This window comes from Populus nigra, chromosome 16, assembly GCF_951802175.1.
Source record: "Populus nigra chromosome 16, ddPopNigr1.1, whole genome shotgun sequence".
Taxonomy (NCBI): Eukaryota; Viridiplantae; Streptophyta; class Magnoliopsida; order Malpighiales; family Salicaceae; genus Populus; species Populus nigra.
The window spans coordinates 8882926-9026541 of record NC_084867.1 but is presented as its reverse complement, the minus strand read 5'-3'; the positions used below and the strand labels follow the sequence as shown (position 1 = coordinate 9026541).

The following is a 143616-nucleotide window of genomic DNA, read 5'->3' as shown; positions in this document are numbered from 1 at the left end:
TTGAAATTTTATGTTCAGTTGAATTTATATGATAGAAACTCAAGAAAATAAAGATAGTTTCAGAAATTTTTTAAAGAGATATTTAGTATTTAGTATTTTATTTTTTATTTGTTGAAACGTCAATACATGGGCGCCTATTTATAGCTTAACAAGAGTTCTAATTACTTGAAAATAACTTATAAAGATCATCCTAATCCAATCTAAGACAGTTGAGACCAATCAGAACTTAGAACAGGTCAGAAACCAAGTTATGCCTAGTTTGAGTCACTGTCTTCAAGGTAGTTTGGAAAGCCTGTCGTCTTTATTTAGATATCATCCTTGAAAGATCATATAAATGTCAGGATGATATTTTACTTACATGCATATTCTTGATTTTTTTTTAATAACTAAGTCAATTCGCAAACAATTTTAAAAGTGCACCCCTTTAGATCGACATGATGTATTTAAAAAATCTTAATAAATTGTTAACCTTAAAATCTAAGCGTATATCGGTGCAAAATAATTCTTTTTAATAAATAAAAATTATATTAAAATAATATTTATTTGATTTTTACAATTGCGAATAATTTTAAACTCCATTTAAAAATTAATTTAAATTTAATATAAAACTTGAGCTTGACAAAGAAAAACCTAGTATTCAATGAACCAATGAATAACATCAATCATAATACTCAACAGGAATTCATACTTATTAAATATAACTTGAGAGTTGATTAATTACAAGATTTAGATTAGATTATGAGTTGAGTGAGTTAATAATTTTTTTAAAATAATTAAAACCATATTATTTTCATTGAGTTTGCAAATTGATTCACGGGGTTATTCAAGTCAATTTCAGATTAATTTTTTTTCAAACAGGAAGGGTTTAATAACTGTGCCGGACTCAGCGAGGCCGCAGCCAGCTGCATTTGACCTCCACGATGATAACAATTAAGAACAAGTGTGTATTTCTCCATTTTTTTTCACACGACACTTTCCTTTTAAAGCCCCGAATCACACCGAGTTCTTATCAAAATTATTGGGCCCATATATCCATAAACCAACCTTAAATTCAAGCCACAATCAGGGTGGGACCCGAGCCCATGCCGAATTGCCAACCATGAACCACCACCACCACCTATAAGGGCCCCTTCTTCTTCGTCTGATTGATGTGTTGCTTTGGAAGATTCTCTTGCTTGGTGGGATTGCAAAAGTTGGGAAAAAGAAAGTGACTGGATGGCCCTTCAAGGCATCAACTTGCCTCTAGCATTTACAGTACAGGAAACTATTGGCAAAAAGTTTTCCAGGTGCCTTTCTCCTATTGTTTTCATGCTCTTCCATCTGAGCTCTGGAGCTTCTTTTTTTCTTTTTTGCTTATCATCATGGAAACATTCGTACTAGTGAAATTTTTGTACTAGTACTTTCTATGATATTGGGATCATGAACAATCTCTATTCAAAACAACAATGACAATAAAGAACTGGGATCCTGATACATGTAACTCGCATTATTTCAACAACTAATTTAACCTAATCATTTGGGAAAATGTATACTGCGCAAAGAATTGTTTTACACATAGGTGTATATCGGGAAAGGTAAAACTTATGTATATTTCTCTATTTTACGATCCCTTTTGTTGAAGCCATATATCACTTGAATTATATTTTTCTTTATGTGACTGATATTAGTGAGTTGTTTGTGGTTGTAGGCATGAACCTAGCCATAGCCATAACCTGTGGTTTAGCTATTGACATGTTATTGATGTATCTGTAGACATAGCTGCTGGTATAGCCACTACTGCATTGAGGTTTCGTTAGTCATGAAAAGAATTTTTGAGAAACAGGAATGAATTGGCTTTTTATTCATTTCCTGCCGTTAATGATGAGGCTAGAAAAATCACCCGGAGAAAGATTGGAAGCTCTTTCCATGAGCTGATAAAATTGGATTTGGAGGACTTGGTGGGTTCAGCAACACCCACAAGAAATGCACTTTGAAGCTTAAGTCAGTATAGTATTTATACATGTGATGAGAAAAATAAATATTTTCTTAGCTTAAATATTACTTAAGTGTTATTTAAGTCTTGTATTAAATTTGTATTGTATTAAACTTGAAGTCTAGAGAAATGAGCATTAGAGAGATAAGCTTTAGCTCTTTTGATCTTGACCAACTTTAAATCTAGAAAGATGAAGCTCTGTTTATATAGAATTTCTTAAGATAAATATCTTAAGAAATATCTAGGATATTTATAAAAATATTTAAGGAGATGTATGTATTATATAAAACATTTGTGTACATTGTATAAAATATCATGTAGATCCAATTAGACTCGGTCTAAAAATTAATATTATTGTGTAGTTTTTTTATATATCGTGAATTACCACATTTTATTTAATCATTCATCTTGTTCTATCTAGTTGCTTATGTGAAGGTTGGTGTTGGAATGCCAATGGACGGTATTAAACAAAACCCAGTTGTTTCTGACCTCATGTCTAAAATGGCATTTCATCAGAACAAAGTTGATGTCAAGGTAATGTCAAGCTTTCCCCCCGTTTCCCACCATTTTATATTTGTACATTTATGTCTCTGGCTTGCAATATAAAAAAAGTCTGAATGTGAGATACCTAAAGAACTTTCTCGAAATAGTGTTTGCTAAACTGATTCTTTAAGCTATGAACACTGTCATCCTTGCTTTTCCTGTCAAGTTTGGTGACTGGTTTCTATGTTGTCCAGATGCATCACTAAGCACTATACTAAATTATTATTGTGTCAAATACTGGTCTTTTGATGGTTCCTCTTGTCTTATTGGAATTGAATTAGATCACCTCCGATGTGTCATTGTACAATCGCCTCTCTAAATGCTCCATAAAATTGTTTTAGATTTCAAAATCCCACTGAAAGCTTTGTTACTGGTTTTTAAATGTCAAGTTTATCAGGGAACTGAAGACTTCTTTCTGAAATTAAGATGTTCTCCCTCCTTTTTCTTTCCAGAAGTGTGGGCATATGGGACAATAAATAAGAATGGATTAGATGGCCACTATGCATTTCAAATTCAAAACACACAGTTTGGAAAATGGCCACAGTTTCCAGTTCAAGGCCTGGAGAAACGAATGGATAATAAAGCTTCTAAACAACTGGCAGAAAGTCGGAAGATAATCCCAGTGGAAAGCAACGGAAATGCACTGAACATATCCCGGTGGCTCTATTACAAATACCTTGGCAATCTGAATGAGCTGCCATTGGTCCATAGGACAATGTTACCAAATGAATGAAGTTTTTGCATCAAACTCATACCGGTGCGCCATCTTGTCTTCTTAACTTTCAGAAGAGTATACAGTGCTAGTTAGGTATATTAATGATGGATGATCAAAGTCCAAGTAAATGGAGCTTTTAAGTATAGGGCGGTGGATAAGTGGGAGAGCTTTTAGAGGAGAGAGTTTGGGTGTTTAGCTAGAGAGCAAAAGAGATGGAAATAGTCCCACAATTAGTGAGAGGTTGGCATCTATAGTGAAATGAGGATGATTATCGATCGCTGTGATCGAGCTATGTCACCCAAGTTTGGATGAGCTAAACGAAAGAAAATGGGTTCATTTAGTCTAACATGTTTCAATTTGCTAGTGAATGCTAAGAGTAGTGATTATATTTTACTGTTGAATTTAAATATTTTGGTAATTCTGTATGTAAAAATAACATAATATATCATTATACTTCTTAGTTTTTTTATTTTTTTTATTATAATTCTTTCAATATATACCGATAAAATATTTTCATCAGTGTTTATCAATACATATTATGACATATTTAGTCTGAAAAATTCACCACAACCTATAGACAAAAATATTTTTTCTGTGTATCCATTTATATTTGTTAATTTTCTGATAATAATTTCTTACACAAGCATCTTAATCGATAAGGATATTCATGCAATCATATTTAGTGAGAGATAAAGAAAATATATTTAGAAAAAATAACATGGTATAAACGACTTGAAAATAGATAAATTCAAGTTTACTAGCCTCATTCAACCCATAATCTAACTTGATGGTGAACACTCGTGTAACAATTGATAATTTATTGTCATTTGTGTACCCATCCTATAATAGTTCGTTGGAGTCTTTTAAAAGATAAAAAAAACTTGATTGCGTTTGCATTAAGTTCTTTATCTACTATTGGACATTGACCGACATAACTTTCATTCATTTTCTTCACATCAATAACTATTTTCTTATAAAGATTACTATTTTCATCTACAACTTCATGCATGTTGCTAGAACTAGAAGTTGATCCAATCATCCTTTCTATCATAGTCTCGTATGGAATATATGGTTCTCCTTGTACAAATCAACACATCTATCTCTTTATAAACCTTTTTTTTTTGTAGAAGATGCATCATTACAAAATCTGGATAAATTTATTTTTTTTATTTTTACACATTTTACATGGACATCTAATACCGCATTCACTAATATTTTTTGGATTAGATAGTGTATACTTAATAGAACCATGAACCCCGTTACAAAAATTCATTCTACGCAACCTTTAGGGTGAATCTCAATATATTCATGAATGATTATCCATTACTTGTGTCAAACCTATATAGAATATTGATGATAACATATATTAATTAATTACATAAACTAAATAAATAATAGAACATTGATTTTATTCAAACTTATTTAAATTATTTTAATAGTACAACTAAGTCATTATCAGTTATCTACATAAATTCAAATTTCTATATATTTATCAAAAATTTCAACTCAACAATATAATTGATAAAATATAAAACATGCCCGGTAAATAAGCTATTATTTATTTCATCCCAAAACACCTAATTCACAATTTCAGATTTAACCCTATCATGTACAGATCATATATTTATACAACAAATTTCTATAGAAAAAAAAATATAAAACAAGTAAACACCCAAATAAAATACATATACTACAAAAATATACAATAAAAATTAACATTTTAAAATTAAGTTCAAATAAATAAATAGGTAGTTTTACTTACTTGAAGTGAGGAATCCTCAATAAAATTTAAATCAGAATAGAAATGCTGACAAACTATATGTTAGGGTGACCGAATTTATAGTGAGAGGTTGATTTGTGATAAAATTGAGGGAGTGTTGTTTGTTACAGAGAAAAATAAATGAAGAAAAGGAAATGAGAGAGAGAAGGAGAGGAGGGTCGCTCGTCATGTCATAAATTTAATATTATAGATGAAATTGCCGATGAATTTAAATATGTTAGTAATTTTGTTTGTAAAAATGACATGCCATCATACTTTTTGATTTTTTTTTTTGTTTTTTTTCACTATAATTCCCTGGGTATATACCGATGAAATATTTTCATCAGTGTTTATCGATGGATACTGCGAGGACATATTTAGTCGGAAAAATTCACTATAACCTACCGAAAAAAATATTTTATTTGTGTATCCATTTGTATTTACTAATTTTCTGATAGTGATCTCTAACACAAGCATCTTAATCGATAAGGGTATTTATGCAATATGTTTAGGGAGAGATAAAGAAAATATATTGAGAAAAAAATGACCTAGTAGAAGCAACTTGAAAATAGATAAATTTGAGTTTACCTTGCACATCATTAATGGGATGATATTGCCATATACATAAATTGGCTTATAGTAGACTTGATGTGATTCCTTCTTCGCATGATGAACGTGTAGTGGAGAGTACAATCAAATCACCATAAGCCTCTCCAAAGCATACAAAACATGTAGGCTTTCAAGCATCCATATCAAACGAGGACATCAAATGTAAGCTTTCAAATAAAATTTGGCACGTGTAAGTGCCCCCTTTTCTAGCATTAATGGGGACCCCCATATATTCCCCTCTGGATGCTTGCACGTTTTGCAAGTATATTGCCTTACTTTAAAACGGGTAGACCTAGCCAAGGCCCGATCAAGAGAGTACATCTAAGCTGATTATAATTTTTGTTTAAAAATTAAAAAAAAAAAAGAAGATCAATGGTAAAGAACCCAAGTTTTGATGGGATGATAGATTAATTTAAAATTTTAATTGAGTCAATATTTTTTCTATTTTTTTTAGCCCGTACCTCTTCACAAGCCTAAATATCTAAGTTTTATAACTAGGCATGATATGCCTATCACTTCTTGTGCGCACCACACTTGGTGCGCATCATTGCTAGTGTCTGCACCACTGCTGACTGTCCAAAATTTTTGCTAAGCATATATGGGAGCTTGCTAAGCAAGAAGGTAACCCCCGGGTAAGAATGTGCATTTATAGGGAATTCAAGCTTGGCAATAGAGATGATCTCATCATCTAGGATATATTCTCAAGATTAAAGCTTATGAAGGTCAGTCTCCAAGCTACTACAGTCTTGGTTGTACATCCATTTTCACATGAACAAATCAATTTGGAGCATTACCAGAAAATTAATAAATATAAATGAAAATACTAACGAAATATTTTCATCGGTAAATTACAATGAATTTTACCAACGAAAATATTCTCTCAATATATATCAAGAGAATTATAGTAGGAATAAAAGAAATTAAAACAAAATTAAAAAGTAAGATGACGTGTCATATATACTAATAGAATTATCGACGGAATTACATCTGTCGGTAACATCCATTGGTAAAATCGTTAGTAAATTGTTCACATCTCATTTCACAACAGACAAGCCTCTTTTTCTTCTTCTTCCCGTTATGTAAAAAATATCAACATCCCTTTCTCTTCTCTTCTCTCCTCAACTCCATCTCTTTTTCTTCATACTCAGGTATGTCTTCTTTTCTTTTCTTCTTCTTTTTTTTCTTGGTTTTTTTTAATTAATATACTTTATGAATTTTTTTTCTCTTCCCAGCTTTACTCACAACTACATTAAGGTAAGATTTTTTTCTTTTTTTTTTCTGTTTTTTTTTTATTTTTATGTTCTTAATAATTGTATTAATGTTGTTGTAGGAGTTTTTTTTCATGTGAGATCAATTTTTAGTTGATTTATTTATAGGAATTTTAAATAGATTTTAATTATTTAATTATTTTTCTAAGTTTTTTTAAATAGATTTAAAAATATATATATTTTTAAATAATCACCGATGGAATTCCATACGGTATTTTTGTCGGTTATATGACAAGCTTCCCGAGGGAAATACCAACAGAGTAAAGCGGGTAAAATTTTTTTGGCGCACTTTTGCCATCAGTAAATCCGTCGGTAATAATATTTTTTTATTGCCGATACACAAAACATTACTGATAAAAGATTCATTTATGGAGCATTTATGTATGTGATCCCATTAATAAATTAATTATCAATGAAATGATAGTACAAATACCACCAAAAAATATCGTAGATAAATATAAGAATTCTGGTAGTTGGACTTGGTGTTGCTATTATAAAAAACAACTTTGAAAAGTTCATATGCTAGCCAGCCAGCACGCAGCTAGGGCTGATGGATATGATATATATTGCTATATATAAAAAAATAACAATTGATCATGAGAAGCTCAAGTCTTTACCAACACACAGCTTGGCCAGATGGACATGAAGTCGCCATTAATTGTAAAGAACAGCTTGGTCAATGTGCAGCTTGACCAGATCGCATATGGCATCGCCTTTGGAAAGACGTAGTAAGCACGAGAAGACCACGATTTGGCCGGCATGCAACCTGTCCTGATTATTCTATAAATATTTTAATCTAAAAGTTTAAATAGATAAGTTTTTAAAATATAATTTATAATATTTTTTAATATAATTTTTTAAATAAAAATTTTTTAAGTTTCAAACTTGGACAGGTATATACCATCTTATATTTAAATTTTTTTATTAAATAAATAATAATAATAAGATTCAAATTATAATAATAATAAGATTTAAATTCATAATTACTTGATTATTAAAATTTTAATATCATATTAAAAAATTATTTTAATTTAAAATTTTAAACTATTGAATAAGATTCTCATAATATAATTTATATTATTTTATAAAAAAGGCATCTTCATGAACAAATAAGCATGGAAAGCTCACAGCTTGGCCAACAGGTAGTTTAGCCATTTGGACATGCTGTTGTAATAAGAAATAACAACTTAGCATGGAAATTAAGCTCACCGTTTGGCCAGCGCGTAGCTTGGACAGATGGATATGGTGTTTCCCTAAATTAAAAAAAAAAAAAAATTGATCATGAGAAGATCATGGCCTAGCCAGTGCAAAGCTTGGCTTGATGGACATGGCATTGCCAATGTAAAAGACTTCTAAACATGAAAAACTCACAGCTTCGCCACACCACATAGCTTGGCTCGATGGCCATCATATTAACATTTAGAAAAAAACAATTGAGTGAGTGCGTGGAAATCTAGTTGTACTCGTGTTTTTTTTAAAAAAAATTTATTTTATTAAAATTTAATATTTTTTTATATGTGTTGGATTATGAGCTGATTTCAAAAATAATTTTTAAAAAATAAAAAAAATATTATTTTGATACATTTTAACATAAAATACATTTTAAAAAGCAAAAGCAACGATACTTCTACACTGACCTTTAGTAGTGGCGGAGTCACGTAGGATAATGAGGGGGCAATTGCCCCCTTAATCTTTTTTTGTTCTTTAATTCCTTTTATATTAATATTAATAATAGCTAGCAGGTTTAATTTTTTTTTTGTTGGTTATCAATTAATCCAAATTAGCTATTGTTAATTTTAGGATTGAGAAAAAAACTGAAAAATTGATTAAATTGAGAAAATAAAAAACTAATCGAAAAAACCAAACTGTGAAAAAACAAATTAACCAAAGTTAGTTTTTTCATTTTAAAAATATTCTTACATTAATTTTATTTGATATAACTTAGTACATATATTTCAAATTAAATTCTCTATATAATGCATATCTACAAAATACATAATATATAATATCAAGTATTTATTAATAATTTATCCTTTCATTTAAAAAATCTTAACTTCGCCGTTGACTTTAGGGTGAGAAGCTCACCACCTTGTCAGCATGCGCTTGATTCAATGGACATGGTATCACCAATTAAAAAAAAACATCTAATTATAAAAAGATGACAACCTAGTGAGATGGACTTGGCATCACCATCAGAAAAATAAAAATAAAAAAATGGCATCCTTATTAAAACAACAACTAAGCATGAAAAGCTGACGGCTTGGCCAGTGTGTATCTTGGAAAATAGACATCACATCTCCATTACAAAGAAAAATCAAGTATGAGAAAAGCTCACAGCTGGTGTTCAGTTCGCACATCTCTCCATATAAAGTGGACGTCTATGGATTTTTAGATTTATCAAAAAAAAATTGTCGATATTAATATTCTCAATTTATCAACATGAATTTTATCAATAAACTCGCAAATACTTGTTAGAAAAATTCTCATCGATGATTTATGGTTTGTCGGTAATAATTTTACCGATAAATTTACTGATAATAAAGACATACAAAAAAAATTTATCTACTCCATTTCATCGGTATTTTTATCAGTGAATATAACATATCACTGATAGAAAATCTATATGTAAATCCATTAGTGACTTTTTTTTGTCAGTTAGTATTTTCCTCAGCGAATTTGACATTTAACTGACAAATAAACCGTTTGTAATTCTGTTAGTGATTAAACAATGGCAGTAATATTTGTGGTAATTCTTTTCCAACCCTAAAGTGTTGAGCTAGACTATTCACGAGTTACTACACTTCTTTTTAGCAATCATCACTCCACATATATATTTTTACAAAAAGTTTCATCAAATTTGGCTTGTGTCCAAAAACCGTATCCCGCAAGAGAAATTGTTATTAGTTAAATATATGTATAAAGAACAATAAAGAAAAAAAATTAAATTAAATGATGTCATTCCGGATTTTAAAAAAATAGATTTAGGTTAACCTAATGACCCATTGGTTAACCCCCTAATTTAGAGACCCAGACTATTTTCCAGGTCTAACAACTATAGTTTAGAGTCTAATGAGTCCTCATAAAACTACAGGGAGCTAATCGGTCTCTAGCTGCCTTGATAAAAAGGGTGGGAAATAACCATACATTTATGGGGGTGAGGAACAATCCTTACTAGCCCATGGATCATCATGGGATGTAGATGATCGGGAATGAGCTCGTGACCATATATGCATGAGAAACTGGATACCTTTGACATTTTACAATGTGCACTCTTTTAAAGTTTTAGACTTCATACCGAAGGCAAATTGCTGTGATTCAAACTACATTAAAGGATTTACATGTGTTAAATGTGCTTATTCTAAGGTCAAGAGTTAAGAAGATTAAAGAGATATTCAATGAATTAATTCAAGATATTTAGACATTATTTCCTATAAAACTAGTAAATTCAACTTATTTTTCGACTTACATATGAATTGGGTTTATTTTTTATACATAATTTTACGCTAATAAGCATAATTTTCAATCCAATAGTTGGATCGAGCTAAAATTTGACCAAACATTTCTAGAGATCTTGTTTATATTAGGTTAAAATACTAGGTTAGTTGAACATCGATAAGGCTTGCAATAAGATTCATAAGCTATTGTGGAGGAATTGTATTAATTTTCTAATTGATCTATGATTATTTTTTTTCTAGCATTATTTAAGAAGTTTTTACATATTATAAACAAAATTATTTAGCTTGTATTTAGGTTTTTTTTAAAAAAAGAGATGGATTGATCATAAATAAAACTTGCATGAGAGAGTTTTCTCTTACTCATGATTCCTTATAGAACTACTCTAACATATCTAAGAATTAACCAAGTTTCGTAACATCTTCTATACTTCTCATTTGAATCTTTATTATAGGTGTTGGGTCAGAGTTTGGTTTTTATAGTTTTGGTCTCTCGATACAAGTTATCATTATGTTAATCTTAATTTCAAATGTAGTCCTAACTTTTTTGGGAAGAATTAATTTGACAATAGGTTTCTAGATATTTATAACCATAAGATTTACATCACATTCTTTGGTTAAAATAACTTGTGTTAGATTGTTTATTCATAACTTGAACCGGAAATCACATATATGCGGTTCAAATAGAAATATGTATTTGTAATTTTATTCAATTGAACCAACATTTACTGAAAATGTTTTTTATCTGTCATTCCAACTTTCAACAAAAACTAGCAAGAGTTTTTTTTTTTTTTCAGATCTAGCATGGTATGGAAAAACATTCTCAAACTAGCACATGTTAAAAAATAATGCCCAAACTAACATGGCATACTCACCTACGAGGTCACACATGCGCAACCTCCCATTAATATTTTTTTGTATGCATGCTCTAGAAGCAACAAAAAAAAAAAACATTGACATGTTAGCTTGTGGATTAAATGACTATTTGTTTACGCGGCCGTGGTTGCTTTTAAACCAAACCGTAGCCTGTAAATATTTGGTAACAAAGAACCACAATTTATTTTTGGTGGGGTCCAGTGCAATTCACGTTTATAATGCAGGTTTTGCCGAAGTAGCTCTTGGCTGCTTTTCTCCTTCACTGTTTACTTTTTTAAGTGAACAGTGCGAGTGAATTTTAATTCACTCGCACTGTTCATTCAATAGTTTTTTTATATAAAAAAAACCATGCAGTGAATTATAAATTTACTCGCATTGTTTAAATTTACTCGCACTGTAATCTCAATTTTATTCATGATAATATTTTATCTAATTTTATTGCATGCTCAAAAAATCATGGAAACTATAGTTCTTGTCGGATGAATTTTATACGTAATAGAATTGTAGATGATTTAATGGAATAATAAAAAATATTTTATATAAAGTATTATTTATTTCACGATGTAATAGTAATAATTAAATCTACAATATTTAAATTTAAAACCATTAATATTAATATTAATATATATTTTTTTATATTTTTTAATTGTGTTTATCCGAAAAATTAAAAGGAGATCGTTTGATGACATAACATTTGTAAAATTTGATTGTAATCTCAATTTTGTTCTTGATAATATTTTTACCTGATATTGTTGCGCGCTTAAGAAATTATGGAAAATATAGTCCTTGTTGGATAGATTTCGTACGTGATGAAATTGCACATAGTTTAATGGAATAATAAAAAAATATTTGATATCAATATTATTTATTTCATGATGTAATAACAGTAGTTAAATCTATAATATTTAAATTAAAAACCATCAATATATATATATATATATATATATATTAATTATTTTATAATCTCAATTTAAAAAGCATTCTTTTAACCAAATACATTAAATTATTTTTTGTTCAACCTAAATTTCAATTATAGTTTTAACTAAACATATATTTTTCTAAATCAACCTCAACTAAAAATATTTTTTATAAAATATTTTTTTTGAAACTACAATCACAACAGCTATATACTAGCAAACACATAAGCAGTATGGGAGCATTTAGTTACCTTTAGCGGCATGTGTACTTCTTAAAAGCTCCACAGCTGACTTTCTTTTGTATTTATGGCTTCATTATGATTTTCTGGTAGTACTATATGTGTTTTTATTAGAGCTATGTTGTGTTCTTGACATCTCTTTTTTTATTTTCGTTTTACTTTTTTATTTTCTCTCTCCTGCTTTAATTATTATATCATCCTATTCTTTTTCTTCTTTTTTTTCTCGTGTGGTCCCTTAAGTTTTATATTTAGTTAATTTTATTTTCATTATTTTTATTTAAGTTGAGCAAAAAATAATTATCTTTTTGGGCAAAAATTAACTACGTTTTTAGCATTCTCATTTAAAATAAATATTAGCTTTAGTTATTAAAAAAAACATTTGTGCAAAAACAACATATGAAATGATTATAATAATAAAACTAAAATTAACTATATAGAAAAATTAAGGGACTAAATGAAGAAATCAGCTATCTCTGCCCAACTAGTTAAATTGTGTTTGTTTGGGAATTATTCCTTCAGTTGTTCTAGTTTGAAAAATATTTTCATTTACTGTATTAGTTTGGAAAAAAAAAAAAAAAAGCCCACAAATTTGGCTGCCGCTGTGGCTTCAGCTTGTGCAGCTGCTAAAGCTGCCTATTTAGATAAAAAGAGAAAAAGTTTGGAACTTATTGGCTTTTGTGCTTCTCATTTCATTAATAGTCAATGAATTTTTGCATAAAATCCTAAAAGAAAATCGTTATATAATACATATTGTGCGTTTTTTTTAAGAATTTTAACATGAAGGAACTTTCCATAATAGTTTTAATTATTATTTTAAAAATGTACTTTTAATTAAACAACTTCAATTTTTTTCAGTTTTCTTAAAAGCTTCACCACTCATAGATTTTAGACCCAGCCCGATCGAAGGCCCGGGTTTTGATTGGATTACCGGGTTCTGACCGGGTCACCGGATCGCCCAGGTTAATTTTTTTTTAAAATCAAAACGACGTCGTTTTAGTAAAAGAAAAAACAAAAGTCAACGGGTTGCAACTGAGTTTTTGACCGGATCTTGCCAGTCACCGGATCAACCCGTCAAGTCAGCCGGGTCACACAGGGTTTTTTCTTTTTCTATTTTTTCTTTAACCCGATTTGATTCCAGTCCCGGATCAATCAGATCCCGGACTGACCCACTAAACCAGATTTGAAAACCATGTCACCACTTCAAAAAAGCAAATACCATCACCTTTACCACCTGTGCAAAATCATTTTTTAAAAAGAAAGCACGGACCAAGGCGACATCGTTAGTCTTTAGAAAAAGAAAAGAAAAGGAAAAAAGAGCGGTTGACTTTCCTCATGGAGCGGGCGAATAACGGCACCTTTGGGAGAATGCATTCTCTCTTTCCTTGGGCACTAAGAAAACAAGGCACCAATTGCTTAAAAAATAAACTACATGCGAATATTCATGTTGGCAATACTTTACAAAGTGTAGAGGAGTCACCGTGCAAATTGTTTTGTCTATTCACGGATTTTTTTTTTATCTCAATTCTTTCTTTCTGTTTTTTTACTCTTTTTCAGACTAAATTTTGTAATAGACACGTTAATATTTGATCTGACTTTAATAGACATGCTGATATTTTTTTGCGTTTATTATTATATATAATTCTCGATTTATTTAATTAAATATACATTTAGACTTATGATATTTTATTTGTCAAAAAACACGTTAGAAAACATACATATTTATTTTAAAAAAATATCCAGCTTGCAGCAAATCACGAGTCAAAAAGCTATTACATATACTATTTGTTATCTTTTAATATTTTAAATATATGTTTTTTATTTTATGATAAAAAACATTTTAAAATTAATTTATACATTTTTATATATATAATTTTAACAAGGCATGTACAGGAAAGAATTATATTGGGTAGGTGCGCGCGCTCCATTTGAGGTGTAAAGGGTATGGACAATCCATACGCGTATGGATAGGCCGCGTAGCATCCAGGAGCCAACGCATGGTGTTTGGTTACTTAAGAAGATCCTTCTTAGAGTCCCAGATATTCATGGTCAAAAATCGCCAAGTTTCTCGATGCTTCCAGAAGCACAAGCTCGTTTCTGCATTTACTCCACTGCCCCTGAATTCTCTACATGGTTATTATTAGTATAAACTTTAATCGGGAGCAAATGAAAGGGTAGTTTCGTCCAAAAAAAAAATTGCCACCGCAAACGTATGAAAATTTAAAAGACTGGTGCCAATTCCAATCCCCACGCTACCATGTTGGACCGCGTCAGGAATAGTATATATATAATAAGCAGCAGCACACCAGGCCATAAACAAGAAACCTGCTACTCCCTCCTTTCTGATTAGCCTTCCTTTGACAGATTCCAGTAATATTACTTTGACGAGTCTCTTTCTCTTCCATCTCTTCTCATTCTTTGTTGGAAAGAAATCAAGATCATGTCTGGAAATAGTTCTCATGAGACTTCATGGGCTGATCAATGGGACTACAACCCAGATCCTGCCGTGTATGATCATAGCAAGGACAGCAGCAGCGATTCGACAGCCAAATACAAGCAGAAGGTTGGAGAAGGACTTGGAAAGACGAAACAGGTTGCTTCAACTGGGATCAAGAAGGTGAAGGAAGGAACCTCTGTTGGCTTCAATTGGATTAAAGACAAGTATCAGAAGACTACCCAGAAACGCTAGTGATCCTCTGATCACATGCATGCACCTCTTATTTCTTACATAGGCTCTCTGTGCTCTGTACTGTCTGTTGTTTTGACTGCTACTGAGTACTGCTTTGTTTTCATTAATCATGCTTCTTCTTTTCCTTTTTTCCCTGCTCTTTCCATTCTTTTGTTCATATATATAAAACACCACAGGCATCCATCCATATTTTTTTATGTGAAATATCATGTTTTATACATATTATTTTCTTCTTTTTTTATTGATTCTTGAATCAGATTTATTTTCATGCGGTAATATTTGGATGGTAGATTTTTCTTTCCTTTTTTTATTAGTTTTTAGTATCTCTTCTTCTCTTTATCGTTCCAATGAGGGATTGATGATATGGATTATCACGGGATTTAGGTTGATCATAATTAAAATTCACGATTTATTACCCCCTTTAAAGAGTTCATTAATAAAAACCATTGACTCCCAAAAGCATGGTGGAAACTTCAGGGCTGGCCATGTTGCGATGCCTGGTTTCTTAGGTGAACGTGATCGCAGGCTCAATCAATATTCTTCTTTAGGTGGATTTTATTTTTTAAAAAAAAAAGAAATTGTTGAAGGGAATTAACTTGCTGTACAAATTAAGAATCGGATAGCATCACGAGATTGATCCGCAAGTTGGATATCTCGCCGAACCAAAATTGTATTCCTTTTTTTATTACCATCAATTCTTTTACTTTGGACCTACATATATAATATTATATTATTTTTAATTACATCCTATTCTTTTAATTTTAAACAATTTAGGGCAAATTCTAAGGTGTTGGTATGTTTAAGAAGGTTTACTCCTTTTTTGAGTTTAAATTTTGAAAAATTAATAATTTTTCTACATGTTGTTTTTTTAACCAATTCTAACTCTAATGTAATTGAATTCAGTGTTCAATTTGAATTCAATTGATAAATTAATTAAACTTGTTTTGAGGACATAAAATTCAATTTATTTTGTTTTTTATATTACATTCATCACCTTCATCTTATATGAATATTTTAGAAAAGCTAATTTTAATATTAATTTATCATTTTTAATGTAGTAAATTAGAGTGGTTGGCCTCTATTTATTTTTGTACCATTTTTAAAGATTAAGTTCCATTTACAATTTAATTCTTGACATTCAAAATAGTTTTAAATATGAGATTTTATTAAAACCTTTGAATTAAAATAATTCAAAGAGTTCCAAATATATTTTAAATATATCAGGTTAATGTGAAGGGTGTATTTTTAAGAACGAACGTGAAAGCTAGTTTGAAATAATATTCTTTTTATCGAACCAAAAAAAAATAAAACATTGAGAGCAATATTAACTCCTAATAATAACATACATTTTATGTACATAAAAAGATTTAGTAATAATTTTTAGATGAGTGTACAACAAAAAATTATGAAATACTAATAACAACAATAATGAAATAAATTGTCCATAACACCATACTTATTTCTGTTGAGAAGTCTATGAAATGTTATTCTAAACTAGAAATCACAATTGTTTAATTTATTCAGCCAAGTTAATCTTATAATAGAGATCAAAATAGAATTTTAACATGCATTCATATATAGAAATATGTAATAGAAATCAAAATATAAATCGCATATTAATTATATGAAACCATTATTAAACTTGAAATGAAGTTCATAAGTAAAGTAAAACACTTAAAATTAGATTCAAATGAAAATTGTTGTCATAAAAGATAAATTATTTACCCTTTAAATTTTATTGCTTGTTTTTCGGTGCAACTTTAATAACATTATTTATAAGCATTTTAAAACTCCAAAAAAATTACCATGATTAGTTGCACTATTTGTCAAGGTACACAAACCAAAGAAAAAAAACTCACAATCTCTTTATAAAGGACTAGAATGAATTCCCATCATTTTGCTTTTATTACTAGCCATGAAAAAGAAAAAAATTATGATAATTTCTTACCTTAAAAACCAGATTTTTTTCCCTTTGAAAATAAATTTTTCAAAAGTATGAAGACTATTCAAACTCTTTATCCATGGCTAGATATATAAATAGGTAAGCAAAAAATAATTCCTTATAGGTCAAAGAATTAATTTATAATAAACTCAAATCCAAGTCTAAAATATGTTAACAAAAAACAAACTCAAATTCAAGCGACCCATGCTTGGCCTAAGCTGAGTACACACAAATAGGTTAGATCTATATTATGTTGTTTAAACTTATTTATAATCCTTCAACTTTCTACTATACAAATCATAAGACAATCTTAATTTTTTTTATACGAAGTATGGAGGGTTTTGGATTTCATAAAAATATGTCAATCAATAATTTTTTAAAATTAATTTCTCTTTCACTAACAATTTATTTTAATATGTTAATGTTCCATGTCAATGAATTTTTATTGGATCATGACCTGTGTAGATGAACTTTTATTCCAACAAAGTTTTAATCTTAAAAGTAAATGGAACTCACTTTAAATTTGGCTTCAAATACAGTCACTCACTAGCCTTGTTTTTAAAACAGATTTCCTACCATAAAATTCAAAGATGGAGCTAAACTATCATCAATTATTTATAGAAATTAAAAAAAAAACATAAAACTAAAAGTTAATGGAAACCAAATAAAATAACAGAAAAAATTCACAAATTATCGTAGTGCCATAATTTGAAAGTAGCAAAACCACATAAATTTAATTTTAAAACTTTTCAAAATTTAAAATGGAAACTAGTTAGGCTATTTCAAAGAGAAATCACAAGATCAACTCCTTAGGACTTGCCCTCAATTATAACTTGGTTCTTTCATTAATTTCATATATTTTTTTCTAATTTATTTTATTTTTTATTTGTTCAAGAAATATTTAAAAGATACAAGAGTGAAAAATTTTAAGGAGGAACAAGATATGTTTTTTTTTTTGGAATAAAATGCTACTACATTAAGGATGGTCAGTGTTGATTAAAAGCCTTGATGACTATGTTTTGTCGGGGGGTTGAATTATTTTTTTATATAAAAAATAAAATTTATTTATTGAAATAAGATAAAAAAAAAAGACATAAAAATGTTCATAATAAACTTATAACCATGCTAATTAGAGTTGAGTCAACATGAGATATCCTACCAAACTCGCAGCCTAGGTAATATGATTGGAATAACTGAATAAAAAACTAAAGAGATAAAGCCCTATTTTTTATATAAAAAAACAATGTGAACTTTTCAAACTCATGACCCGAGTCACTAGACCCGAAGCATCCAATCTGAAAAACCCATGAAGTCCGATTCTCAATTAATTATATATTGGAAGATGAAATTGAAAAGAAATTTCAATTATTAAAAAGGATTTTTAAAAAATATAAATTAAAAAATAAGGATCAAAATTGAAATACAAAATAAATTTTATATTTATTTGAAAGGTGAAATTGAAAAAAAATCTATAAAGTAAAAGGATAAAAAAAATAAAAAGAATAATGATCAAAATTGACATAAGAAATAAAAACAATGTTGTAATTAAAGGATGAAATTGAAAAGAATAATAACTTTTATAAAAGGCCAAGAAAAAATTAGAAATCAAAACATTGAGGACCAAATTAAAAACCACAATAGCATCAATGTAAATTGAATGATTAAATTAAAAACCACTAAAACTTTTACAAAAGATTCTAGGAAAAAAATGAAATTAAAAGAATGAGGACCACATTAGAGAATATAATATTTGGTAAATTACGATTAAATGATAAGATTAAAAACAAATAAAACTTCTACAAATAAGCCAAGATTAAAAATTAAAAAAAAAAGACTAAAGTTGAAATATTAACAATCAAGAGAGCCCATCTGTAATTTTTGGGAGAGGAGAGAGAAAAGGAGGGGGGAAAAGGGCCTACCAGCGCTAAACCGGACCACCACTAATGACACACGCCGCACTAACAAAAAGAGGACATAACAACACTTCTAATAATACAATGAAAATGTATTTTTTATGCTAGAAGGTGTCTCCTAAAGAGAGAAGACACCTCTCATTTTCCCGCATATGCGCCACATGTGTGCCCATCTTTTTGGTTTTTTCTTTATTTAGTCAAATATAAAATTGCCCCTAAGCTGAATTTATAATTACAAAAAAACTATTGTGAAAAAATAAAAATGCCCCCTAACCCCAAGCTTAATATTTTTTACTTTAAAGGTAGTGTCGTCATTATAATGTGCAATTTAATTATTTATTTTTTATTTGAGAAAATACCAAGTTGTCCCTCAGTTTAAATTATAATAACCAAAAAACCATTATGAAAATACAAAAATATTCATTGGCATCAAGTTGAACTTTTTAACGTTTAAAGGTATTCTAGTTGTTTCACTATACAATCAAGATGGAAAAATACTTATTTTTCTCTGTTCTATTTAAAAATGATAAATGAGCCATGTGAAAAGATTTTAATGCCTTTAAAAGTCAACGTTAAGTTTTTTGGGTAAAGTGACAAAAAAGTTATTACATTGTTCTAGTTTTTTAGTGTTCATGTACAATGATTTTCTAAGGTATTTTAAGTTCTTTTAATTATAATTATACATTATATTAGAATTAAAAGTTACAATTATATTATAAGATAAATTGAAATAAACCTTGTTTTACTGATTATTTCATTATGGCATCAAACTTAGAGTTATTCTAGATATGACCAGTGCTCCTCTTCCTTTTTTTTATTCATCCTTGCAAATTTTACTTAGTATTTTCCTTATTTTTTTTAAAATTTTGTCATCTTACTTTATATTTGCAAGATTTTAACACAATTATTTTTCTCAATCCACGTGCAATATTGTGTTCACGATGTAAAAAATACAACAATATTGGATTTCTCTTCAATTTTACAACATAGGATTTGATTTATCAATTTTAGAAATTGAAACAACAATGATCAACATTGACACATCCGAACAAATGCAACTTTTTTTCACTTTGGTATAGAAAATTACAATTTGGTCTCTATAGTTTAACGTTTTTCCTTTTTGGTCCCTCTTTTTTTTAGGTTTCATGGTTTAGTATTAAACTTTATTTGTTTTACATTTCATTCTATAAACTTTGAGAGGAGAGAGAGCGATAACCAAAAATAAAAAGGAAAGAAAAAGTTGTTAGTCAGTCACATATCAAACACTAAAAAAGTTGATCTTGTTGTCATTTACTTCCTCTTAATGAGAGAAAATTTCATTAAAGAATTTTTTAAACTCCATCTCATTGGAAAACACATATTAAAGTTAGGAAATAATTTATTTTTTCAATTTGATTTGTGTTGTTTTGATCAATTTTAAGGGTTTTTTAGGATTATAAATTGGTTTATTATGATTTTTAGGGTTTTGTTAGGTTTTTTAGGTAAAAGTATATTGAAAATAAGTTTTTAGATAAATAAAAAAAAACCTTGCATTGACTTTTCAGCCACCTCTTTGGCGATCGAAAATGTGGATGATGTGTCCTCCTCCCTTAAACATTTAAAAAAATAAAAAAGGTTGCTATCCTTTTTCTATGTTTTTTTTTTCAAATTTCATTAATATTTTTTTATTGATATGCACTACAAATAAAATACTTAGCATGATATTTAAATTATTGTTCAAATTTGGCATAATTCTTATAAAAAGTTAAAAGTTTTGATGATAATGTTAACAATTTATTATTATTATTATTATTATTACACACCTAATATGAAGTAAAATTAAAAGTTTATTCTTGAATATTCAATGAAAATGAATTTTCTATTTATGTTATTTTTCAATATATTTTTTACATTATTTTTTCAAATTAATTAAGTTCCTTTTCCTTCAATTACATACAAAATATTAAAAGAAATTATTAAAACTTGTTTTTGAAATCATGATAGTTTTTTTTAATCTAAAAAACAATGTTTCCGATTAAAAAACATGTTTTCATCAAAACAATAAAGAAATGTACTAATAAGGTAATGTAACCTAAATTAAAGAGGTATGTTTTCGTATTTGAAATGATTAAAAAATTTAACAAACTTTTATTTTAATTGTTTCTGCCTTTTATTAAAAAAAAACATTTTACTAATATGAATTCATGTAGTTGTTTTTAAGAAGATTAGGGCTTTTTGTGATGATATCATAGATTATTTTATGCAAAATTATATGTTAGCATGATATGTAGAATTCTTAAAATAAATTGTTGCTTAACATTGAATGACAATAAAATACCTATTTTTTAGTTTTTTATTCTAAATATTTCTCAAATTTGTTGTTCAACCATTTTGTTTTCCATGGAAGTGCATAAAAATGATCAATTTTTAATTTTTAACTTTTCATGATCGTAATAAGTTTTTGATTAAAACACAATGTTCTCATAAGAATAAAAAGAAATATGTGAATGGAAAAATTAGGTTTTTGATTAGAAATACCTTTTTTTCTTTTTAGTTCAAATCGTTATAGTTTTACCAAACTTTTTTTCATATAGTTGTTCCTTTTCATTCAATGAACTATATTGTCAAATAAATAAATAAAACCTTTTTGTTATAAAAAAATATCATTTTAATGAAAAACATATTTTTCCTCTATAATATTATTTGTTTCCTCACATGCAAATACATATTTTTACTATTGTATAAGTAAATAAAAATAGTTTCCAAAAAGACAAAGTTATTAAGTCTGGTCATGTCCATGACCTCGATCACTAATTGGATAGGTTAATATGAGTTGACAGGTTCAATTTAAAATGTTTCTATTTTAATTTTTTTATAAAAAATATTAGATCAATGTCATTTTTGAATTTTTTGTTAAAAAAATCAAATTAGGTTTCGACTAGTTCATCAAGTTGTTAATGCACCTACCAAATCAATTAGGTCATATCGAATTAACCTTAACCTGCTTTAATTTGAAACTTAGCCCAAGTCAAATACTGGGTTCGCTAGCCACCATGTTAACCCATTGGATTGAGATGAATTCAATAATATTGTCAAAAAGTTACTTGTGGCATCATTTGGGGCAACTAAATATATGATAATTTTTTTTATACAAGAAAATGAAAAAGTATGTAGGTTATCTCACATTTTTTGACATAGAAATTACGTATACATTTATATTTCTAAATAAGCATTTCTTGACTAACAAAATCTTCATTTTTTTTCTTTTTGGGTTTATAATTATCATTTTCATATTCCCTTAGGCTATAAAACTATTAGATTTTATTATTATTAATCACATTGCTAAAGTTTATTTAGAAATTATTTAATTCAACCATATGTATTGTTAGGGTTTACAGCTACTCCCTTACCTAACCTAAAGTTTAAGATGTGTATTTTCAAAAAGTGATACATGACAATATAAAGGAAAAAAAAACATAACAAATAAAATAGCAATTGAAAAACAATTAACAAAGCTTAATGTTAAAAAGTTCTCTAGTGAAGTCGTCATTATATCGCTACCCGACATCACAACAACTATATTAAAAAAAGAAAAAAATAAATACTTGACATCATGTTCTTCAAAGGAAAAAAGTCTTGTTTAAAGAGTAGTTACCATAAATTGTAGTATATGGAGGAGACTCTTTTTCGGCCTGGAGTGCACATAAGAGTGGATCGTATAGTTCTCTCCTACCTTCTTACATCAAGATTAGTTGTGGCCTACCATGCTTTTTTAAGTGATAGACTCAAGTGCCCAAAAATACATTCTTTCTTATATTCTCTCATGGTCTCTCAATTGATATTTTTGTTGTTGTTGTCATCGCTATTATTGTTGATGAGGATGGTCAAAAGTGTGGGTTTTTTGAGAAAAATAGTGACCAATGTTAACTAGTGATGTAAAGGGCAAGGATGTCTCAGTCGTTGGAGAATAATGGATGGGAGGAGGTTGTTTCATAAAAAGGGAGAGACCGATTATCGATGGTTTGTTTGTTAGAGGAAGGGTCAGTGGTGGTCATCAGTCTAGTGGCTGGAGAAATGTTGAATCAATAACGAGTATGTTAGGATGATAAAAAAAAATCAACGTGGGAGGAACAACCAGTTGCAGGAGGCTGATTGTCATAGGCAATGTGACAAGGTTGGTACTCATTTATGGTGTTACTGAGAGAGACATAATGGGTGATACAAATGGACAACCACTAGGGAGGAAACCGATAAGTCACTAGAAAGATGAAAGGTCACTAGTGGGAGCTGAGAAGTCGGGTGGTTAAGATAAAAAATGAATCATTTTCTGCTTTTTGGTTTTTGAATATTAAAGATGAAGGGTTGGTCTTCTTTTTTGTTTTTTTAGTATGCCTTTTAAGTGTTTGTATGCTTAGTGTTAGAGAGAAAGATGAGGGCTATGTTTTATTTTTAGTGTGTATTTTTAGAAGGATGTAATAAGATAGAGGCTATAATGTTATTTTCCCCTTAAAATGATGGACTCTCTTTTCTCTTACAAGATTCCTTTAGTATTTACTAGATTGATGGACTGTTCTTTACTTGGGTTGAGCTAATTTCTTTACAGCGGGAAAAAAAAATGATGCTAAAGCGCTATCATTGTATTTTTAAAGAGCAAAAAAAAAAATCAATGACTTGACATAATAGAAAGAGAAATAAAAAAATGATTGTCAAACTCCAAGAATCAAACTGTAAAATAATTAAATCGGGAAAAAAATCAATGAAAACAAATATTAAAAAACAAAGCATCAGTAAAACCAAATGAGATAGTCAAAACCCGCAAGTAGTATCATGTCAAACTTTAAATATAAAAAAATATTGAATTGAAGGGAAAAATCAAATTCACAAAAGAATCCAAAACATAAAAAAACAAAGAAAAACAATTTTTAACGAATTCAATGATGTTGGAAGAAATTTTTTTTAAAAAATAAAAATGATTTAATTGAACTTTGTTCAACCTTCAAAATTTATAACACAGATCATGAGACTGAATCACAACGTAAAAGACAAACCCAAAAAAATAACAATGTAAAATTCTATACCAATCAAAATAATTAGGGATAAACTTGAAAAAACAAATTAAAAAGGTGATTTAAAAATGTAGATTTGAAAAGAAAGAGAATCAAATTTGACAAAAAAAAACCAAATCATAAGAGATGAAATTGAAAAACAATTTCAATTAAGAACGAGTACCAAATCTAATATAAAAACAAAGTATAAGAAGATGTAATTGAAAAAACAATTAACTTAATAAATGATCCAAGACCAAATACATTGCAATTAAAAAAATGAAAACCAAACCTAAAATGACCTTGCATCCATAATAAAAAGAGTTTATTTTTTAGGGACATTTAAGTACAATACATGCACAAAAAATAAAAAAAACCTGAAAAGCTCATGAACGAAAATGAGTTTTTTTTTAAGGATTATTTGGTAATTATACTGTAGAAAAAACATGAAATTACTAATTAATACCCTTCTTTAACATAATTATCAATAAGCCCCGTGAAAAAAACTCTTATACTCCTAAAACCAAGTTTCTTACCAAGAAAAAAATTAAGATTGTGGATTCATATAGTGAAAGCTTGACCTCTTTTAGTTTATAGTTAATGAGACCAATATTTTTATCTTTTTTCTTTAATTGCTTATTCTCCAAGCAACTTGATTTCACTTTGATATTTTATATTTTTTCTTTGTGCTTTTGGTGTTTTTATCCATTTTACTTTAATATTTTATTTTTTTGTATTTTGATTTTTTTTTAACAAAATATCAACATCAATTGTATGAGAAAAATAATTGAAGATCTTGGAATGAACATCTCGAAAATGACATGAATATATAAAAAAAGTATATTTTTTAGATTTTTGAAAAAATATTTCAAAACAAAATTAAAATTAAATTATGATAATTTTTATAAACAATGAAGGTGGTGGAGAATGAACACTCTTAAGAGTACCGTAGGTACTGTCTTAAAAAAAAAGAAGGAAGAAAGAAGAAGGCACGTGGGTGAGATTGGAAAAGATCATTATCTTTGTTTTCTGGTAAACAGAAAGAATAAAAGAATGGATATTGGTGTCAGGTAAGGTGATCATCCATGTGGAAATTATATGTTCCCAAGACAAAAAAAAGATAATGTGCGTGCGTGGCTGGGTGCTTGACTGCTGCTGCTGCCCTGCTGCTGCTGCTGCTGCTGCTGCTGCGAGACTAGGGTTCAGCCACTTGAGGAGGAGGAGGAGGAGGAGGAGGAGGAGGAAAAATTCTTATTTGAACTTTTCTATTTCGATTATAAATGAATTTACGATATGATTGGAAATTGAAATGCTGGGAAAGACGAACAAGTTATATGTTTTTTATTAAAAAGAAAAGAAAAGAGAAACTAGTGGAGTGGAGGAACAACAAATTAATTTCTACTTTGAGCACATTTATATTTGTGTTTTAAAAAAATTAATTTTATTTTTATTTTTAAAATTAATATTTTTAAATCATTTTAATACCCTAATATTAAAAATAATATTATTTCAATATATCCATAATTAAAAAAAAAAACAATTTAAAAGCAACCCCAACAGCTCTGTCAGGTATCGCACAGTGAATCTGTAATTTAAATAGTGAGCATCGAGTCCAAGATTTTGGATAAAAAGAACTAATCAACTGTAAAGCTCTCAACTCACTAATCAAGTCAAAATGGCGATCCATCTACCAATTCGACAGCTATTCATCGACGGAGAGTGGAGAGAACCCATTCTCAAAAAACGCATCCCCGTTATCAACCCTGCAACGGAACAGATCGTCGGTCAGTTCACTCACTATATCTCTGCATGTGTGGGTGTTTTGCTGGGTTAAATCGTTAATTCCTGTCCCTAATGAATGTTTTTCTTGCATAAAACTTGTGGGATCTTGTTATTTTCCTTGTTAAATGATTTTCATTCTCTTAAAAGACTTGCAACCCCAAAAAAGGTTTACATCCTTATAGTTTTGTGGAACATGGTACTCGTTCAGGTGATATACCTGCAGCTACTGCAGAAGATGTGGAGATTGCAGTGGAAGCAGCTAGGAAAGCATTTTCTAGGAACAAAGGCCAAGACTGGTCCTCCACTTCTGGTGCTTATCGTGCCAAGTATTTGCGTGCTATTGCTGCTAAGGTACAATTTAATTTGCTGTTTTGCTGACATGTTTTGTCACTGGCGACTCGCAAGCTTGCTAATCTTGGAATCTTTTTATATCTTGCAGTTTGCTTAGATTCTTTAGTTTATTTTGCAGTTTCTTATCTGTTTGCGTCCAATTATGTAGTGGATTGAATTGCTTAATTTTCTCGGTGGTGGTGTCCACTCATTGTTATGAATTGCTTTCCTCTGTTGTAGTAAGCTTTACTTTTGATCACTATATATGTTTTATAAGAATGTTTTTGTATCATTTATGCTGTTATTGTTGTGAGGAATTACAAAGGTTATTTTCAGTCATTTAGTATTGTTTGGAGTCAAAATCAGAGAGGGATAGTTTCTTTGATTACTAAATAACAAGCTCACATTTTTTATATTCAAAATGTTCATGAAAATCTACGGGTGTCAAATATGGAACCCATTTTCTTTTTAATGAAGGAGTATGAGATAAATTATTTGTTATTGATGTTTTTTTTTGTGCAAATCTATCAATAATTTTCTTAATGTTGGCCATTGAACTTCCCCTCTGATCTTGGGTTTCGATGCTGTTGTATCTTTGTTTGTGTGCAGATAACAGAGAAGAAATCTGAACTAGGAAAACTTGAAGTAATTGATTGTGGAAAACCTCTCGATGAAGCACTGTGGGACATGGTATGCTTGTGGTACTGTCAAGATATTGAATTGAATATCATGTACATTGTCTTATGTGGGAATTCTTGTTGTCCAGGATGATGTTGCAGGATGTTTTGAGTACTATGCGGACCTTGCTGAAGGCTTAGATGCAAAGCAGAAAGCTCCTGTTTCTCTTCCTATGGAAACATTTAAGAGCTATGTTCTTAAAGAACCACTTGGGGTTGTTGCACTGATCACTCCATGGTATTTGCTGCTTCACTATGTGATAAGTTTATGCCCTTTCTACTCTTTATTATTTAATGTTTATCTTTTTGTAATTAAATTTTCTGGCTTGGGCATGCCAGCTGTTTTTGAAATTGATCATCACCAATAAGCTACCCCTTCTCAGCTACACTAATGTCAATAACAATGAGCAATAGTGGAATTGTGAAAAAAACACATTGTGGTTTCCATATGATAGGATCTAAGGAAGCTGGAAGAATGAATTGTGTGGAACCGAGAAGCTCCATTCATTACTTGGAAAAAAGATATATACTGAATGTGACTTATTAATTTCTTAGCAATTTGTGAAGTTCGAGAGCCTGGAGCTTCTAACTTTTCCTTAATTTTTATCATGTTAACAAAATGCCTCTATGAGCTAAAACCCCTGGTGCTGTCAATTTTTAGGTGTTGGTTTGATAGTAATAAATCTCCAAAAATTCTCAAGTTGAAATCTATGCAAGAGAGTGTTTCTTTAATTGTGCAGAACAAAACTTGAAGTGTCTGCTTTGCATTATTAGATTTCAGTGAATTATTTTTAACCAAGTCTTATAGCAGCCTTTTGTGGTTCTCCATCAGATTTGTTCGTGCAATCTTACTCTGTACTTCTCCTGAGATATAATGTGTTATTTCACTGATGCTGGCTGTTTGTAGTCTGCACTTGAATTTCTACTTCTTTGCGATCTGGAATCTTGTAGTCTGGGTTATAACTCGTATAACTTTATATTAGTTGCCTAGACGTCTACTTGCAAAATTCACATTGCATGCAACCATGGTTTTAGTTGCTCTCTGAATAATAAACCAGATGTTATAGAAACTAACTATTCTTGTCTCTTATATTTTGAAGGAATTACCCGCTATTGATGGGTGCATGGAAAGTGGCTCCAGCCCTAGCTGCTGGGTGCACTGCAATACTGAAGCCATCTGAACTGGCATCCGTGTATGTCTGGCCCTTACGTTATTGGACCTTGCATAAATTATGGTGGTGGTTGGCTGCACTTTATGCTAATTATAATTTTTTTAATTATTATTTCAGGACGTGTTTGGAGCTGGCTGAAGTGTGTAGAGAGGTTGGTCTTCCTCCTGGTGTCCTCAATATTTTAACTGGGTTGGGCACTGAAGCAGGTGCTCCTTTGGCATCCCATCCTCATGTCGACAAGGTGTGGTATTTTGTCATCATTTGCTTCTTTGGACACCTTTTCAAGTCAGATCTTCATAAATACTATTTTTGGGTTTCATATCTACCTTGCTTTAATTGCTAATAAGTTGTTGACAGGTTGCGTTTACTGGTAGCTCTGCTACAGGGAGCAAGATAATGGCATCTGCAGCTCAAATGGTCAAGGTATGTCTTCTGCTAAACAATTTTTGCCAGCTTATTTTGTGCTCTTTGTTGATTTGTGCCTAATCACTGCATGTAATATTTTGTCAGCCTGTTTCAATGGAGTTAGGTGGGAAAAGCCCAATCATTGTTTTTGAGGATGTTGATCTTGATAAGGGTAGGAGGATCCCTCGTGGTCTTTTTTTTTTTTTTTTTAACTTTGTAGATTTATTTTTTTGTTTTTTTTTTATCAACAACAATATGTTATAGGATTTTTGCTTCCAAGGTTTATCACATAGGGGAAGCAAGTATATGATTATGCAGGTGTTGCTCTTAATAGTAGTTTACTGTTTTACTTGCTATCTTCCAGCGGTTGAGTGGACCCTCTTTGGTTGCTTTTGGACAAATGGCCAGATTTGCAGTGCAACATCTCGTCTTTTAGTGCATGTAAGTGTGATACCTTCTGTGCTTAATACATACCATTGACCTCTCAACCCGTAGTTTATAGTTCCTGCTTTGGGTTGAATTTTCATGCCTTGAAAAACAAATTGAACTAATATTCCTGTTAGCTACAGCCAGAACTACTGAGATCCCTAAAAAATGAATTTAGCTTCCTGATAAAGAGAAGCAGCACCAACCATGCTCCAAACTCCAGGCCAACAGCCTCAAAAGAATTTTATAAATCATCCCAAGGAGCTCAGAAAATTGCATAAAAACAAATCCCGGAAAGAATAACCAGATTTTGGAGTATGTGACCAAGTCAAAGCATGAAAAGAAACCCTCCATTGCTACAATCCAAACAACAAAACATCGTGGTCAGATACTAAAAAGGCAAGTGATCACAGCTTCAAAAATTCTCTCCACGCTGGAGAACACTGGTGTCTGAACTCACTATAAAATATTAACAGCTTGTGGCTAATCTTCTTCATCTTCTAAGATAAATTGAAAACTCGATGTTTCTTCAAGAAAATGACTTTCCCTAAGGACAATAATTACAACTTTCTAATCTTTTCACTGTAAATGAGGAACTTGCCTGTATCAGCAGAGTTAAAATCTAAGATTTACTATGAGTGAAAGAAAATGGGATAAGAAATGTTTGGCAATCTTCATCCTTGAGTGTATAGTTTATCAAATGATATATTTTTGTTAAAATTTGTTAGCCTTCTAAAAGTTTAGATTTTATTCACTTTAATGTTTCAGGAAAGCATTGCATCAGAATTTTTGGACAGGCTTGTCAAATGGACCAAAAAAATTAAAATTTCCGATCCTTTCGAAGAAGGTTGTAGGCTTGGCCCGGTTGTTAGTGGAGGGCAGGCAAGTATTTGTTAAATTTCTGCGTTTTGATTTCTCTTTGTTGGTTCAGGTGAGGGTATATTTTGTTATGCCCTACTATATTTTGTTAGTGGAGGGCTGGCAATTTTTTGTTAAAACTATCATTGTTTCAACCAATTTCTAATTTTCTGTTCAACTTGTGATTTCACCTAGTCACATTGTGTATCTTATGCACTTCTCTGAACTTTTAATATTTCTTGGCGAACTAAACTTGCGAAATTAATTATTTACTTCGTTGCTGCAGTATGAGAAAGTATTAGAATTCATTGCAACAGCTAGGAGTGAAGGTGCAACCATTTTGAGTGGTGGCGATCGTCCCAAGGTATTTATAATTCCTGCATTTAGTGGGAATTGCTCTTTCTCTCTATGTTCCAGGGTATTTGAGTGATTTTAAAAATGCTTTGGCAGCATTTTACCAAGGGATTCTTTGTTGAACCAACCATCATTACTGATGTAACGACCTCCATGCAAATCTGGAGAGAAGAAGTTTTTGGGCCTGTTCTGTGTGTTAAAACATTTAGTACTGAAGATGAAGCCATCGAATTGGCAAATGACACCCAGTAAGTTGATTCTTGTATCGAAATGACACCCAATAAAGACAATGAATGTATCGAAATACTTGGATTGGATTTATCTCCATCATCTTTTTTAGTGGCTTCTTTTCTTTCTTATTTCCCCCCCTCAATCTGCCCTGTTCTTGGAGATTTTATTCTGACTTTCTATGGATGTCTCACAGTTATGGCTTAGGAGCTGCTGTTATATCAAATGATCTAGAAAGGTGTGATCGTGTAACCAAGGTGAGACATGAATTAACATCCAATCTTGTGCAAATTACACACCAAAATCTGTTGATAGGGATTGTTTACCTTTTGAGACAATATTTCTCCTTTGCCCCCATTTTACAGGCTTTCCGGGCAGGTATTGTATGGATCAATTGCTCACAGCCATGCTTCTGTCAGGCTCCATGGGGAGGCATTAAGCGCAGTGGTTTTGGGCGTGAATTAGGAGAATGGTATGACCCTAATTACACTTGCCAGATATGCAAGATACTATTTTTTTGAGAAAATTGTTTGGTTATCATGCAAACTTAGGCAATGCCCAACTGTGCAGCTTTGTTTTTCCTTACATTGTTGAAATTATTCTAGATAGCTGATGCTGACAACTTTCGCTATCCTATTTTTTTCTCAGGGGACTTGAAAATTACTTGAGTGTGAAGCAGGTAACGCAATATATCTCTGATGAACCATGGGGTTGGTACCAATCTCCCGCCAAGCTATAAGAGCAAGTTTTCTGGGGAAAAAAAATGCAGAATTGCAATCGTAGCATAATGATGGAAATGAATACCATGTAATGAACTCCATGTTCGTGTACTGAATGGAACTTTGGGCGGAATAAGGAATTTCTCCCCAAACTAGATTGTCGTCTGGTATGGTTTAATAACCCGCACATAGTGTCTTTGCTGGCCCTTGCCGTGTACTCCTGTTGACCCTGTTAAAAATCTGGAGCATAAAGCTGCCGTATGCTGGTTTTATTCGGCATTACTATTGAGTCATTTACATCTAATCCAACCGTGATTTGCTTGTTTTAGTTTAAAAATGGTTGGAGGCCAACCAAAGTTGAAGCTGGGTGCGGCAACTGGTTCTTAAATTGATACCAAACTTGGCAACTCGGCTTTCCTGATCACCGGTAAGAAAACCACCGGTAAGAAAACCAAGAGCCCAACTGCTATGGTCAGTTTTCTAGCCCATTCAAAATTGTGCGGTGAACAGGCTGCCATACCCATACCCACCTTCTCACCTTGTTTCTGCCACTCGTTTCCCAGTGGCTGATCCTATTCTTAATTTCTCAGTTCCTCACCGCTCGAGGGTTCTAGTTTTCTAGCGCTATACACATGCTATCTGACTTTAACCGTCATTACTCTGTCAATCCTATTTTTTACCATTCCCTGCAAATGGAAGATATTTCAAAATCTAATATAATGAAGGAATGAAGGTTTTTTTTTTTTTTTGAAGTGTTTGGATAAAAGGTGATTACATGTTTACATTAATTTTTTTTTTTCAGATAGAAAACTTGACAACTGAAAAACAATTTTATTTACAATATTAATGTTAATGAAAATATGATAAATTTTTAGGAGATTTTTATACATTTAAGTATGGATATAGAAATATAATTATTCTTGATTTTTAATATTTTATGTTAAAAATTATAAGAATAAACAAACAAATAATCATGACTCAACATGGAGCCTAAAAAGATTATTAACTTCATATGTATTTGGATATAAAATGATTCAGAACTTTAGGGTGATAAGTCTGACAACTTGTTAAACTTATAAGTACTTGAACTCAATGTATAACTGAATTAAAAAATATTGAGTTTGTTATCTCTCCAAACCCACATGTACTTGAGGTCAACTCATAATTGAACTTACCTAAGGGTATTAGATCTTGCATCTTGCCAGATTCACATGTATTTGGGTTCAACACGTAGCTGAACTCAAAAGTATTCAGTTTGATATCTAGTTAGATTCATATTGGGTATTGGATCTGATATCTTGTCAAATCTTAACTGAATCTAAAAATGTTAGGTTTATAAACAAGCTCGATTCATATCATTCAAGTTTGACATTCTGCCAAACCTAGACATGTTGATTTATTATCATATTTTTAGCTCTTTTAATTATAAGCTTTTAACCAAACATATGTATATATAAAATATGTTGATTCATCGAGAAAACTCGTGGGTTAAAAAAAAATGGATCGGAGAGAGTGTAGGGTCCAAGAGATACAACATTACACGGTTCGTCACGCCTTATCAAGACACAAAATAGAAGGCAAACATTCATTCTTCAGCCATCGAGCGTAATGGTGTATTTGTCCTTCACATATATCCATGAAAAATACAAATTATTAACAAAAGTTAATTAGGAATGGAAAAACAGGATAGACATAGATCCATTTGTGTAATGCTGTGTTTGTCCTTCACGTATAAAAAATATTGAATTGGCTATTAGTTAAGGTCTTTTTACCATGGGCATTGATTATTACTAACTTGATCAATGACAAATAAGTTTTTTCATCGAAATGCTAAAATTTTAAAACTGCCTTTAGGGGTTTTTTTATATATTTTTTTATAATATTTTTTTTTATTATTAGATCAGCTAAGATGAAATTTAATATTTGACTAAATATAAAAAAATATATAGTTAAATGATCTAATTAGCCATAAAACAAAAAAAAATTAAACTATCTTCACTTTTTTAATTGCAGTTTTTTTTGTTTGAATCCTTTTGTATAATTAAAATTATTTTTTCAATTTTAATATTTAATTAATTAAGAATTAGGTTTCATGATTTTTCTCGATAAGGAGCTTCGAGTTTAATGACTTGAGTCATGAGTTTAAAAAGTTAATACGGGTTGACTTTTTTTTTAGTGAGCTTTGTGATTTTCTTTATTTTTTTTTCTCTTAAGTTATCTTGATCTTATGGCTTGGGTCATAAGGAGCTTCGAGTTTAATGACTTGAGTCATGAGTTTAAAAAGTTAATACGGGTTGATTTTTTTTTTTAGTGAGCTTTGTGATTTTCTTTATTTTTTTTTCTCTTAAGTTATCTTGATCTTATGGCTTGGGTCATAAGTTTAATAGGATAACCCAAATTAGCTCGACCTTAATTACCAAGGTAGGTTTATCATGCTAACTCAAGTTGACCTTGTTGTTGTTGTTGCCTTTTTTATCATCTAATTTAAATAAACTAATTTATTTGACTTAGTCAGGTCTATGCTTCAAGTCACATAATTCTTTTTCTTTTTTAAAATGGGTTTACAATACTTGAATATTTTTTTTATTCAAAAAGTAGCAAGAGTCCAAACCTAGTAAACACACTAAATAACAATTTATAAATACATTAAATAATGAAATATTTATAATAAAGCTTTTTCTTGAAAAATAAAAGAAAACTTAGTTATCCCTTTACCCAAAAAAGAAAATTATTTTCCAAAAATAAGGAGTTATAACTAAATTTTATATGTATATTTTTTATTAAGGGATAACTAAATTTTATTTTCTTTTATGCATTTTTATTTTTATTTTTTAGGAGGAAGTTCTAACTAAATTATTTTACCTCTTTTCATCTAAAACTTAAAATTACATTTCCTTAACGTGACTGATTGTTATTAGCCTTGGATTGGAAGGAATGCCACTTGATTGGGAAATAAAAGGATTAATAGAGTTTTTAATTGAAAACCATGGCTGATTGAGAAAGGCCGGATTTCTTGCAAGCATGCATGCATTTTTAGAGAACTCTTTGCATTTCTCTTGTGTGTTTTTGTTTGCACATCAATTGGCCCAAGAACCATAATTCATTTTAATTGCTACCTCATCAGCCAGCATGAATCAAAGACATTCTTGCCTCCCCCCTTCATTTTTACTACCCGTTCTCCTCTGCAACCTGTGATTATTAGGATCCATTGAGTGTGTGTGTATTGGCTGTGTTTTTGCCACTTTTTCTAGTTTTGTTAAGGCTGCATGTTTGGCATGCTTTCATCCCTATAATGGAAGAATAATATTTTTGCCACTGTTCCTGTTTTTAGCCTTTCTATGCCGGTCTGCTACAAGAATAATATTTTGTTTTCCTATTCTTTCTTGTGTTTTCCAACTTCTGTAATGGATTGGCAGCATTGCATGCTGCCTTGGTATGCTTTACATTTTGCCTTTAATTTTCCCAGAAAAATATTGTAGCCTTTCTTCTACGTAATGCTTCTTTCTTGCATTCACCAAAAACTCTTTCATTGTTGCTTTACTGCAGGGTTGCTAGCTATAGATCTTTAAGTGTATTTATTGGAAAACTGGACGGCACCATGGAAAGTAGATATGGCTGAGCTTAGCTTGGCATTGCTGGTGTGCATCAAATGGCATAGTTGCACTGCTTAAAAAAAAGGCTATTAGCAACATCCTAGTAAATCTATTGCTAATAAATATCATCAACGAAATGAGCAACCAACAACAATAGATATTAATTTTTCAATAACGGATTATCTATTGCTGATTTTTTAGCAACGAATTATATGTTATTGAAATTTCATTGCTAATTGGACAAATCAGAAATAAATATTTCGTTGTTGATCAGTAATTGAAATTTCATTGTTAATCTATTTCTGATCACAAATGGAAAATTCGTTGTTGATTTGTCCAATAAATATTTTTTTTTAACGTGAATGTTTTAAATTATTTTCTCATTTATTGAACTTCTTTTATAATTATTTGTGGATATTTCAAAAATAATAGAACAATATATAAAGAGCATAAATTAATACTAGAAATTGTTTTATCAACAATAACAAGTCAAATAAAAATAAATTTCATGATAAATTTCAAAATCCTATTAAATTTACATCAATATAAATAAGTCATAATTTAATAAATATGTTCTAATCATGGAGGTGGTGGTGGAAATAAACCAAGATAATGTTGACCATCATAAGATAGACCGATATATGATGGTTGAGTCCTAGATCGATATACTAGAATAGACATAAGATACATAGGTGTCGTTATCTATGAAACCACATATGACAACATTAATGAAGTCATAGGTGCCAACATGTGTTAGTCCATATTTGATATCCTAGCTTAAATTGCTTAATATCCTATGTTACCAAGAAAGTCTTTGGCAGAAATAGTCATCTCCTGTTGTAATGGTAAAATATGACCTTCTCTTTCCTTTATTTTTTTTTCTTTCAACACCTATATTAATGAACTAAAAGGTGTTGACTCGATCTAGGATTGTGACGAAGCACTTGTACTAACCATGGACTTCAGCATACTAGGTGCACTTGTACTTTGAAATTAATTGGATCAGTACATTCTGAAGGCATGATACACAATACAAATATCAATTCAGATTTTAGACAAAACAATATAAAAAAACATGTACAACCATAATCTAATGAAGAATTTTTACTACTTGGTTATTAATCTTATGATAACCAATTACCTTTTGTTTATACAAGAATCATTGAGCTTGGCAACAGGTTCATACTACATAATGTTCAGCAACCTAATAAAATCTTATAATACTAGTTGATTTCACCAATATATAATTATGTCTAAAATAAAAATACAAATGCATAATTGCATACCTTAAACTCTTTACAGAGTTCATTCCTATAAGTTGAATCAACTATTTCCTAATTAGGCCACGCTTCTTTAAAATTTGACCTCAAAATAAGTCCAATCTCACACCCACACGATGAGTTATTGAAGTTTAAAAAATAAGATGACAAATATTCATTAAAATAATAAAGCTTAAGAAATAATAATAAAACACAATAACCTTATAAATCTCAACTTACTCTGTTGTTTCATATAAACAAAGCTTTGATTTCTTGTAATTGGATCTTTGGGTGTGTTAAAACCCTTTTTTTTAACCCTTTACTCATGATGCAATGAAGAAGATGTTGAACCATGGATTGGTGGGATATCATCTCGATCCTTCGAATCTGTAACTTTACAATCATCTCCCTCATCACCTAAACCTCTTGCATTAACATCATCTCTCTTATCTTCATTATTATCACTTTCTACTCTCTCATGAGCAATAAAAATAAAGAATGGAAGTAAATATAAGAAAAAAGAAAGATGAGCAAAAGTAGCAGTTTTATTATTTGAGGGAGCCGCCACCTAGTATCATAGTCATTAGAAAATCTATTGGTCAGCAAAATTATGGGTAAGGGGACTAATTGTGCAAGAGAAAGATGCATCACTCTCAATGTACCCTACCTAAGGTATGTTATATTGTTGATTAATTGTTAATCTAAGTCATATTTCTATTTGTTGATCTCCTTTAAGGTTCAAGACAAATATCTTTTTTTAAGAAAGTCTCTTCCTTATTAGGTTTAATCCTAGTCGTTTTAAGGTTCTAATTTTAGTATCACATTTATTTTCTATTTTGTATCTTTAATATCTAAAGGTAACTTTTACAGTGTAATTTTATACTCCCAAATATTAAAGTCTACATCTAAATCTTAAAACTCTGAATATTAATTAAACAACTTAATTGTCATGAGATTTTTGTATTTTGGCTAAATCCTAATAGATAATCATAAAGTGATTAAGATATCCATTTTGTATTTAAAAACATGATAAAATGCGATTTTGTTTTTTTTAGAAATTATGCATGAAAAACCTTTTGAAATTGGTCAAATGTATGAAAACAAAACACAATTTTTGTGTTTTTTTAGATGAAAAAATGTTTTGAAATGTTTTGGATTTTTTCAAAAATTTTAAGCCCAATATTAAATGAAATTATTGAATAAAAAATATATTTTTGTATTTTCTAAAAAAAATCTTTTTTTTTGCTTGAAAAATCGAAGAAAAATCAGGTATTTTTAATATTAGATCTGTATCTTACAGTGTAAATCTATAATCCAATATTTGGCAAAAATATTGAGAAAACATGCGAGGGACCCAAAAATAATTTTAAAATGGTCCTTCAAAATTTTCAGATTTTTTTGGATCTTTTAAGGCTTTTTTATTGAAAATGAATCTTAATGATTTATTGGATAGGAAGGCGAAACTAACCAAGAGACAATCCATTTATTCTAAGAGGTCATGGGTTAACGCTACAAATGAAGTAAATATTGAAAGAGTAAATATTCGCCTGAGAAGATTTTTATTTTATATTATTTGATTTCTAAATTTTAAGCGATCTGATCTAATAATCATAATAAATACAGACTTGTTATAAGAGTAAAAGAACATTATCTAAAAATAGACTAAAACTAAAAATAGAAATAATTATCTATAAATTTAGAATTCTCTATGAATTTCTATATACTATATAGAAATAGAATACATAATTATCTATATAAGATAGATAAATAATAAGAAAGACAAATAAAAAATATACAAATTTCTAATCTAATAAATAGATTAAGTGAAATATCAATATCTATGTATATTTTCTTTTTAATCATAATCATTTCATTCATGAGGAGCTGGATGAGAAGAAACTCTCATGTCCGGTTCTGTAGTAGAGATGAAATTGTGAAACAACCATTAACTAGAACCCCAAAAGAACCAGATTCTGTAAACAACATAGAGGAAGAATGAAAGGAATTTGTTTGGCTAAGTATTAAAATAAAAACAAACTAAAACCAAGGGAAAGTCACTAGGGTGTGTTTGGAAAACACACCATTAGCCTAAAGGTTGGCTGGTTAGGCCCAACCTGCTACTGTCAAGGGAAGCTAAGAGACATTGGTGGTGGTGTGGAGGTAACTATGGTTGGATGTTGTCATTGCTGCTACAGGAGGCTGGTGGCTTGTTGGAGGTTTACAGTGTTGCTGAAAGGAGCTACTATAGTGGGTTTGACAATGGTTGGTGATGCTTCCAGCTAGGAAAAGGAGATGTTGAAAACATAGGGGCAATGTTATGTGTTTTTAGGACTATGAAGAAGAAAGAAATGGGTTTGTGGGGATATATCGATGGAGGAGTGGCTGGAAGTTGCTGTCGTCTGTAATGAATAAGGAGAAATGGCGCAACTGCTTTTACTGTTTTGGGAGAGAGAGATAAGGCTAGTGCAGGTCTGGTGTGGAGGTTAAAAGAGTAGTTGGTGTTGGTTTAAAAGTTGTTGTGGGAGGAGGGGCTATTATTTGTGGTGTTTTTGGTTAAGAGCTTAGCTTTTGGTCAGGAGGAGAGGAAGTGCTATTTTTGAGAAAAAGCTGGTGCAAGTCCGATGTGGAGGTTGAAGGAGTAGCTGGCGTTGGTTGAAAAGTTGTCATGGAAGAGGGGCTACTATTTTTTTTTTTACGTTAAAAGCTAAACACGTTGAAAAAATAATGCAAATATATCAATAAAATATTTTTTATTTTTTTGTATTTAGAAAATATTTAGAAAAAAACAAGGGGTTAAAAATTAGGTTATGATAAAAAAGATTCTCCTTTGAGCTCTATTAACTCTGCCATCTCAAACTGTATAGATATAGCGGGCATATATGATGCCCTATCTCCTAGAGGATACCTTTCATAATCATCACTCCATTCTATAATCAAATCATCTCTCCTAACTAGAATTAGATTAATCCTGGCTCCTTGTCGGATACAAACTATCCTAAAACAAATCATCAATCATCAGTTCAAATCTACATATTGGATCAATAACCATAGTCTAATATATGCAAATTTGTAACATCCTCCATTATAAATATATGTGTGTGCCTATTTATTGTTTTAGATAAATAAATAAACGTGTATGCCTAATATTCTTATGTTTGAGAAAGAAAAGAGAAACTTGTGAAAAAACCACGAAACAGAGAGAAATGTGCTAGGTCGATAGATAATTTTTTTTGTCAAGGTATTATATGATGAGTTTGGTCATTATAAACCTCATATCTGGCGACCAAAATTAAAATAGACCATATAGGTGACGATAATGAAATTAATTGTTTGTTTATTTTGTGCTAAAGGATCTGGTGATGGGTGTTTGGCAACAAAATATTTAGTATTCGTTTGTAATCAATGCTTTCATAAGAAGAATAAAGTATAAATTACAATTACAAAACATATTAAAACATCTAGTTTTTTTATTGTAGCAATCCATAATATCCATGTTTTTTTTTCTCAAAGTGTTTTTTTCAATTGTAGCACTTGCAACCAATTTAATGACTAATTTCTTATAATTTGTTGGATAAAAACAAAATTCAACAAAAAAGATCAAAGTATAAAACAATGAAAAATCACATAGCTAATCTCAAATTCACTTGAAAAGGTTCTTTTTAGTCCATTTTCTTTTCTTCTTCCTCTACAATCCCTTAAGTTTTTGAAATTTTTTCTTTGATCTATATGTTTATTTTGTTTATTTTCCAGTCTCTAAATTTGAGAAAATAGAGAGAAAACTTGTTGAAAAATAGCAAAGAAAAGTGAAATTCATCGATTTGCAACAATTTCAAGATAAAAAAAAATTGATCTTACAGTTAATAAATTTTATTTGGGGACAAGAATTCTATTGAGTTGTTGTAGACCTTTATATAGCCTAAAAACGTAGGTTGAAGCTTAGAGATTTTCTTAAATTAGGGTTAATTGTTTTGTGTTTTTAATCGAATTTGTTAATTTTAGACCATATGGTCACTAGGATGTTCTTAGGTGTTTTTAAATAAAAACAAATAATGAAAAATGATTTTTTTGTCTAGAAAAAAATCTCAACTTATTAGCAATTAAGGTGGTTGGAGATGAATCAAAGACAACGAGTTGTTAGCTTTTTTTTTTTTCAAAATAAAAAAGACAAGCAACATGTTTTCCTTCCTTTATTTATATAAAAAAGCTAGTCATATGGGCTTGGTTTTGTAGACCCATATACATTTAGGTCTTTGTATATTAGTCCAGCATTAGGTCTTGGACTCATTGTATTTTTTTTTTTAGAGTTACATTTTCACTCATTAATTTTTTCATTGTTCTCAAATTTATGGGAATGTTAACATTTGTTTTCAATTATTATGTATCTAATATAAACAAAACACATGAATATTCAATAAAAACAAATTATGTTTTTTATATAATTTTATCATATTTATCATTTTTTTCATTTTCAATCATATATTTAAAATACTACGGCTTGATTTTAATTTCGCTTTTAAAACTATGATAGATTTTTGTTTAGAAAAAAGTGCTTGCAATTTTAAAACATGTTTTTGTTAAAATTTCAAGAGATGCATTAATTAAAAAAAATTGTAGTTTGGATTAGAATTTTTTTTCCTTCACATTTCAAATTAAGTAGAGTATAAATTATTATTTTGGTTAAAAAAATTAAAATCTAATTAAACAGGAAAAATTAAACATTTCCACGCAATAAAATTTCAGATATATTGATCTGCATATAGTTATTAATTTATTTTATAAACAAATATTTTTAAAAAATCATAGATTCACTTTTTTTTATAACCCGGGGTATCCGGACCAGTTTATATGCATCACAACTAATCTCCAGATCCACTGAATACCCTGTAAGCTAAATAAACAGGTAAGACACACGAGAATAACAGGCGTGTATGCTGAGGCTCGAACTCAAAAGATGAAAACAAAAAAACATTGCCAAGACAGCCGAGCCAGAAGCCTCGGTACATCATAGATTCACTTTTTTTTTATTATTATCGTAGGTGTCCGGGCCAGCTTGCACGCACCACAACTATTCCCCACGGCCCACTGAGCATCCTGCAAGCCCAGTGAGCAGATAAGACACCGCGGGGGTAACAGGCGTGCATATAGAGGATCGAACTCGGAACAGAGATGGAACAAGTCACACGGTTGACTACTGAGCTAGACCCTCAAGTGCATAGATTCACTTTTGATCAGACTCATGGTGGTGAAGACGCAAATAAAATGACTAATCAATGCTTATACATTAAAAGAAAAGAATAAATGAAATGAGATCCACGTGAAGATAACTGGCTCTATCAATTATTGTCATCATTTTCTAATGTGAAGCCAATCAAAGATATATTTGAATAGCAATTCAGGTCGTGGCTAGCGGTCGTGATAAGGATTTTTTTTTAATTTGAGTGTGATTTTTTTTTAATTTGAGTGTGATTTTTTTTTATATCTGTTATGATATCTTATCTATTTATTAAATTTATAAAATATTTAATAAATTTAAAAATTAATCACAATGCACATGCATGGACGTACACTAACTCGAACACTTTAAATTATATATATATATATATATATATATATATATATATATATATATAAATAAATAAAAGGGTATTTGAATAGTGTCTACTACTCTACCCATATATTCTTGATGAAACTAGATGTACCCTCTTAGGAATCAAGAATATTCTTGAATAAAAATAAAAAAATAAAAAGAAAGAGGAAGAGGAAGGCTCCTGATCTAGCTGTCAAGTTGTGATAGTTTAGACGAGTGGACCAGAATGAATTTGTCCTCACTCCCAAGGCTCCATCTTTCACCAAAAAGCGGAGATACATTTACTTCCGATACAACAAAAAACACGGAGCACTACTACTAGTCGGAGCACTAGTTGTCCAGCTCCACGAAACTTCCGTTACTCCTTTCCTCTCCCTTGACAACTCTCTAAGACTAAAGAGCAGCTGCGTACTTGCCGGTAGCTAGTGAGTGGTCTTTGCTTTGCCCTCTCTTTTTAACTCTTTTCACTCGTACGTCACTGCACTGGATCTTAAAAATTCATTGCATACTTGTTGCCAAAAAAAAAAAGTAGCAACATATTTTTGGTCTATTTATTGTTACTGTGTTGGATTCAATGGTCACATGCTTTTAATGTTGTTGTTTTTGTCGTCGCACAATTGAGTATAGCCTGTATACACATACATAAATGAATAAATAGGCAGGATTTATTGAAGAATTTGTGAGATCTGGGATTGTTGTTTTGATTGAAGAAGATATGGGTAGCTCAGAGGAGAGAGTTGTTGCTGTTATCATGGTTGGCGGACCTACTAAAGGTATCATCTCTTCTTCTTTTGTATTCAATTGCTCTATCACAGTTTGATTTCTATCTGGGAATTCTCAATTTTGATTGTTTGATTGCATGCAATGCAACTGAATGTTCATTTTATAATTAATTGACCGGACCCTTTTGCAGGATTCTTTTGATTTTTTTTTTATTTCTGTTGAAATTTTGAATCTTTTGGTGCAAATAATGAAACCCAGTTCTTAGTTTGTTTGATTTTTCTTCATTCAATTGAGCTGAGTTGGAATATGAAATGTTGCAGGTACTAGATTCAGGCCATTGTCATTGAATATTCCAAAGCCTCTTTTTCCTTTAGCTGGACAGCCAATGGTTCACCATCCAATCTCTGCTTGTAAAAAGGTATTTATTTTATTCTTAAAGCAATGATTGAATTTTATTAGTTTGATTTTGAGTTCGTTTGTTTCTTTGTTAGCATAGAAGATTGTTGAGTCATTCAGATTGCATCTCTGTTTCAGATTCCAAACTTGGCACAGATCTATCTTGTTGGTTTCTACGAGGAACGAGAGTTTGCTTTGTATGTTTCCTCAATCTCCAATGAGCTGAAAGTTCCTGTTAGGTAAAGTGACTTGATGGTCTTTCTTGGTTTTTTGCTTTTGATTCTGTAGTTGTGGTTTTCTGTTTTTAATGATCAAATCTGTGCTTGTAGATATTTGCGGGAAGACAAGCCACATGGTTCTGCCGGTGGGCTTTATAACTTCAGAGACCTAATCATGGAAGATAGCCCAGTTAACATCTCAGCCTAAACTTTTCTATCGGCATGCACATCTGTCTCCTATTTTCCATATTTTCTTTGCATGCTCTTATGTGAACATGTATAGGTGCTATCATTTTCTGGAGATATAGATGGATGTCTTGTACTCCAAAATTTAGTACTGATGTTTGGTTATCATTTCGCAGTCCCATATCTTTCTATTGAATTGTGATGTTTGCTGCAGTTTTCCACTCCCAGAAATGCTTGGTAATCCACTTATCCAAATTGGATTCTTCTTAACTCCTTGAATTTGTATGAACTCATTAATAAATTCTTCTTCAGAATATCATGTAAATCCTCATGGAGCATGGGAAAATTATTTTTATGTTGCAAGTATATTATTTTTTAACCAGGGGCAGTTCTTATTTTATATTTTATGTAGCAGAAGCACTAATTACCTTATATCACCTACAATGTTTGCAGAGGCCCACAGAACACATGGTGGGATGGGAACTATCCTAGTAATCAAGGTTGGTTGAATGCAAAAGATGATAGCCAAGGAAAATTTTTCAGAGTTTGATATTCCAGCAGTAGGATTGTCCTCTGTTTGTCTACAAGATTTTTGTGCTCCATTATTGTTTTCTACATGCAGGTCTCTGCTGAGTCAGCCAGCCAGTTTGGCGAATTGGTAGCTGATCCTGACACCAATGAGTTGTTGCATTACACAGAGAAGCCTGAAACTTTTGTAAGTACAAGTTCAGATATACTCTTAATATTTAGGGAATTTCAGTGCTTCCACTATTTCTTGAATGATTGATTAAAGATGGATCTGGTTCAACCTTTTTAGCTTTTGCTTTTCATGCGACTTATCTTTTCTGGTTTTCTTTTTTTTTTTTACTGTAAAGTAAAATCAATACGTTTTCGGAATACCATATTGCTAGTACATAACCAAACATCAACTTTTTCTTTTCTTTTCTTTTCTTTTATTGAAGTACGAAAGGCTTAAAATTTCATTGAATTGAATGGTGATGTCTGTTACTATCTACTACCCATTCACTTTCATTGGGTTTTTCTTTTTTTTTTGTTTGATGTTATGTTTTGATGCAGGTAAGTGACCGAATAAATTGCGGTGTTTATGTGTTTACACCAGAAATATTCACAGCCATCCAGGATGTTTCTTCTCAACGGAAAGACAGAGGTATGCAATATGGTGTTTGGCCTGTAGGGTGCTGGTGTGTGATTAATTTAGAAATTCCAGAATTCTGTGGTTCTTTTGTTAAAACAACTTGAATATATTAGTGTAGCCTGTTTCAGCAATAACCAAGGGTTTCACAATTCATCATGAAAACCTGCATCAACTAAAAATCTTTTGACCCTAAAGCTTGCCATATCCTGGCATGTTTTTTTAGAATATGATAGCATTCTATGTAACTATGGATAGTCTTGATTATCGCTTGTGAAAAATTTGAACTCTGTTTTACCATTTGCAGCTAATCTGAGACGTATTTCCAGCTTCGAAGCCCTCCAATCAGCTACAAGGTTTGTCCTTACTCATGGTTTGGACTTTCCCTACTTTTTCATCCTTTTATCTTGGAATTACTGACTCTAGGTTGAGCATTGCTAGTATAATAATTTCACTTTAAACTATTATGATAAATTTATTGAAATGAAGTTCAACAAATGTTTTGTCTTTTGTTTTTATTCTAACATACAGCATTATTTTACTTGTTAAAGTTGGTAATTTGATTTCAAAATATAATTGAACTGTTGTTGACTATGTCAATCTGGTTACATGTAAAGAAGCTATCAACTGGGATGTTCCAAACAATCCATAAGATGCATATACCTGTGCTGTAACTCACTGGTTTGAAAACCATCAATTACAATGCTTGTGTAATGGACTAAGAGTGGATCTATTTTCTTTCTTTCTTTCTTGGGCCTCTTTAGTTGTTGAATTGACTAAAATTTAGACTGGTGCATGACAATAATCATATATTTGTTTATGTATCTATGTAGATGAGTGATTTGGAGAGTGACTGTTCCAGCATGTTCTTTTGTCATGATTGATTATTTATTGCCATGGGATTTGCAACTGCATCTTGATCTTGTTTGAAGAGTCAAGTAGTCAACAGGTCTTCAGTATAACAAGAAAATTCAATTTGTACAAGTCAATTGGAATACAGATTCACTGCGGTAATATGAACTTCATTGTTTAAGTTGCAATAAACATCCTCTAATATCCGTACTAATATTTTGGGAGAGTCATCCTTGGTAGTTTTAACAAAAATTTGTCTTAGCCTTTTCTTTTCCTTTCTCGACTTGCTAGAATATTGTTGTTATTGCTTAATCATGGATTTGATAGAACCCAATATTTACCACCACTTCCTGCCCTTATGCAAGTTCCCTTAACAGGAGTCTTCCAACCGATTTTGTAAGATTGGATCAGGATATCCTGTCACCCCTTGCAGGAAAAAAGCAGCTATATACATATGAAACCATGGACTTCTGGGAACAAATCAAAACTCCTGGGTAAGACAATGCTTACACAATATGTTAGTATCTTCTTTTCCATCTTTAACCATTCACCCTATGTGATTTTTACCAAATCTGCACTGCAGAATGTCTCTAAAGTGCTCTGGTTTATATCTTGCCCAATTCCGATTCACCTCACCCCATCTTTTGGCTGGTGGTGATGGCTCAAAGACTGCTGCCATTGTTGATGATGTTTATATTCATCCATCAGCAAAAGTACATCCAACTGCTAAGGCAAGTTTTCCATCTTGTTTATGATACAGAACTATGGGTACACTATTACTGTTGGCCGATGCAATCCTTTTAGAATAATCCTTTTTGTTCCTTTCTGTTTATAAGTTAGTAATTACTTTTTTTTATCCATGGAATGCATATTAGTACTCTGTTTGTCCCTTTATGGTTTGATTAGGTGATGAGAACTAGGTGTGCATGCCTCTAGATCACCTTAAAAAACCTAGTTTCTTTATTCATCTATTATGATGCAAAATGATTGTTGCCGGCATACTCTTTTCCTGTTGGAGTAGAAAATGATTTACAAACAAACAAATCATACTGAAACTCCATACAAGTTGATGTGTGAAATAATAAGCGGTAAAACTGTGGGTCTTGCAAATAAGAAATGATTGGTCAAACATGAAAAAATTGTAACTGCTACATTAGTTTTTATGATATGTTTGTTTCTATAGCCTTACTCCTTCCTGTTGTATTTACCTTTTCTTTCTCCTTCATCTAATTCATATATGATACTGACCTTTCGTGGAATGTGATGAAACAGATTGGTCCCAATGTCTCTATATCCGCTAATGCTCGTATAGGACCAGGTGCAAGACTCATCTGTTGTATCATCCTAGATGATGTTGAAGTCATGGTAGGAAACTGAAATAAGGGATTTACTGGATTAGATTGCTATTTTATACAAAAAAAATTAGGGTGAGGTTGTGGAGGGGCCACTTAACATATCTCAAATTTGATGGTATGCTTGTTTCATTTATCAGGAAAATGCAGTTGTCATTCATTCAATTGTCGGGTGGAAGTCTTCCATTGGGAGATGGTCCCGTGTCCAGGCAAGTTTCCTGTTATATTTTAGTTGCATGATACATCTGTTATTTGCTACTTTCCCAATGTTCTTTTCTTCAATCAGTATCCCGACAATGTAACAAAGGCAGGCATCATATTCGTATGGTGGTGTTTTTCTCAATATCTGTAATACCATTATAATATCAGTGTCTTGTTTGATGTTGTGCTAGTACCTTTTTTCCCCCTCTTACAAACATTTTCTGAAATCTTCTCTCTATCTTGTCCAAATTTGTGTGATATGATACATCTAATGGTTCTTATTACTACCACTAGGGTCTGTTCCTTAATCAGCTTGCTTTCGCTTTAATCCATGGTAAGATTTATTATGTTTAATGAACTGATTACACAGGCTGAAGGGGACTACAACGCCAAGCTTGGGGTTACAATTCTTGGTACTTTCTTTATGCATAAACCCTGTTTTCCCTTACCAGTCCATTTCCATTTTTTAGGGACATTGTTTCTCTGCACAATCTCAATTTTCTTTTCCTTGATCCAGGCGAAGCTGTTACTGTTGAAGATGAAGTGGTGGTGGTTAACAGCATTGTCCTCCCGAACAAGACACTCAATGTTAGTGTTCAGGAGGAAATTATTTTGTAGTAGACCTGGATGGCTCCGATGTCCATTTCTGCCTCCTCTCTTTCACCGGGAATCCAATATTTTTAAACAGTTTATTATCAAGGTTGTAAATTGAAATTTGCGAATTACAATAATAAGAAATTTATTAAAAAAATAAAGAACAAGAACATGCATATTCAGAATAAATTCATATCTTTTCTTATATATATTTTTTCAATCCTTAAAATACAAAACAAGTAATTTATTTATAGAAGAAGAAATAAGAAGATTAAGGACACTAAGAAATTCAAGTGTCAAGAAAAAATAAAAAGACTAAATTTAAGAGTCATGAATTCTAAGAGATTTTAATGAATATTTAATATATATAATTATAGATTTTTTTAACACTTTTCTTTGAATGATCTTGTACTAAAATTTAGTCAGGAAAGCAAAGGAAAAAGAGTGCAATATTTTTGTGTGGTTTTTTAATACTTTAGAATTCAATAAAAGAATTAATGTAGATATTTTAATATCTATATTTGAATATTTTATAATTTTTAAAAATATCAAATTATCTCATTAAAACCTTATAAAGTAAAATTTAATGGGAAAATCTAAGCAAAGAAAAAAAGTATAATTTATATTAGTTTCACCTTAAAAATACATGTCTTATGATAAATATTTAAGATAACACATTCCAATATTATGATAAAAATTTTGTAAATAAGTTTATTAAATTATCACTTGATCTAATTTGCTTGATATTAATTTCTCTTCTGTTAAAGCTTATGAGTATAAAAGAACTTTAATAATATATGATTTGTTTTGTCTCTTTTAATATAATCTCCTCTAAGTTTAGTGATGCAGGCAGCATTATCTTCAAATAATATTGCGGGATTATCTTTAATGGTTGACAATCCACATTTTTTTCTTTATATGCTAGATAATTAACTTTAGCCATATACATTTTTTACTTGGTTCATGGATTACAATAATTTCTGAATGATTTGACGAAGTAGCTATTTTTGTTTGTTTGACAAATCTTCAAGAAATTACAGTACCTCCATAGGTAAATAAATAACATGTTTATGATCTTTCTTTATAGGGATCAAAGAGATAACCTGCATTTGCATATCCAATCAATTGTGAATTTGATCCATTATAAAATAACCTCATTTTAGTTGTTCCACGGAGATAGTGAAGTATATCTTTGATCTCATTCCAATGTCTTTTTGTGAGAGTGAAACTGTATCTTGCCAATAAATTGAGTGTAAAAACTATATTTAGTCTTGTACAATTTGCAAGATACGTGAGTGCTTCAATAGCACTAAGACATAGTACTTCTGGACTAAGAATTTCTTCATCTTCTTCTAATAGTCAAAAAAGGTATTTCTTCACATCAAGTGATCCAACAACCATAGATTACTCAAAGAATGAGCATTGTCCATGTAAAAGTGCTTCAAAACCTTTTCTATATGTCGATTAATGAACAAATATTCTATTTGAAAAATGTTCAATCTATAAATCAACACAAAATTTTATCTTTTTGAGATCTTTCATCTCAAATTCATCTTTCAAATAGGTTGCAGTTTTTATTAGCTCTTTAGGAGTACCAACAAGATTTAAACCATCAACATATACTGCAACAATAGCAAATCTGGATGTTGTTTTCTTTATAAAAATGCATGGGCAAATCTTATTATTCTCAAACCCTTTTTCTATGAGGTATTCATTAAGATGATTATACCACATTCAACTAGATTGCTTCAACCCATATAAATATTTTTGTAGTTTAATAGAATAACACTTTTGGGTTTATCATAAAAGGCTTCAGGCATTTTGAATCATTCAGGGATTTTCATGTGGATATATTTATCTAATGATCCATATAAATATGTTGTAACTATATCCATTATATATATATATATATATATATATATATATATATATATAGAGAGAGAGAGAGAGATAGAGAGTTTATGAGACTACTAAACCAATCAAAAATCTGAAAGTAATTGCATTCACAACTAGAGCATAAGTTTTGTCGCATGTATGCGGCGTCACGGCGAAAACATCTACCCTCAAAATCTTATCTTATGTGGCAAATGTGGGGAGTAAGGAATTCTTGTCTTTTATTAGTGGAAAAATGGAATGAGAGTCGCCACCTAGTATTTTGGTCACTAGGAACCCTAACTGGTCTCAGAGATTGGGTACGAGGACTGGTTGCGTAATGGGAAGGTATTAGCACCCCAAATGCGTCCTACCTAAGGTAAGCTGCATTGTTTTATTGTCTGATAAAATTTAAAGTTTTATTGTGTTTTCTAGTTGTTGGTTCGTCTATGGTTTAAGAAAAAGTTCTCTTAGGTAAAGAAATCTTTATCTTATTGGGTAAAACCTAATCGTTCTAATGTCAACAAATAATTTAATATCCGGAATACGTCTTACATATAAGGTCGTAATCTTAGATATTAAAAAAAAACAAAATAATTTTTTTTAGAATTTTTGAAATAATAGCCAGTTCTCGTGACTTTAATAAACTTGGTTATTAAATCCAAAATGCATGCTAAAACGTTTTTTTTTTATAAAGATATAATATGATTTTTTTTATTATATAACTTTTAAGAGAGACTTGGCTATATGCATGAAAACAAAACATTTTATTTTATTTTTTTGATGAAAACCAGGTATTTAATACCGGATTTGTATCTTTACAGTATAAAAATACAAACCAATATTGATCAAAATGCAGTAAAATATTTGCGGAAAATCACAGATTTTTGAAAAGAATTTTTTTTATTTTTCAGGCTGGGCCCAACCCGGCCCATGTGGCTGGGCTGGGCCTAACCAGCCCCTTTCTGCCCATGCACGCGTAATATTTTACGCGTGCATGAACAGTGCGAAGGTAATTAAATTACCTTCACACTGTTCATCACCTTCCTTGCAGTGCGAGAATGAAACAAAAGAAAAACAAAGTGTTGCAACTAGTGATTTCATGTATTGGCTCCCTCACGTTTTCTTTTTGTTTTTCTTACATGCTAACACATATCATTTCTGTTGCAGGGAATGAGAAGGGAAATGCACATACCTGGTTATGGAGAGGTGAAGACGGCAGTGGTGTTGTGTCCTATGCTTCGCAGTGCAGACTCTCCTTCTCTCTTCCTTTTGCTCTTCTTTTTTTTTAGTTTCTTATGCTCGTCCTCCCTCTGTTTTCTCTTCCTTATGCTCCCCTCTCCCTCTGCTTCTGTTCTCTCTTTTTTCTTTCTTCTGTCGTTCTCGCCTCTCTCCTCTCCCTTCTGTCCGTCTCTCCTCTGGCTTTATAGCCAGAGGATGCATGCTTTACGGTAACGGTCGGCATGCATCACGGCAGCGAGGAACACCAGCCGCGAGACGTGCCTCCCCTTGACTGCAGCTCTGCTGTCTCTACCGCTAACGCTTCCCTTGTTTTTATTGCCAGCTGTTTTATTTGAAGAAGATAATGAATAGCTTTGAGTGAAACGGCACCGTTTTTTCTATTTTAACTGATATTTCCGATTTGGTCCTTGGATGTTTTATGCAATTTTGTAATCAAGCCCCCCAGAAAAATCATAATTAGATCCCTTGATTTTAGCATCTTTTCCGGTTTGGTCCTTCGTTTTGCACTGTTTCAATTAAGTCCCTACTTGGCCATTAAACTTCAATAATTATGCAATTAAGCCCCTGCTTTGACCAAATCAACTCTTCAAAATTATAATTGGACCCCAGAACTTTAATTTCTTCTAATAAAAACCTAAATTGACTTAAAAATCATTTTTTCTTGCAATCAAACCCTCCAAAAAATTCAATTAAACCTTAGATAAAGTTTAATTGAATCCATAAACATCTGACTTCGAACTTTTCTTCTCCAAATTGAATTTTCCTTATCAACAGGGCCCTTACCAGTCAACGATATATTGTCAAATTTTAACTTTTTGCATTTTTGAACCTCCTCAATCAATTTTTGGCTATTTTTCGGCATTCAGCATCTTTTTCTCACTCCTATTATTTTTTTGAATTTCTTCCAAATATATATATTTTTATTTTCTTATTTTTGTGAGTGGGAATCCAAAAATGGGTAACAACAAGTTTTCTCATAATCAATGACAAGTCTTTGAAAGAAATATTATGCAACAAGTCGTGCCTTATTTCGAACAATTTCATCGTTCTCATTTTGTTTTCTAATAAAAACCTACTTATATCTAATGGGCATAACACCTTTAGGTATATGAACTACAAGTTCAAATACTTTACGTTTAGATAGCTTCTTTCCACATTGACCAATCATTTCTATGTTGACATTCTTCGATAGTTTATTGTTCAATTTCAACATCACTTCTGGTGATGCCAAAAGCAACCTTAAATGCAAATATATCATTTATGATAATTTTATTTAGATCCAAAATCTATATGTGACCATAGTTTATAGAAATCTTATTATTTCCAGATACCTGGATCTCTTCAAGAAATGCCTCTTCAGGAGGATCAATATTAAAAGATGATTTTGACACAATATTTATCGCCTGTTTTATGAATGAGAAATCTTTAGAAGTATCATCATCTATTTGTTGTAATTTTCATTTTCTATGATTTTTGTCCTTAGCACCAACAGGTCTTACGCGCTTTAGGCGTGATATAGATTCATTTGCTACTATGTTACCTTTTTTTCCTTCAGAAATTTCAATTCTACATGGAGCATTTGCAGCCAGAATATGAGATTTAACCACCTTTTTATTGATGGTAAAAATATCTGGTAATTGATTTGCAATATTTTGTAAGTGAATTATCTTTTGAACTTCAAGTTCACATTAATTTGTTCTTGAATCAAAATGAGATAACTTCGGGTTATTCCAAGTAAGTTCTTGTCATGTTTCAGGCACTAACTTTTCTTTCCTTAATGATGGAAAAATGTTCTCATCAAAATGGCAGGCTTTAAAACGTGCTTCAAAAACATCATCAGTTAAAGGTTCAAGAAATCTAATAATAGATGGAGAATCAAAACCAATGTAAATTTCTATTCTACGTTGTGAACCCATTTTAGTCCTTTGTCCCCTATTATAGGCATATAAACTTCACAACTAAAAGTTCATAGATGAAATATGTTTGGTGGTATACCAAAAACAAGTTGCAAAAGAGAATATCTATGGTAAGCACTTAGTCTAATTCTAACCAACGATGCAGCACGTAATATAGCATGTCCCCATATAGATGTAGATAATTTTGATTTCATAAGTAATAGTCTAGCAATTAATTAAAGACGCTTTATAAATGATTCAACTAGACCATTTTAAGATTGTACATGGACAACAAGATGTTCAACAACAATTCCAATAGAAATGCAAAAATTATCAAATGCTTAAGAAGTAAACTCACCAGCATTATCCAATCGAATTTTCTTGATTGGATAATCAGGAAATTGCACTCGTAATCTGATAATATGTGCTATTAATCTAGAAAATGCAACATTTCAACTAAAAAGTAAACAAACATGTGATCATTTACTTGATGCATCAATCAATAACATAAAATATCCAAAAGGTCTGCATGGTGGATGAATAGGTCCACATATATCTCCTTGAATTCTTTTGAGAAAAGATGGTAATTCTATAATAATCCTTGATAGAGATTTTGGTAATTAATTTACCTTTAGAACATGCAACGCATGGATTTCACTTGATAAAAAAATCTTCAAGTTCTTTAAAGGATGCCCATGTGAGGTTTCAATAATTCATCGCATCATTATTGATCCTGGATGTCCAAGTCAATCATGCCAAAGCATAAATAGTTTTAGGTCAGAACAATTTTAGTGTATCATAATATTTGTTTCGATAGATTTCATGATCGTATAATAAATTTCAGAAGAGAAAACATGTAATTTATCAAGTACAAACTTCTGGCCTGAAATACATGAAATAATATAAAGATATTCTTTTTTGTCTTCATCTATTGTTTCGGTATGATAACCATGAGCACATATATCTTTAAAACTGAGTAAATTTCTTCTAGACTCAGGTAAATATAATGCATCTTCGATGCCAAGTTTTGTGTTTTTTGGTAATAAAATACTAGCTCTTCAGGAGCCTTTAATCATGTTTATTGGACTTGATATTGTAGTGACATTAACTTTGGTTAATGTCAAATATTCAGAGTATTTATTTTCCTTGAGAATTGTGGGCATTGTTGCACTTTCTGCTAGACATAAATCTTCATCATGAAAACGCAAACCTTTATTCAAAATATAATTAAAGTTATTATTTAATTGAAATAAAATTGACATTCGTTATTGAAAATACAATAAGATAAATATCCTAAGACAAATAAAAAAATATTAATCATCTCTAAGGATCCCACCACTAATCATGCTATCTGTTTTATTTGAGTTTTTAAAGAAAACAAAAACATCAAGATAAGTATTTTGACCTTCAAAATCTTTTTTGTGAATAAAATTAGTCTCAATTGCATTTTGTTTTAAAGAAGCTTGATATAAATATGTAAGATGTTTTGGTGTGCGACAAGTGTGAGACTAGTGACCATGCATACCACACATATGACACTTATCTTCAAGTTTATTCAAATTCTTGCCCTTTTCTTGTTTAGGTTTATTGTGTCTCCATTTATAGTGGTATGGTGGGTTGCCTTTTTGAAGGATTATCTCTTAATCTCCTTTTCCATTTATTTTTTCCATGTCTATACCCTTTTGTTCTTTATTATCTTTTGAACAAAGGTTTCATTCACTTCAAGGAATGGTTTAGAACCTATGGGATGGGATTGATGATTTTTCATCAAAAGCTCATTATTTTATTCAGCCACAAAAAAGGATGTGAAATTGGTTCTAATTACCTCTTGAAACTATGTTCTCTATATTGTTGCTGCAGGACAATATTTGAGGCATGAAAAGTAGAGAATGTTTTCTCTAACATTTGATCTTCAGTGATATTTTCACCACACAATTTTAGTTGTGATGTAATTTCAAAAAAAGTTGAATTATATTTACTAACCGATTTAAAATCTTGCAACCTCAGGTGCAACTAATTAAAACGAGCTTAAGGAAGTATGGTAAACTTTTGGTGATCATATCTTTCCTTTACATTTTGCCACATAACAAAAGGATCTTTTATTGTGAGATATTCAACTTTTAATCCTTCATAGAGATGGTGGTGAATGAAAATCATTACTTTTGCGTGATCCCGCAAGAATGCGTTATTTTCTTCTTTGATGGTCTTTTCAAGATTCATAGCTTCCAAATGAATCTTAGCATCAAGGACCCATGATATATATATATATATATATTCCCAAATATATCAAGAGCGGAAAATTCAAGTTTCGTCAGATTCGACATTATCTAAAAAATGAAATAACTTACTAAATAAAGTCATGAATATAAAAGAAAATAAAAATCAATCTTTTAAGACTGCTATTTATTTAGTTCTTTAGAAATACTAGTTCTTCAAGAACTGTATTTGATTATTTAATTCTTCATGAACTTATAATACTAGTTCTTTAGGAACTTTAAATCTTGATGAATAAAAATGAAAGAAAAATTATCAAAATAAGTTACATAACCAAATATATTCCATAAAGTATGTACAATAATGAAAAAAAATAAAATTGATGTAAGCCATGTAACATAGAAGTTCATGCCTGCCAAGATTTCAATATAAATTAAGTAGAGTAATTGTGATGATAACATGTTAAAAAAATAAATAACAAGAACATGCATATTCAAAATATAACTTAAAAGAAAAATTCATACATTTTCTTATATATTTTTTCAATCCTTAAAATACAAGACAAGTAGTCTATTTATAGAAAAAAAAATAAAAACATTAAATGATATTAAGAAATCCAAGTGTTATAGAAAACCAAGGGACTAAACTCAAGAGTCATGAAGTCTTAAGAAATTCTAATGGATATTCAATATATATAATTATAAATTTTATAACAAATTTTGATTTCCAACTGCTTGACACCTTTCTATCAAAGATTGTGAGCTTGATATTTTAATGGCGCAAAAGACCATAAATATGGATACATACAGATAAGGTTGTTAAAATTATGATTTTAACACGGAATAAAAAATATAAAATAAATTTGGATTGTAAAAATGAATCATAAAATTGTAAAATTATGAGGAATTTTAAAATACATTTAAAAAAATCATACATAATTTAAGCACCTTAAAGTATATAATTCAAATAAAAAGTCATACATAGTTTAAGCATCTTAAAACACATGGTTCAAATAAAAATTTATATAATTAAAAATTAAATACTTTTCTTTTCTTTAATACCGATTGCTATTATAGTACCTTATATTTTTTATACAACCAAGATGAAAAAATAATTTGGTTAGCCAAGTAATTTTTGTTTTTTATTCTATACTTTTGGCACTAAACTGACAAGTAATTGAGTTTTAAGTTTTGATTATATAAAAGATAAAATAATTTTTTTATTTATTTTACATTAAAAATGTATTTCATATTAATTTTAATCGACATGTATTTTTTTAAATTTATTCTATTTAAAATTGTAAATAAAAATGTTTTTCTTATACGGATAAAACTGATACTAAAATTGAAATCCTAATTCGGCAACTAGTTCATTTATCTCTGCAATAAATTATCTCTGTAATAATCTTCCACAGATATAAGGTTTCACCTGGAAAACAGCTCTTTTTATTTCTTCATCTTGTACTGGAGCCAGCAATGATTCATTTTGTGCAGCTGAAACACGGTTGAATACAGTCTAGCAAAGGTGATTCTGAGTCAGGATTTTTGTCGAATAATTGGAGAAAATACCCCAACACAACCTTGTTCATCCCCTCCATCTCATCAAACACCTCACCCGCATCATTAATCAGTGTAATCAACCTCTTGCACTTTCTTTTACTAGAAGCCATCTCATGGAAATACTCTGTATTCAAATCACCCTCCTTCAACCATAATTGCTTTGCTCGCTACCTCCAATATGCCTCCTCTTGAGCTAGGAGAGTTGCTAATTGATCGCGGCATCTAGCATAAGCCGAAATTGAATTCTCACCATCAAATTGTCTTTGTGAAAGTTAAACACTGAAAGTCTGAAAGAACGTGATTTTGCAATTTTTGCTTTTGTTATGTAACAGCAATAGGCCAAATGCCAATAGTCGCTGGACACCCGTAATAGCAATGGCAATTTTATTTTCTGCGATGCGATCATTAAATCAGTGGTGAAATCATGATTTTACAGAATTTTATTTTACAGAATTTCATCTAATTTTAATAATTTTACTTGATTGCAATCTAATTTCACTTATTTTCAAGTTTTATAATCAATTTAACATGTTAAGCTTACATTTAACTCATAAAATTATATAATTTTACGAGTAAAATCATGATTTTAACAACCTTCATCCAGATATTTACAATACAGTTTTCACTTTATTGAGGCAACCACTGTCTTGATATGCCAAATTAAGGCTGCGGTCTAACTATTTTTTATAAATCTTAGTGCAATGACGATATTCCATTCGCCATTGTTGCCCAAAGTTGAATGCTTCATGTACTATCACTTCCAAAAGAGAACCAGAAAACATCAGGGTGTTTGTAAATGTGATTGACGTCTATCCCGTGTTAGATGGGATGAGAAGCTTCCATTCAATTATACATTTGCAGAGACTTTATCTGTAATATCATCTTTTATACCTTCTGGCATCATAAGAGTATTGAAACAACCAGGAGATGCAGAACAAGTTCTAGATAGAAAAAAGTCAGGAGAGTATTGTGCTACAGCTGCTGTCCCATGAAGAAAATGATATGTTGCACAATCGAAGGCAACTTCGTAGCTAGTTAACCTACGGAGAAAAGACCATATATTCAAATTTATTTGCTTCGATGCATCAGATAAAGAACATTGCGTGGCCATGCTAAGATGGTGCACGGGGAATGTGCATCCAACCTGAAGCCATTTCTTCTGTCCTAAAAAGTACAAAAAGAAGAATTTTGAGAGCCCAACACTGTACTGGTCATAGCGAAAAGCAGAGCCACAAAGTATCAGAAATTAGGAGATGTGTAATGGTTTCTTCTCAGCAACTTCAGTGTACCATGATTTCCATGCTTCCGTGTGATGGGAAAAATTAGGAGATGTGTAATGGTTTCTTCCCAGCAACTTCAGTGTACCATAATTTCCATGCTTCCGTGTGATGGGAAAAATTAGGAGATGTGTAATGGTTTCTTCCCAGCAACTTCAGTGTACCATAATTTCCATGCTTCCGTGTAATGGGAAAAGAGATCTCTCAGAGCTGCAAAAATTATCAGCATGTGAGCTTTTCATATTTCCACACTTGGGTTCTAAAAATTCAACAAGAAAATTCAATTGGATGATAAGGCATATCAAGATAAACGATTAACAACAAGAATAGAGAACTAAGTGAATGAATGTGGATAGGACAAGGAGAAGGGAAAAAAAAAACTGGACGACAAAAGGATTGCTCAAAAGTGGAGGTCTCAAGGGAATGGGTCCAGATATATTAGCAATCACCGTAGTGGATAAACAAAGTGATATGACCTAAGCAAACCCTATTTGCTTTTCTTGGATGTATAGCTCTACTAGCATACTTCTAAACAATAGCCTATTGACAATTTTCATGCCTTCAGGTAACTCAGCAAGGGAGTCATCAGCTGTCCAACTCATTGCATGGTATCACAAGGAAACATGAAATGAAAAGCTGACCAGGTTATGTAAGACGGGTGTTTGTTGTTTCATGCTGCACATGTATTTCTGAACCTAACGTCAAATAATTGGAACTTGAAAACTGATATGATCAAACTATTTCACTGAATTTTTAACTAGCATTAGATTGTACCTTGGTTGTGATATTGAGGACGAAAAGTAGAGGAAAGACCCTCCCAATCATAGATCCGAGTCACTTTGTCTTCAGGGTTTCCCGCTTTGGCCACGCTAACAGGAGCAAAGGGGCCAAACTGGAAACTTCCCGACTTCTGCTGTAAATCCTGACCAAAATTGCCTCTCTCGGCGACAGTTACCATATTTTCATCTTTTATTTGCTGCATCTTCAGATTCTGGCTTTTATCTCCGTCAACTGAAGAATCCATTTTGTTTCTTTTGAAACATGTATTTGTGATATCAGCTCCAAATGTCCTCTTCCTAGACTCAAAAGGAGCCAAAGAATCACCGGATCCGTTCTCTGATTTGCCTCTGAAGCCTAACCACCTGAATGCAGGTTTCCTTGTATCAGCAGTGTGGGTCTGCAACACATTTAATAAACATCAGAACTTCAAAGAATTGTATTAGCGCTTGAGTAAAAAGAGCTAACATGATCCTTTTAGTTTTTCAACAAGTATGTGTCGTAATTGATTACCTTCTCAATAAGTTTCAGAGAAGACAGCACATTTGCAATGTCATATAGCCTCCTTACTTTCGCTGTACAATCATGTTATTCAGAGGATGTAAATCAAAGAAGTAGATCACCAATAGCTCTTATCAAAAGTAGATGAGGTGAGAAAAATTACTTCTCATAATTGACGAATTGTGGCCATCTCCTAGTAATAACTTGGCAGATTCATCGAGTGAGATCAAATTTGCCTAAAAATGAATCCCTCATGAGCACCAAAGTAACAGATAATGGCATAATTAAACTCTTTTAAGATTTCACTCACGTTGGAGCACACAAAGAGCTTCACGAAGTTCTGAGTAAGAAGCCCCAACGACTTTTCTCTCCGATGATCTGTAACAAAAATAATTGAGCTTGTTATAAGATGCCAAGAAAAGTAGATGGGTAATTATATCCACCGTTTCCTTAATGACCAATTGACAACAATTGAAGTCCACCCAAAAATTTTGAACAAAACAAAGGTCTAGTTCCAGTTTGACACATCACAAGAATAAATAATTAAAGGATCTTTGTAAGTTCGTTAAAGTAATTGCTTTTCTAAATCATATACATATTCTGGGAAAAAAATTACGAGTACAGGTGATGTAACATACTGAAAAAACAAAGAAAGAAAAAAAGAAAACATCAGTATAGATATGTTCATAAAAAAGAGAGGACATTACCAGATCTTGACACGGCCGTAGATTTGATAATACCAGAATTCTCATTCTGGCTTCCTGTGTTAGGATTAGAATCAGAGTCATCGTCCTCGTCCTCATCATCATTTGCAACCTAAAAAATTCAAAACACGCACACAAAATACAGATTAACCCAAAACCCAACAACAAAACGAATGAAAGAAACCCTTTTTAAAACACAGTATGTTCATGAAGAAAGAATAAATAAACCCTTAAAAATCCACTTACTTTCGCGGAATTATTGCTTTGCCTATCAATTGTATTGACATTATCTCTCAAACCCTCTTCCTATTATATCACCAACAACATAAAATCAGTCCAATTTTTGAAAAATAACAACACTTCATAAAACCCTTATCTAGCTCAAATATACGAAACAAAATCTGAAAAAAAAAAATCTTCTGATTTTTGGGTTATTTCTATTACCTTCAAATCTTGTAAAGCTTTAGGGACTGAAGCAAATCCCTTCCATGAATACTTATTCTTTGCCTTTCTTGCAAGAACCTAAAGAAAATAGAGGGGAAAAAACATATAAGAGAACTCACAAAACAAACATAAAAAAATCACATCATAAATCAAGAATCTCACCCCAACACTCTCCAAGACGTTCACTATATCATAGATCCGTCTTCTCTCAACTCCTGCAAATCACAAACCCATTAAAAAAGGAATTCAAGATTCCACCCGAACAAAATACAAATCAATACATCTAAACCATAATAACCAGTAAATTATCAAAATCAGGAACGAATAAAGAAATAATAAAAACCTAATTTAGAAGCTGCATCATCAAGTCCAATCACGTCAATGTCATCTCGATTATACAGGGTCAAAAAACTGCAAAATAAACAAATAAAAATCAATTTAATTCCGGGAAAATTCTGGGTTTTTGAAAGAAAGGAAAAGGGAAATGTGGGTTTATTAACTTGGTGCATAAGAGACCGAGAGATTTCTGTTTTCTGCTATAAGCGTGATGCCTTGAAGGGGGATCTATGATATCGGTATAAGACAAAGCCATTATCTTCTTATTTGGCTGAAGATCTGATGCAGTGAATGGAACTGTAAGGACTGGATTTTATTTGATAAAAAGAGGGAGGAAGGGAAGAGAGGTGAATACCGTTAAAAAGGAAGAAAGGCGGAGATTGGAGAAGAGAGGGTTTGCTGTTTGACTTTTGTAGGCGGGGGTTTGGAATTTTGAACAGAGGAAGAGTAAAAAGAAGAAGACGTTTGGAGGGTTAATCGTCTTTTAAAAACTTGGCTCTAGCGGGAATTTGAATTCTCCATTCTCTCTTTTTTTTCACGTAGACGCGCTCTCTACGTTTGTGTAATTATGATGCCATGATGGTTGGTGAGGATTGTTTTTGTTTTTAGGATATTTTAAAAAAAGTATTATTAAATAAAAAAATTAATATTTTATGATGGTTTTAATATATTAATATTAAAAATTAAAAAAAATTAATATATTTTTAATCAAAAAAATTATTTTAAAAAGCATTGTCTATCACAATTCAAAACATACACGAAAGCATTTTTAACCCTAAAAAAATAGTTAGATTTTATTATTATTATTTTCATTTAGGATGATGCTTTTATATATATAAATATATAGTAAAGTGATGTCTATATTAAAACCTATATTTAAATATATTATCGAGTTTATATATATATACATATGACAAGTTTTTGGCCACGCCTCATGATCTTTCTTGTATGAAATCTCTTATGTATATTTTTGGATGCCCCTATATATATATAGTCTCATTAATTTAAACGCTTGATCATCTTCTTCCCCTGTAATCTGAGATGTAAAAGACTCTCTCTTTTATATTCCAATGCAAAAATATTTCTTTGGATAAAAAAAATAAAGTTGCTGGAGGTAGAAATTAAAAAATGTTTTAAATTTGGTGACGAAAGCATCATCCATGCATTCTCTGGGTTTGAGCTCGCAATTGAAGGAGTTTAAAATCACACCAGCATATCTACATACATATTCTTATACATAAAAGGCATCGAGACTTCATAATATTAGATGATTTTACCCCACGATGTGGAGATTATCATGGTTTAGAGCAATAATTTCAATATTATCAAGAACCTCAGTGCATAATTTAGAACTCTTGTAGAGATTTTCATTCATAATGTATGTCAAATTATCATGGTGTATGGGAGTTGTGGCTAGCGTCACGGTGGCTGTGTTTCCGCGTGTCGATCGGGAGTTTTGTGTTGATCGGGGGAGGAGGAGAGGCTGCAAGTTTGTTTCTGATTCAATGAGTGGTTGCTGTTGATTTGCATGGAGTTTCTTTGATGGTCTGCTGCTGTTTCTTTATTGCTGGGAAATTAGAGGGAGGTGGGGTCCATGAAAAGTGCTAACGTGATGGCTGGAGTTCTGGCTGGAATCTAGTAGGTGAAAGGTGAGAGGAGACAAGAGAGAGAGAGAGAGAGAGAGAGAGAGAGAGAGAGAGAGAGGCGGTTGAGGGGGCTAAGTGTTTTTTTTTTTTTTTACTTTTTTTTTTATTAAAAAAATCATGATGATGTGCTAGTAATAATTTATTAATTATTTTCACTTTGAAAAAGAATTACCACTTTTCCTTAAAAATACCAAAAAGCCATTAAGAAGTCATAAGACGACAAATGGTTAAATGCTTGATGATAATTTTATCACAATATTGTAAATTATGTTATTTTTATCATAATATTAATATTTTTTGACCTATTTTTTATGATATTTTTTTAAATTTATAAGGAAACATGTTCAAGTCTCGTATTATTTAACAAAAAGAGAAAGAAGGAATGGAAGGGTTGAATTATAAAAATAAATAAACCCTAGCTCCAGATCGTCTTCTCTTCTATTTCTCTAGGAAACAACAACCCTCACCTTTCTCTTCCATTGATGTTCCCTCCTCTCCCCATCAACATTAATGAGTTCAGCAACATCTTAAGGTCGCCCTCAACAATAGAAATCGAGAAATAGAAGAAGAAATGATAGAGATCGAGAAAAATCAGATAAAAAAAAACAAGAGAGAAAATACAATTTTGCATTAACTATATATAATTTCTAAATATTGTCACTGGTGTTCCATAAAAATTTAAATTTTTTTTATGTTTTGATACATTCATTTTAAAAATAATTTTTAAAAAATAAAAAAATATTATTTTAATACATTTTAACACAAAAAATATTTTTAAAAACAACAATAACCACATTCTCAAATAATCAATAAATATGAGGATACAATTTAAAAATTTACTCTAATTCCACCTTGATTGTCAATTAAGGCCTATTTATTTTTATGTTTAAAAAACAATTATTATTTTTATTTTAAATTAATATTTTCAGTATATTTTTATCATTTTAATGTGATGGGATAAAAAATAATTTTTAAAAATAACAATTATTATTTAAATATATTTCCAAACAAAAAAAAACCAATTCTGCACTCTCAAATACCAACTAAAAATCAGACACTGTTCTCCCTTCCTCCCCGACATCAACAACAATAACACCGGTCACTTGGTGCCTTTCCCTCAAACCGATCTAAACCACACCATCTCCAACATCAACAGATAGAAAAAACCACCCAAAACGTTGTTGTCTCCGGTGCTCCGGTAACAGCCAAGCTAGCTGCCGAGAGGGAGTTTCTTCTTTTCTAGTTAAAATTAAGGGCTTCCAATCAAGTGCAAGCCACGTGCTTGTCAACAAGTTTAGCAGGTGGAAGCTTAATGGAGGAGACCTTACATTGCCTTAATCTGATAGACCAAAACTAAAAAATTAAGAGGTTAGGGATTTACCTGTGTTTGACCGAAAGTTTAGGGGGGTGTTTAGAGAAATTAGTTGTTTTATTATAGAGTAAGGGTCTGTTTGGGATTATAATAGTGATAGCGGTTCAAAGTGTTTTTTATTTAAAAATGTATCAAAATAAATTTTTTTACTTTTTAAAAATTATTTTTGATATCAGCACAACAAAACGATCTGAAAATATAAAAAAAAACTTATTTTAAATAAAAAAATTAAAAAAATATTGAGAACGCGGTGGACTCCCTAAAAATGGCCATCCACCATGCATTCTTGATAATTTGAACAGTTTCCTAATGTGGTAACTATAAAGTTTACACACATATTTTTCAATGGCTATGTTTATCACTTCGAACAAAGTTATTGTAAACCCTTGGTCAAAAATTAATAAATCAAGATAATTATTTAATAGGGAAAATATCAGTACACAAAAGATTAACTAGCAATAAATCCTATAAATATATTATTTAAAGGAGGAAATTTTGCAAGTTTGAGCAAGACTATTTATAAAAATAGAAGTGAGTCTAGAATAAATTAATGCATAATACTTTGTGCAAGAAACATTGATTGTCGGTGTGAATCATGCGTACAATCATGCTTTTTAGATTGAAAGAAGTAAAAACTACGAGGAAGAAGTTATAATAATTATAAACAGAAGTCTTCAACGAATTAGTTCAAGAACCTCAATTAGTTCAAGTAAAAACACACGAGGCTTGCAGCTCAGTGGCCATGGCAGGCTTCGCCCTGCCTATGCGTCCTGAGTTCGAGTCCTCGAGTGTACCCGCACTTGAGGGTTTAGCTGATGTGGTCAATTCGTGTGACTTGTTCCGTCCCCGTCCCGGGTTCGACCCTCTATGTGTACACCTGTCACCCCCGCGGTGCCTTACATGCTCCTGGGCTTGCAGGATGTCCAGCGGGCCGTGGGGAATAGTCGTGGTGCGCGTAAGCTGGCCCGAACACCCCACGTAAATCAAAAAAAAAAAAAAAAAAGAACCTCAATGATTTAAGTAAATAGTATAGTACATGAAATTTAAATTTTTAGCAAAATAATTTATTAATTGTTCAATTTTATGATGTTGAACATACCTTTAAATCTGATTGTTAAATCAGATTAAGAATTATTTTTTTACCTCAAGTTACAATTTCAAGACAATTAGAGATTAGAAAGCTACTATAAACAAAATGTCAGTGACAAGTAAATATAACAAATTAGAATTGAAAGAATAATTAGGGGTATAATAGCAATTAACTTAGGCCCCTCTTGTTTACTGGAAAGTAGTTTTTTTTAAAAAAAAAATTGGTTTTAAGTGAATTTCTAAAAATAAATTATTTTTTTATATTTGATAGTGTCATGAAAAATAAATTCAAAAACACTTTCTAGTGTTTGGTTATGTCATAGAAAATAAACTGAAAATAATTTTTAAATATTTTTTTTAAGTTTATTAAAAGAATGAGAACCAAATACAATAGATAAAAAAGTTTAAGAAGGATGAAATTGAAAAAAAATCTAATTTTATAAATTTATTCAAATAAAATAAATAATAATCAAAATAACAAAGACAAAAATTAACATATAAAAAAGTTGAAAATGATGAAATTAAAAAAAATTATAATTTCATAAATTATTTCAAATAAAATAAATATAATAAAAAAATATAAATATATAATATACAAATCTTGTAAGATTACAATTAATGGTTAGCTAATTGAATATATGGACACACACACATATAAATATATAAACATATTAATTGATGTTTATTTTAAGATATTAAATTACATCTTGTTAAATAAATAAATAAAAATCAATATCCACAAACATTTTATAAGTAACACAATTTAATAAATCCTTCAAGCTTACATGTATATGATGAAACAAATCATACATGAATTGTTATTAAGGAAGTGCATCAACAAATGTTATAGCAAGAGTAGCCATGCTTGGTTCCAAAAAATATGCTAGCTCTTATACGTGGCACAATGGAAAGAACTCCTTTATATTGGAAAAAGAATATATCTATCTCATCTTGCAATTAGTATGGGACTTTCATGTTAAGGGAAGTCTTAGAACAATAAGTAAATACAACAAGAGAACCAGTATTTGAATCACATATATTGGTCATGTTAGGTTTCATGAATCATATATATACAACATAAATGGTAAATTTAATAATTTTACAAGGGTTTCAAGATCATGTTAGATAAATCTAGGGTTATTTAGAGTTTATATAAAAATTACTTGAAAATAAGATGTTATTGTCAGTTTTAAATAATTACTTCAATGTTAGATTGTTGCAAACCATAAATCATTCAAGTGTTTAACCTCTAATGGCAATTCACACGAACCACCTATAAAAAATCTTTCAAACACTTTTAGGAAAGAGAGATTGTTATAGTTTTAAGTACTCAATCTTTTTATTTTTCAGGTGTTATGTATTGTATTGTTTACTACTCAAAAAATAAAAGGCATTACATTCTATTTTTAGAGATACCTGAAAACCCTATAAATGAAAATATATATATCAATTTGCCCCTTGAATAATATCATATATATTATTTCAATATAATTTTAAAAAATTTATTCAATCAAGTCCCTACTTGATTTTTCTAGGTCTAGAATTGTAATTCCCCGTATAAATTACATTATAGTCCTCAATTTCTAAAACTTATTTACAATCAAGTCACACTTGATTAATCATCTCAGTTTAATTTCCAACCACTGGTTCTTATGCGTGTGATCCACTAGGTTGTTGTTCTATGATTAAGACAACAATAACACTTAAGGAGGGGTGAATTAAGTGTTCCACTAATAATAACAAATATTGTAATTAACTCAATTAAACAAAACAAACACAATTAAACACCAATATAATTAAACCAAATCAGTCTTGAATATTATATTCTTCACTAATCCAAGTCAAAGATTAAAATGTCTTTGATGAATCTTCACCAAGACCTTTTTCACCACTAGAAAAAAATATTATCTTCAAGATTTTTTTACCTTGGTGATGTACCTCACCAATAACAAAGTTTTTAACTTAAACTCTTGAAGAATTAAAATTGTTTGAAATGTAGCAACACTTTCTCAAATAGTAGATAATACAACCAAAGCTTATATCTCTATAGATCACTCAATAGCACTTAAAATATATGTGTTTAAATATAGTGAGTGTAAGAATTTTTACTCTTTTACAAGAATATGAAGGTTTTAATACACAAATATGAGTATGATTTAAAATTGATGATTTGAGGTATTTTTTGCTCTTGAAATAGCTTGTATATGATATATATTCAAATTTTATATTTTATTTTGCAATTAGACAAGTTATGTATATGTTTCTTGCAAAAATTAACCGTTTATAGCAGTTATTGTTCTTTTAATAAGTAAAACGGTTGATCAATTCCTACAAATTCTCATATGTTCATTACATATGAACAAGCTGTCGACCGGTTAATTTGGTATTACCAAAAAGTCAACCGGTTCATGTAGAATACTAGATGTATCAGTTTTAATCCCGATAAATTCTTACAATTGTTTTATCACTTCTTTTTAAATGTATGCAAATTGAAGTTTGTGCATTCATTTTAATTTGTCTATCAAGTATGATATAAATATTTACATTTAAGCACTAAAATGAACATTTAAAAACTAAGTTTTCCCTTACTTTATATCTTGAATTTGTTGATTGATTTTTTCATTCAGTACCTCATGCATGTTGAAGTGATTTTCATATAAATTTATTTAAACTTAATTTCATCCAAGCATATCATTAGTTGATTTCTATATAATTGTTATCATTAAAATATATAAAATATTAACATGTGACCCAAAGGTCAGCACAAGAAAAATATTATGGATCCACTAACTAAAAGTTTATCGAGAGAACTTCTGAATAATTCATCAAAGGGAATAGGCTTAAAGCCTTTAAATAATGGTAACCATACCTAGTTGATTATAGATTCCAAGATATAGGTTCAAATAGAAAACTAAGTTATATAACATTTTTTGTAGTACTAGAAAATTATTATTTCCTACTTATTTTTATGTTGAAATAAATGTTCATTATGGCATGATAAGATGTAAGTTGAACTCTTAATGATTTTTATGTCTTGATACACTAAGTGAAGTATAACATAATATTTTTAATGAAAAATCATCTATATAAGTTGAAAAAATTCCATTTCTTTGAGAATTTCGATAAAAATTGAATTCTCTAAAGTATTTATAAATCTAATAGTTATTCGAGGCCAAAATAAATACAACAGTGAGAGCCAAATGAAATATTTAGATAAAGAACTATATGAGTATTATTGATTTGGTTTACACAAAAGTTTGAATAGTTTAAAACATCTCGTTTATTATTTAACAAAATAAATCTAATAGTATTTCACTAAGAAACTACTTATTTTGATTTAGTAATCTACCAAATCTCTCAACAAATCTTTGAATTATTTTCAAGTTAACGAGATAATTTTCAATCATACGAGAAATCTAAAAATTCATATTAATAAATTATTTTAAATAATATAAATAATTAAATTACCACTTCATCCCACTTTAAAAACTCATTTGTTTTCACGTTTATTTGTTTAAAATTTTTTATATATATTTTTAAATAATTTTAATATATTAATATATTTTTAAATTAAAAATACTTAGAAAAACAAACACAGTTACCCTAAATAAGCCATTTTCGTGGCATGGCATCTTTGACACCAAATAACACTGGCAAAAGTTTTACTGTTAAATGAAAAAAAATAAGAAAAAAGTCCAAAAACAACAGGTAATTATAACAAGTTCATACAGAGACAATTTTCAGTTCAAAGACATCGACTAGGTCCAGAAACATTAGCTTTCATCACAAGCAGCTACAATGAAATGCTGGGATTTTCAAAAAGAAAAGATGACATTAATTTATATCCAATTTTCTACCAGGTCTACTAAAACAAAAAATTTCCACCACAATTTAGCACATTATGCACTTCATTTTGGGTCCGTGAAGAAACTGTTGACGAATGATATAACTGTAGGTGGCGCTTCATTCAAACATCCTCATAATAACATTGTCTCTCAGCCAAGTTCCCTGTACTTCCATCAGCCCTGCTGGAACCCTGTTTCAAGAAATAAAAACTAAATGAATATTTTGCTTCAAGCAGAAAAATTGCCTCCCATAACTGCTATGACTGAAGTCATTGAACACTTCAAAGCATAATTCAAGATTAGAAAATTCTTTCCTGAATTCAGTTTTTATATGGGGGGGGTGGGGAACCCTGCTGGGAGTCTAGAACCCAACTCTATTTTAGTATTTCTTGTACTGCATAAATCACATTGGTGTCATAGAAGAAAAGGACAAACTCAGTCTCTTCGCGGCAGGTAATGTCTTTCTAGCATTGATCGATTTGAAACCAAGTTACACCCCCGTATCATATCATCCCACAGAAGCTAACATAGTTGAATCAACATAAAGTTTCCTTTCAAGTCACAGTATACAATCAATGGAAAACTAATGACATGATCTAGCCAAATAAATCCCATAAAATTCACAATAACATCATATCCACAACCCCATCACCTTTCCAATCTCCATGAACCAAAATGAATAATACCCCCTAGCTTGTCTCTAAAGCATTGCCCCTTGCTACAATGATAAACTGATTCATCATTTAACATCAAAGATCAAAAATTGAAAAATTAGAAAGAAAAGGCAAATGTGGTCAAAATTTATCTATAGCAATGCATGGTAGCATATACATGTAGTGATAAAACAAGCATGCTAGCACAAAGATATAAAGGGGAGGGAGAGACATGACCTAGTGGTTGGCATAGACATTGCCAACTAACTGTAAATCACATGTCACTGAACCAACATCAAGTCTTCAACAGTTGTGAATGGATGATACACCTGTGAGCAGAATGCATCAGCGAGATCTACCTATACACAAACAAATATGAAGAAAAAGATTGAAGAATCAATCACAGAACAGAAATGCATCAATCCGGCATACACTAGTTGAGAGTGCACTTCTATGATACCACAAGAAAGTTGAATACCCTCATAGCTCCCATACAAGCAATTTCACATCCAAGACTATTTACAGCTTCCATCACCCTTTCTATCTCATTGCATGACATAATACACTCCATGGCATTGGATTTGGAGATGGGATCAAGTAATACACAATCAAATAGGACATTATCTGCTTCCACCATTTTGTGGAGAAAACCATAGCACTCCTGCACAATCCTTCTAGACAAAAATACCCTTCAATTTCTCTTCTTCTCAACTGACACCAAAGAATTTTTTACAATTTTGGAAGGAACAACAAGGTCTGGTAATTTTTTAGCGTTGAGCAAATACCAAATCCGATGGGATTCATAACTTTATTAACAAGAATGATGACCAGATGAACTCTGCAATCCCAGAATCTCTTTTGCAAAACTGTTTGCCAGTTAGCAATAGCCCATCGAAACCCAATTGAAAGTAAAATTTTGAGGCACAAATCCGTCATGAACTTTCTCAATCAACAACTTCCCTGCCACAGTTGAAAGTAAATTTCTCATAAACATCAAGTTTCTGAATTTGGCAGATAATCCCCACTGGTCATATTCTGAAGAAAAGAAAGGCCATCCCATTTTCAATCTGTCTCACATCAGGAAAATGTTGAATCACAAGACTATGTTTTTCAACTTTGAACATTACAACCATCATCCTTCATTCTTACCATAAACTTTTCACCCACATGACACAATCCCATAATCATCATAAGTTATTGAATTTGGCAGGTAACCTTTTATCATCTACTTCAAACGAATATAGCTCCCTCAACAATATTTTCACACAAAACATGAATCAGAGCATTTTAAATGCCAAGCACTCCTTCCTTCACCATCTGATCCAACAACATCATAGCCATGGATCACAGAGTATAAGTAACAACATCTATATCAAAATGTCTCTTCTTCATTTCCGAAAGGAAATCCCAAGCTTCATAATCCAACCAACTCTAAGTTGTACCCTTTAAGCATTATATTACAACTTGTCAAATTTAGAGTCAAATTCAATCCTCTCCCAACCATCTCTTTTAGCATCTCCAGTGCTTTATTATCATAATCAAACACCATCTGATGCAGTGCACGATGAAGGATTTAACCATCCATTCACAATTACATTATAACTAACACAATCAACCTCAAACCTGTATCTAAAAACCTTAAATGAATTATAATCTATTTCATCTCACTTTGATTTACACACATCAAGAATTGTATTAAAAGGATGCGGGTCAAGAAAACAACTAAATCGATGCCTAGAAAAAAGAAGAATTAGACAGCTTAAAGGGCTCCCCTGATGCAGCATACCTTTCAGCAATGATTGCATAGGTTTTTGTGGGAGAGGCCAAGGGAGGCACAGTGAGTGCACGAAATAGGATCAGAGAACAGGGAAGTCGCAGAGGTGGGCAGAAATGCTGAATTTCTCATTCTGGTTCTCTGGAAAAGAAGATGGATGGCATAACTTCAGGGCTGCTGTTGCAAACAAATTTCCTTAGGACACGTTCAGAATACTTCTCCCTCTTCAGTGTTATCCAAAACTGCAGAAGCACTCCTCTGCTTGGTCAATTTGTTTAAGAGATTAAAAACAAAATAAACATGGTATCGACCAGAAAAATCACCTCCAAAACTGCTGCTTTCCAATTAATTGAACACTTTCTTCAAAGCATAAACCAAAGAAGACAGGAGAATTCTTTTCCAAATCCAAGTCCTTTTAAAATCAAATACAAAGCTGAAACAAAAAACATTGGGGACCAACTCTTTCTTATTGTTCCCTATCAATAAAAGATATGAATTGAAGATGTAAAATCAACACTTTCACGGCATCAATCACATTGGTGTAATAGAAAAATAAGACAAGATCTGTCTCTCCATAGGAGTTAAGGCCTTGCAAGCACTCAAGGTGGAAATTAACAAGAAGTCCTCTCCCTCTCTTTTTTACCTGCTGATTGATAGATTTGAATCCAAGTTTCAACGTATTCTAACATACCATGGAAGCTAACATAATTAAAGTCAACATGAAGTTTCTCTTTAAGTCAAACTATACAAACATAGGAAAAAAGACAGCATCATACAGTTACATGAATCCAAGGAAATTCTCATCAGTAGAACCATGAAAAAAATTTGTATGGAAACCACCATTTGTTATTTGTCACCCACAATGAATATACTACCTAGCTTGTCCAGCACCTTAACTGAATACGGTTTCTAAAACAATCTCATGCCAAGATAACAACAAATTAATCTGTCAAATACTATCAAAGACGAGTTTAACTGGCATAGGACCTTTGATTGACCATGGAGTGTATTTTCATTTCAAGAACTGGGTTTGAAGTGCAAAAAGCACCTTCTAATGTTGCATTTCTTTGGTTTGGAAGTTTCAGTATGTTGTCTGTGGGTTTGTAACAAAGGAAAGCCCCCCCATATGCCATTTGATTAATTAAGTTTCGTGCTGCTTGCCACTCGCTGAGGCCAAGGACAGGGTTGAACCATCATTCCAGGATTTGCAGAACTTCAGTGGAAGTCAACAGAGCATTACCTACATCCGTACATGTATAAGTAATCTAACCATACACAAACAAATATACAGGAACAACAGCAGTCAAGAAAAAGAATAAATCAATCTGGCCAACAATAAAAGAGAACAGCTCCTTACAATAAAACAAAAAATAGAATACCTACTTATCTCCCATAGAAGAAATATCACATTCAAGATTAGGTACTACAGCTTCCATCATCCTCTCTAATTCACTGCATGACATAATCCACTCCCCAGCATTTAATTTGGAGATGGGATCAAATGATACATGACCAAACTGAGCATATTATCCCTGTCCACCTTTTGATGGGAGAGAGACATACACACAAATCTGTTCAAAACACTGGGTTGAAAATAAATGAAAAGTCCAATCCTTCACCATTTTCACAAATAATGAATCAGTTTCCTTCATCTCATATACCAAACAAACAATAATTATTTACAATTTTCAAAGGTGACATGTTGAAGTCCAGTAATTTATTCGCCAATTAAAAGTCTGATGAGCTTCACAACTTTATTTTACGGGTAAGACGGCCACATCTACTCTGCAATCTCAGAATCTCCTTTGCAAAACCTTGATTACCTGTTAACAATAGCCCATTCAAAACCCGATTGAAAGTGAATTTCCGAGGAACAAATCCTCTATCAACCATCTCAATCAACAAGTTTCCAGCCACCAACAAATCATCTGATTTTTTCCTAACAAACATTGCACTTATCAATATATTGTAAGTGTCCAAATTCGGCAAGCAATCCCCACTAGTCATCTTCTGAAACAAGTCCAGCGCTTTGTCAATCTCTCCTTCATCACAAAAGTACCGAATCACAAGATTGTATGTGTGAACATTTGGCTCACAACCATCATCCTTCATTCTTCCCATAAATTCCATTGCCCGCTCCATTTCACCTCTATGACACAGCCCTCTAATAACCAAATTATAAGTTATTGAATTTGGCACATAACCCTTCACCACCATCTCCTCAAAAATGACTATAGCATTATCCACGTTGTCTTTCTTACACAAAACCTGAATGAAGGCATTATAAGTAGCAACGGAAGGAAGCACTCCATTCTTCACCATCGTATCAAAAACCTTTCGAGCTCGGTTAATCTCACCAGCAACACCAAACCCATGAATCACAGTAGTATAAGTAATGACATCAATTTCACAGTCTCTCTTCTTCATTTCCAAAAAGAAATCCCAAGCTTCATTAATCTGACCAGCTCTAAAATACCCTTTAAGCATGGTATTATAACTAGTCAAATTCGGAGTCAATCCTCTCTTAACCATCTCTTTCAACATCTCCAAAGCTTTATTAGTCCTCTTAATCAAACACCAACCATTCACCATCACATTATAACTAACACAATCCGCCCTAAACTTTCCCTTAAAAACCTTAAACAGATTATAAGCCATTTCCACGCGTTTGGACTTGCATAACACATCAAGGATTGTATTAAAAGATTGCAAGTCTTGAAAACAACCAAATTGATGCATAGCCAAGAAAACTCTAACAGCTCTATGGGGTTTACCCGCAGAGGCATACCTTTCAGCAATGATTGCAAAGGTTTTAGGGGTAGGGCCAAGGCGGGCGGAGCGCATACGATAAATTAGGGACCGGAGAGAAGGGGAGTCGCGGAGGCGGGCGGAAATGTCAATGGCGTGGTCGTAGGAGGAGGGGTGGTGGGAGTAGGAAGGATGGTGGGAAAGGAGGTTGAAGAATTGGAGGGCTTTTGGGCCATCGTTCCAAAGGCGTTTAAGGATTGTGTTGACTAATTGTGGGTTCCATTGGATGGTGGGGGAGAGAAGGGTTTGGGCTAATGCTTGTGGGTTTGATGACGTGAGGATTAGGGTGGCTAGAGCGGCGGCTTCAAGTGGTTGTTGAGGTGGTGGTGGAGTGGGGGTGGCGGTGGTGAAGGGGTACGATTTTGGTGGACGAAGATAGAGTAAAAGGGAGGGGTTAGTTCTTTGAGTGAGCATTTTTTGAGTCTGCATGCTCGTGTTTTACTTCAGTGCAGTGACCTATTTATGTGTTCTTGATGAGCAGACTTTGGTGGCAGTGACACAGCTTGAATGTGGCTGGCTGTTAAAAGGCAGGAGAGTTCAGTTGAATGTGGCTGTATAACGTGTTTGTAGCCTTCAGTAGCCAAGACTTGGGCAGGCCGATGAGGGGAAATTTTTTACAGTCTATTCTACTAATATATATATATATATATATATATATATATATATATATATATATATATATATATATATATATATATATTGTTAGAAAATATATTAAAATAATATTTTTTAATTTTTAAAAGATTATTTTTAATATCAATATATAGTAATAATTTAAAAATATCAAAAAAATTATTTTAAAATTAAAAAAATTATTTTTTTAAATGCTTTTGAAACGTAAAAATAAACACGCTATTCCTCTTCTTAAAATATTAAGATACAAATATGGTGATATATGCTAATGTGTGTTTTAGTAAATATAAAAAATAAAAATAAATCATTAACTCAAAAATTGATGTATATTGGATGTTTTTTAAAAAAAATATTAAGATGATGCTATATTAGAGTTTTTTAAAAAAAATATTGAGACAACAACATATTGAATTGTCGCGGATTAATTTGTCAAATCTATGATTCAGTTAATAAGATCAGATTAAGTCTATAAAAAGCAAACCAAAATAAATTATGAAGTCTAATTTCCAATCAACTCAGGTTAACTTGTCAAACTTACAATTCAAATTCTAATATTAAGATAATTTCATAGAAAGCATATCGAAAAAATTACAAAAACCAATTCTCGATCAATTAAATGTTATAGGATGAAATTGAAAATAAATCAATAAAAAAAAAATAAAAAAATAAATTATAAAGTCTAATTTCCAGTTAACTCAGATTAACTTGTAAAATATATAATTCGGAATCTAAGATTAAGATAATCTCATAGAAAGCAAATCGAAAAAATTACAAAAACCAATTCTCAATTAACTAAATATTATAGGATGAAATTGAAAATAAATCAATTAAAAAAATAAAAAAAATAACTTGATTCAATTTAAATTAACCTATTAAATCAACAACTTAAATTATGAGATCAGAATAACTCTATAAAATTAAATCGACAAATATTATGAAACTTAATTTTCAACAAACTTACTAAAATTAAAGAGAAAAATTCATGATACCATAATGATTCTATAAAAAATAAATTTATAATTTTATTAAAAAAAATCCAAATCATGAAGATGCATAAAAAAGTGTTTGATAAATTTAAAAAAAAATGTCATAATGTTATGAAAATCTAAATATAAATTGAATGATATTTAATAAATTGATATTTTTTTATATATATATTTAAGTTATTTAATTTAATTAAAAATTAGAAAAAAAAAACTAAGTAAATAATGGCCTAACACGCATGGACTGGAAAAACAAAAAGCCAAGCTCATGGGCCTTAGGCCAAATGTGCATGGCCTTGACTTTTTTATTATTATTAAAAAATTAAATAACCTATTATCTATTTTTTTAAAAAAAAAATACTTGATGACGTGCCCAATTTCCAACCGAAAGGTGATTCGAAAATTTGGTTGGGATTTTTTGGATTTAAAAAATTATTTTGTAATATATTTTTATTTAAAAAATATATTAAACATCCTTATAATATTAATAAACCAATAAATCATCTCAAAACACCCAAAACATTGTCTAAAATACAAAACCAAATTAAAAAAAAAAGTCATATATTAACCTCAATCTATGTTTTTCAGCAAGATGAAGGACAAAGAATACTTCAAAGAAACCTTTCTTGTTGCATAGGATCATTGATATAAAGTATGATTTTTTTTTTTAAGTTCAGAGACTAAAAAATAAATAAAATAAAGTTTTGGATCAAAACTAGAAGCTCAAAAACTAAAAGGACCATAAAGAAATAAAAATAAAATATGAGGACTAAATAATAACTTTTTCATAAAAATTTTAGACCAGTGACACATATTTTCCTTGTTTTATGCTTTGGTCCTAAATGTTTTAATTGTTTTTTTCTATAACAAATTCTAAGAAATTGATCATCAATTCAGGCATAAAAAAATGCAATCAAGTATGAAAAAAATTCAATAACTAAAATGAAAAAAAAAATAAAAAAATAAAATTAAGCCGCTCCTACCTACAAGAATTTATAAGAGAGCATGCACAGTAAAAAATGCTGAAGTATTTTCCCAACATCGTTTAAATTTTTGGGTTTATTTTTTAATTGTTAATAATGTTAATGTTAATTTTAACAATAATGGCTGATTATTTAGGTGTTTATTATCTTTAAAGATCAATTTGGTCTCATAAATAGAGCAGAATGGGTTATGAAGAATCCAATTCAAATATTAATAGATAAATAAACAAACTGACATCAATTTACAAGTTACATAGCTCCTCCTTGGCCTTTCAGCATACTTGTACAAAAATATTATTGTCCCAGATCATAAAACTCCCATTACTGATCTCTACCAGGATGAATCAAAACTGTCCAGCAATGAAGCTTCACCTGTACTTTCCAGTCCTCTCACCAATTCCTATCATGCTGAAATCCAGAAAACATAAATTATAGATCATGTGCTGGTTTTCACCTATCAACTTGATCATATAGACACTACTCTCCAAGAATTCTTCTTGAACCAGATGGTCAATTGCAGCAACTGATACTGCCTATTCCTTCTCTAGCATTATCACTATGAGACAGTTAGCTTCTTGATCAATCTACACTTTACGAGCACGGTCACGCCAGGAACCTTGCTGCTTTGCAAGTACCTGAAACCATGAGAAGAATTGCTTAGATTTTGCTCTCCGAATCTCTCTCTTTTTCTCAAGAATGAACCCACCTTCTCACTTAGAAGGCTAGAAGCATGGTCGGTGTCTTTGCTCTCGTTTCTATTGTTGTCCATCTCTATCTCATTGTCTGAAGTAACAGATGCCAAAAGTGATGGTGCACCAAACATGGCCTCATCGTGAGCAACTTTGATTTGCTCTTCCCTTCTTGCCTTTATATATTGTCATTATAAAAGTTACATAAAGAAACTACAGAACATATCCATGCTTAAGAGAGAATGACAAGGAAGAAAAACACAGATAATAGGAACCAACACCTATGATCATTAAATACAAGACAAATTGAGTGAGAAACAGCAGCAGATGCCTACCTCCACTGCAGAGAAACGGAAACTCTGGCCTAAGTGCTTGACTAGTGCTGCATCATCTTCCACAGCTAAACAGACACAAATAAACATTTTTATATCAGTTTTAATTATTCTGACCAGGTCCATGGATATCCTGTGTTATAATCTAAGAGTATTCATCGGTCCAGAAAATTTATAACCAATAAAAATGATTTAACTTTAAAATATCAATTTATATTTAGCTGATTTGTGATCATCTCATTTCTCCAACACTATCGCCCCTAATTGCAGAGTGTGTACTTGTAAACAATATTACAAGAACATAAGCATTACAAGTAAATAGACAATCATAGGAATTAATTTTATTTCAGGTATGGTTTCAAACTAATACAGAGGTATGTTCGCAAGTATGACAGTTTGGAATTTATTATTTTTATGTATGCCAATTGAAAGGCATGTTTAATGAGTATATGCAACATACTGGGAGTATCTTGTTTCATTATTTCATAAAGTTCCCCCTTTCGTTTCTTAACCTAACAGTTTTCTGAAAATGAAGTGCACATCTTCTTTCACTGCCAAGTAAAGATAAGCTGCAGGAAGTCAGGAACACAAGATGATAGCAGCAGCAATGAAATGAAATTAGAACAGCAAGCATTTTAGTATCCAAAAAACCTCAACCCATCAGCCAATGTCCGAATAGTGCAAGCAACAAAAGTTGACCACATACAAACAACACCACCCTGTCACTTGGGAAAAAAATGTAGATAAATATATTTAACCTTCAACTTCCTCATCATCAAGTGGGGCATCCTTGTTGAACACAAACCGCTCCCAACCAGATCCCATTCCCTCATCCTTTTTAGCTGCATAAAAATGCAAACGAATATTATATGGAAAATATTTATGAGCATCTATAAAAAGGGCAATATACATAATTTAAAATAGCAATACCACCAAGGAAGAGTGGGAGTTTATCTGGTGAGAAACACAGCAGTGTATCTTCCAACTAGTATGTTCACATGCTTAATAAAACAATGTTTTAAGACTAATCTGGATATAAAATTGCAGTAAGGTTGATATTTACAGAAGTCTAGTAACAACATTCACAAAAGATGGATCAATTATGAATAATATACACTAACAACCAGCCCAACTATAAACAAATTATATTATAATAATTCTACATAAAATTTTACATTTCTATATAAAATGCATTATTAAGAATTACTGAAAGCAACGTGGGAGGAAAATATTTAGGGCCTATTTAGGAGTGTGATAGAAGTTGTTTTTCAAAGTGCTTTTCACTTAGAAATGAATCAAAATAATATTTTTTATTTTTTAAAATTCACTTTTGACATCAACAAATCAAAACGATCAAAAAACACACAAAAAATAATAATTTAAAGCTAAAAAAAAGTTTAAAATTTTTCAAAAGCGTGGCAGGGACTGCAATGCTAAACTGGACCTTATATTGCAAAAGTAGACAAATGCAAAGGCTAGAAGTAGAACTAAATAGAGTGCATGGTAAAATCAAAACACTGGAGTGCAATGAGAAACATGTTAACTAACACTCTTAACCAAAACTGACCAATAACAGTTTCCTACAAAATCAAGCATGAGTGAAAGAATATGATCTCCTTTTGTTCTCAAATTAAAAAACTGTATATTTAAAAAAATTTAAGTGTCTTCCCAATAGCAAAACTAACTTTTTAACTCTCATTTATAATTACACAAGCCCCTTCCAACCTGAAACCTTAACCTTGTCATAAAAGTTAAGATAATTTGTTAATTTTCTATCATGTCTTGCAATTTAGAGCAAAGCCAATAGTTACACGCCACTAGGATACTATTTGATATGCAGATGATAGTGTGACATGTCAGCTTCCTATTTAGTGCAAAGCCACTGGCTACCTGCCGTTATTATATAAGTAGATATGCAGTTGATGCTTTGACATGACATGGTTTGGGTATAACTTAGAATAATTTATGAAGGTGCACTTAGTTTTATTGTTTAAAATCGCGAAAATGTGTTTATCTCTATGTGCTTGTGACAAACATTCTACCAATGAAATATTCAAGTAAACAGTAGTGATACGTACCTAACAGGGGTAGACAAATTCTGCAAATCAAAAGCTTGGCCTAATTTTCCATCGAAATATAAAATTGCTTCATAAATATGAGCTATCATTGCCATTTATTTGTTGTAGTTTCAAACAATTTATTTTTTTCATAGATCCATGAAAATTACACTATTCATGATTGCTAAATAACGCAGGAAGTCCTCAGATCAATTCAGACAGGAAAACGACATGATGATCTCAAATTTCAGCAAAGGATGTGATTGCTTACCAGTTTCATTAAGCTGAAGTTTCATCCTAGCTTTGACTCTTTCAGCTGGTGTCTATTTATCAAGGAAACCCAGTCAACAGCAGAAAGAAATAGATTTGAGCTTCTTAAAGATAGAAGATAGCCAATAGACTCAATTATTAAACCACGTAGGAAAGAAAAATAAAAGATTTTTAGTTAGTAGTTCTTTGAAGTAACTTGGAGATGGAAGCAAGATACACTTTCTTCTTTCCTTACATGGAGCAATTCGGGGGTATTATCTAGTTTCGACTTAATTATACAAAGAGAAGCAGCAGAACTAGTCTTGCTTTCTTGATATTTTCTTAAATCTCTGTTTTTTTTTTCTTTCACCAGTGATATGACAGAGGTTACAACAATTAGCATGTTGGACTATTTTGACCAGTCATCAAGAAATTTCTTCCAATTTTCCCACCCCAGATGCCAAATCCAACACGAACATATTGTTGAGAGTTCAGGGAAACACGATATGTTCCATCTTCTACTGATATATCTTACATTTATGTTCTGATTTTGTTTTAGGCAAGGACAGGCTAGTATCCCTCAAGCATTCAACAGCCTAAACACTGTCTTCCATGTCTTGCAACAAATCAAAAGAAATGAGTGTCTCACCTACGTAATGTTTAGTATTCAAGGTTTGGCAACACAACAGTGCTGGTGTATAATCAATAGTTGGACTAATACTACACAATATCATCATCTTCTCAATTCTAAACTTGAAGTAGAAACCTACTAGTACCCTTCATTTCCATTTTTTTCCACTACGAGTAAATCCTGTAGACTAGCATAGCCTCCAATTAAACTATCAGATTATAAATTCAAAAGCGCTTTTAATTATTTCAAAAAAAAAAAACCCAGCCATACCATTTTCTCATAACCTTCAATCAACCGCGAATAATCAATGCTGCCATTCTTCTCCTTTCCTGCTCTCACCCTTTCCACATCATCACCCCTTCTCTTCTCCGACCTTCTGCCCTCTCGTGGCGATAAACCACGACTTCGGCTTCTTGTCTCCAATCTCCGGTTCCTTCTCCTCTCTCCATCTCTATACCTCTCTCGGCTTCGGCTTCGGCTTCGGCTTCTACGCCTATAATTCCTCTCTCGGCTTTTGCTTCTGCTTCGCTTCCTGTGATTCCTCTCTCTACTTCTCGACCTCGATCGATGCCTATGATGGCCCGATTCTCTTCTGCTTCTCTCTGACGCCTCATCTTTGGGTTTCTTCTTGAGTTTGTTTTGAATTGATTCGAGCTGAGCTTGCCTTTCAAGATTTGAAGCTTGTGTAGGACTAGAGGCTTTAACAAAATTGCTTAAAAAAGAAGCGGTGGAGGAAGGGAGAGCTGAGCCTCTCAGAGGAGGAGCGGCAACGTCCTTATTGGCGGAGAAGCCGAGGCCTTGCTTGAAGCGCGCGGCGCCTTGGCCTTTTCGAGTGAGCTCTTCGTAGTACGCCGCAGCTTTCTCTTCCTCCATTTTGATAGTAGTTGTTTTTGCTCCAGTTATTCGGGGTTCCGGTTTGGGAATGGGAGAGGTAAAGAGGCTGAAGTGCCGGTTAATGGCTGGTTAAAGGGTAAATGTTGTCGTTTAGTTATATTAAGTATATTGGTACGTGCGTGGGTTAATATTAATTTTTTAAAAAAAAATTAAAAATATAAATGATATTTTAAACGTTTTGGATCTGACAACCCAATCAATTTAGATCGTCTTGGATCTAATAATTATGTCAACTCGTGTCTGGATCTAGCACTAAATATGATCGCTAGATCCAAAACCTTTAGGTTTGGCGTGTTTCCTAGACTCAAAACACTTGAGCCTGACGTGATTCATAGATCCAAGGTGCTTTGACCTGGCGTGATTATCAGACCCAGACACAAGTCTGGTATTTATTTAGGCCTGGCATGGGTAAACCCGGGAATTTTTTAAAAAACACAATATTTGAGTTTTAATATTTTATATGAAAAATTAAAAAACAATCTACATTGATATAAGCTAAAAGAGTATTTCAAAAGGTTTTTTTTATCTCATATTGAAAAAACACAACTTTATATATATATATATATATGGACTTCAAAATCTCACATTAGAAAAAAAATTATTCTTTTAGTATTTAAATAGTGAACTTTAATATGAGTTTATAACCAACTAAAAAGAGAGGTTTTTGATTAAGGGAAAAAACACATTTGAAAAAAAAAATTATCGGCTTCTGTTGCGTCACCCGAGTCCCGGGTTGACCCGTCATGCCGGGCTGAGAGTACACTTATAATTGTTGTAAAAACATATTTATTTTTTATTTTTATCTTTGTCTTTTTAACCAAATATATTTTTATCTTTTCTATATTTCTTTATTCTATTTTGAGACATTAACCATGCGCTTCCCTAAAATTCACTCAATTTTTTTATTAATCTCTGATTTTATTGAAGAAATCATCTACAAAATTGTATAAATTAAGATAGTCAAAAGAACAACAAGTCTTTTACATATATAATATTTTCTTTTCATACAACATAATGTATCAATTCAAAAGTTCAAAAGTTTTTTCTTATGATCATATATTTTAAATTTTCGTATATACTAATAGTTATAATGTAGAATAAACTTTTATTGTAACAAACTTTGACAATTAGATCATGCAACATCTCAAATTCAAAAAAGCATGAACCCTTTAAAAAATTGTCCAACACTTGGATAGAAACAGAAAATTAATATTTTCATCCACAATGCATACAAAAAAGGAAAGTTTATTTTTAAAGATTTGAAATAAATCACTTAGAAGTCATTCTTTCCTTTTCCAGTATAACAAATTTATAAAATAAGTTGCACAAAAAAAAGAGTTTGCAATTAAGTTTTAATACATATGAATGAAAAATCCTACTTGAATAAGACAATGTTTATTTTTGCACTCTAATTGTGCTTTTGAAAAAAATTAATTTTTTTGACCCAGATGCTTGGGTCTGACATGATTGCCAAACCCAAAGGGAGTGGGTCTAGGAATCATGTCACACCCAATATACTTGAGTATGTCAACCATGCTTGATTAGACAAATAACAAACAAATAGGACAAGTGTACACTTTAGTTGTCAGGAGAGAGAAAAGAAAGAAAAAACGCAATAATCGATCATTGGCGGCAATCCAATAATTATTTGTCTGCATGTGCTACGCCATATGGGAAAGGGTATGGCTGCGCATTTAAGGAAACAATGGATGATCAGATTTGGCCATCGGAAAGCGTCACACGCGTTCTTAACGGCACGGGCGTCACCCATTCATCTGGGAAGAAAAGAAAAGCCAAAAAAATATCTCGCAAAAAGATGAGAAATTGAAAGTGAAATCATCATTACAATCCACAATAAAATGTCTCTTGATCCATAGTGATTTTCTCATACCGTTTAACTTTTGTTATAACTAGATTTGTGTCCCGAGTTCTGTTTTTTTTTTTTTCAACATAAAAAAAAAAATTATTGTTAAGAAAAATTCAAGACTTGAATTATTAGTTTAATTGGTAATTTAAATAATATAATTATAAAATACAACAATTATCAATAAACTAATAACAAAATAACAATAAATAAAGATAAAAAGAATATGATCTTAGCCTACTAGAATTATCAACAATTCAATGTTGAGTAACCAAACTGAAAAAAACAAAACAAAAAAAAACCCAGTCAAATTGGGTTAACTTGCAAACTTCACAACCATAAATATAAGATTAAGATAATATCATATAAAGAAACACAAGAAAAAAAGTTCAAAAACTAATTCTTAATAAATTAAATGAGAAACATGATAACTCCACATAAAGAAAAATAAAAAGAAAATTTTTTTACCTCAATTTCTAGCAAATAAAATGTTTTAGGATGAAAATTAAAAAAAATATAATTAAAAAAGTTATAAAAAAAAACTCTATATAAACCTACCCAGATCAAGATGTAAAATCTATGATTTAGTCGTGATATCAAAATGACCACTTTTAAAACCAAATTTAATAAAATTATAAAATTTAATTATTGAACAACTTGGGTAGTGCTTTGAGAGTGTGGCGTAGCAATTTGTTAATTTCATATATGTTAATTACAAAAATATCCCAGGTAACCTTCAAATCTACAATAAAATCAAAGTAAAATGATAAAAGAAAAACTTTACTCGTGATTTTCTTTTCACAAGAACTTCTAAAAAATAATATATAAAGAACTATATAATTTTTTTATATGCACACTTAAAATTAAAAATATTTAGTAAAACATAGTTTTATAAGAAAGTTTCCTTTTTCAAAATAAAAAATGGAGAAATAAAACTTTATTCATTCTTGCAATGAATGTAAAAATATTTCTCAGAAAAAAGATGCAAATATTTTCATATAAAAAAGTCAATTATAACATAGGAGTATAACTAAGGATCCCTTAAAAAATAATCTCAATTTATTTTTTTTATTTTAATTATATCTGCATGAATATGAATAAAAATTAAAATTAAAATATAGACATGAATAGAAAACTTATGAATGTTTTGTTTGAAGAAGTCTTTTTTAATATTAGTAGTGATTAAAGAAAGTAAAAATATAGTAAATCATACTCTAAAATCTTTTTTTATTTGTTTTTTTTTATTTTGACCAATTATATTTAGTAATGTAGTTGAAAAATCTTGAAACAAAATCCAAAGAAATGTGGAAAATAGGTGTTAGTCTTTTTTTATATATATAAATGTATTGGTATTACAAAGGAATGACAGTTTTTATAAATAGTTCTTGTCTGAAAGAGGAAAATATAATGCAAGACAATAACCAATGATTTCAAATAAAAAAAAAATAAGAATTTGATTTAATAATTTGATAAATTTTGACATAATCTTACTATTTTCTTGTATTTTAAGTATTTGACTGAGTAATTTAAGAAGCTTGTTTTATATTATTTAAAGTTTTATGTGATATATAAATAGACATAAAATAGAGAAATAGGAGGAACCTATTTAAGAAAACATATTATTGGAAAAAATGCTTTTTGGAGGAGACAAAAGATAATTCAACCAAACAAAGAAAAAATGCATGGATTTTTTTTTGTTTCTTCAGTGCTTTAATATCTTAGTTGGGCCCAAAATACACAGTGAGGCCCAAAATGAAATCAACCATCGTTGTTAGGCCCACTGCATCATTGTGAAATCAATTAAGAGCATTTGATTTTCACTAACAGTACAAATGTCTGCTGAAATAAGGTTAATAATAAAGTGTAAAGCTTGCAACATGAAACTTAGCCCAGATAACAATTCACTAGGAATAGTTCAAGCATACATTGACTTCTTCTTCACAACAGTAAAAGCCTCTTTTTCCAAGAAAACTATTAACAAAAAAAAATACTTATACCAGAAGCAATAGAAAAACATAAATAGAGAGGAAGATGGAATCCTAAACTTGGAATCTTTTATTTTAATATTATTCGGGGTATTTGAGAGTGTGATACATATTGTTTTTTAAAATATTTTTATTTGAAAATACATTGAAATAATATTTTTTTATTTTTAAAAATCATTTTGACATCAACATACTAAAACGATTAAAAAAACATATAAAAAAATTAATTTTAAGTAAAACAAATTTAAATTTTTAAAAAACACGATTTCAACCATATTTCTAAACACACACTTCAATTTATAGAAAATCACCTATAATTATTAGAGTTGTACTACTACAAGACAAAAAAAAATTGCACAAACTTTACTATATTCACCAGCCATTTAACATATATTTTGCCATGGGTTATCATTTTTTTCCAAAACAATATTAGGTATTCATGCTGCTTCAAAGTGTTTTTTTACATAAAAAATTCAAAGTGTAAATTAAAAAGCATATTCATTAATCTAACTAAATAAATAAATAACTATTTATGTAAAAAAAAAAAGTTGCTAACATTAGTCAAGAAACAAACTGCAAAATAAAACATTTATTCGATTGTGTTTACTAAATTTATTTATTTAAATAAATAAAAAGATAAATCCACCCTTAAGAACTCATGACTTAAACGATAAATACAAATAAAATTAACTGGATAAATTCATACTATAAAAAATATTACGCAATGCCGAACACATCAGTACAATATAAGAAATAAATACTTGCCGATATGAAATATATATATATATATATAAGTCTCGAGCAAACCCGACAGCCAACCCAAGTCAACAAATCAAACACATGATTTAGAATGTGAAATTGGGATGACCCCATAAATAAAAAACTGAAAAAATTACCAACAAAAAAATATTTAAAAAACAATACTTTAAAAATGATTAAATTCTACTCGCGTTAATCTTTCAAATATATTTGATTTTCTTCTCTTTTCTATTTTATATATTTGTTTATATATATCTTATCATTATTTTTAACTTAATTTGACACGTAAAATTAAAAAAAAAACAATGAAAAATGTTGAAATGATTAATTGACTAAATTTTTTGAAAAGAAATTTTTTGAAAATATTTATACTTAAAAATAACAAGGGTAAAACAATAAGTTATGACAATGTCTATACTAATTTTTCCTATGTTTTTAATATTTTTATGGGTCATTTCACTTTTTTTTGGATGTTCCATGTTTTATGTTTCTATATTTTATTATAATATTTTTAAGATATCTAATTTATTGGTTTTAAAATTTTATTAATATTTTTTTATTTTTACTTCTTAAAAATTACTTATTTTTTAATACGAGGGGCATTTTTAATCAAAAAAATGATAAATCAAAATATAATAAAATATATATATAAAAGAGTGAAACACTATATATATATATATATATATATATATATATATATATATATATATATATATATATAGTGTCTAATACTTTAAGATAAATAGATTAATTAATCCTATTTTTTTTCTTATCTTAAAGAAAAAATATTTTCAGAATAGATTTATTTCACAAAACTAAAGTAAAGTAACCACTTGTTATTATAGAAAATTGAATCTCAATAAAACAATGAAAAGAGTCCATTCTAATATAGAATTTTACATTTAATACTATTTGAGAATAAATAAGATATATTTTTTTAATTCATCTAGAGTAATGAATCATTTCTTAATTACTTAAATACCTTTATATAGTTTATATTATACCAAATATCTGCTAATTTGTTACCTTAATTAGGACAATGTGTAGTCAAGATCAATGCATGTCACTTCCTATATAAGATAATTTAGTGATCTCAAGTTTAAGGATCACTGACACAACTATCACGTAAGTTTTTTTATAGACACAAATAATCTCTTTATATGAAATTTTTATATGAATCAGTTCAATGTATATGTCATCTCACAAGCGTCTACATATTAGTTATAGGTATTTCTCATATCTCAACTTATACTGTTTTCTTTCGTGAAAGAACAAACATAATATGTATAAAATTTAAAAGTTTTAATTAATATTCAATCTTAATAGAACATTGAGCATAAATATTTAGGAACAATATTCAATCTCATAATGTTGAATCTTGATTTTCTTCTCTTATATATATATATATATATATATATATATATATATATATATATCATTATTTCTAACTTAACTTGACACACAAAATGAAAAAAAAAAAACAATGAAAAATATTTAAATGATTAATTGACTAAATCTATAGAAAAGAAAGTTTTTGAAAATATTTCTACTTAAAAATAAAACAAGGGTAAAAAAATGAATTATGACAATGTCTACACTAATAAAAATAAGTTTTCTACGGCACAAATTTATTAAAGTTTTTCCTATGTTTTTAATATTTTAATGGGTTATTTCATTTTTTTTTGGATGTTCCATGTTTTATGTTTCTATATCTTATTATATTATTTTTAAAATATCTAATTTATTGGTTTTTAAATTTTATTAAGTTTGTTAATATTTTTTTAATTTTTACTTCTTATAAATTACTTATTTTTTTAATACGAGGGGCATTTTTAATCAAAAAGTGATAAGAATATAATAAAATATATATAACAGAATGTGTCGAAGATAAATAGATCAATTAATCCTATTTTTTTCTTATTTTGAAGAAAAAATATATTCAGAATAGATTTATTTCACACAACCAAAGAAAAGTGACCACGTGTTATTATGGAAAATCGAATCTCAATAAAAAACAATGAAAAGAGTCCATTCCAAGTGACCAATGGCATTTTGGTGATAAGATCGTGGGAAAGTAAAAAACAACATTTTTTTAACAATTGAGCGTAGAATGTGCTGTGCTGTGCCATGTCATCTCGTGGATTCTGTTGCCGAAATGAAAGGACACAGAAAATCAAATCCAATCTCCTCGCAATTCCCACCCAACTCTTGCATCGCATCCCTCTTGGATTCGATGGATGCCCCATGATGGCCTTTCCGGGCAACACAGACAACTATATTAATAAAATATTATATTAATGCTTCAGGAAAAAAAAAAAAAAACTAAAGCACAAGATACGATACAAATTACGTTACTATGAAATATAACAGTGAATTAATGATTTTATCTTTTATCAAATTATCCTAAAAGACTTATCTTAGGGTGAAATAATCTTTCTTATATTATTTATTTTTCATTTTTGTTTTAATGAAGTTAAAAAAGTTTTGAAAATTAATTTAGGTTTTTTTTTTGGTTTTTCATGTTGGGTTTTGCATTATAACAAGATTAGTAAAGGAGTAAATTGATATTTTATATTAATTATTTTTTTTTAATTTTTAAATATGTTAGGTTCGTGTTTTGCACACTAATGCGCATGGAGGGTATCTGTCACGCTTCGATGGCCTGTACAACATCATTTGGCGATGAAAAATTACTCTTGTCATGTCTTTAGATTTCTTGTGGTGTCCTCTTTCTCTTCTGACAATATATTTTTGGTTTTTTTTGATAAATTTTTGCTAGACTATTTTTTTTTCTTTTCTCTCTCTTCTACTTTGAAATTCGTGTATGTCAATTAAAATCTTAGGATAGCCCCTTTGTTAAGGATATTTGAGTATCAATCCTCGTTCTTTTGATTTTTTATTTGATTTTTATACTTGGCTTTTTTTAAGTTTTTGTTTCGTTTTTCAATTTTATTATTCAATCTATTTTTTTCTTTTTCAAATCTGGTCCGCGTTCTTTTTTTCTTCATTTTTCTCTTATCTCTTTTATAAACTTTCATTTTGATTATCATTCTTTTGATTGCTATTTTATATATTTCATTCTTTTTTGTGATTGGATTTTTTTTTCAACTTCATCATTTGACATTTGATTTTTTAAGGTTTGAGCTTCATGATTTTTCCAGTTTGAATGTTTTTGATTAAATGACCCGGGTCACGAGTTTCAGGATCTAACACGAGTTCTCATCCTTTTTTTCATGGACTTATTTTCTTCTTCGACTTCTTTACTGTACATTGATTATTTTAAAAAAATATTGGCTTCATAGTTTTCTTTAATTCTCTTTTTATATAGTTATCTCAATCTCATGATTTAGCTTATGAGTATGGCGAGTTAATCCAGGTAGGTTTATGTCTTTTTATTCCTTTTAGTTGCATATTTTTTTGGGATTCTTCTGTGTTATTGATTTTTTTTGTAAAATTTTATTATTTAATATTTAATTTGTTGAGAATTAATTTTTATGATTTTTCTATATTTGATGCTTCCAATTAAATGTCCCAAAGGTACGAATTTTAAAAGCTAACAATGGTTAGCATCAAATTTTTTTGTACTTGTTTTTTTTTCCATCTCCTAATTTGACATTGTTTTTTTATATAAAAAATAGGTTTGGTTATTTTTTTCATTTTTTTTTCTGTTGGACTATCTCAATCTCATAACATAATCTATAGGTTTAGAGGGTTGACTCAAGCAGATTCAAATATTTTTTTGGCTTATAATTATTATTTTTTATGATAAATTTTTTTCTTTTATTTTATCCCTTTTTTTATCGCTTTTTTTTTAATTTTTAAACACACTTGCATTAATTTAACATTTATTTTCTTAATTTTATCCGAGCCGAACCGGATCTCGAGTAAGATATCTGGGTCATATTATATACACTTTAGGAAAGTAGAGGCCAATCCAATCACCGAAGATCAGGCATATAAAAATAGTACAGTATCTTCGAAGTCATCGGTCACCTGTCCTGCATACAGAACATATCTTCCTATGCTGTCGTTGGCAAACTGGACGCTATCTGTTACCGATTTTATTACTCGTGAAAGAGGGACCTTCACGCAAATGGAGGGGAGATATATATATATATATAAAAGAAAAGAAGAGAAGATTACATGACAGATATATATATTGCTTTTTCTATGGAATCCCACTCAGTTAACCCTTTTGCCTGTTGCACAGTGTACGATGATGTCATCTCAAGTATATATTTTCTTCTTATTATTATGATTTAAACTATGAGAATACTAATTAATTTTTTATTAAATTCTTCCAAAAGATGAGGTATTAAAGTTTAGTTTGATTAATATAAAAACTATCCTGTTTTTTTTTTAAAATAATTTTTTAATTTATTTTTAATTAATATTTTTTTATATTTTTAGATTATTTTAATATGTTAATGTTAAAAATAATTTTTTAAAAATAAAAAAAATTATTTTAATATATTTATAAATAAAAATCACTTTAAAAAATCACTCAACCTCAAACATGCTTTAATATATTTATTGTATAATAATAATAATAAATTCTTTTGTAAAGGAATATCCAATCAAAGATTTTGTGATCCGTCGAGGGGTCACGGCCACAGGCAGTCCAAGGGGCGGCCTTTCCAATATTTGACGCCGCCGCTTCGGACCTTTCTTGGTCATCGAATAGAAACTTCACTTTCTATTTGTCAGGTCCAAGAGGTCAGCAGCCCTCATACTGTATGCTACAGATAGTTAATAGTAATAAATAAATAACAGTATTTAGAACTAACGGTGTTGACTTAGGGTCAAAGGGACTTTTCTTGCCATTCTCTCAGTTCTGTGATCCTTGGTGATTAGACAGAAAGGCATCCATCCTTGTAACGGGAAGAAAAGAAAAGCAACCTGCACCTATTTTTGAAGTAAAAGGTTTCCTCCTTTTGTTTTTTTTCCCTCACTTTTTTTCTCATTGAAGAATAAACCGATCATTAAACCATAAAATGTGGTGACATTTTAAGTCTTGTGGAGTTGAACCTAATATAGAATGCTTATAATACGAGTTAAGATTCTCTAAATCATTTTTTTTTCACTTTTTCAACTTTTTAGGTTCAAAACATGAGGAAAAATAAAAAAATTTCTTTAAATATACATGTGGAGATATATCCTTAAAATCATTTTGAAATGGATTTAGTCTTACTCGACTTACAAACTAGATTAAAAAAATGTTTATTATCAATTAAAAAAAATATAACTATAAATGTTAAATAATCAATTCAATCCAAAAGCTTAAACTGTTAGGTAAGGTCCTAGTATATGATTTATATTATTGTTTAACACATTCTGTCAAGTGAAAGCTCTTTGGGTTTGAAACTTGCATAGACTTACATTACCTAGTGTTTAATTTTTATCAAATAAATACAGATTATAAAATTCGAATTCGTGATCGCTTGATCATCAAGGTTCTGATACCATGTTAAAGAATCAATTCAACCCAAAAATTTAAACTGTTTGGTGAGATCTCACGATATAATTTATATTATTCTCTAGTAATAAGAGAATGTGAAAAAACTGAAACTGAAATGGTATAAATATAAAACCTAAAATTTCATCATAAAACTAATCATTTTTAACTCATTATTTTTATCAGTTATAAAATAATCATTTCTAGGTTCAATACTTATAACTTGTCAAATTCCCCAGGATGTAATCCATGCATTTATCTTAATTAATCAGAATAGAAATATAAATATTTTTGCTTTTAATCCCTTTCTCTTTATCCTAAAAACCTTCTTTCTTTTAACTAATACTAATTTTGGTGGTTATACCATTACATTTGATTTTTTCTCAATCCAATTTATTTGGTGATTTTACTCCCCTTTGAAGTTCTTTTCTTTGTTATTTGTGTATCCTCTTGGTGGATTTATCACCTTGTGGTGAAGTTTTATTCAAGATTTTGATATTTTTAAAAGATAATATGATGATTAATTATTGTCAACCCGTTGATCGATTGTTGATTTCTTGATCGATATATTATATATTTTTTGTTTCTTCATTCCAATAAGGAGAAACTACAATTAGAAATTTAATCTTAAACGGAGTCATATAACAACTCACTAATTAAACAAGTTCTTAACTTGATTTTTAAGAAGGTAAAAAAAGATAACGCCAGAAACACAAACTAGAGAAGAACATAAAAGAATAAAAGCAATAAAATAAAGCTTGTAAATAAAAGAAATAAACCACGATAAGAAAAAAAAGAAGCAGTATATTATGGAAAAATATGAATAAATTATATATATAGGGTTGACCATCATCTTAAGTTGTTGAATATCCTATTTATTTTGTTATAAAAACATGATTTTACATAAATATAAAATTCTAATCCTATACGAATTACTTATACTAGATGAGGATTGTGCAATCTTAATCCTAGTATAGTTTTGTACTCCTTTATTTGCACACACTTTTATAATAGTCATACATGTTTGTATCAATTTGTAATATTCACCGGTTATCATATTTCAGTCTTTTATTATATACAGGACTTGATTGATTGGTTGCTAAACTCTCTCCTCATTAGTTAATGGTCGACTTTACCCTTCCTCATTAGTCGATGATCAATTTTTTTTTTTACTAGTTTGCTTGAAAACCAGTGGTGAACAATTATTGTTCTTATTCACACAATACGTCAATGGTTTATTTTAGTATAAACAATGTGATTCATACTCCTTTATTTAAGACAAATGAAGGAATATTGACTTGCCTTTTATTTTAAAATTGATAAAAAAAAACAACCATGAATGTTGTCAAAAATCAAACATTGTTCCTCTAAAATGCCAACCATGTTTCATTGTTTGATATGTTAGCTAATTAAATAATTTTAAAAAAAAATATTTTCTTTATTTGGTTATGCATATTTGTTCATACAATTATTAGTTGACACTAATTTAGGCTTTATAAGGGTAGTTTGTACAATAATATTGCCCTCAAGTTTATTATCTTATTCAATTGTCACCATGCTTATAAATTTAAAACTTTTTTTTAGTTGAGGTGATTTTCTCATTAATAAGAACATCTCCATTTTGTTCTTTCTAAGTGATAAATACTGCCTTTTGATCATGTTATTTGAGTGGCTAGATTTAGGCCATCATTATACTAATAATTTTCTTTGCTCTAGTTATTTAGTTATTGACCTACTACATTGAATATTTTTATAGCATTTCTCATGCTCGATATTTGGTTTACTTGTTTAACCAATACATGTGTTTCTTCAAGTTCGAGTTGGTTGCTTATTTTTTATTTTCTTATCATCTTTGTGATGGCTTTTTCCATCTTTTTAGAAATTTCTTTTAAAATATGTCATTTGACTTGCTCAAGATCTAAAGCAATCTTTTACGTGGATGAAGATGATGTTTGACTTTGTATCTTCCTCACTCTTTCTATAAAGGGATTTTTATGCATATTTAGATTGTCTTTAATAAAAATTTGTCTATCGATCATCTATTAATATATAATCTTTTATTAATTTTTTTTCATCAAACAAGAAGAAACTATAATTTTAATCTTAGTTCTAAGTAGAGGCATATAGTAGCCTCACTAATCAAATGAAATGTTAATTCTTAACTTGATCTCTAATTAGTTAAAAAAGAAAAATGATAATACTAAAAAAACAAACTACAAAAGAACATAAAAGAAAATGAAAGGATTAAAAAAAGATTGTAAGTAAAACAAATAAACTGCAATAATCAAAATAAATCAATAAATAGTAGAAAGTGCAAATAAATTATGTTTATGGGGCTGACTATTAATTTTCCGTTGTTGAATGACCTATTTATATTATTATAGAGACAAATTTTATGTAAATATAAAATTGTAATCCTATATAAACTATTTATAATTAATAAGGGCTATATAATCTTAATTTTTGTATACTTTATACTTCTTTATACATATCCTTTTGATAATCAAATGTATTTATATTAATCTATAATATCCATTTTATCTTGCTAAAGATTTCTATTCTATATAGAACATGACCAATCAATTATTAAATTCTAATAATCTTCTTGATTGATGATCGGCTTTACCCCTCTTTAGTGGTCAATGACCGACTTCAAATTTCTTAATTATTTTGCTTTAAAAAATAATAATTAACAATTATTGTTCTTAATCCAATGACATGTGAATGATTTTTTTTTTTATATATATAAACAGCTTGTAATCTAGATTGTGTTTGCAAGGATGACAAAATCACTTGTCTCTATCAATATAGGGCGAGGACGGGGAGGTATAATCCATCCCATTTCCATCATTATTGTTCAAGAAAAGGTGAATAGCGAGAGAAAGATTTTTGAAGAGAGCTTTGGATTACTGAAAAATAAAAGTTTTCCTTTCTATAGTATTATAGTTTCAAGCCTAATTATAATTTATCTTGTATAAAATCTTCTTTGTATGCTTTTAATGAGCATATAGTTAGCATCTTTTTTTTCCCTCTTAATATTGATATAATTTGGATATGCTTTAAATTAAGATGTGGAAGCGTTTTTTTATTTTTTAAACAATAAAAACTTTTACTTTTGGTTGAAAAAACTTACAAATATTTTTTTAAAAAAGATTTTAAGATAAAAAATTGATATGATTCTTTACTTGATGCATGTAAGAACACAATACTATTTGATATTACATGTAATATAAATAACATGATTTATTAGCAAGGGGTGTTTGAGATTAGGGGTGAGCAAATAAACTAAAAAACCAATTAAATTGAGAAAACTGAAAAAAAAACCAAAAAAATCAAACTGTAAAAAAACCCAATTAAATCGATAAAATTTTTGAAAAAACTAACTGGTTCGGTTATATAAGTCTGAAATCAAAAAAATTGGAAAAAAACCGAGCAAAATCGGAAAAAAACCAAGCCAAACTGAAAAAAATCGAGCCAAACCGGTTTGAACAAGTTTTGTCAAAAAAACCAAACCGAACCCAAAATCGGTCGGTTTGAACAGATTTCGATTTTTTTTAAAATAAATTGGCTTGGGTTTTTTGAATAAAAACCGAACCGAACTGAAAATAATTATCTCTATTTGAGATAGTAGTAGCAATTGTTTTTAAAAATATTTTTTTATTTAAAAATATATTAAAATAATATATTTTTTATTTTTAAAAATATATTTTTAATATCAGCAAGTTGAAACGATTCAAAAACACTAAAATAAAATAAAATAATTTAAAATAAAAAACAATTTAACTTTTTAAAAAATTCTGATAGAAAGGCCCAATATATTTTATACTCTTCTTCAAATCACTTGTTTTAAAATTAATAAAAAAGATAAAAATTGAATTGTATAAAAAAACCAATATTCAGGAGAAATTCTTTTTAGTAAAATCATATGATGTGATTCTAAAATTGTGCGGATAAAATCTTGAGAGATTAGGAAAAAATTTTGAAAAGAATAATCTACTCTATTATTCAAAATTGAAAAAAAGAAAAGAAAAGAAAAGAAAAGAAAAAGAAAGGACATAATAACGCTGTTTGGCACTTTTGCTTTTGTCTTGTAGTGGAGAGTGAAAATCTAAGAGAGACCATAGTATCCATGAACGTATGACAGGACAAGAGACGAAGTGGGGCTACTTTAAGATTTGCTAAGATCTCAAGAAATGAAATCTTCAGAATCTCACGAACATTTTCTGCTTTAAAGAAAGAGGGGAACATGGCAATATCTCCCTCAAATCTTCTCCCTTTTCATTTTCATATAAATCCACCCACAAACTTTGAAACCACACTACTTTTAAACTTTGACATATAGTAGCTCTGCATTGCAAGAAAGCCATTACCAACCAAAGACCCCGTCAAAAGATACACCACACACACACATATTTTCTGGTGATATGGCAACGGCCGGCGAGATCTTAAGGCGAAGTTTGACGGAAGAAGTTGGATTTTCTAAAGGGTCTGTTTCTGGTTCAGAGGAGTTGCATGTTCTTGCTGTAGATGATAGCTTTGTAGACAGGAAGGTTATAGAGAGGTTGCTTAAGATATCATCTTGTAAAGGTGATCCTTTTTTTTTTATTTTGAGGTTTTAATTAATGGTCTTTGTTTTTTGTGTTTTTGAAACTGATTGGGATTTTTGGATATTTGCAGTGACTGTTGTAGAGAGTGGGAGTAGAGCTTTGCAGTATCTTGGATTGGATGGAGAGAAGAGCTCTGTTGGGTTCAATGTAAGGAAAAAAGAGTAACTTTATTGGATCTCTGTTTCTTTGCTGAGAAATTAAGTGGTGCTGACGGTTTATTATTGCTTAATCGTTGTGATTATAGGATTTGAAAATCAATCTCATCATGACCGATTACTCCATGCCGGGGATGACAGGATATGAGCTGCTTAAAAAGATTAAGGTCCGTGCGATCCTCTTACTTTCTCCACATACCTTTTTTGTTCAATCTTTATTTTGTTGCTAGAATGCATAAGATGAGAAATGAAAATTAATTTATTGAATTGTATGTTGATGGGGTTTTGGAAATTTGTTTTTTTAGCAGGAATCATCAGCTTTCAGAGAGATTCCTGTAGTGATCATGTCATCTGAGAACATCTTGGCTCGTATTGATAGGTATCCTTCTCTCTGGCTTAATCTTTCTTTTTCTGTGGGTTGGGTGGAAAGATGAATTTTTCATCTTGTCTAATGTTTTGGAGTTCTCTGTCAATTGATGAACTTTGAGTTAGAAAAGGAAATAAATTTGTTAAATATTATGGTAGCTAACAATTCAAAGAGCAAATCTGGACGAATATCTTAGATTTTGATCCGTGTCGAGTAGGATACAGTTCTTTCTACGACTCTGCCCAAGTATAATTCTGTGGAAATGAAGGGCTAATTTGATGTAATTACTGATTACTTAAGCACCGTTTAAAATTCTCTGATTCATTGTTTATTAGCAGCATATTTTGTTGTATCAAAGTCTGATAATATTTTCAGTCTGCCTGTATTTTTTTAAGATGTCTCTGTTTTCAACCAGATATCAGTTCTATGCATTTTGAATTATAGAATATCAAAATTGTATATGGGGTGAGCTTGCTCGACAAGTTGATCTCCGCGATGAGATTTTCTTTTCCCTTTTTATTTTATTTTATCATGATTGTATCAGAAATGATCATTGATGCTAACTGCTTCTTATTAAATGGCTCAGGTGTTTAGAAGAAGGGGCAGAAGAATACATACTTAAGCCAGTGAAATTGTCAGATGTGAAACGAATTAAAGATGTTATAATGGGAGGCGATGGAGAGCAAAAGAAAAGGAGAAGTGTTAGGAAGAGAGGAAGGGAAGATTGTTTCTATTCATTATCACAACCACAGCTTGTACAATCATCCTCGTCCCCTGCTTTTGATTTTCTGCCGTCCGAACTTCAGTCTTCATCACCGTTTTCTACTTTGAGTTTGTCAAAGAGGCCTAAATTGCAAACCAGAGACTAATTCTGCAGTCACATGGATTGGATTGGCAATTTTGTTAGGTCTTGTTTATACTCAATAGCACACCCTGCTTCGGACAGGAGATCACTTTCCCATGTTTTGCTCATACTTGGCTGACTTAACCTGACATGAAGAATTGATCAGCACATGAAGAAGCAAGTGTAGGGAAACCGTGAAAGGGATTTGAAGAACACATTAAGAAATTCTTTTGTTGATATTCTTTAGAAGATGGCATTTTGTGTGAAATTGCTATTGCTAGAGGGATTGCACCACAATCGTGCAATCGATTATTGTAGCCTGGCCATCTGAATGGGTGCCATTGTTTTACTAATTTTGGTCTTCATCAATGCTCGGGCTTGCTTTCTGATAGGCCAACACATTAATAAACACTTAAGCACATATTTGTTATGATTAATTGTATGGAAAGATGAAATCTCGTTGGGATCGTTTAAATCACAATTCTTCAAATGTTTGCGTTGCCTGGTTATCTCTTGCTCCTTCTCCGTCTGCCAATTATCGTCTGTTGTCTCTCCTTCTGCTAGGCCTGGTAAAACAACGAGTTCGTGTATTATAATTTAAGGAGATAGCATATGTTCCTGATATAAGCATGGGCGAAGAAGCCGAAACCCGTCTCTACTTTCTCATTTTTGAAGATTTCTGCTGGATCAGCCAGTCTTGATCGAGCTTGCATGTCAAAAGTCTAGGCAAGGCAAGTTGCTAATTCCTTCAGAAACCATTAAAGAAAAGGGGCTGCTATTATAATCTTGGATGGAGCAATACAACCAATAGCTTGATCCAACACTATCTAGCCTAGTCCCACTCAAATTCTTGTCGGTTGTTTCTACACCCTTTTTTGCATCTCTTGGGAAACTTTCTACCCACCGGAAGGTTTCACTTTTTTATCATACAGCTATGTGACAGAGGCTTCAGTCCCCAAAGAAGACCAAAACAACCATGGTCCACACACTCTTATCTAATTTGGACGGAGTTCCCCAGCTACTTGAATGTCCAGTCTCTTAACTATGCTAGGTGCCCACTATGATTCGACAAATCTGGCAGCATTGAAGACTTTGTTTTCACACTCGCGAGCGCGCACAGACGCCTTCAACCTAGAAATTTAATAAATATATTGCTAGAAGGATTAACAGGTTTGGTTTCATTCATTGCAGAGTATATCAATTTGCTATCTCTTCTAATTTATTTCAGCTACCAAACGATCATAAGAACGCGACCATCCATCGTCCAAGAAAAGGGTGCGAAGCTTTCAAATCATCCCGCAAACCATGAACTGGATGTAGGCCTCAGTTACCGACCAGCCTGCCATTCTTAATGTCTTGTCCCTCTACCAGAATTAAGGCCTCCTTGGGATTGTGCAGCTTGTGTTCGCTTGGACATGTAACATGCGTACAAAGGGGGTCCCAAGACAAGTGAATGAGAGACAGTCCCATCTGGCTCCGAGGCAGCTTGTGCTGGCTTAGAAACGTGCTCCTTCCAATACAGAAATGTCTTTTGGTTGCCCTAGTTTTGTTTGGCAGGTGGGTGCCTTGCAAATTAATGTTTTTCTTGATTACCATCTTTTTTTGTTAATGCACAGGACAATGCAAACCCTGCAACTATTTTAATCTTAAAATATTGCCATTAGAGACCTTGCATCCCAGCTCAACATTTTCTATTTTTTGGCAAAGAAAGTAGCGCGTCTCGATAACAAAAGCAGCTCAAGGATATAGCAACAAAATGCCAATACAAGTGACATTGTTATGTCAAGATACAAGACTCCATTTGGCACTAGCATGACTTCATCATCATCGTTGATCACAATGGAACTCATGCAGGACGGCTAAAATGTCAAGCCAGCCCTATTCACAACAAAATCATCCGACCTTAGAACAAGAGCCATTGTTTGCACATAAACAATTTCATCATCAGGACAAGGGCAGTTAAGTACATATAATAAGACAAACCCAGGATGAGTAAACAAAGCTGCTAACAACAACTACCTTCATTGAAGCTGTCAGAAATAACACAATGCAGAAGACAGGAAATTGCTCAAAAGCCGCTGATAGCCACAATGAACTAAAACAACCAAGATTCTCTCCCTTTCTCTACATCCTTGTCCCTGGTTCACGTCGGAATGATGGTCCAGTCGCGGTTCCATCCATGTCTCATTTTCTTACTGTTTTTCTCCCCTCCCCTTTCTCATTCTTATTGTAAACAAAACTCCTCACAGAAGACAGAAATTTCTCCTGCATTTGATTCTTCACCTGCAAGTTCAATGATAAGATCTGCAAGTTATGAAGCAGTCTCTCCCGATCATGATAGGGAAATGCTGATGCCTCAACTCTTGGGACCTCCTGCCCGGAAACAGGCAATGGAGGAGTCCTCATCGTCAAATGGAAAAGTTGTGGCAGCCATTGTTGTCACAGCTGCAATCACTCTGGCCATTGCTGTGATCTTCTTCTTTATCTACTTGAAATTTACCAAAAAGAGGGAAAAAGTTATGGCAACTAGTGACGAGCTCAAAAAAGTTAGCAGAAAAGTGAAAAAGTTTGCCTTCGATGAAAATGGGCAGGATTTGCTTTATGTAAAAAGTTTTGACAGGAAACCCAAAAACACTTTCTCAAAGGTTACGCTGAACCCTAGCTATGAAGAAGAAGGGGAGGAAAAGAGGGTGGATGTGATAGTAGAGCAATTAAAAAAGTATGAGCCACAGGAAGTTTTGCTTTCATCTTATGGAATTGGTCATGGGAAAGTAACAGAACCAGTTTTGCGAAATGGAGAACCTACAGCATTAGTTTCAGAAATGGAAAGTCCAAAACTACCTCCTCTACCATCCCCTCCAAGAAAGAAAATCCCACCACCACCGCCGCCGCCGCCACCACCTCCTCCTCCAGCTCCGCCTACATCAACAAAACCACCACTTAAAACAAAGAAAAATCCTGCATCACCACCCCCACCAACTAAAATAGGCGGTTTAATCTCATTACAGAAACCTCCACCAGTTCCAAGAGGGAAATTAAATAGCAAGAGCAGGGAATGGGCTCCAACAGAGGGAAGCTTGAGAGGGACTAGCAGTGGGCATACAAAACTAAAGCCACTGCACTGGGATAAAGTAACAGCCGATGTTGATCATTCAGTGGTTTGGGATGAGATTAATAATGGCTCTCTCAGGTTTCCCTCTGAATTTTAAAATATTAATTTTTCTTTTCAGAGCACATTGCATTTCTTAGGTTGATATTTCTGATCCATCATTTTCCCATTTTTCTGTCAGATTTGATGACGACCTAATAGAAACATTGTTTGGATATACAACTGCCAATAACAAAATCCTTCTCAGAAATGAAGTTCCATCAAGTAGAAGCAGCTCCAACCCTACCCCAGCTACTCAAGTTTTCATCCTTGAACCAAGGAAGTCTCAAAACACGGCAATTGTACTAAAATCTTTAGCAATTTCTCGCAAAGAAATTCTTGATGCTCTTCTCGAGGGTCATGGACTTAATACAGATGTCCTCGAAAAGCTTACCAGAATTTCCCCGACTCAAGAAGAAGCAGTCAAAATCACCCAATACAGGGGCAACCCATCTAAACTTGCAGATGCTGAATCTTTCCTTCACCATATCCTGAAGGCTCTTCCTTCGGCATTCATCCGTATCAATGCAATGCTTTTCAGATCAAATTATGATTCAGAAATTCTTCATCTAAAGGAGTCCTTACAAACACTTGAATCGGGGTGCAAAGAGCTACGAACCCGTGGCCTCTTCTTAAAACTTCTTGAAGCCATTCTCAAGGCTGGCAACAGGATGAATGCTGGAACATCCAGAGGCAACGCACAAGGTTTCAACCTTACTGCTCTTAGAAAGCTTTCCGATGTTACAAGCACAGATGGGAAGACTACTCTACTTCACTTTGTTGTAGAACAAGTAGTTCGATCAGAAGGTAGACGTCGTGTACTTAATCGGAACCATAGTATGGAAAGAAGTGACAGTCAAAGAAGGATAAACAGTGATTTGAATTCAGACACATTGACAGAAGAGAGAAACAAAGAGTACCTGTTGTTGGGACTACCAGCATTGAGGGACATGATTGCTGAATTCTCCAACGTTAAAAGAGCAGCCGCAATAGAATTTGACAGTTTCGTCAACACATGCTCCTCTCTCACAGCTCGTGTCACAGAAACTCAGCAACTCGTGGTAAACTTTGGCAATAGTGAGGCTGGTGGGTTTTTGATGCAAATGAAAGGATTCTTGGAGGATTGCGAAGAGGAGCTTAAGGTGGTCAGAGATGAGCAAAAAAGGATTATGGAGGTTGTTAAGAGAACAACAGAGTATTACCAAGCAGGAGCATCAAAACAGAAAGAAGCAAATCTGCTTCAACTGTTTGTTATAGTGAAAGATTTTCTTGACATGGTTGATCGAGTCAGGGTAGACATGTCCCAGAAGGTGCAGAAGAAAAATGTGGCAGCAAGAGCAGGATCATCATCACCACCTTCACCTCCATCAAGTAATCCAGTGAGATTTCCAGACTTCCGTTTACATCCTATGTCAGATATGTCAAGGGCAACATCTTGGAGTGAATCAGATGATGGTTTCTGAACAACAGGATTTGTTCACATCTGAACATTACATTCAGTTAAATCAAGGAGTTGGCTCCCACGGAAACAGAAGTACAAAAACATGATATTCACCAAGCTTTTACTGCATAGGTACATCTGTCTGAGACTGAAAGGGTTACTCTGCCGGGGAGAGAAAGAAAAAGAAGAAAAACGATCAACACAACGCGAAAATCTTAGCCCCGTGAGACAAGAAACCGAGAGAAAAGGCCAGATGGACAGGAGAGCAAACAATAAAAACCTCCGAACGTGGCATTTGCTGACCTATAAACGCAAATAGGCACAAAAATATATTTCTTAGTAATTGTTCTTCAAATTTCCAGCTCAACTACGTTCTTCTAAACTTTGTGTGCTCTGTGTTGATTATGAGCATATAAATGGTCGTGTTACCTAAAGCAATTTTCTTGCAAATTTAAAGCTTCAAATTATAGAAAGAAAGTCATTGAAGCAGAACTTGAGTGGCAGTGACAATGGCAGGGGCGGATCTAGAGATTCTTTCCAGCGGGTGCAATGTTTAATACGATACCAGGAAAATTCTACAGTCTACTGCAGTAACTTTCCATTGATACTCTGATCACTCATCTAAGAGTAGAAGAGAAAGCAGAAAACCAAGATAAAGTCATTGAACTTAATACTAATCAAAACTCCTTTCACATACCAAAAGCCAAATCGAAAGTTTAATGGTCATTTTAAGCCAAGTAATTTTTTTTTTTTTTTAAGAAAAACCTTATGGAAATCATTTTTACTCCAACCAAGCAAGAAATAATGGGACCAATTCCAAACCCACTATCAAATAATGACAACCACACTTATTAATTAAAAATAATTATGCTTGCTTTGCTTGTGATAAATCTAGCTAGGCATGGTGCTAGAACTTGAAGTTTCCAAAAACACAGACTTGTTGCTGAAGCTAGCATTACCAAGGAGCCACTTGTGGCTATGATTTCTAAGATAAATATTCTCAAAGGCTTAGATGGATTTATTCAAAAGCTACTCAACATGTCTCCTATGATAAAACCTTATTCAAGATGTATACCATCTTTGATCGGAAAAAAAGAAGATCATGCTTGGTGATTCACACACTACTAAATAGTTGGGGGTTGGAGATGTTCTTAAAACTCCCAAAAATTTAGTTTATGATTTTCTTTCAAGTAAGGGTAGTCTTAAACAAGTTAGTTATTGAGTTTGATCAATATATACTTTCAAATAAAGGTTTATTTTTGAAGAAAAAAAAATCTGTGCTTATGATGGGATGTTTAATTTTAAAATTGAAATGAGTGAAAGTTCTACCTCTGCTAATATGGTTTCTTCTCTTTATACTCGTATCATTAGGTTAAGAATAAGTTCTTTCCTAGTAATGTCTTGTAAGGTCAAATCAATCGTAACCGTAAATAAACAAGTTTTCTCTTTATTTTTGTTTATATATATATATATATATATATATATATATTACCATGTTCAATTTGTTATATTTTAAGGAATAAGGATTGATCTTTATCAACCATAAACATGTGAAATTAAGTTTTATATGCTCTTTAAGCAATTTAAACGAGCCAAGCATGAACCTAGCAAGTTTAATCCATTGACGACTCATTATGATTGATTAACTGAGAAAGGGATTATTACAGTGAAATTAGAAAGAACAATGAAGGAACAGAAGCTGTGAGCTGTGTCATGCGGGAGTTACATTAATCCATTAAAATAATATTTTTTTATTTTTTAAAATTTATTTTTAATATATCAAAACAATCCATTTTTTTTAAATTTTTTTACAAAAACACTTTCAACTACAAATACAAACTGAACAATGCTTTTAAAAGTGGAGTTCATGAGAAAAGATTGTGTACACATAGATGAATGTGGTTAGTAGGTGCGTCCATATGCTTAACATTTAGTAGCGAGTTTGGATTTATAATTGATTTATTGCCTATCTTATGAGACACAAGGCACATTAATGTGAGCTGGTATATTTGTAAATCGGCGGACTTTGGAGGATCCCTTTTGTGTATTTGTAAATTGACAAGCTTTGTGAGATTCTTGTCACATAGGTCCCTATAATATTTGAACATTTCATTTTAGTCCCTTAATGCCAAGATATGTTTGCTGGTAGGTTCTTGATTTTGAACTTATTTCATTGTTTACTAAAAAGAAGGAAAACTTGCTCCAGCGTGAGGGTTGGAAGCTGGTGGATGTTACTAATAATAATATATCGTTTTTGCTCCTAGTTATTTAGACATAACATTGACCAGAGAAGAATCGAAGGGAGGGCTAAACAGGTGTCAATCAAGACCTAAACTTGTGCATTTTAGGGTAGTGTCCTTTCATTTTAGGGCTACACAGGTGTCAATCAAGCGAAAGGAGGTGAGGTTCCCAGTCCTTCTATTTTTCGTCTTGCTATTTACTAATCCAGATCAAAATAATAATGTTCACATGCTAACCTTGAGCAGAATGGCTAATTACCTCCTCAATGAGCGCGCACCTTTTTGTATTGATCACAGCAAACTACCGAAGCAGAAGCTGCTCACACCACAGTACGATATTATTCCACAACAGGCGGAAAATATACACTGATGAAATCCTCGTTCTCTTAGTCCTAGCAGGCTTTTCAAAAGCGCCTCACAAAAAAGGAGAACTATATTGTGAGATGGTTTGTTTAAAAACAAGGTTCCAACTATGCCTCCATGGTGATTGGTCAATCATCTCCTCCCTCCTTCCAATCCACTGTAAAACTATTTACACAAACAACACAGCACCATGCAAAGTTTTGGCAAAAAATCCGCAGAAAGTAGGTTAAGGAAGATGCATCAAATATGATCGAAGATAGCATTTTGCCGGATAGATAGATATTCAGCAAGTATGATCGAAGATAACATGTTGCCGGATAGATAGATACACATTTCATCCAGCACATCGTACCGCCAAAACCAAATTCAACAAAATAGAAATAAGCAAATTTGCCAAATGAAATCTGCATACACTGACATGTAATTTGTCCTGCCTATAAGAGGATATATCATCTAATTTAACAAAGGGCCCTTGACTATTCTTGTCTATGAACAAATAACAAGAATAGCCCAAGTCAAAATTCTCAAGTTGTTTATTATATTGAAATCATAATCAACTAAACAAAGGAAAACAAGCAGAAAAAAAAGTAGACAGCACAAGCAAATCATTGGAATCTTAAACTCTTCTACAGTATCCCTTACCTTTTTTTACCTGGAACATGAAACAAAGAGAGAGAATGTTTCCTGCTGCCAGTAGGATGAGGTGAAAAATGATTGAAAAAAATGCTCCATGTTCAACTTCTTGATCATCGTATCTGGGAAGGGGAACAGAGCAACCCTGAAGCATCTGCCCCAACTACTGCAAGATCACACACAGTACACAGCTGCCCTTCCTGGCTTGGTACAAATCGGGAACCACAATATGGACAAGAGACGTCCTTTTGTCCTCGGTAAATTGGAACATAGGTTGCACCACATACCACAAATGGATTTCTGAAATCATAGTTCAGCTGAGCGGCATCTGTCATGCTCCTCTCTGCAGCTGCCAATACTTGCCTGGCAGCCCTTGCCTGGTTCTCATTCGGGGGGTTTGTCTCCAGTAGCCGCCTAGCAAAGTTAGCTGCTGTGGCAAGGTTCTTATTCTTGAAGCAAACAGTCATTGCATTTTGAAGAGCAAGCCTTAAGTGAGGAGCTTGAAGGTTGCAGTGGGTGAAGTACGCAGCAAGCTCTTGTTGGCGCACTGGATTGTCTTTCATCTCCCTCCTCTTAAGCTCCATTTGCAGACCCAAAACATACTCTTTGACTATAATAATCAACTCCTTGACTTCATCAACTTCCCTCCTCGAATCAACAACAATCAGAGGAATTGTGTGAAGAATGCCAAGGAAGAGTCTAAGTGCCTCTGTAAATTTCCCAGTTGTCGTGGCCTTGTAACCAGCCTTAAGCTTCTCTTCCAACTGAGAGAAATTGAACACCAGAGCTGGAGGACCCCTAACATTAGGGCTGGCAGACTCATTCCATCCCCGTTCAACAGCCAGTGATATAACTGGGGTAGATGAAAATGCACGAAGATAGGTATGGCTGCCTGAGTAAAGATCAAGAAACATGGACTTTAATGGGACAAAGTTTTTAATTCCAAGTTGTCTGTTGAGTAGTCGCATAGCCGTATCAAAATTGCCAGCTGCGGCATGATCAGCAGCGAGTGAAGATCTCTGAATCCAAATCTGACTTACAGGCATACCAGGAGTTGGAGCCACAAAAACTGATGAGCGGGCACTGACAGAAGCCCTTGGTGTGTCTGCCTCGGGAGGTAGCTCCAGATCTTCAAGGTCCCATCCTCCCTCTTCATTTTCTTCAGCTGCTTCCCCATCCTCCAAAATTGCTGAGACATCCCCATTTTGCAAACCATCCACATCGACCATGTCCAGTTCCTCACCCCAGTCACCATCAGCAGCTTCTTCATCCTCATCAGCACCACCTCTGCCCATATTATCCAGCCCACCTTCAAATATACCTTTCATAACTCTCAGAAGTGGCCAATCACCACCGCACATAATAGGGGCTGGAGGCATCAGAAGGGATGGTGTTTTGCCCTCTGGCAAAGATGGAATATCATCTCCCAACTCAGCTGCTAGACGTTCCACAACATCCTCTAGGCCATGGACCTTAGCTGTGGCATAAGCAAGTGGCAAATGGCCAGCATTCTCCAGGATCTTAACACGTTCTCTGACATCACCCAAATACAAGGCATTGTGAAACTGACCCATGACATCATTTTTAACTTCAGCAATTCTAAGCATCTTAGAGAGCTTTTCCAAATTCCCAGTTACGAGATAAAGGAAAGATAACCTCTCAAAATTTTTTGTCCTCTGGTAGGCATATTCAACTATACCTGCATTCCCTTGGCGAAGAGCTTCAACCCCCAACCTATACCAGTGGTCTTTCTCATCAATTTCCTTTGCTGAAGCAACAGCAATCTGAATATTTCCACTCTCTAAAGCCAAATTAAACCTAGTTCTCTCATCTTTCACAAAATGCAGTGCGACTTCTGGGAACCCCTTCTGTTGCAAATAAGCAATCATTGCCTGACCACAAAGCTGGGAGTTCCTTATCATGCTCATAACATTTTCATATTTCTTCTTCAGCAGAGATAGTTTGAAGATGTATTCTGTTGCATCAATAACAATAACCTTATTCTTCCCATCCCGATCCAAGCAAAAGATGGTATTTCCAGAAATCTTAGTAATATATATGGGGACATTGAGGGTTTTGATAATGCCACTATCTCCATTGGGCAGGCAATATTTGATATGATTCAAAGTCGTGTAAATGAAAACACCATTATCATCCCAGGCTCCACTCTTTACACGAATTGTTTCGTGGAGAGTGCACTGGTGCACAAGCTTCTTGCTAGCAATGATAATGGCATGTTTGCTTAGCAAGGCAACACTTTCCATGTCATTGGACCAAATAACATACTTGATAAAAGGTGTCTGCAGCTCCCCAAGAACAAGCCTCTGCTGGAGATCAAATATGACCACCCTATCCTCTGTCCTGCAAAGCAAGTTACCTGTGCCAGCATAGAATATAGCATCTGCAGAGATGGGAAGACTGCTCTTTTTGACAACTTCATTCTTGAGGTTCTTAACTAGGACTTGATTGCTGCTCTTGTCAAGCACAGCAAACCTATTCCGAGCTACAAAGACAGCAGATCCACCAACACCTCTCTTTGCCTCTGGCACAGCATCACCCCTAGCAATGCTGTCTCTAGGGATGACGTACAGCTCATAAGATCCTCCATCCACATCCGAACAGATAAGGACAGCATTTTCTGTAGGACTGTACGAAAGAGTTCTTGGACTTTGATTCAGGCTTGTAGTACCAGGTCGTCGAATGGGAATTACTTGCGTATCTCTTTGAGTTGAAAACTCAAAAAATCGTAAAAAGCGATCTTTGGTATAGAACAAAGAATCACCACTCACAGCAAAAGCAGGCCTTTCTCTCTCTAACTTAAAGACAATCATGCCACTGTCGTGACCTGCAGCCAGAAGATTCATCTCGGGATGGGATGCAAGGATCCAGAATCGGTCATGCTCTCGGCGGAAAGTTTGGACTCCAGTTCGTTTAGTTACATCCCAGACACGAATGCTTTTATCCTCTGAATTAGATACAATTATATCTTGTTTGGCATGGAACATAACACATGACACATTGTTCATGTGTCCTCTTAATGTGTCCACTTCCCAGGCCTTTGTGTCTGAAAACAAAACAAACAAAAAACTTCATATGATGAATTATCCCAGGCAACAAATGCACACAAAGAATAGGGGATGCCAGGGGGTCAAAATTTCAGCTCTCAAAAATAAAATATAACTACAAATCCTCAACCCAAAGACAGCAAGAGAACTACAAAGTAGTTTGACATAGATGCTTAATAACCATTTCATTGATGATAAATATCAATGCGAGTCAAAAATCAATAACAGGTAGTCAATGACTTACCATTCATGCGCCACAACTTCACTTGGCGATCATCTGCTCCTGAAACAATCAAAGGAAGTGTAGGGTGGAATGCAGCCCAGTTGACACCTCGGTCATGGCCTTCCAAAACATACTTAACAACTGCATCAACACCACCAAATAGGTCACTGTTCATCTGAGTCAACCTCATGATGTCATCAGCAGGGGACACCGTCTTTTTTCTCAGAGCACCAATATCCCAAACGCGAACAGTCTGATCTAGAGAAGCCGACACAACAAGGTCTTCTTTAGGGTGGAATGAGGCACACATCACATAATGATTGTGTCCTGTCAACACAGAAATGCAAGTACGAGACTGCCAGTTCCAAATGCGGATGGTCTGATCATCACTAGCACTCACAATCCACGGGTATTCATGATGAAACTGCACAGTGCGAATGTAATCAAGATGTCCAAGGAGCGTAAACAGACACCTATGCAATTTGTAGTTCCAGACTTTAATCTTGTAATCATCACCTGGCCATCAATTTACAGACATAAGCATCCTTTTTTAAAAAGCAAAGGAAAGCACAGCAATGTCTCTTTGTCATTGTAACCAGGACTGGGAGTTGATCCTACTTGAATCTCTGATGATAGGTTTTAAGACTATGATATCTACCCCCATTCAAATAAAATCAACATATATCATTGTGAGGTTGGGTAGGGAAGATGAAGGAAAACATTAATATAAATATCAATGCCCACTTAAGAAGAGTGATAACACAATTTTCTGAATCCAAAATCCAACATTATATTCTATCAGCACATAAGAATTACATCTTTCATCCAATCAAAATCCTAAATCTAGCACCTTGATCTTACTTCTGCCGAAGGAGAGGGGCGGGGGGGGGGGGGGGGGGGTTCCTATCATTCCATCAAATCACAAGCAGATCTACTGTAACCAAAACCAACAAGACAAACCTAATAGGACAAATGGTTACCAGAATCACTTAAAAACCACAATGTCATTACATAAAATGAGGGAAAACAAGTACCTCCAGATACAAAAAGAGGCTGAGATTTGTGGAAATGAACACCACGAACAGGGCCATCATGCTCATCAAAGCGATCAATGAGCGTGCCCATACGATAGTCCCATAGCTGGATCACACCACTGTGAAGGCTAGCAAGGATCCATGGTCTCTTACTGTGGAAACTCAGCCCCTTCACTCTATTACTCTTGGTCTCAAACTTGGTCAACATCTTCTTCAATCCAACAAAAACACTACAACTACACACATCAACAACAACAACAAATCACCAGTCAATCAATCAAAAAAATCACACGCCAATTTTCATCATCACACCCACTGAAACAATAGAAAAGAAAAACAAAAACCTAATCCCATCACTGTTCCATAAAATCAAATCAAAACAGATCTACAAGAATCTAAGATTCACTAAAACACAAAGAAATGAGAGATAATTAAGTTAGATCTGATTGGGAACTTGAGAGATCACATTAAGGGATCGAATTCTAATCCAAAAACCTAGAGAAATTAGATCCAATGGTTCGGATTAGAAAGAAATATTACCTTTAGATCTGATCAAAATAAACGGAAACGCATCTGCAATTTACAAAACAGTATTGGAATTTGAGTGAGACTGTAAATTTGTTTGTGTTTAAAAAAAAAAGAGAGAAAGCAAGAGAGCTAGACGGGGGAGAGAAATTTTTTCCTTTTCCTTTTCTTTTATTTATTTTTTTGGGAGCGGGGCTCTCTCTTTATTATTATGGAACTTTAGATCTGGGTCTCGTCGAGGAGTCAAGTGCGTGTGTGAGTTCATTTTAGAGAGAAGAATATATGGAGGGGATTTCCGTAATTTTCAAGAGTATGACTCTGTGGATTTTTTGTTATTTATTATGATGTTAAGGCACTGTTGACCGTCCGATTAGAACTTGTTTGCTGTGACTTTTGTGACATGGGAATGGTGGCCGTTGGATTAGAAATTCGAGGGGTGTGTTTTCATTTTATTTTTTTAAATAATAAATGTAGGCTTGTAAATTAAGCAAGATTTAAAGAGAAGACAGTCAGTTGGTGGTCAGGTCTGGATCTGTTATTCTTTAGGCAGTGTTAATTCATATGCTTTGACTTAAAAATAATGGACAGTGGTAGCAATAATGAAAAATTACTGTCACATTCCTATAGTTGAATAAAAATAAATTATTTTGTCTTTGTTTATTTAAAAATTATAGTTTAATAGTATATAATTAGAAAACACATTATATGTGCATAAAAAATTAAATTATTTATAAAATTATTATTATATTTTAATTAATAATTAACGAACTTTTATAGTGTTAAAATTATAAAGTTGCCAAAAAAATTCAATCTTCCCTAATTTTTCCTAACCTTTTCTTCCTCACTCTACACTGTAACCAATCTTATCTCCATCATCATTTAAAATCGTATTCATGATCTGGCACCCAAAACACCCTTTTATTTTCTTTTTTCTTCTCCTAAGCTGAACACCATTCCATTCGCTCCTATATCTTTCTTTTCACGAACAATTATGGTAAAAAATTAACTCTAAAGGGTGTAAATCAACTGATTAAATTCTATGTTTGCTATTTAGAGGTCACCAGTTCGAGTTTCATAAACCTTAGAACCACTAGAGGCTTACATAATCATTAACTTCAGGGTCCGTGAGATCAGTCGAGATGGGCGCAAGTTGACCCATCAATTAACACAAAAATCACCATGTTGCTCCCCTTTCTCTCTTTCTAAAGTTGTGGTCTCATATTCAAAACTCTCTTTTGTAATAAAAAAAAATGTACATACCCTATTTATTTATTTATTTAATAAAGGATTTAAAAACTAAATTAACCCTCTAATTTCATCTAATGTATTATCTTTAAGATTAATTCACATTCATTGATCCTCTCTCTGTGTGTGTGTGTGTGTGTGTGTGTGTGTGTGTGTGTGTGTGTGTGTGTGTGTGTGTGTGTGTGTGTGTATTATGTGACCCATGTAATAGATGATTTTGTTAATATATCTAAGCTAGGGTGTACTATAAAATTAGGTTGTAGCCTTTTGCCTCGTTCATTTTGTAGATAATTATTTCTCTTCTTGGTGACCCTTGAGTCATATATTAATATTTTATATATTTTGATGGTAATAATTAAATGAAAATAGACTAATGATATGCTTGGATGAAATTAAATTTAAACAGGTCTATATAAAGATCACATCAACTAGTATAAAGAATTGAATGAAGAAATACATAAACAAGCCCAAGATACAAAGTAAGTGAAGACTTAGTTCTTAAGGAGTCATTTTAATGCATATTGTTAAATATTTATATCTTACTCAATTAAAAATTAAAATGAATTCACACATTTCATATTGCATGCATAAATAGGATTGATATAAATTTAATCGATTCAAGTTTCATTAGGTTGAAACTATCAAAATTGATTTTTAAGTTGAATCAGCTGATCACTTGGGCATACCAAGTGAACCGGTCGACCGTTGTTCATCCGTGATGAACACTTGAGAATTTTATAGGAATCGGTCGGCCGGATGATATGGTCATTTGAACTGGTCGATTATTTTAACCGTCAGAGACATTCTAACAGTTATAAATGACAAGTTTCTTTTAGAAACATATATATAGCTCCTTTTTATGCAAAAACAAAGTGAGATTCAAACATACATAATATAGAAGCTTTCTAAAAGAAAAATCAACTAGAAATCATCAATCCTGACATACCCTAAGAATAATAATAATAATAATAAGAAAAAATGAGTTTTAACTGGTTTTAATAGCCATGAAGTATAAATCTTGGATAACTAATTCGAGTTTAAAATAAGAAAAATAGATTTATAAAATCTAAATTAAATAACTTAATCATTTTAGCATTTTAGTGATTCTAATAATACCAAAAGAATAATAATTTCTTGTTTTCCAAAGCTATTAGAAACTTCCTGGACCAATATATGTCAACATCTAGGTTATGTTAGTTAGGGTAGTGTTCCAAAATATACTTGACATTTAGCAGTGTGTTTTAATAATTCAAAATTTATTTATTTATTTATATTACATAGTTGTCAAGGAGGATAACCCGTTCTGTTGATTGTTTCTCAAAAAAATTGGGCTAGCTTAGCCTCTAAGCATGTTGAGCAAGAGACTTGTTAGAGTGGGAGAAAAATGAAATTAATTTTATTGGACTCGGGATGATGGAGGCCTATTAGAATTTCTTACTGTGGCCCAGCTTTACTTGATACAGGGTGTTTGGAAGCACATCCAACTATATTTTTTTAAAATCTTAATTTTTTTTTATTTTAAATTAATTTTATTTAATATTTTTAAATTATTTTAATATGCTGATATCAAGAATAAATTTAAAAAAAATAAAAAAAATATTATTTCGATATATTTTCAAATAAAAAATACTTTAAAAAATAACATTTTCGCTATTCCAAAACCCCCTAAATAAGTTTTTGACACACATTAATATTATTACACTATTATAGTAGTTTTTAAATTTTTAATAAATTATTTTGAATTACTTATAACTAATATTTTTAATTTTTTTTAATTTGAATTGTTGTGCACCATATTTAAATGCTACCTTAGTATTTATAAGAGTTTCGGTAGTGTTCGAGAATGTGATATTGGTTATTTTTTAAAGTATTTTTTCTTAGAAATATATCAAAATAATATACTTTTTATTTTTTAAAAATTATTTTTATCATCAACATATCAAAATATTTAAAAAATATATATAAAAAAAATAATGATTTTTTTCTCAAAATTTAGTGAACTGTTCCAAACTTAAGAGACTAGCCTTTACTTCATCAATGAAAATGTCAGTTGTATAAGATATTATCAAACAGACAAGATCCTACCCAAAACTTGACTTTTGGGCTTTCTTGGCCACTCCTACCATCATTCAACTAGTCCCCTTTGGGAATAAAACTTGACTTTTCTTAAGTCTTCCCCATCAAACTAGGTTCACATAACTTCCATGAACGTGTCGAACAAGTATGATCCTTCTACTGTTAATTAAGGGCATCATCATGTTTGTCATTAAATATACTTAGCCATTAGTGCAAAAACTAAAGTAAGATGATGTTTTTTAATGGTTTTGATATGCTATATCGAATGTTAAAAATATATTTAAACTTGAATGATCATGCTAAAAGTTGAATTAAATTGTAAACAAAAGGTGGGGTAGTATTCCAGAGTTGAGTGTAAAACAGCATGGAATATGGGAATCTTTGTAAACTTCCAACATGTTTCAGTAGAAAAGGAAAGACAGAAAGCTTTCGGAAATTTCACGTTTCCAACCAAGTCAGGTAAAGTCCACAAGTCAATGACGACGAACCGACCATTTGTGCCCTTATGATTTCATGAGTGTTTCATTTCGTTTGTGTGTGAAAGAAGAAAAGGAAAAAAAAAATCAAAAGCAGCAAATTCCAGGAGAAATTGAAGAGTAGTGATGGGTATTGTTAAGCTTGGAGAGAACATGGGGATCAAAGAAGAGGTGATCATGAAAGCTTGTTCAATGGCCATGAAGGCTCACAAATCTCCAGAGAAGCAATATCTTTCTGAAGGGATTCAAAGTTCATCATCTGAGCTTGTCTTTAGCTTTGCTGGATCTTTGTCTGTAAATGATTGGTTTGCTGGAAGTGCCTTTGGAGAAATGAAGGTGGATCTTCAGTTCTTTCCTTCTCTCAAATATGTTGGTCTTGATCAAACTGGCAGGGTCAATGAAGCCTTTTTCAAAAGATTCGAAGCAGTTTTGGCTAATCCACGGTTCAAAGTTGAGGTAACTCAATCCACTCCTGGTCATTTTATTTCCATTTCTATTATATAGATCCTGTAGCTGCATTTGTGTTCTTGATATCCTTCTAAGAAGCTAATTGAATTCCCCGAGAACAAACAATAATTGATAAGATTTACAAGTATGAGATGGAAAACAGATTGAAAGTAGAATAGATTCAATAAGTAAACATTAAAATAATTGCTGGACTAGAAAAATTAACTCCAGTCTGATGCTGGTTTTCAATTTTCCTAGGTGGAAAAAGCTGTGGCCGACAGAAGGCAAGTTGTATTTACTGGTCACTCTTCAGGAGGGGCAATTGCCATACTGGCAACAGCTTGGTTCTTGGAAGTGTACAATAGACAGAGCTCCAACTGCATTGCGCCACTCTGCCTGACTTTTGGATCTCCCCTTGTCGGTGATTACATTATAAACATTGCAATTAGGCGTGAAAAATGGTCTCGCTACTTTGTGAATTTCGTTATGAGATATGACATTGTCCCTCGGATTTCACTCTGTCCACTCTCTTCCATTAAGCAACAACTTCAGCGAGTCCTCGATTACTTTAATCAAAACGCGCAACAACCTCCTAATGATGCCCCAGCTTTCTATGAAACTGTGGTGAAAAATGCATCATCTGTTGCTAACTATGCTGCCTGTAAGATCATGGGGAGCACGAATTCGTTGCTGGAAACTGTATCGAGTTTCATTGAACCAAGTCCGTATAGACCCTTCGGGACTTACGTCTTTTGTACAGGAACTGGGAAACTTGTTGTCATAAGTAACCCTGATGCTGTGCTGCAAGTACTGTTCTATTCCTCCCAGTTGAGCACTGAAGAAGAAAAGGTGACAGTTGCCCAAACAAGCCTAAGAGATCATTTGAACTACGAAAATTACCTGCAAAAGCACTTAAAAACGCCAGCTGTAACAAGTTTATTCCATCATCACCAAGAAGCACTTGCAGTGTCTTGGAATGTTGCAAGCGTTGAGCGTGAGAAAGTTGATATGGCCTTGAATGACCTAGGCCTGGTAAGTTCTTTTACTCCCTTCTGAATGTGTCGTTCCATTTCATATATATGTTCACTCATCACACATTGGCTAAAGTTATCCTAGCAAATTTTATTTGGTTACAAGTTTCAGTATATAGGAAATAGCAGTATCAGACTTGGAAATGCTCAAACTTTTTTCTGAAACTGGACATATTAGTGAAAAATAAAATGAAATTAGTTGACACCTCCAATATTTATAAATGCTCAAGTGTTTGGGATTCCAGAGTGAAAGAGCCAGACTGTCTCTTCGTGCTGCTGAAGCGTTAGAGAAGCAGAAGTTGAGGAACCAGGCTACAATTGATGGAAAGAAGAAAGATATTGAGAAATGTTTAGATAAGCTACAAGAATACCAAAGTAAGTGTGCACATAAAGTTGGCTATTATGACGCCTTCAAGAGTTCAGAAGAAGAGGAGGATTTCCATGCTAATGTAGATAGGCTTGAGCTAGCAGGTATATGGGATGTAATAATAGAAATGTTGAAAAGGTATGAACTCCCTGATGAGTTTGAGGGCCAGAAGGAATGGATAGGTCTCGGAACCAGGTATCGCCGCATTGTTGAACCCTTGGATATCGCAAATTACTACCGACACCTCAAGAATGAAGACACAGGACCCTATATGGGAAAGGGCAGGCCAAGACGGTATAAATGCACTCAAAAATGGCGTGAGCATGCTGAGCAGTTGCCAAATGAAATTCCAGAATCCTGTTTCTGGGCTGAGGTAGAGGAACTATGCATTAAAGCAGGTTGCCAGGGAACTATAGAAAGCATTTTGCACCTAAAGACCAAAGTTGATAAGTGGATTCAAAATGAGGAACTTGGTGGTGATGTTCTGCTGGAGAATTCCACCTTTACGAAATTGCAGAAACAACATTTCCTGACCAACTGATCTCTGGATCTTGCATTTTAGAGCTAAGGACGGAGTTGTATGTCCAGGGACTTTTAGAAGTGTAACTAATGTTATTATGATCCTCTTGCATACCTGAGCAAGAACTTTTTCTTAATTAGTAAATATATCCTGTAACTAATAGTATTGATCTTATTCATATAAAATATATTTATTATTAATAAAGGTTTTATTTATCTTTAATATTCATTTATATTTGATTAGTGAGTTTAATGTTTGATTAATAAATCTAGAATAAAGATAAAGTTCACAAGACAAAAATATTTTGCAAAAAAAATTATGAAATTATTATAATTATAAGATTCTAAATGCATTAAAACATTATTCCAAAATGTTCCCTTTCAATGTTTTATTAAAACTAAATATTAATTAGAATTATTAAAACCAATACATATTATGTTCATTTTATTATAAAATGAATCAGGTGCTCTCGTAAACTAAGCTATGAGATGTTTTGAAGCAAGAACCTGCTGATGAAGCTCAAGGTTTCTATGTAACAGTGATGGAGAATGCATCTTCTGCTGCTAGCTATGCTGCCTGCAATATCATGGGGAGTACAAACCTGCTTTTAGAGACTTTATCAAGCTTCATTAAATTATACAAGTCCCTATACACCCTTAGGGATCTATTCTTCTCTGTTGAGTACCGTAGAAGTAAAGGTGACAGTTGCTCGAAACAGTCTAAGAGATCATTTGAACTACAGAGATGGACCACGAGAGAGCTTACAAATGCAAATTGTGTCCTATTTTCACCATGCCCACCTAGATGAACTTGTATTAACTGCAAATGATCACAGTTGATTCGGCCTCAATCGGGCTAGGCCTAGTAATTAAGTTTTGCTTCTTTCGCATCTCACATGCTCAGTCCTCAAGACTTGGCTAGTTATCCAGCTTAATTTATCAGCCTACATGGAATGTAACAGTGAGTTGGAATCCACAAGATTTGCTGAAATTGGACATTTTATCAGCTTAATTCATGACTGGCTGATGCCCACAACTTGTGCCGATGCCTTTTGTTCGGTATCCCACAGTGATTGAGCAAGCCTCAATATCAGTGGCGCTTAAGAAACAGGGAAGCAGAAGCTGAGGAACCTCGCTGCAATTGACGAAAAGAAGATAAATATTGAGGAAAGAATACAGACGCTAGAAGCGTGCGTACAAAAGCAACTGCGAACTTTGCAAAGGCTGCTATTATGATGTCTTCAGTATTTCAAAAGACAAGGAAGATGTCCATGCTAATCTAGAGAGCCTTGAGAAAGCAGGTATACGGGATAAGATAGTCGAAATGCTGAAGCGATATGAACTGAAACTTCAGCCTAGTGATGATCATGCTCCCCAGTTGAATACTGTGTATTTCATCACCAAAGCACACAATCCTCTATCACTGTTTCAATGCAGTTAGACCAGTGATAAGCAATCATTTTACGATTAAAGTTATAAATCTCGACATCATAGTAAAATGAGATAAGTTGTTCGGGTTAGAAGGGACAACCCGGATTAACCTGGATTAACTTGGGTTAACTCTTAATTTTCTATATAAAAAAATAAATAAATTAAAACAATATCTTATAAAAAAATTAATAGGTTGGTTAATCAAGTTTTCCTAGGTTAATTTAAGTTGGAGATCAATCTGGGTTTTTAACAAAAAATTACATGATCCAAGACTATTGATCAACACGTACCCACCAAATCCAGTTATCTAGCTACACATGAAAACCAAAACTATTTATCAAACTTCACCTCCTGGCTCCTGGAAAATTATTGTCAGATCCTCTGTTCATTGCCTCTTCGAATATATGCTCATCAACTGAACTAATATAGGAGATGAGTGGCCATGAAAACAAACAGATTCCAAGGCATTAATCGAGTGCAGGATCTAGTTAACTAATAAACACGTTTTAACATCTGGAAGCGTCGTATTTAAGAAAGAAAAATAAAATGAAAGCTTGCCATTTGCATTTCCTTCAGTTGCCAGGACGCATCATAGGTTTCTAGACATTGATCATGCAGTGTACACCATTGTCATGCCAATTTGTGAACTTCGGCAATGGATGCTTCATGATTCCAATAAACTTTCAATTTCTCAAGTTGAATTAGTGAGTTTTTGATTGTGATATTTTGTATGGTTATGATAAAAAAAAAAAATTAAAAAAATTATAAATTTTTAAAGTGTAACGGGGAGTGTTTTCTAATTGAAAATATATCAAAAAAATTTTTATTTTTATTTTTGTTATTAATATATTAAAACTATAAAAAAATACTTAAAAAAACCAATTTAAAGTTTTTTTAAATGAAAAATAATTTGAAAAATAAGTTAAACTGCAAAAACAAATACATCCATAATTTTTTCTTAACCAAGATTTAAAAAAAAAATTCAATGCAACCCATACAAAATTGTGATGTTTATTATTTAATTAAACACTTTTAAATATATGAATGAAGCATCACACCATTCTAAAAAAAGGTATGGTGTTAGTTTATTTGTTTTTGAGGTAACTTTTGTGGTTGTGATTTAAAAATAAGTTTTAAAAAAGTGTGGTTAGTTAGATTTAGATACAGTAAAAATTATGGTTGAAGTTTATGTGTAGTAGAAAACATGTATAAAATGTTTGGTAGTATTAGTTGTGTTTGGAAGTATGATTGCGGTTACTTTTCAAAGTGCTTTTTATTTGGAAATAAATCAAAATATATTTTTTTAAAAAATTATTTTTAATATTAACGTATCAAAATGATCTGAAAACACAAAAAGGTATTAATTTAAAGTAAAGAAAAAAATAAAAAAATTTAAATTTTTTCAAAAATATTTTTGAAACGCAAAAATAAATAGGGGTATAAAACTTAGTTAAAAAAATATATAAAAATTACTTTATAAAAATTGTATTTCAAACTTATTTTTTAGTGGTCCTACAATACAAAACAAAATTTGATTTATTACTATGCTACGCACCGCAATCACAAAAACAGTTGTAAAACAATTGCAGCCTAAAAGAGCCTTAGACTGCTATCTGAGAGGTAATTCAAAATTTTCAAACTGCAAAATCACAATCTGTGCATACATACCTAAAATTTAACAAGTCACATGTTTCTAACAGAGAATGGAAGCCATCCAATATCCTTAGAAATCATAGAAGAGTTCCTTAGAGTATTCAACTTTTCAGCATAATTGAAAATGAAACAGCCAAGAAATGACGACAAAATCACGTGATATCTGAAACGATTAGTATAAATGAAAACCACCTTCCACCATAACCAAAAAATTATAGCTGGCACACAGAGATGTATCACCCCCACAAGCAACAAGGCCAAAACGAAAACAATACCATCTCGGCAAATCACAAACATATAGGCTATAGCGCCAACAATTCTTGAGATGACAGTACACTAAAAGTATCGAGCCTTGCTTTTCCAGCCATTCGATGCTCCCTTGACCTTGCTATGTAAATCACGAAGCCCAAAGAAAAATGAATTCATCAATACTAGAAAAGGAAACAAACACTTTTATGTATCTCCCCCTCCTAGAAGTCTCAATCAGAATTAAGCCAAAAGGGTGTCAAAGGAAACTAACATTTTTACATATCTCCCTCCTAGATGTCTCAATCAGAATTGAGCCAAAAGGCTGTCAATGAGATGCAAATTCTTCTCTGCTGTTACGTGGCAAAGGCATGGTGGCGTCACACACCAACCTTTCTTGATAATTAAATAAGAAATAGAAACCAGGTTTTCAAGTGAGAAGCAAGGGAACTTTTTATTCCATAATTAGAGACAGTATTCATGCACAAACTTCAACCGTGAAGCAGTCTCAAGAAAGAAACAATTTTGTATGCGGCCCCAAAAAGGTGACTCCTAAAACATATTTTTAGCCCGAGAGGCTGCCTTCAATGTTTTCGGAACTCTGCTCCTTTTTGTTCCCATTAGCTAAAGCCAAAAAATGTAATTCCATCAATGAACCTACATATAATGTAACATTTAAATAATCACATGCAGTACAACTATGAATTATCAAGACTTGCATTGCAATCAAAGCCATTAGCTAATTAACCCCATCCATGAACTATTGGATTCTAAGGTTGTCTCCCAGAAAGCAATTACCAAAGACGGAATCTACAATAATTAACATGCACAAGCAGATAGTAACTCAATCGAGCATTAGGGAAAGGAAAACACAGGATATTGTAATTACCTTTCATGTATTGAGTTTCTATATCCCTTATCTATTCACATACTGAAGTTTTCTACATCCGCACCACACAGATAAGAACCAAGAATCGAAATAAGAAACAGCTCAATTATCGGGTGCCAAAAGACATAATGATCTATACCCCTGCATCTAAAAAGTCTAAGAAGTGACAGCCTAACAATAGAACAGAACACACAAGACACACGGAGAAAGAGATGGACCCAAAGTTCACCAAAACAGAGAATCATCCTCTTACGACCTCATGCTACAAGAACGAGCCAATCTTAAAGTCAGACTACCTCTACGCACACTGGCCTCCACCTTCACAGGATCATTCTTATACAGCTCCCTGCAGTTTGGGCAGCGGCCATCCAGCTCAAGCATTTTCTTGTGGCAGAAAAGACAGACCTGGAACCCACAGGAACATGGCAGGAAACTTGTATCCGTGATGTCCAAATCTTCTGTACATATAGGACATGAAGTGGGCACATTAGCACCACTAGCACAACCCCACGGAAGCACTCCTTGTCCATAACGCCTATCAGTATTCGGAAAGCTGCGCTGCTTGGGCAAATTAGGAAGACTCTGCGGACGAAGTGCATCATCCGGCCTCCACGCCTGACTATTTCCAGGAGTCACTCTCGGTGGCACCGTTCTCTCCTGTGTCAAATTCTCGTTATTAGAACCCAAATTTTGCAAATTACAATCCAAGTGAACAACAGGTTCATGCTCCAGTGAAGACTGCAATTCCAAACATGGATTGTTTTCATCAATATGGTTTTCTAGCTTATCATCATCATCATTGGCAACCAAAGCATCAGCCATAGCCTCCCAGTCATCCAAGCAATTATCATTCTCTTCTCCATCCTCTTCCGTTATGCTGCCACCAACGCTACTTCCACTAGAAGTGCTGCTACTACTGGAAGCAGTAAAATTGGTGCCCGATTCGTTGCCACCAAGGAAACTGCTGCCAGTAGGACTATTCAAAGGGGAATCCAAATCAAAATCATGATGGATCGACCCATTTTCATTCTCATTTTCATCCTCCCCTGCTCCTCCTCCTCGCCGCCTCGTCTGCGAGTTCTCCAACGGATTCTTCCTTCCCTCTTCATGAATTTGCTGAGGTGACACGCGTGGACCCGTCAACTCCTCCTTACATCCCTTATTCTTCACTGCACCTAATAAAAATGAAATAAAAATCCACCACCCATCGCATCAATAAATTAAAAGCCCCACCACAGTATCCAAAAACTAAAATTAACTAAAAAAATATTAAAAAAGAATAATAAAATATAAGAAAAAATTAAAATTTGAGATCATCATGGTACCTTGAGAAAGCCATTGCTCTCGACGAGCGTCAAGCTTGCATTGTTTCAATTTGGCTGACCTATTGGCCTGCATAAATCCCAAAAAAAGAATATAATTGATTGTTTAGATAGAAATCAAATTCCAGAGAGGGAGAGAGAAAAAAAAGGAATCGCCCTCATACCCTCTTCTTCTTGCCGAAATCTCTAGGGATAGAAGGAATTGAAGCGTTGATTGAACCGGAAGCCATGGTTACTGCTGCAAAATTTGTGGATATGGAAAACCCTAATTCGTTTCAATTGGGAGAGAAGGGAATTTGTTTTCTGGAGAGAGAAAAGAAACTAATTGGTTTCTTTGGAGAGAGAAAGAGAAATGGATAACGGAAACTCCTCTGCTTCGCTCTGCCCTTCAATTTTTTCCAGGAACAGACGGCCTTCTGTTTTATTTATATAATGACTCGGTTACAAAAATGCCCTTAATTTTCACTTAATTTGCTGATGTACCGCATTGGGTAACGTGTGTTTTGCACGTAGATTGTGGGGAGCAAAAGTTTCTGTGCACGAGTTGCCGTCGCGAAGCCGAATGAACTTCAATGCGTGACAAACGATGTCGTTTGACCTATCTCCTTTTTCACAAGGAAGTTTGTGTTATCCAGATTTTTTTATTAGACAAGGAAAGTAGCATTAATTAATTTAATTAATTAAGGTGGTCGATTGTATATAGTAATTATCTTTGTGAGAAAAGTAGTTTTTTTTCCATATCGATTCCATTTCAAAGTTCAAACCACTCGTGTTGCGATAGAAAAGATGAAGTGATTATTGTAATAGGACAAAAAAAAAAAAGATAGAACAAACAAGATATGTCTTTATATATTTTTTTGTTTTGAAATGATTAAAATTATTAAAAAAATTATAAATGTATTAAGTTGATATGAAAGTATGCATTTAAAATCACATAGGATGGGATTTAGTTTTTGTTAACGTGTAAGCTGACTTTAAAATATCTCTTACTAGTGAATAAAATAAATATATATTAATAGAAAACTAAAGGGGATGAGTTTTTTTTTTTAGCATTTTTAATGTATCTTTAAACATTAGAGCTATAAGTTGAAATAATAAAATAGTAATTTTACTCTTTTTATAAAAAGAAAAACCACAGCTTTTATAGTGATGTTTGAATTTTCATGGTGACCCATCCATCATTAAGGGCACGTGTGAAAACAATTGGTGGCCAAACCACGTCTCTTTAAGGTTGAAATTTTTTATATATTATTCATTTATCTCAGTCACATCACTTAGACTACAAGTCTAGCAGGTTAATTTAATTGCTCAGGTATTTTTTAGGAACATTTTTTTTAAGTTTAATGTTTTTAACTTTCATCCTTCATCATTGAGTTATTTAAGAATTAAGCTTTGAAATCTTTTCTGGTTTGCTTTTTATTGGGTATCTCATTCGTATTATCCAAGTTACAGAGTTTAGTTGGCATGCCCGACTTCATGGTTGTTTTTTTTAATTGAATTTTTTTTTTCAAATTAATCCTTCTACATTGGATTTTTTTTTCTTTATCTTGGCTTATCTCAATCTCATTACTTTGCTTGCATATTTGTCATACTCACTTAGGTTAGCCCATCTCAATTTTTTTTCTCTTTTTTTAATTTTAATTTTATTTTTTAATTTAATTGATTGAAATCTTTGCTTCATCATCTTTTTTTTTTATAACATTTTTTTTCCTGCAAGTTCCTATAATACCTTTTGGTTTAAATTGGTCAATTTACTATTGTTATTTGTTCTTTTATTATCTAATTAAATTATACTAGTTTTTTTTTTTTTTAGCTTAGTCAGATCTATACCTCAAGTTATTTTGTTTTACTTCTTTGAGACATTTGTATCATCTGAACATATTATTTTTAATCAATTAAAAGAAAATGTTGGCTTGTAGTGTAACGCAAGCCCACAAATCTAGTTTACACTATTTTTATTTTTATTTATTTATTTCTTGTCTAAACAATAAAGTTATACTTTTAAGTTGAATTATTTTTTAAATTTAATATAAACTTTGAAACTGTACTTATTTTAATTTGTATGAAAACAACTTACACACATATTTATAATAATTTTTAACAAGAAAAACATTTATAATTATGTATATGTTTGTCGCATCTTGCACAAAACGAGTTGGTGTAGAATCACTCCTTCGAAAGACAGGTTTGTTAAAAAATGGAGTTGCCACTCTTTATCAAATCCCAATAGATATAGACTAAACCAACCCATATATATAAGGACTTGGGTATAAGGACGAAAGACTAATTGAACCGTTTAGTAGCTGGTTCCCTTCGAAGTTTCCCTCAGGATAGCTGGAGCTCGATGCGAGTTCTATTGGGTAAAGACAATGATTAGAGGCATCGAGGACGCAACGCCTTCGACCTATGCTCAAACTTTAAATAGGTAGGACGACATGACTGCTTCATTGAGCCGCGCCACAAAATCGAGAGCTCCAAGTAGGCCATTTTTGGTAAGTAGAACCGACGATGCGAGATGAACCGGAAGCCGGGTTACGGTGCCCAACTGCATACTAACCTATAACCCACAAAGGGTGTTGGTCGATTAAGACAGTAGGATGATGGTCATGGAAGTCAAAATCCGCTAAGAAGTGTGTAACAACTCACCTGCTGAATCAACCAGCCTCGAAAATGAATGGTGCTGAAGCACGCGACCTATACCCGGCCGTCGGGGCAAGTGCTAGGCCTTGTTACAACTTCTTTTTCCTCTAAATGATAAGGTTCAGTGGACTTCTCGCAACGTCGCCGATGGCGAACCGCCTACATCACTACAATTTGAACACTTCACCGGACCATTCAATCGGTAGGAGCGACGGGTGGTGTGTACAAAGGGTAGGGATGTAGTCAACGCGAGCTAATGACGCACGCTTACTAGGAATTCCTCGTTGAAGACCAACAATTGCAATGATCTATGCCTCTCATGATGAAATTTTAAAGATTACTCGGGCTTGTCGGGCAAGGCTATAGACTCGTTGAATACATTAGTGTAATGCGCGTGCGACCCCAAACATCTAAGGGCATCATAGACCTGTTATTGCCTCAAACTTCCTTGGCCTGGAAGGTCATAGTCCCTCTAAGAAGCTGGTCGCGGAGGGTCACCTCCGCATAGCTAGTTAGCAGGCTAAGGTCTTGTTCGTTAGCGAAATTAACCAGATAAATCGCTCCACCAACTAAAAATGACCATGCACCACCACCCATAGAATCAAGAAAGAGCTATCAGTCAGAGCTAGTCTCAGGTCAAGGAAGAGAGAGACGCTCCCGGTTCTAGTGTGAGAAGGTGACTGTGTGTTGCACAGCGTTCTGGTTCTCCGCTTAAGTACCACTCCTCTTCTTGATTTCTGTGTCTCTTTCTACATTTCTATGGCTAAATCCAAGAAGCAATCTCTCTCTCGACGGTCTGGTGGAGAGGATTTTCGCTACAACCATCGGCCCGGGCTTCCTTGAGAACGTCTAGGGTTCCACTTAGGAGCTTATCTCCGGTCCAATCTGACTCGGAATCCTCGACTCAAGGTCTTCCCCCTCGGCCAAAGCTAACCTTTGGCGAATTTACTTCAACTCCTCTTGGTGTTAGGGTTTCTGTGAACAGTCGCCTTCAATCCAGTTCCTCATCCTCTTGTGCGCGCAAAGGGACTTCTAATAAGGGTTCTCAGGAGGCTTCATTGGCTCATTCTGTGGGGTCCAGAGCTTTGCAAAGTAATAGGTTGCATCCTTCTCCCTCTGATCAAGCCCCCGTGGCATTGCCCTTTCGGGCTAAGCTGGACAATTGACTATACAACAAGAAGTACCAGGTTCCCCTAAATTCCCTTGACTTGTTCACTTCCTAGTCTTTACATCTACTGCTGCTTGCAATTTTCTAGCATCTGATGTATCACCCTAAGATGATTCCTTGAAATTCTATCTAATTGGTTTTGTTGCGGGTAAATGCCCTGGGTATACTTTGCTGTCTCAATTTATTGTTCAAAATTGGAATTCTCATGCTACTCTGATCATGCATGATTTGGGATGGTTGATATTCGAATTTCTCTCTGAATCTGCTATGTTAGATACTATGAGTGGGGGACTATATTCCGTATTTGGTCGGCCATTAATCTTGCAGGTCATGCCAGATTTTTTTGACTTCTCTCCACCTGAGCTGACCAAGATGCCCGTATGGGTACGATTTCCAAACTGCCTATTCAGTGCTGGACCCCCCTCTGCTTATCTAAACTTGCAAGTGTGATCGGCAAGCCTGTGCATTGTGATGAACCTACCTCTAACAAATCTAAACTTTCTTTTGCCCGTGTTCTCATAGAAGTTGATTTGCTTGGCCCCTTGCCTGATCTGGTTTCTATTCAGCTTCCCAATGGTTCAACCTTGGGTCAGCAGGTTCTCTATGAATCCCTTCCCCGGTTCTGTAAGAATTGTGCTTCCATGAGGCATTCCACTTCCTCTTGCAAGACAAGCTCCTCTAAACGCAAGCTCAGCTCTTCGAATGGTCACACAGCTGCTTCTCCCTCTACAGCTCAGCCAAATGATGCACCTTCACATTTGTCTGGCTCCTGCCCCCTTGCTGTTCCCTTGGCAGCTCCCCTGACCAAGGTGTCTGGCTCTCCTACTTCCTGGAGGCAAACTTCACCAGGGCGTAAGCGGACTAAGGTTTTATTGGCTAATACCGTAACCTCATCCTCTGCATATGATCCAAACCCATGTCAGGGGCCCTCTGGTATTCCACCTCCTTGGCAGTTTTACAACTGCTGCTCTGCTCCCCCTAGTTCATACCAATATATGGGTCAACCAAACCCTGACACCTCTAATAGCAGCCCTGATGGGTCGGCCCGTACTGTGCCTACATAGTCTCTTGTGGCCTTGCAGCTCTCTGGTGGCTTCTATGCTGCCTTGTGTTGATGGGTTTTATATTTCATGGTTGTCTTGTTTGGCAGGCTCTTTTTCTTTGTGCATTATTGGCTTGTGATGGTTTCTTTCAGACTGACATTTTGATCTCCTTCAACAATGTTTGGACATTGGCGTTGGAGTTGTTGCTTTGTTGCTCTTTAACATGTTGTTGCCCTGCGGTTTGGGCTGGTTTTAGCTGGTTTTCACTCTTTCTGTTCCAGTATAGGAAGCTGCTCTTCAGAACCTGGCGTGCCCTGTTGAGGAGTTTTGACTGCTCTTTGTTGTATTTCTTATTAGCCTAGTGGGAGCATGTTTCCCTAGGTTTTTTGGCTTTTATCTTGCTTTGCATGAGTGCTGTTCATGCCTTATTTATGGGTTATATTCCCTTCCTTTTGGGAGCTTTTTCTTCCCTTTGGTGCAGATTTGGATGTCCTCTGTTGTTGGATGGTTGACTGTGGGTCCAGGTTGTCTTCTCCTGCTTGTCTCCTGCTGATCACTCCTATGCTGGTTGGTGTTGTCATTTGCATAGCTCATGCAATTACCTCCACATGTCTCTTTTGCTGCAGGGCCCTCCAGCTGGGCCCTCCCTTTCCTTTGATAGATTCTTCCCTGCATGAGGGATGTTCATGCTTTTTGGTTATGGGACCCTGTCCCCTTGGTTTTGACTTTATGGGAGCATGTTCCCTTTGACTATTTAGTTTTGGCTTTATGTCTGCTAAGGTTTGTACAAGGGGGTCTGTTCCCTTTCCTGGTGTATATTCTGATCTGCTGGTTCCCAGCTTGTATTGCAAGCTTGCCTTGCTCTTTTTGATCTATACAATACTTACATTTGATCAAAAAAAGAAGAAGAAAGAGCTATCAGTCACACGCCTCCATTTGGTCCTTGGATGCCAAGAAAACCGACTCTCCTCTGTGGAAGTCAATCTTCTCTCTTCGTGACAGATTGATTAATCTTTGTGGTGGGGTTTTTCTAGTGCAACAACTACTCTCAAGCTGGCACTCTGGCCTAGGTCTTTTTACAGCCAATGCATATGACTTCTTCAGACATAAAGCTGACCCTGTGCAGTGGGCTAATGTAGTTTGGGAGCAATGGTCTCTTCCAAGACATAGCTTTTCCCTTTGGCTGGCAATGTTGGGCAAGCTGCGAATGAGAGATCATCTTCATTTTCTCTCTTCTGACCCTATATGCCCTCTTTGTCAAAATGCCGATGAATCCCATGCTCATCTCTTCTTCAATTGTGACTGGTCGTCTTCTCTTTGGAGAAAGGCCAGACTCTGGCTCAAGCTTCATAACAATATGCCTTCCTTAAGCAGAGCCTCTCGGATCTTACAAAACAACAAAAAAGGGCTGCAGCTAAGAATGAGAAGAGTATCTCTTGCTGTCCTTGTGTATTTGATTTGGGAGGAAAGAAACAGGAGAATATTTAACAATACTGGGAAATCAGTTGAGGCTATCTTCAAAAAATTTCATATTCTGTTTTACACTATATTGTATTTCCATGAAAAAAATCACCTGGCCTACAGTGTTGCATTTTGAATGGTTCTGCTGGGGTAAATTAACGTGCATGGTCCTGCATGGTTTTCACGTCCCTGCACTGTTTAGCCTCTATTTTCCTTGTTTCTGCATGGGGTTGACAACAGCTTGTGGCTTGACATGGGTGGCTGGTTTTTTTCCCTTGCATGGTTGAGCAGTGTCTGCATAGATGAACAGTTGGAATTGATTGTGGCTGTCTCCTATGTGTTGTTCTGCCTTGACTGGCTGGTAGCTTGGACGTGCATGGATTTTTGCATGGTTTCTTGTCCCTGCATTGATTAGCTCTGTTTTGGGTATTTAATTTGTCTTGGCTGTTACCTGGGCATGTGCTATTGGCCAATGTCATCCACGCCCCTGCATGGACAGGCTCTTGGGATGTTGTCGGTGTCGGTGTCTCTATGGTTGGGGGACACATGGTGAGATGATGGGATGTTTTGGCTCTTATGTTGTAGTTGTGGTTTGGGCATGCATGGGTTCTCTAGTCTCTGCATGGATTCTTTGCTACCCACTATTCTTGGCTGCTAGTGCAGTTATTTATTCTAGCTGTTATGGCGATTTGTCTCTGCATGGTTGAGTGGAGGATGTGTGCTCCCCCCATCTTCGTGTGCAGGTGCGGCTGTTTTGGCTATGTTAGGCTGAAACTGCTTTAAAATTGAGGGGATATTAGTTGTGGATCTGCATGGCTACAGTGTTGCTAGTTGAATGGAACTGACTTGCTTTTTGGTGTAAATTAGTGTGCATGGTTTTGCATGGTTTTCTCGTCCCTGCATTGATGAACCTATGTTCCTCGTTTCTGCATGGGGTTGAAAGTAGGTTGTGTCTTGGCATGGTTGACTGGTTTTATCTCTGCATGGTTCCTTTGTTCTACATGAATGAGCTGTCGACTTTTAGCTGTCTCCTTTATCTTTGCTGGTTGGTAGCTTGGACGTGTATGGTCTTCTACATGGTTTTCTGTTTCTTGCATTGATGAGCCTTTGGCTTCTGTTCTTGGTTGGTTATATATTTATTTGTCTTGGTTGTTGCTTGGTTGAGTCTCTTATTGGCCAATTGATTTCCACATCCCTGCATGGAAGGGCTTATGGGTTGCTGTTGGTTCTTTGGTTAAGGGCTGCATGTTGCCTTCATCGTCGCTTTGCCGAGCTGATGGGATGTTTTGGCTCCTATGCTGTAATACGTGGTCTGGGCATGCATGGGTTTCTGTAAGGTTTTTAGTCTCTGCATGGATGTTCTATTGGCCACTGTTCTTGGCTGCTGGTGTATTAATTTGTTCTAGCTGTTATTATGGCGGATGTTTGTCTCTGCATAGTTGAGTTGATTCTGCATGTCCTTTCATCCCTATGTGCATGAGCTGTTGTATTATGCTCTCGGTTATTTTGGTTGTGTTAGGCTGAAGCTATTCTGAAACTTAGAGGAGGATGGCTTGTGGGTCCGCATGGCTTGGCTTAGTTTCTGTCTATACGATCCAGTCTCTTCATCGCCTGCATGGTTTTCGCATGTTTCTTTACGTGATGATGATCCTTGCAGTGTTGCAGTTCTTTTGGCTGGAAGTGAGCAATTTTTGGTTCTCTTGCTAGCACTCTGTGTGGGTGCTGTCGGACTTGGGGTTGTTTCATTAATGTTGTTTCCTAGGGAGCTTGTTCCTGTTTTTTGGTTTAGGGTATCTGTTACCCTTCTATCTGTATATAAATTTGTTTTTGCTGCTTATGTGGCATGGTTACTTTTGATCTTAATATATTCTTACATTTGATATAAAAAGAGAGAGAGAGAGAGAGAAAGAGCTCTCAGTATGTACTGCTGGTCTTCAACTTTATTCCTTTTGATCTATAAAATTCTTACATTTGATAAAAAAAAAGAGCTTTCAATCGTCGGTCTAGTGAGAGAATCTAGAGAGAGATGCTCTCCTGCTCCTAGAAATTGTTCCCTCAAGTTTTCATGGCCGACTATTGCATCTGACCTTTCCCGTGCCTTACTTCCTCCCACCCTGTTTCCATTTCTTCCCGTCCGTTTCCAAATGGCTAAAAACAAACGAAAACCTGCAGCTACTGTTCAATGTACACAAGATGTGTTGCATGCTCCTGTTCCATCTCACACAAACCAAGGTGGTTCGCTGGATTTAAGACTAAAGTCAGCTCTTGGTACTCTATCTGGTTCTGTTTTCCATTTACCAAACCCAGATCTATCCCCCCATGTTTTCATCCTAACTAACAGTGCAGGTCCTAGCACTGTCAGAGAGGAGGATGGGTCATCGGTGGCTAATGGATCTATATCTATGAATGAGTTTCTTGTTGAGAGTTGTTCTGATGAAGAAGATCTTGAAGAAGAGCAGTTAGATTTCACTTTCTCTGAGGTAGAATATGAGAAGTCTTAACCATCTTCTCTAGCTCCTGCCACACCTATGATACCTGCAAGTCCTAAAGGTGCCAGCTAGTGGTAGATGGAGAGATCTGTTCTCTTCCAACCATAATATCTTCACATGCTCGAAACTCATGCATTTTTCAACCTATAATGTTATTCAGTCATGTTCCCTTTTGGCTGAAGATTTAGACCATACTAGTGAAGATTGGAAATTATGTGTCGTGGGTTATGTGTTTGGGAAATTTCCTGGTTATAGGGCCTTGAATAACATCAGTGGGAACACCTGGAAATGTGAAGCCACTCTTACCATTCATGAATCGGGCTGGTTGGTGTATAAATTTCAAAATGAAGAAGACAAACTCTCTGTTTTGAGTGGAGGCCCTTATCTAGTATATGGTTGGCCTCTCATTTTGATGGTGGAGATTTTTGTGCAGCCATTCAAGATTTTTTACTTTAGGAGAGATTTTCAAGCAAATCAACCACTCTATCATTGCCCTTGTTTTAAAGTCAACAAATGCTAACTCGGCAACAGACTACAGGCCCATTTCTTGTTGTAACGTCACCTATAAAGTGATTTCTAAGATTCTAGTAGGGCAGTTGGCTCATGTATTAAATGATATTATCAGCCCTTGTTATAATGCTTTTCTTGGAGATTGTTATATGGCGGATAACATTAATCTCATGCAAGAGATTTTTAGGCAGTATGAGTGGGAACGTATCTCCCCTGGATGCATCATCAAAATAGACTTTAGGAAGGCTTTTGATTCTGTCCAATGGCCCTTCCTCCGTGACTTTATTCAGCTTTTGGGTTTTCTGGACTGGTTTGTTCATCTTATTATGAAGTGTGTTGAGACCACCTCTTTTTCAGTTTCTGTAAATGGCAGTCTGTTTGGCTTCTTTAAAGGAAAGTGTGGTGTTCAACAAGGAGATCCACTATCGTCCTATCTCTTCATTATCTGTATGGAATAGTTCTCTAGGATGCTGAAGATTAGTGCTTAAAGCTCTGCCTTTTATTTTCATCCTAAATGCCAAGCTCTTGGAATCAGCCACCTAGCTTTCGTTGATGACATCCTGTTGCTCTGCCGGTGTGACATGCATTTTGTTAGTATTTTCCTTCATCAGCTAATTGCAATTGAGAGACGTCTAGTCTTGTTATTAATGCAGCCAAATCCTCAATATACTTTGTTGGAGTTACGAGGGATGTGAAGCAGGCCATTGTTCTTTCCTCAAGATTCACTGAAGGAAGTTTGCCCTTCAAGTATCTTGGTGTTCTGCTAAGTCTGCACAGGCTGCTGGCTAGCCAATTCTCTCATATTCTGCCCAAGTTAGAATTATCAATTTAGAGTTGGATGGGTAAGCACCTCTTCTATGCTGGTCATTTTGAGTTAATTAGATCTGTGTTTGTAGGGTGTGGTTCAGTTTTGGATCAACATTTTTCTAATCCCAGTTTTGGTTATTAGCAAGGATTATTAGCTTGTGCCGCAATTTCCTATGGATCAAGGATTTATAAAGAAATAAATCTGCTCTAGTGGCTTAGAAACAAGTTTGTTTGCCGAAGAATGAAGGGGGTCTGGTTGTTTTTGACATCCAAGCAAGAAATGCAAGCTTCTTCGCCAGGCAACTCTGGAACATTCATCTGAAAACGGACTCTCTTTGGATCCGATGGGTGGATCATTATTACATTCCTCATACCTATATCTGGTTTTCTGATATTAAGAAGAGTCTTACTTGCTCTGCTTGTGTACTTGATTTGGGAAGAAAAAAAGATGAATTTTTTACAACACTACTAAATCAGTCGAGGTTATCTTCAGAAAATTCCAGATCTTGTTTTACACAATCTTGTTTTTTCATGAAAAAAACCTTTTAGCCTATAGTGTTTCTAGGTGACATGGCCACTGTTTCGTGTTTAATCCCTGCTCCTCTACAAAGTTTATTTGGGAGACAATTGCCCGTAACTATTTACCGGGTTCCCTTATGATATGGCTCCTTGCATGGCTTTGCATGCTCCTTTGCATATTATTGTTCCTCCCTCTGGATAGCTGTTTATGGGTGAACTTTATCAGTGCATTTATGTTCTAGTTTTTATTATGTTGTCAGCCCTGCGTGGCTCATATTAATTATTCTAGGGAACTTATTCCCTTTGCTGTTATTTTTTTTATTTCGAGGTGCATACTGCTCTCTTCCTTGTATATGATTTTGTACTTGTTGTTTTAACAGCATGATCACTTTTGATCTTAATACATACTTATATTCTAATAAATAAAAGAAAGAGCTTTCAGTCTATCAATCCTTACTATGTCTGGACCTGGTACGTTTCCCTATGTTGAGTCAAATTAAGCCACAGACGCCATTTCTGGTGGTGCCCTTTTGTCAATTCCTTTAAGTTTCAGCCTTGCGACCATACTCCCTCTAGAACCCATAAACTTTGAATTCTCATAAGGTGTTAGCGGAGTCCTAGAAGCAACATCGGCAATACCTGGTCGACATCATTTATGGTTGAGACTAGGACGGTATCTGATCGTCTTTGAGCCCCCAACTTTTCTTCTTGATTAATGAAAACATCTTTGACAAATGCTTTTGTAGTTGTTCGTCTTTCATAAATCCAAGAATTTCACATATAACTATGATATACGAATGCCCCCGACTGTCCTTGTTAATCATTACTCCGATCCCGAAGGCCAACAAAATAAGATCGAAATCCTATGATGTTATCCCATGCTAATGTATCTAGAGCGTAAGCTTGCTTTGAGCACTTTAATTTCTTCAAAGTAACAACACTGGAGGCACGACCCGGCCAGTTAAGGCCATGATCACATCATCGGTAGAAGGGACAAGGCGACAGGTGCACACCTGAGGTGGACCGACCGACCCAACCCAAAGTCTAATTACGAGCTTTTTAACCGCAACAACTTAAATATATGTTATTGGAGCTGGAATTACTGCGGCTGCTGGCACCAGACTTGCCCTCAATGAATCATCGTTAAGGGATTTAGATTGTACTAATTCCAATTACCAGACTCGAAGAGCCTAGTATTGTTATTTATTGTCACTACCTCTCCATGTCAGGATTGGGTAATTTGAGCACTTGTTGCCTTCCTTGGATGTGATTGTCGTTTCTCAAGCTCCCTCTCCGGAATCGAACCCTAATTCTTCGTCACTTGTCACCACCATGGGAGGCTTCTATCCTACCATTGAAAGTTGATATGGCATAAATTTGAATGATGCATCGCCAACATAATGGTCGTGCGATCCGTCGAGTTATCATGAATCATCAAAGCAACAGGCAGAGCCCACGTTGACCTTTAATTTAATAAATAAGTCATTTCCAGAAGTCGGGGTTTGTTGCACATATTAGCTCTAGAATTACTACGATTATTCGAGTAGCAAATACCATCAAACAAATTATAACTGATTTAATGAGCCATTCACAGTTTTATAGTCTGAATTAGTTCATACTTACACATGCATGGCTTAGTCTTTGAGACAAGCATATGACTACTAGTAGGATCAACTAGGTAGCATTCCTTGGCAACACCCCGACCTACACGATCCTTGACGCCAATGAGACGAGGGGCCGAGACGAGCAAGGAAGTCGTTCTTATCGAGCATAAACAGCTCGAACAAGGCGGTCGCAGGGGTAGAGGCACCCGCACCAGCATCGCATTCTGCATCCGAAAGCACGAGCAATCACTTGTGGGCCAGTTTGGAGGGAGTTCGCTCAACTGAAACATGAGTGTCGCTGCTAGGTTCGCCTTGCGCCCTCGGAATGGCATGAAGGACAACTTCACATTCGAATTCCACCGAAGTTGGTACGCAACACATGAACCCTGCCTCGTCGCAAGGCACTTAGGAATTTGGGCTGAAAGTGATGGGGTAGCAGGCCGATAGTTTGGTGCACCAACATGAAGCCTGTCGACATGGACAACCCGAATACGGCTGATACGCCACCGCGTACATGCGACAACAATCCCGACGAGCGAACCACGACCACGAGAGCAAGTGGAAACACCTGAGCGAGATCATGCTCGTATTACCGGACATGAAGAATCTAGAAGGGACAAGCAACAAACCACAGAGGGACACGACGGGGACAATCATGTGGGGGGTGTTTACCTCAACTCGACAGCGAGCACGTCATGCCATGAAGTCAAGGATGGCAAGGAGGGCCAACACATGGGTGCGTGCACGACAATTTAATGCCATGCCCACGCCAGAGTAGAGCTCTCCTTGTAATCCCCGGGTTTGGCGGTCCGCAGCAGACATGTCGGTCAGGCCTCCAACTTGCAAGCACGGGCAACAACCATCGCCTCCGTGACATCGTGCCAAGCAAACGAGCGTGCAACAGCTGCCAGCACCTTGGCACGAGCATGACAAAAAAAATGCCACACCCACGCGTGGAGAAGCAACTCCAACACGCCCAACAGCTTGGAGCGGGTTTCGAAGACGCAGGCCGGAAAATCGATCATCGTTGCAGGCTAACTTCGGGCCATGAGGTCCCCCACTTTAGTTCGAGTGTAGGAACAGTTCGCAAAGCCCCCGCGGTAGGCCTATGGGCGTTAGGCTAGTGCGCCCCATGGCCAGTCAGGGGGCATCCCCAAAAAAGTAATAAGTGTTATCACAGCTCTGGCAGGGTTAGACACTACTACGTCCCATTTGTTACCCCCTCTAAAAAATTCATTTCTTGGTAGTTTGAGCTAAAATTTTGCATAAAGTTTGGAAAAAAATCCAATCTATCTCCAGAAAAAATCCTAGAATTTTTTAAAGTCAGGAAGTATTTTGTTTTATTTTCCTACCATTAAAAATAAAGGAAGTCCGCAAAAATAGGAATTGGCCCGGAATAACCCTGAATTCAGTGGGCAACCTCAGAAAAATATGGCTGATTTTACTGGGTTGATTTCATGTGGAAAGCAGGGCGTTTTCTTGGCGAAATGCAAAAACCCTAGTAGCTTGTATGTTGCGGCTAGCAACGCTGAGCTGACCCCAACTGTGTCTAGCCTTTCCCGTGCAGGGTGCAGGCCAGAATGCAGGGGCCAAGGCCCTAAGGCAGCCCCTCCACCCCCGCGGGCTATAGAGCAAGCTAACAGGGGCAGTCCTTCGAAAAAAAGAGAATTGAATGATAGTAATAGTACTACTGATAGCAATGGTGCTACTTTGCCAATTATTACTATTAGTGCCAATATCACATCATACTTTATTACTATCATGCAATTCTCTTTCTTTCGAGGATTATACTTTATTACCCTAGCGCCCGATGGACTGATAGCAATCATTGTGGTGATAATATCACATCATACTTTATTATGATAGTAATAGTGGTACTGATAGCAGTCACTATGGTGATAATATTAATAATTATGATGATAATAATGATGTTAGTGGTGGTAGTTGTGGTAGTGGTGGTTATTATCCATTTTGGTACCCCACATAAATATACAAAAAAATATAAAAAAAATAGAAAAATCAGAAAAACAAAATCTAAAAAGATTAAAAAAGTTGAAAATAAAAATAAAAATAAAAATAAAAATACATAAGTGGAGAGAATATGAAGAACTCCCAGAAAATTGCCAAAGACTGGTTGGGAGGATCAAAATATACAAGGTTGAAAAAAAATTAGCAATCCAATATGCACTAGTGAAGGCCCATTGCATTGGAAAATTCAAAATGGGAAGGAAAGTCCAAAATTAGATGTTTAAGGACTCAATTGGAACTTTTCAGGGTGTAATTGAATTTATTGAGGGCTTAATTGTAAGAAAATTTGATTTTTAAGTTCAATTTGGGCTTTAATTAGAAGAAATTGAAGTCTCGCTATTAAATTGCAGTTTTGAAAAGCTAATTTGATCAAATCAAGGGTTTAATTGCATAAATATTAAAGTTTGATGAGAAATTAGAGACTTGATTGAAGATATTTAAAACCAAGGAAAAAACCAAAAAAGGTATGCGGCTTCAGGAGCTGAAATCGATGAAATTAAGGGCTTAGTTGGATATATATTAATTTTTGGTGGTCAATTAGGGGTTTAACTGAAGAAGTTCAAAACCAAGGGCCAAACTATAAAAGGCATGAGAATGAAAGGTTTTGAATTGATAAAATCACTTAATTGCATAAATTCAAAAGTTATAAGTTAATTACGGGTGCAATTAAAAGAAATAAAAAAATTATGGACTAAATTGAATTTTAGCCAAATCCCAAATGAAAAACCTTGATTTCTTGGTGGTTAACTTAGACAACACATCGTCTGGCTTATATTCAAAACGTACTGTTTGGAATAGAGGGTGGACAACATGTTATTTATCAATTATTCATTTTTTTCTTTGACAATTTTGGGCCGACGAGTTGACATCTTCAAACGAATAAATATGAAGCTACAAACCTTCAAATTGAGTAAAGTTAGATCTAAACAAAGGTATGCTTCCTCTTTACCAACTTCTAAAGGTCTTCGACAACGATGATGTCAAATTTGCTTTGATGAGGCTTCGAAAGTACTCAACTCAATCATCCATGACTGCGATACCTATTATGAAAAAATATTATTTTTTGTTTATTTTTTCACACTTCAAACCTTTATGGTTGGTGCTTATCAAGGGTTAGTCACGTTTCTCTCAAGATCAAAAGGCCATAAACTTTTTTTTTAAAAAAATCATAACATTAAGTGTAAAGTCTAAAATCTAAGTTGATCAATTCTTTGTTAGAGACAGAGTAGTTGATAATGAACTTTAACTTTTCTAGGTTGGTTTGTGTTATTATTTTATGTTCTTTCTTTGTGATGTTTGGTTCTCCAAAATCTAATTTACTTATTGCTTTGGCATGCCTATGTTTATGTTGCAGAACAAAGATATCTTTGTAGTTGTAGTTACGATTTTGTAGTTTTTTTTTCTCTCTATATAATATTCTGTTAATAATTTTGAATGAATTGCATATGTGCGGTGGCGGTAGAAGTTTTTTCCTTGTAATAAATAGTTTTTATTGAATTTTTGTATTAAAATTAATATGGAATTATACTAGGTTAAAAATCCAATAGGGAATTAATTTTAGGAGGTGATTGGAATATAAACATAGTTGGGGTAGTAGCATATTCTTTGTCCAAGATTTTGTTATTTGTAGCACCCTTTTATTTTACGTTACAATAGTATATTTTAAAATTAGTAATATAAGCTTAATATGTGGATATATCGGTAATATTAATAAAAAAATTCAGTTCAAATCAGTATGTCCAATCTGATTAGGTCTAGAAGAATTGAAGTGTTGAATTTATAATTTCTAAAATATTGAAAGTTATATCAGATACAATTATTGAGCACTATATTCATGATTACACGACTCCACAATAATTAGGAAAAAATGAAAATGAAATTTTCTCGGCACGCAAGTGAAACACGTGTATGGCTGAGATCCAGACTGGTCTGCAAGACTATTCAAAGGAATGCAACTCAAGGAGTGGTTGAGAATGCAAAGACGAAAAAGGTCTCTTCGAGAGAAAGAAAAGTTCCGTAAAGCTCTACAATATCTTCCATCATTCCGTACAGAAAAGTCAGCTTCTCTTTCTATAATATCTCAATCCTTCAAAATAACTCCACGTGTGTGTATATATATTTTAGACCCGGCCGGATCTAAGTTCAGGGTTCCAAGTTTTAACTGGATTGTTCAAGTTAATTCTTTTTAAAAAATTAAAATGATATCGTTTTAATAAAAAAAATCATCGGATTGTATTTAGATTTTTGACTGGATCTTATCAGATCACATCAAATTTGTATTTTTTCTATTTTTTTTTCAACCCGACCCGATTCCAGCCTCGGATTCCACCAGTTTTAAAACTATAATATAAAATCTGTAGCCCAAGGATTACTCTCCTAAAAAAAAATATTTTATTTGAGTTAGAAATCTTCAAATTAGCATTTAACCAAACACAATAATTTATTGAATTTCTATAAACATACGATGTAAATCTGAGATATATGTCATTAAAATATTCTTTTATTATTTTTGAATTAAAAAAAAAAGAAGAAGATTGGTAAAATAATGAAAGGGCACTATTCTTTTGTAAGGTTAGTAGCTGAGATTACAAAGCCCTCATTAATTGGACCTGAGTCCCAGGGCCCAACGAGCCCAACTAGCACTTAAAACGCTGCTGGGACTCTTCTGTGATTGATGCACGAGATTGTAAGAGGAAATGCACCGGTGACTTGAATTTTGAAATGGTGGAGGTGGCCACCGTAAAGGGATCTCGTCACCGGCGAATCTTGAACTGAATTTTAAGAGAGACAATAACTTAGCTAAAAACATGAAATTTTAGTTTATGTCAGCACTTAATTATGCTCATGTCAATTTCAGACAATAATTTGATTCTAACATGACATTTTAGTTTAACGTTGATGGCCCAATACAGTGAGCACATTGTGCAATTTTTATTTTTAACTATTTTTTACTATTTTCAAAAATGTTAATTTTCTTGCTGGAAGAGTAATATGTATGCAGGGAGAGAGGCTTTTTAATTAGTTTTGAATATGAAATAAAATTTCGAAATCTAGATCCAATTGCAAATAAACTCTTAGATGCAGGGACTAAAATGAATTATTTAACAAGGGACTTAAATGGAGGGAAAACCTATCAATAAACCCTTATATATTACATTATTTCCCAATCTTACCATTCTATAAGAAAAGAAAATAGCCATTCGAGCTTTCCTCTAATTTTTTCATTGATTTTCTCTCTCTTCTCTTAATATCCATGAACTAAAACATGAAAAAATGAGATTGTGGTAAAATTGTAAAATGCAAAAACAAGGACTAAATACTATATGAACTAAAATATCAGGGACCAAATTGAAGTTTCCAACATTGAAATGAAAATAAGATCTGTTTTGTTTTTTTTATTTAATTTGGTACTTGTTCTCTTAATTTTTTTTAACTACAACTTAAAATTCTATTTCTCAAAATTAATTTTTAATTTATTGTTGCCAAAACATTCTTTGATATTTTGTATGTGTGAGTATGGAAAGTAAAAAAAAATCTAAATATAAAAGCATGGTAAAATAAAATAGAAGGATGAGATTGAAAAGAAACAAGTTTTAGGGACTGAAAAGAAGAAGAAGCAACGTTTATATGCACAATATAATTAAAAATGGATATGGATATGGGTGAACAATGCAATAAATCGTTCCTTCTCCTCGGATCTTTTAGTTTTTTTTTTAAAAAAAAAAACAATAAAAGAATAAAAGAAAATGACATTGATATCGGCCTTGTACATACAGGTATTATTCACCTGGGATTGTTCCTCCAATTGATTAATTCTGACTAAAAAATCAAAACACCTCATGAGGTTTCAAAAGGTGCCAAGGATTCATTCTTATTAAAATATTTAGGATTAATGCAACGGATAATCTTCAAAAAATAATAATATATGCTAACAAAAAAAACAATTGCATTGAAAAAAGAAGAAGTGGGATTCAAGAATTTTTTTTTTCTTAAAAAAAAAAGCAAGTAAAAAACGGGAAATCAAAGTTTTAGGAGGAAATGGGAATTCTACGTGAAATAAAATAAAATAAAAATAAAAAGTAATTAAGAAAAACTAAACGTGAAATATTAAAGAATACCAGTCTCTCCAAGCCATATTGAACAAAATATAGAACAATAACTCATGGAAACTTGTTCTAAATACGATCAAACATGAACAAAATGTAGAAAGGTTAATCGTTTCTTACTAAAACCAGACAATCCCTAGTCTTGCAATATGGCTTCTCTGCTGGTTTTATTGCAATCTTGTGGGCCAAGTAAAGCCTTTCTTCCCGACCAAATTTAGAATCGTGCACAAGCGCAGAATATCGAAGACATGGATTTTCTTCAAAATTGAATGAAGCTGAAACGTCCCTATCCCTCGACCGACAAATGAAATGACCCTGCCACCATTGTCTCTTTGCTCTCTGCAGCTTGGGATTTTAATTTGCTCTCTGCAGATTGGGATTTTAATTTGCACCCTGCCACCATTTTCTCTTAAAATTTACTTTTATGTGCAGTCCTCCTCTCTCTTCTTCCGTTCCTCATGCCGTCCTGTAATATTACTGATCTGGAGTTGTTCCATCTATTGATCATCTTCTGTAAGGTTTAATCTGTGTTTTGCAACAATTTTATGCTAAATAACTTGATTGTTCTGATTATATATAAAGTGGGTCTGATACAAGAACAAGTTTACCAGTCAAGATTATATGATTTCGATGGGAGCAGTAGGATCTGACGGAGGAGGAGAAAAACATCAGCACATTGCCTAATTGTCTCCACATTTATTTGATCCCAAAAACTATACACTAAAATAGTGTCTGTTTTGCCTGCACATGGAATGAATGATGAAGGGTTGAAAAAAAAAATAATGCAATGCCGCCCTGCCATCGTACATAACATGATAAAGAACACATCATGGATATATAAATCTAATTAAAATCTTATCTGTTTTTTAATTTCAAAAGTATTTTTTAAAAAAATTAAAATTAATTTTTTTTATTTTAAATTAATATTATTTTAGTGTTTTCAGATTATTTTAATACATTGATGTGAAAAATAATTTTTTTTTAAAAATAAATATGATTTTAATATTTTTTCAAATAAAAATCACTTTAAAAAATAACAACAATTACATTTTCAATCATTGAACCTGTGTTTGATCAAATTTCAATTATTTTTTTTTGCTAAAATTGAGTGTGGTTTGTACTTTTTGGATCATTTTGATGTGCTGATATCAAAAATGATTTTTAAAAAATAAAAAAACATTAATAGCATGTATTTTAGCACAAAAAACTATTTAAAAAGCAACCACTACCACATTATTAAATACATTTTAAGTAGGGTCCACGGTTTCCATAGCCAAAAATGGACAAGAGAACCTTCACATGAAATGCTCGATGCCCACTCCAATCATGCAAAGGAAGGAAGAATTACGTGCTTTTCTTTTTTCTTTTAATTAAATGCAATTTATCCCAGAGGTTTGTAGGTCTTAATGTTTAATCATTTATCCTTTTGATTTTTAAGTTAATTACTCGTTAATTTTATTTTTTGAAATTGAGAATATTTGTTAATTTCAAATTCGGGGTTATTAATTATTAATTTTAGTGATCCCTTGAGATTTAGAATTATTTTTCATTTAAGTCCCCAAAATCTGAGCTATCCTACCCTTCTTCATTAAAATCATAACGGTGGTTAACGCCAACTATAACGTGATTAATTAAAAATTAATAATGATGTAGATTGATTATTGACAAAACCTGAATATTTATTGACGAAATTAACGTAATCATTCAATAATGTTGATTATCCTTTTTTTTTTCTTCAGAGCCACCATTCAAAAATATTATTTTTGTTAAAGGAACCACGGAAGAATAAAAATCATCAATATTTTTCCGGCATCGGTTCTTGGTGATGTGGCTTGTCCTTCCGAGCAAATTAAGACAAGCAACTTCAAACAAAAAAAACCCATAATAAAATATATTACTTAATAAATCTAAAAAGTTGGAGTGTCAGCTACAGCTAATTCACTGTTAATATCAATAATGAATCATGTGACCTCCCACCTTTTCTTTTCTTTTTTTTTTCATTTTCGAACTTTTTTTTCCTTACAATTGATTCCTTAGCTGAGATTTATTTTGAAATTATAATGAAATTACCAAATTAAAAACACAAATGACTGAAATGTCTAACCTGATAAAAAATCAAGTTTGATCTTATTTTTTTTACAATTTAGATTTTATATTTGTTTTTTTTTTCTTAGTTTTGTCTATATTTTTTTTACTAATTATTTGAGTTGTCTTTAAATCGACTAAACTGACTAAATCAAATAAGAAAAAATCTTACATATTTAATTTTAAATCTGAGCTAAGAAAGAATTCAAGTTAAGAGGTTTTTCTCTTTAAATTTCATCTTTTTTTTTTTAATTTTGTCCTTAGGTTTTTTTTCAACGATCATCTAGGTTGTTTTTGGATCGATCAAGACGACTGGATCATATCGAAACAAATCCTACAAGTTTAATTTTAAACCTGAATTAGATAAGAAGTCAAGTCGGGAGATTTTTTTTTAATTTTATTTATTTTCTAATTTTATTCTTGAAATTTTTTTAACGATTATTTCCATTGTTTTTAGATTGGTCAAGTCAACCATGTCATATCAAGAAAATTCTTACACTGTTTAATTTTATATTTGAATTAAATAAAAAAAATCAATTTAAAAATTTTCAAAGTTAATCTACTAAGCTAAATTTAATAAAAACACCAAACAATTCTTTACACTCATGAATTTTTTTTTGTTATGTTTAATTAGAATTTTTTTTATCCGATTGGCAGTGCAGCAACGTATAGAGACCTGAAAACTATTTGTTATATAGATATATATAAAGCAAAAGGAAACTTGTCATCCCCTCTACACGAAAGGGGCAAAAAAGGGAAATCGAAAACTTGGAATTACAATGATGAGTCCACGGACACATGCAAGTCTACAATTGTTTCTTCCTAATATCAGCAGGATATCCCGAGATTCATTACTTGACATATATACTTGCTTTCATAAACCACATGCAATCACATGTATAGAGCACTAGAAACGGATATATATAGAAAAGAGGAAATACATTTGAAGGTCTAGTTGTTGTGGTCAATTATGTCACTTGTTTTGTTCTCGTTCTGGGTTTGATCTTTTATATACACGCTTGTTATTCTCACGGTACCTTACCTACTCTTGGGCTTGTAAGATGTCCAGTGGACCGTGGGGAATAGTCGTAGTGCGCGCAAGCTGGCCCGGACACCCCATGTAAATAAAAAAAAAAAGAAATTAAAAAAAGAAAGAAAAAAAAAAGAGGTGAAACGGACGAAACAAAATTATAGCTTAGAAAAATAGGTTTCTCGCTGTTGCTTATGATAATTGCTGACTTGAAGACAAAACAATTGTAGTTCAATGTCTTTGGTTTTTGAAACAAAGACCGCATAACAACATGCATTTTTCCCTAGAGAATGTCTTCAATGGATGCATAAATATTGCAGCAGCCTACTTACAGCTTTAATTGCTGCTATTATGTCCACCGACTCTGCCATTCTTTAAAGAAACTTTGCGTCTCGATCCCCCCCATTAGAACTAGAAAATGGCACGTGGTATATAGTGATAATGATGAGCTGAGTTGTGCAATCTACTTCAATGTCTTTGATTTTGGTTAAAATATTTGGTAAGATTCAAAAATTTTATGATATCCAGAGAGTAATTAGTTGCATTTAATTAATTATTTCTCATCAAATTCATCTTAAAAAAAAAGATAAATATAAAAAAATAAAAAATCCATGACTTAGTACTAATAATAATAATAATATCTTTACTTGGTAAAAAATTCATGACTTACTAATAATGAGGAGCTGACTTGTGCAATCTTCTTCTTCCCGCTTGGGGTGTGTTTTGAATGGTCTTGAAATGTCTGATATACAAGGCAGGTTCTTTCTTCTCAATGTGATCAATTTGTACCTAGTTTGTTCTCACTTGGTATTGAATGGCCTCGGCTCGTGTCCCCATGAACCCTCCTAAAAGAGTGACTGGCATGAAAATGCAAAACCAGAGGGTCAAAAGGACAAGGAAATAGGAATTGCACCACTGTTATGGCTTCCCCAAAAAATGAAGTTCAAGATTGTGAGGATAACAAAGACAAATATTCCATGTAAGAAGCACGCAACAGACCAAGAAATAGACCTCCATTCTTTAATTTGAAGCTCCTTCGATGGTTCTCCACAAACATTTTGCAACATAGTCCACCACAATGCCTGGAAATAGATACAGCAGAATCATCCCTGTCAGCAGCATCCCTATTGAAGCTGGCAACATGAAACCAAGGGCTAAAAAGACAATAGTAACTACCGCCATCCCTGTAATTTGAACACCATCGATCTCCAACCATAACACAGAGAAGCTTTGAGCAATCTGGTTCTGATCTGAACACATCACTGACAGCAAGCTTC

The 143616-nt window shown here is 32.7% G+C and overlaps 12 protein-coding genes, 2 long non-coding RNA genes and 1 pseudogene across 27 annotated transcripts in view; 6 read left to right on the top strand and 9 right to left on the bottom strand.

Moving 5' to 3' along the window:
* The first annotated feature begins 14643 nt into the window (after positions 1–14643).
* LOC133676301 (uncharacterized) lies at positions 14644–15277 on the top strand. Its single transcript, XM_062097958.1, has one exon. The coding sequence runs from the start codon at positions 14788–14790 to the stop codon at positions 15034–15036; it is 249 nt and encodes an 82-aa protein (XP_061953942.1). The 5' UTR covers positions 14644–14787; the 3' UTR covers positions 15037–15277.
* Positions 15278–25485: 10208 nt separating this feature from the next.
* LOC133676124 (aminoaldehyde dehydrogenase 2, peroxisomal) lies at positions 25486–31170 on the top strand. Its single transcript, XM_062097709.1, has 15 exons — positions 25486–25699; positions 25906–26048; positions 26637–26717; positions 26794–26942; positions 27805–27897; positions 27994–28117; positions 28234–28299; positions 28387–28453; positions 28646–28722; positions 29476–29589; positions 29852–29929; positions 30016–30167; positions 30344–30404; positions 30513–30619; positions 30796–31170. The coding sequence occupies exons 1-15, from the start codon at positions 25591–25593 to the stop codon at positions 30884–30886; spliced, it is 1512 nt and encodes a 503-aa protein (XP_061953693.1). The 5' UTR covers positions 25486–25590; the 3' UTR covers positions 30887–31170.
* A 10359-nt stretch (positions 31171–41529) lies between these two features.
* LOC133676206 (uncharacterized) lies at positions 41530–47169 on the top strand. 5 transcript variants are annotated; one of them, XM_062097826.1, is made up of 16 exons: positions 41530–41730; positions 41964–42078; positions 42349–42446; positions 42563–42663; positions 42754–42832; positions 43005–43065; positions 43282–43328; positions 43451–43543; positions 43906–43996; positions 44289–44337; positions 45199–45327; positions 45417–45564; positions 46106–46198; positions 46326–46394; positions 46757–46799; positions 46904–47169. In XM_062097826.1, the coding sequence occupies exons 2-16, from the start codon at positions 42021–42023 to the stop codon at positions 47002–47004; spliced, it is 1260 nt and encodes a 419-aa protein (XP_061953810.1). In that variant the 5' UTR covers positions 41530–41730; positions 41964–42020; the 3' UTR covers positions 47005–47169. The 5 variants fall into 5 exon arrangements, with proteins under 5 accessions (XP_061953810.1, XP_061953808.1, XP_061953811.1 ...); XM_062097824.1 differs by having other exon boundaries at positions 41933–42078; XM_062097827.1 differs by having other exon boundaries at positions 41531–41730; positions 42019–42078.
* Positions 47170–56690: 9521 nt separating this feature from the next.
* On the bottom strand, positions 56691–60324 carry LOC133675471 (E2F transcription factor-like E2FE). Its single transcript, XM_062096860.1, has 11 exons — positions 59966–60324; positions 59809–59876; positions 59628–59680; positions 59466–59543; positions 59268–59327; positions 59025–59133; positions 58628–58695; positions 58481–58553; positions 58330–58391; positions 57814–58216; positions 56691–57249 (listed from the first exon to the last, which is right to left on the bottom strand). Exons 1-11 carry the CDS (start codon positions 60055–60057, stop codon positions 57161–57163), a joined length of 1155 nt encoding a protein of 384 aa, XP_061952844.1. The 5' UTR covers positions 60058–60324; the 3' UTR covers positions 56691–57160.
* Positions 60325–67599: 7275 nt separating this feature from the next.
* Positions 67600–73587, bottom strand: LOC133675395 (pentatricopeptide repeat-containing protein At1g74900, mitochondrial). Of its 7 annotated transcripts, none has more exons than XM_062096745.1 (6): positions 71560–73587; positions 71229–71420; positions 70504–70613; positions 70193–70422; positions 68644–68735; positions 67600–67944 (listed from the first exon to the last, which is right to left on the bottom strand). In XM_062096745.1, exon 1 carries the CDS (start codon positions 73415–73417, stop codon positions 71927–71929), a length of 1491 nt encoding a protein of 496 aa, XP_061952729.1. In that variant the 5' UTR covers positions 73418–73587; the 3' UTR covers positions 67600–67944; positions 68644–68735; positions 70193–70422; positions 70504–70613; positions 71229–71420; positions 71560–71926. The 7 variants fall into 7 exon arrangements, with proteins under 7 accessions (XP_061952729.1, XP_061952730.1, XP_061952731.1 ...); XM_062096746.1 differs by having other exon boundaries at positions 70504–70656; positions 71564–73587; XM_062096747.1 differs by having other exon boundaries at positions 68644–68765; positions 71564–73587.
* Positions 73588–75775: 2188 nt separating this feature from the next.
* LOC133675132 (uncharacterized) lies at positions 75776–80510 on the bottom strand. The gene is made up of 6 exons (XM_062096409.1): positions 79816–80510; positions 78937–78988; positions 77367–77450; positions 76612–76676; positions 76294–76452; positions 75776–76222 (listed from the first exon to the last, which is right to left on the bottom strand). Exons 1-6 carry the CDS (start codon positions 80416–80418, stop codon positions 76172–76174), a joined length of 1014 nt encoding a protein of 337 aa, XP_061952393.1. The 5' UTR covers positions 80419–80510; the 3' UTR covers positions 75776–76171.
* A 14196-nt stretch (positions 80511–94706) lies between these two features.
* Positions 94707–96905, top strand: LOC133675936 (two-component response regulator ARR5-like). Of its 2 annotated transcripts, none has more exons than XM_062097500.1 (5): positions 94707–95089; positions 95180–95256; positions 95354–95431; positions 95570–95643; positions 96218–96905. In XM_062097500.1, exons 1-5 carry the CDS (start codon positions 94927–94929, stop codon positions 96498–96500), a joined length of 675 nt encoding a protein of 224 aa, XP_061953484.1. In that variant the 5' UTR covers positions 94707–94926; the 3' UTR covers positions 96501–96905. The 2 variants fall into 2 exon arrangements, with proteins under 2 accessions (XP_061953484.1, XP_061953486.1); XM_062097502.1 differs by having other exon boundaries at positions 94710–95089; positions 95573–95643.
* Positions 96906–98478: 1573 nt separating this feature from the next.
* On the bottom strand, positions 98479–100644 carry LOC133675937 (uncharacterized). Its single transcript, XR_009835534.1, has 2 exons — positions 100544–100644; positions 98479–98960 (listed from the first exon to the last, which is right to left on the bottom strand). It is a non-coding gene; the product is annotated as an uncharacterized LOC133675937 (long non-coding RNA).
* LOC133675935 (formin-like protein 4) lies at positions 98628–101514 on the top strand. Its single transcript, XM_062097499.1, has 2 exons — positions 98628–99665; positions 99766–101514. Exons 1-2 carry the CDS (start codon positions 98629–98631, stop codon positions 101084–101086), a joined length of 2358 nt encoding a protein of 785 aa, XP_061953483.1. The 5' UTR covers position 98628; the 3' UTR covers positions 101087–101514.
* Positions 101515–104032: 2518 nt separating this feature from the next.
* On the bottom strand, positions 104033–109439 carry LOC133675787 (coatomer subunit alpha-1). The gene is made up of 4 exons (XM_062097267.1): positions 109163–109439; positions 108623–108858; positions 107610–108104; positions 104033–107364 (listed from the first exon to the last, which is right to left on the bottom strand). Exons 2-4 carry the CDS (start codon positions 108828–108830, stop codon positions 104414–104416), a joined length of 3654 nt encoding a protein of 1217 aa, XP_061953251.1. The 5' UTR covers positions 108831–108858; positions 109163–109439; the 3' UTR covers positions 104033–104413.
* A 3385-nt stretch (positions 109440–112824) lies between these two features.
* LOC133675625 (protein EDS1L-like) lies at positions 112825–115531 on the top strand. Its single transcript, XM_062097055.1, has 3 exons — positions 112825–113400; positions 113650–114423; positions 114668–115531. Exons 1-3 carry the CDS (start codon positions 113071–113073, stop codon positions 115328–115330), a joined length of 1767 nt encoding a protein of 588 aa, XP_061953039.1. The 5' UTR covers positions 112825–113070; the 3' UTR covers positions 115331–115531.
* Positions 115532–119515: 3984 nt separating this feature from the next.
* LOC133675279 (uncharacterized) lies at positions 119516–121242 on the bottom strand. Its single transcript, XM_062096609.1, has 3 exons — positions 121014–121242; positions 120853–120919; positions 119516–120702 (listed from the first exon to the last, which is right to left on the bottom strand). Exons 1-3 carry the CDS (start codon positions 121077–121079, stop codon positions 119777–119779), a joined length of 1059 nt encoding a protein of 352 aa, XP_061952593.1. The 5' UTR covers positions 121080–121242; the 3' UTR covers positions 119516–119776.
* A 2414-nt stretch (positions 121243–123656) lies between these two features.
* Positions 123657–134115, bottom strand: LOC133676064 (uncharacterized; annotated as a pseudogene).
* A 5139-nt stretch (positions 134116–139254) lies between these two features.
* LOC133675715 (uncharacterized) lies at positions 139255–139961 on the bottom strand. Its single transcript, XR_009835460.1, has 2 exons — positions 139833–139961; positions 139255–139749 (listed from the first exon to the last, which is right to left on the bottom strand). It is a non-coding gene; the product is annotated as an uncharacterized LOC133675715 (long non-coding RNA).
* A 2523-nt stretch (positions 139962–142484) lies between these two features.
* LOC133675714 (uncharacterized) overlaps positions 142485–143616 on the bottom strand; it is a 1965-nt gene continuing 833 nt past the window's right edge. Inside the window, exons 1-2 of one of the 3 annotated variants that reach the window (XM_062097175.1) lie at positions 143351–143616; positions 142485–143254 (exon numbers count right to left, since the gene is read on the bottom strand). The exon at positions 143351–143616 is cut by the window's right edge and continues 833 nt beyond it. In XM_062097175.1, coding sequence (XP_061953159.1) covers positions 143118–143254; positions 143351–143616 — 403 coding nt within the window. In that variant the 3' untranslated portion in view covers positions 142485–143117. Of the gene's footprint in view, positions 143255–143338 lie in introns of all 3 variants that reach the window. The other 2 variants (XM_062097176.1, XM_062097177.1) reach the window with 2 other exon arrangements.

Bases quoted from the DNA above. Each gene is read 5' to 3' on its own strand.
- LOC133675935 (XM_062097499.1), top strand. From the start codon at position 98,629: ATGATGGTCCAGTCGCGGTTCCATCCATGTCTCATTTTCTTACTGTTT. The intron at 99,666-99,765 runs GTTTCCCTCTGA...TTTTTCTGTCAG, and splicing joins ATTAATAATGGCTCTCTCAG to ATTTGATGACGACCTAATAG.
- LOC133675132 (XM_062096409.1), bottom strand. From the start codon at position 80,418: ATGGAGGAAGAGAAAGCTGCGGCGTACTACGAAGAGCTCACTCGAAAA. The intron at 76,677-77,366 runs GTTAAATATATT...GTGTCTGTTTAG, and splicing joins TGATGATGAGGAAGTTGAAG to CTGTGGAAGATGATGCAGCA. The intron at 76,453-76,611 runs GTAGGCATCTGC...CAATATATAAAG, and splicing joins TCCGTTTCTCTGCAGTGGAG to GCAAGAAGGGAAGAGCAAAT.
- LOC133675471 (XM_062096860.1), bottom strand. From the start codon at position 60,057: ATGGCTTTGTCTTATACCGATATCATAGATCCCCCTTCAAGGCATCAC. The intron at 59,681-59,808 runs GTTTTTATTATT...TGTGATTTGCAG, and splicing joins TGATGCAGCTTCTAAATTAG to GAGTTGAGAGAAGACGGATC. The intron at 58,392-58,480 runs GTAATTTTTCTC...ATGATTGTACAG, and splicing joins CAATTCGTCAATTATGAGAA to CGAAAGTAAGGAGGCTATAT.
- LOC133675625 (XM_062097055.1), top strand. From the start codon at position 113,071: ATGGGTATTGTTAAGCTTGGAGAGAACATGGGGATCAAAGAAGAGGTG. The intron at 113,401-113,649 runs GTAACTCAATCC...CAATTTTCCTAG, and splicing joins ATCCACGGTTCAAAGTTGAG to GTGGAAAAAGCTGTGGCCGA. The intron at 114,424-114,667 runs GTAAGTTCTTTT...TTGGGATTCCAG, and splicing joins CCTTGAATGACCTAGGCCTG to AGTGAAAGAGCCAGACTGTC.
- LOC133676206 (XM_062097826.1), top strand. From the start codon at position 42,021: ATGGGTAGCTCAGAGGAGAGAGTTGTTGCTGTTATCATGGTTGGCGGA. The intron at 42,079-42,348 runs GTATCATCTCTT...GAAATGTTGCAG, and splicing joins GGTTGGCGGACCTACTAAAG to GTACTAGATTCAGGCCATTG. The intron at 42,833-43,004 runs GTTAACATCTCA...ATCATTTCGCAG, and splicing joins TAATCATGGAAGATAGCCCA to TCCCATATCTTTCTATTGAA.
- LOC133675395 (XM_062096745.1), bottom strand. From the start codon at position 73,417: ATGCAGACTCAAAAAATGCTCACTCAAAGAACTAACCCCTCCCTTTTA.
- LOC133675787 (XM_062097267.1), bottom strand. From the start codon at position 108,830: ATGTTGACCAAGTTTGAGACCAAGAGTAATAGAGTGAAGGGGCTGAGT. The intron at 108,105-108,622 runs GTACTTGTTTTC...ATTGATGGCCAG, and splicing joins GCCTCTTTTTGTATCTGGAG to GTGATGATTACAAGATTAAA. The intron at 107,365-107,609 runs GTAAGTCATTGA...TTTTGTTTTCAG, and splicing joins GAAGTTGTGGCGCATGAATG to ACACAAAGGCCTGGGAAGTG.
- LOC133676124 (XM_062097709.1), top strand. From the start codon at position 25,591: ATGGCGATCCATCTACCAATTCGACAGCTATTCATCGACGGAGAGTGG. The intron at 25,700-25,905 runs GTCAGTTCACTC...GTACTCGTTCAG, and splicing joins TGCAACGGAACAGATCGTCG to GTGATATACCTGCAGCTACT. The intron at 30,620-30,795 runs GTATGACCCTAA...TTTTTTTCTCAG, and splicing joins GGGCGTGAATTAGGAGAATG to GGGACTTGAAAATTACTTGA.
- LOC133675279 (XM_062096609.1), bottom strand. From the start codon at position 121,079: ATGGCTTCCGGTTCAATCAACGCTTCAATTCCTTCTATCCCTAGAGAT. The intron at 120,920-121,013 runs GTATGAGGGCGA...GGATTTATGCAG, and splicing joins ATTTCGGCAAGAAGAAGAGG to GCCAATAGGTCAGCCAAATT. The intron at 120,703-120,852 runs GTACCATGATGA...CATTTTTATTAG, and splicing joins AGAGCAATGGCTTTCTCAAG to GTGCAGTGAAGAATAAGGGA.
- LOC133675936 (XM_062097500.1), top strand. From the start codon at position 94,927: ATGGCAACGGCCGGCGAGATCTTAAGGCGAAGTTTGACGGAAGAAGTT. The intron at 95,090-95,179 runs GTGATCCTTTTT...GGATATTTGCAG, and splicing joins TAAGATATCATCTTGTAAAG to TGACTGTTGTAGAGAGTGGG. The intron at 95,432-95,569 runs GTCCGTGCGATC...TTGTTTTTTTAG, and splicing joins AGCTGCTTAAAAAGATTAAG to CAGGAATCATCAGCTTTCAG.
- LOC133676301 (XM_062097958.1), top strand. From the start codon at position 14,788: ATGTCTGGAAATAGTTCTCATGAGACTTCATGGGCTGATCAATGGGAC.